This window comes from Mytilus galloprovincialis, chromosome 3, assembly GCF_965363235.1.
Source record: "Mytilus galloprovincialis chromosome 3, xbMytGall1.hap1.1, whole genome shotgun sequence".
Lineage (NCBI taxonomy): Eukaryota > Metazoa > Mollusca > Bivalvia > Mytilida > Mytilidae > Mytilus > Mytilus galloprovincialis.
The window spans coordinates 64,056,977-64,168,103 of record NC_134840.1 but is presented as its reverse complement, the minus strand read 5'-3'; the positions used below and the strand labels follow the sequence as shown (position 1 = coordinate 64,168,103).

General features: G+C 31.7%; 4 protein-coding genes and 1 pseudogene across 4 annotated transcripts; 3 read left to right on the top strand and 2 right to left on the bottom strand.

The window, feature by feature from the left end:
- The first annotated feature begins 2,426 nt into the window (after positions 1–2,426).
- LOC143068624 (uncharacterized) lies at positions 2,427–23,627 on the top strand. The gene is made up of 6 exons (XM_076242830.1): positions 2,427–2,770; positions 4,227–4,363; positions 18,564–18,733; positions 19,844–19,935; positions 20,327–20,371; positions 22,419–23,627. The coding sequence occupies exons 1-6, from the start codon at positions 2,671–2,673 to the stop codon at positions 22,763–22,765; spliced, it is 891 nt and encodes a 296-aa protein (XP_076098945.1). The 5' UTR covers positions 2,427–2,670; the 3' UTR covers positions 22,766–23,627.
- A 4,127-nt stretch (positions 23,628–27,754) lies between these two features.
- On the bottom strand, positions 27,755–43,949 carry LOC143068623 (protein Mo25-like). Its single transcript, XM_076242829.1, has 8 exons — positions 43,889–43,949; positions 39,621–39,766; positions 36,601–36,765; positions 35,965–36,083; positions 34,990–35,158; positions 34,409–34,534; positions 29,613–29,756; positions 27,755–28,560 (listed from the first exon to the last, which is right to left on the bottom strand). Exons 2-8 carry the CDS (start codon positions 39,729–39,731, stop codon positions 28,378–28,380), a joined length of 1,017 nt encoding a protein of 338 aa, XP_076098944.1. The 5' UTR covers positions 39,732–39,766; positions 43,889–43,949; the 3' UTR covers positions 27,755–28,377.
- An 8-nt stretch (positions 43,950–43,957) lies between these two features.
- Positions 43,958–57,365, top strand: LOC143068622 (flavin-containing monooxygenase 5-like). The gene is made up of 10 exons (XM_076242828.1): positions 43,958–44,251; positions 47,162–47,331; positions 49,808–49,966; positions 50,772–50,898; positions 51,945–52,115; positions 52,378–52,486; positions 54,097–54,246; positions 54,778–54,963; positions 55,984–56,117; positions 56,999–57,365. Exons 1-10 carry the CDS (start codon positions 44,064–44,066, stop codon positions 57,186–57,188), a joined length of 1,584 nt encoding a protein of 527 aa, XP_076098943.1. The 5' UTR covers positions 43,958–44,063; the 3' UTR covers positions 57,189–57,365.
- A 5,752-nt stretch (positions 57,366–63,117) lies between these two features.
- LOC143068621 (uncharacterized) lies at positions 63,118–68,160 on the top strand. Its single transcript, XM_076242827.1, has 2 exons — positions 63,118–63,276; positions 67,393–68,160. Exons 1-2 carry the CDS (start codon positions 63,272–63,274, stop codon positions 67,769–67,771), a joined length of 384 nt encoding a protein of 127 aa, XP_076098942.1. The 5' UTR covers positions 63,118–63,271; the 3' UTR covers positions 67,772–68,160.
- A 17,892-nt stretch (positions 68,161–86,052) lies between these two features.
- On the bottom strand, positions 86,053–90,024 carry LOC143066519 (serum amyloid A protein-like; annotated as a pseudogene).
- Between the last annotated feature and the right edge of the window lie 21,103 nt (positions 90,025–111,127).

Genomic DNA, 111,127 nt, shown 5'->3' with positions numbered 1-111,127 from the left:
TCATAAGCCAATTTCAGCAGTTGAAATTGATTTCAAACGTGAAATACTGCTATCTTCAACTAGTTAAACAATATATATTGATGTTTTGTGTTTAAATTGTGAATGACATATATTTATTTATTTCGATTACTTGTAAACTAACCACAAGATTTGAATGTCACAGTGTGTTTTTTATGGAATGAAATGACCATCAAATGTTAAGCAAGGATCGTTTTTGCGTTTTTTCTTCACAATGTGATGGTCACTTGTTTTCATTTCGTATAAAAACAAGAAGGTACACCAAGATCCAAGAAAATTAGGTCAAGGTCAGATAATCAAACAGGGAATAAATGTATACCTTATTCCATACACTATAGTTCATATATTGCACATAGTATCTAAGAAACAAACTTCACCGGGACTATCAGAACTGATCCATGAATTGAGGTTTAGGTCAAGTAAAAACTGCCTGACGCGGATATGCACATACCAAATATAGGTATCCTATTACTCATGATAAGAATACTAAATTTTTAACTTTTTTCTAAGCAGTCACTTAACCATGAATATGAGACAACAACAACATTCAATTCTGTAATAATGCAGAATTGTAAAATCTACCATGTTTCCGATTGTTAAAATTTACATAGACATGTAGGTTGAGGGGGTTATATTTTAGATGTTTCACATTCAATCATTTTCAAATGCTATTACTATTCTAAAAGTCTTACTGACAGTTACATCTGATATATATATATATATATATATATTTTGATAAATAAAAAGTCCTTGGTACAGAAAATATAATTTAAAAGTAAAAAACACAAAAAATCACATCATAATGATGTGATTTTTTGTGTTTTTTACTTTTAAATTATATATATATATATATGTTTCTTAGATACTATGTTCGGTTTCTTTTGAAATATCGTTATAATTGCTAGTTGCGGCTCCAGGTCGGGAGGGGGTTCCTGGGGTGACAGCCCCCTTTTTTAACGATTTGGATGGGGAAATATATTTGGAACCTCCCGTTTTTCTCGCGGATTGGAACACCCTATTCCAATCCAACTTTAATAGCCTAACAATTCGTGTGTTACTCGGAGATAAAATTGCCAAAGGTGAGCGATACATATTCCATTAACCCACTTACTTATTATTAATAACATGGTTAATCAACCAACACATTTCCTTATTATCATGACATTTTGAATTTATGAATTATGATAACACAAAAGTAATTTGATATAATATTCTGGTATACTCTAATGATGACAGAACTAAGTCTTTTCCATCTGGTTCTTGATTTAAGAATTTATATAGATTACGATACACTGCTTACACGAAACACGAAATGACAAAAAAAAACTTTTGGGTGCATTGGTGGTCTTACACCTACAAATAATCCGTTGATAGATGCAGAGTTACTGTGGTACTGAATATAAGACTAAAAAGAGATGTGACTTGTTTTATCAATGGATGGGATAAAAACCATTTCAAAATTGAGTTTAATTTACTATATTTGGACGGATTTTCTGCCTTTTTGAATATTTTTTTATTTAACATCTGTTGTCTTATTCTGTTTTTTGGTTTCTTAATATATCGCCTTATTGTTCGCTGGTTTATTGTTCGCTAGCTATTGTTCGCTAGCTTCAGCCTGATACGAAAACGAATACTATAATTATGCAAACTCGAAAAAAAAAATGCGAACCTAAGACCGTGTTTGCTTTTCACACTGTAACGTTTTCTCTTTCTGTTTTATCGCGAGTGTGTGTGTGTGTGTGTGTAAGTTATAATTTATTCTACTGAATGAAATGCCAATGTGAAAAGCATAATACATTGACTACTTATAGTTTTTGTCATGATACATCGAAATTGCTAGAAGTCATTAATATTAAGCTTCTGTTTGTAGTTTTCTTAGAAATATTAAAATATTAAAAAAAACACTTCTTTTTAATGTCCATTGGTTTAAAACAAAGATCATCTTTGAAGAGAGAAAACAATTTCAACGTGTGTTGCTAAGTCTTTAGTTTTCTATGTTGTCTTGTGTATACTATTATTTGTCTGTTTCTCTTTTTTCTTTTTTAGCCATGGCGTTGTTAGTTTATGTTTGAATGTCCCTCATGTATCTGTCGCCCTTCTCTTGAATATGGTTATGCATAATAATATCCAAAATGGCGAAAAGAAAATATCAAATAGCTGTCCTGTAGATAAAGACCGCCCCCAAAGCCTTTAAAAGAACATGCTGTTCAAATGTTTTTGAAAAGTTTATTAAATATGCTTTTTTTTAAATCCTGTTCAGTATGTGTTATCAGAACGTTATCAGTAACAAATCAACAAAACTCCATGTATCTATAGATACAAAAATCGAACGTCGAATCCATAAACGTTTTGTTTTATCAAACAGGATGAGATTAAACGAAAAGGACATTAAATAACGCTCGTATATATACATCTCAAATTCTAAAAAGAAAAATGGTTTGATGTTTAATAATTCATAATTTGAACGACGGCCCTTTAGTAGATTTTTCAACGCATGGGTTCGTTATTGATGAAAACCATCTACATTATACATTAATTTGTGATCCACGATGCAGGTGAAATACACCGAAGATAGTCTTGTTAAATAGAGGATTAAAAAATTTACTGTGACGGGTCCGAATAAGCATGGTTTAACGGATATTTTTGAGAGCCATGTACCTACTTATATGGCTTTTTCTCGTGGGTAAAGTAAAATCATCTACAACATCTTCAAACGATACAGCAGAGGAGAGTTATGAATTGATTTCTGAAGGCAAGTGTTAATTATATTTCATATCCCTGTAGGGTCAGATAACTTGTTTTCGAAATATTTTCAAAATGAGAGAGAAAAAGAAAATTCAGCCTTTAGGTATACAAAACAATCGTAAAGATGTGTCTTGCATGAAGTCGCCGTTGTCATTAATAAAGCGTAATGTTGCCTGCAACAAATTGGCAACAGTGTTCATTTGTCGAGAAAATTAAGCGGGGGGAAAATGGATTTTTTTAAAAACTTTGCTCAAAGTGCTGTATCTTGATTATGAAATATTATCGATTCATATTTTGTAAAATTCAATGAAACTTTGATTTATTCAAGTTCAAATTTTTTTCACAAACTGAATTGATACTAGTAATTGTCATCTATTATTGATAGTTTCATCTTTTGTACTACGAATTGATAGTGTCATGATCTGAAATACAAATTGATAGTGTCATAATCTGTAATATTTATTGGTAGTGTCATCTTCTGTTATACGAATTGGTAGTATATCTTCTGTTGTATATATACAAATTGATCTTTTCATTGTTTGTTATACCTATTGATACTGGAATATTGTAATTTTCTGTAATAATAATTAATAGTGTCATCATCTGTAATATGAATTGCTAGTTTCATCTTCTGTAATAATAATTAATAGTGTCATCATCTGCAATATGAATTGCTAGTTTCATCTTCTGTAATACGAATTGATAGTGTCATCTTCTGTAATACGAGTTGATATTGTCATGACTGTCATCGTCTATTATATAAATTGATAGGGTCATCATCTGTTATGAATTGATATATATATAGTGTCATCTTCTGTTATATGAATAGCTAGTTTCATCTTCTGTAATACGAATTGATAGTGTCATCTTCTGGTAAACAAATTGATAGTGTCATCTTCTGTTATATGAATTGATAGTGTCCTCTTTTGTTAAACGAAATAGTGTCATATTTAGAAATACCAATTATTATGTCATCTGAAAAATACGCATTGGTAGTGTTTATGTTCTGTTATACGAATTGACAATGTCATCATTAAACGAATTGAACGATTCACCATTTGTTATACGAATTTATAGGGTCGTCCTCTGTTAAAAGAATTGATAGTGTCATCTTCTATTATATGAATTGCTAGTTTCATCTTCTGTAATACGAATTGATAGTGTCATCATCTGCTATATGAATTGATAGTGTCAGCTTTTGTTATATAAACTAGTAGAGTCATATTCTGTAATACAAATCAAGTGTCATCTGAATAATAAGCATTGGTAGTGTTTATGTTCTGTTATACGAATTGACAGAATCATCATTATACGAATTGAAAGATTATCTAGTGTCATGGGCATTTTCCATTTATACCACGCCACAATATTTCTTTCCGAAATCGTCCTAGCCCTCTGTGAATCCATAACTAATACTCTTTCTCTTTAACAGTATGTATTTTTTTTTTCTTCATTTTTTGCAGATTTATTACGAATGCATTCTAGTTCTGATGTATCGTATCACAGTTTATGGAACAGATTTGGTTTTAACGGACACGACACAGACAATAATAGAAGGAGGGAAATAATTGATGACTGGAACGAATTGAAACCTCTAACTGTAGGTATAATTACCCGATTCACCACTAGTACTGTTACATAGTTAGAAATGCATTCCCTATCTAATCTAGGTGTATTCATACTGGCACTGACCATTTGGATTTTATCTAAATCATCTGAGAAATCATACGTTGTTGATTTGCCGCCAAATCTATTAGAAAAACACAAAAGTCCCTTATATACGGTCATATAAAGGGGAAGTTTAGTGAGACGAAGCTGGTTTAACACACCATTTTTTTAATGGAAATTCCCAGTATAGATACAGAAATAATGATACTAGTAATTCTTTTTGTATAAAATTCCATATCTGTATTACAGTTATCCTTTTCATCTGTTCGTCCACACATATATTCGTCACACTTTTCTCTATTACTACATATTTGGTCAGCAACTTGACAGTGATGGGTTTCACTTGTGCGCTTTTAAAACTTGTTAGGTATCTTCTTCATGCTTTGAATCGAGCTTTGAATATAAATTTGCGTCACATGTTTCTGTAGTTTTACTGAACAGAATGACTTCCTATTTGGCCAGCAGCTCAACAGTAATGCGTTGTACATAACGTGTGTGCTCTTTTCATATATGTTATACTAGTATTCCGATGTAAAAAACGCATTAATTCTTGTTTGTAATGTAATCATTACTTGGTGTTCCCTCCTTGCCTGTGATTATGTATAGGTTAGGTAATACTTGGTTTTGTTTTATAAATATATAAAGCCCGAGACGTAGCTAAGGGTTTTAAATGTTCATAAAACATGACCATGTATTGTCTGAATAATCTATATCATATTCACAAAGAACACCAATAACCTCTCCAATTGTTATAATCAAAACTTACTATGAACTCAATTTGAGTGAACATGGTTAGTAAAAGGGATAAAAATCATATTTAATGGTTAGATAAAATGAAATAGCAATTACATAGTTTTGTGATAACAAAGCAGATATATTCTGCTTCAGGTACAGTGTGATATTTATAATTATATCGAAAACTCCTTCATTATAAATAGCGAACATGACTTAAAAATCTGTTTTACTAAAATTGTATATATTTTTTTTATAATGACAAAATTACAATAGTTTCAACATAAGGTGCGTACTTGTTTTATTGATGAATGTATTGGTTTTTGTCGAGGCTGTGACATGCAATATTACATGTCTTACATGTCTTGAAAGCGGATGCATATCGATCCCAAATTCCAGCGTCGGCGGCTACGACAACGATTTTTTTTTCAGTCTGTGGATAAATGTTTTTATACGTAAAAACGTTTGTCAAACCTTCATGAAGTTTTAGGAAATTTGGAATAAACATTATTTATGACCAAAATACAGTATCGAGAGCAAAACTTTTAAAATATTTATTTTCATTTTTTGTCAAGCCTGCCACTTTGTCGCAGAAAGCTCGACATAGGGATAGTGATGCGGCGGCGGCTACGGCAGCGGCGTTAGCTAACTTCTTAAAATCTTTATATTTTAGAAGGTGGAACACCTGGATGTTTCATACTTTGTATATGGATGCCTCATGTTACGAGGTTTCCGTCAGTCACATGTCCAATATCCTTGACCTCATTTTCATGGTTCAGTGACTACTTGAAAAAAAAGTTAAGATTTTTTGTAATGTTAAATTCTCTCTTACTATAAGTAATAGGATAACTATATTTGGTATGTGCGTACCTTGCAAGGTCCTCATGACCTTCAGACAGTTTTCACTTGACATCGACCTCATTTCATGGATCAGTGAACCAGGTTAAGTTTTGGTGGTCAAGTACATATCTCAGATACTATAAGCAATAGATCTTGTATATTCGGTGTATGGAAGGACCGTAAGGTGTACATGTCCAACTGGCAGGTGTCATCTGACCTTGACCTCATTTTCATGGTTCAGTGGTTATAGTTAAGTTTTTGAGTTTTGGTCTTTTTTTCTAATACTATATGCAATAGGTCAACTATATTTGGTGTATAAAATGATTGTAAGGTGTACATGTCTAGCTGACAGTGTCATCTGACCTTGACCTCATTTTCATGGTTCAGTGGTCAAAGTTAAGTTTTTGAGTTTTGGTCTTTTTTTCTAATACTATATGCAAAAGGTCAACTATATTTGGTGTATGGAAATATTTTATGATCTATATGTCAGTCGCTCAGGTGTTATTTGACAGTGACCTAATTTTCACGGTTCATTGGTCAGTGTTAAGTTTTTGTGTTTTGGTCTGTTTCCTTAAACTATAAGCAATAGGTCAACTATCATTGTTGTATGAAAGAATTAAGATTTATATATTGTACTGGCTGGTGACATCTAACCTTGACCTTATTTTCATAGTTCATTGGTCAATGTTAATTATTTAAAGTTTATCCAGTTTATCAGTTACAAGAAGGGATAAAATACACACGAAACGAAACTACATATTTCCATACCCGTGTCCTTTAATTTGTATATTTTAGCCTTTTAATAGTTTGAATAAATGTTTGACACTGTTTTAAATCAGATATGAGAATTAGATAAGAATCGGTGAACATGAATTTGACAGCTAGTGCACCTTTCAATACACATGACCATGCAAAGTTAATTACATATTACCTTTTTCATAATTAATGTCTGATAAACAAAGGTAAGTATCATATGCATGACATAGTGAGCAACTCTTTGTTGCGATTTGCACACGTCTCATTTAGGGACGACATCAAATGTTCAATGAAGGATAAAAAACTTAATTCATATAGTTTTTGTTCACCGACACCCCTACCCCCCTCTTAACTTAATTTGAGAAAAATGGATTGACCAGTATGGATATATATATAATCGATGTCAATTAAACAAAACTTGCAGCAAATTATATGAATTAAGTTTTTTATCCTTCATTAATTTTTTGATGTCATCCCTTACACATTGTGCTTTACAGATATGAATATATACAATGAATGCAGTAAATCTTACAAGACTAGAAAAGGTCTTCAAAACCATGCATGTAATATATGCCAACTATGTAGGAAAATCTTCCCATCAGCACAAAAATTGAAAAGACATAATTGCAAACAACAGATATTAAACAAGGAGATGCTGAAATGCCAACTTTGTAAAAAGGAGACAGAGAACAGACTAAGATCTCATAAATGCTCATATTGCCAAATGTGTTCAATTCTTTTCTCAACATACCAAAAATGTTCCAATCATATCTGTCAACATGCAAGACAAACCTTGAATACAGAAAATGAAACAAAAGATGAAGTAAAGCATAACACTCCGAAGTCAGATGAAGTACAGAATAATACTCAGAAGACAGATGAAGTAAAGAATAATACTCAGAGGACAAATGAAGTAAAGAATAATACTCAGAAGACAAATGAAGTAAAGAATAATACTCAGAGGACAAATGAAGTAAAGAATAATACTCAGAGGACAAATGAAGTAAAGAATAATACTCAGAAGACAAATGAAGTAAAGAATAATACTCAGAGGACAAATGAAGTAAAGAATAATACTCAGAGGACAAATGAAGTAAAGAATAATACTCAGAGGACAAATGAAGTAAAGAATAATACTCAGAAGACAAATAAAGTAAAGAATAATACTCAGAGGACAAATGAAGTAAAGAATAATACTCAGAGGACAAATGAAGTAAAGAATAATACTCAGAAGACAAATGAAGTAAATAATAATACTCAGAGGACAAATGAAGTAAAGAATAATACTCAGAGGACAAATGAAGTAAAGAATAATACTCAGAGGACAAATGAAGTAAAGAATAATACTCAGAAGACAAATGAAGTAAAGAATAATACTCAGAGGACAAATGAAGTAAAGAATAATACTCAGAGGACAAATGAAGTAAAGAATAATACTCAGAGGACAAATGAAGTAAAGAATAATACTCAGAAGACAAATGAAGTAAAGAATAATACTCAGAAGACAAATAAAGTAAAGAATAATACGCATAGGACAGATGAAGTAACATTAGAAAGAAAGATAAAAGAGAATACTACAACTGCATCAAACAGCATACAAACAAACAAAAAAAAGTGTGTTTCTCAAATTATAAACAACACCAAGCAGTTAGAACCAAAACCTTTTCACAGGAAAAACAAACATGATAATTTGGAAATAAACTATTAAGGAAAAGAAAAGAAAACCAAAAATGTATATCATAATTCAGCTTTAACACATACAAACAACATAAGAAGCATGGGTTCAAATCAAGATCTTGTTGCAGTGATGTTATTCATGAAATCTTCCAATTTAAACCTATAAACTTGACATTGCAAATGAAACTTTGCACAAATTTAGGGTTAAGGTTTGAGAAATCATCATATCCATTGTATGATTTAACTACGCCAAACATAATTGGAAATCCTAAAGACTTACAGAAAATTATAGGTGATGGAAACTGCTTTTACAGAGCCATTTCTTATGCTATTACAGGAACTGAGACAAATCACATCAAAATAAGATCTGCAATAGTTAATCATATCCATCAGTTAGGGACAAATCTTCATTCCCTTCTACAACATGGTCAAACATGTTTTTCTTATGTACTGCAAAATCAAATAAATATTCAAGGAAGTTGGGCAACAAAAGTTGAGATTTTTGTGGCATCTAATTTATTAAGAACGAATATTTCACCTATGTCAACACTGGCAATAACTCATATAAGTGGAACAAATTTGATGCAAACTACCTAAACCCAAATATTATAACAGATGAAACTGGTATTTATCTAAACCATACAAATGGAAATCATTATGATATTGTTTTGTCAACTTCAACTGTACATAAAACATTGGCTTGTGGACTTTTTGATGAAAAAAAGGGAACAAAGACAACCAAAAAAAAAAAAGAATCTGAAAAATTTAGAGAAAAGAAAATAAGGAAAAATGAGTATATGAGAAAATGCATGCAAATTAGACGATCCAATACAGATTATGCAGAAAAAGAAAGAATAAGTCATCAAAATCGAAGACTAGATAGTAAATTTAAACATTTTGAAGTAGACTACAATAAAAAAGAAGGACAGATCCAGAGTTTGTTGCATTTGAGAAGGAGCACAACAAAAAGAGATGGACAAATCCAGAATTTGTTGCAAAGCAGAAAGAGCACAACAAAAAGAGAAGGTCAAATTCAGAGTTTGTTGCATTTGAGAAGAAGCACAACAAAAAGAGAAGGTCAAATCCAGAGTTTGTTGCATTTGAGAATTAAAGAGCACAACAAAAAGAGAAGGTCAAATCCAGAGTTTGTAGCATTTGAGAATTAAAGAGCACAACAAAAAGAGAACGTCAAATCCAGAATTTGTTGCATTTGAGAAGGGGCACAACAAAAAGAGAAGGTCAAATCCAGAATTTGTTGCATTTGAGAAGGAGCACAACAAAAAGAGAAGGACTGATGCAGAGTTTGTTGCATTTGAAAAAAAAACATAATAAAAGTAGAAGAACTGATCCAAGTTTTTTGAAATTTGAAAAAAGATTACAATAATAAAAGAAGAAGTGACTCAACCTTTAAAGCCTTTGAGCATGACATTGACAGGAACCGCAATAGTAGTATTAACAAAGCTTTAGATTCACATCAATTGATTGATGCATTTCAAAATGAGGTTTCAACAGCTTGCATTTACAGATGTACATCTTGTGACCAGCTGTGGTTTAAGGAATCTGTTGAACCAGTTGGAAAACTACAAACTGTAAAAGAATCCTTATTTTCACAGTGTGTTCGAAAGAAAAATAGTATTTCAATGGATTCGAGTATGTCTGTCGCAATTGTTTAAAATCTTTGAAGAAGGGTAAACTGCCAAATTTAACAATTTATAATAAACTAAATTTTCCATTAAAACCACAAGTTTTGATGCTAAATTCTCTGGAAGAAAAGCTTGTTGCACCAGTATCAACAATTTTTCAAATGCGTGGACTTCCCAGTGGAGGCCAGTTTGGTATTCAAGGAAATGTAGTCAATGTTCCAGCTGATAATATGTCAACTGTCAAAATGCTCCCAAGAAGACTGCCAGAGTCACAGACAATACCAGTAAAATTGAAAAGAAGATTGAGATACAAATCACATGTAATATTTCAGAATATAAGACCACAAAAATGTATAGATGCAACAAAATATCTTCTGACTAAGCCTTTATTTAAGCAGTACGTCACAGATGGACTTGATGAGAAATGGCTTACTGAACATATGAAAAGTTTAGAAATCACAGATTGGGATACATTTATTGAAAAAAAATCCAGAAACAAATAATCCTCATCCCGTTAAATCACCTGAAATAAAAAAACAAACAGAATGAAACAAATGCTGAAATCAAACAACAGACAGACATGACAGAAGAAGATGACCTATGGAGTGAATATGATGATGATGATTTTTTTAATAAAGATGATATGGAAGAACAGCAGGAATGTGATGGGGTCTATGACACAATGTTATACCCAGAAAACTTAGATAGTCAGAGAAATGTACTATCATTTGCACCAAGTGAAGGTAACTTACCAGTTAGCCCTTTTGGAGATGTTATTGAAGAATTCTCATTTCCCGGTTTATTTTGTGGTGAAAAACCCATCAAACAAAGAACGTTCAGTGTTGGTGAAATATAGCGAAATATGCAAGTCTGAACTACGCCAAAATGATCGAAGAGCAGCACGAAATATTACTAATATCTTTTTCAAAGCCAAAAAAATTCAAATGAAACAAATTCAAGATAAGGTTTGGTTGTCATTACGACGAGTAAAAACCAAAGGAAAGAAAATTACAGCAAAAGATTTAAAAGACGAAAGCAATGTTGATACTTTGGTAAAGTTAGATGATGGTTACAGAATATTTAGAACACTACGAGGACCACCACCATACTGGGAATCTGCCAAAAAAGATTTATTTGCAATGGTTAGACAATTAGGTTTACCAACTTGGTTTATATCCCTGTCATCAGCACAAACAAGATGGAAACCCTATTAAAGTCACTTGGAAAAATAATTGATGGAGTGCAGTATTCAGATGAAGATATAAATACCATGACCTGGCAAACTAATGGCAGATTGGTGCGATCTGATCCAGTCACCACTGCTCGCTACTTTGATTTTTCCATTCATTTTTGAACTCATCTTTAATGCCTCTTGGAAAAGTAAAAGATTTTTTTTTATCGAATAGAATTCTAACAAAGAGGTTCACCACATGTTCATTCAGTTTTATGGATTGAGAATGCACCCTTCTTGGAAATAAATGAAAACAAAGATATTAAAGACTTTACATCTAAATATATCACCACAAATAGAAATTTGCCTGTTCAGGATGGACAACAAGACTTAGTTAAACTGCAAATGCATAGGCATAGACATACATACTACCACCTATGAAAAAGACTATCATTCTAGATAAACTGCCATCAAATATGACTCCTAAGGAAGTGAAGATGCATACAAAGCACTATGAACTTATTCAAAAACATTTAGCACAACAAATGTCCTTAGATTGTACTTATGAAGAATTTTTGCAAGACTTCAAAATGACCGAAGATGACTATATTCTTGCCATTTGATCATCTTTAAAAGAAACAAGATTTGTTTTTATCATGTGCTTAATATATCAAAATCTGATAACAAACAATTCATGCTGTTCTAAAGTGGTGGAGCAGGAGTAGGAAAAACAAGACTAACAAAATGCATATACCAAGCACTTATAAAAAATAGCAATACAACACAGGGAGAAAATCCAAATCAGAAGTCCATTATTCTGGCAACACCAACAGGTAAAGCAGCGTATTTGATAGGAGGTGTTACGTTGCATGAAGCATTTGGAGTTCCAGCAAACCAGTGGTTTCTGTATCGTCCATTAAAACATGAACTTTTAAATATATTTAGACATCAACTTGAACACCTTCAATTTATTATCATAGATGAGATTTCAATGTGTGGATTAAAATTAATTTTTTTTATCAACCAGAGAATGCAAGAAATTATGGGTGTTTCAAAACCATTTGGCGGTATTAATATCATCACTATATATGAGATCTTTTCAAACTTAGGCCAGTAATTGATTCCTGGGTTTTTAAACAACCTTCTGGCACTTCTACTGAAATTTTATCACAAAATGTGTGGAAAGAAAAATTCATGTTTTATGAACTGACAGATATTATGAGACAGAAAAATGATAAATTATTTGCAGAGACACTTAACAGAATAAGAGAAGGAAACTAAACTGTTGAAGATGTGAATTTTTTAAAGAAAAGAGTAATAAAATCTGATATTCCAGAGTATCCTACATTTGCCACTCATCTGCTTTACCACAACAAAAGTGTAGATATGTACATCATCAAACTGTACAATGAGTGCAAAAACCATAAAGTGATAGTTAAATGAAAGACATTGTAATAGGAGATATATCTGCAGAGACAAAAGAGGAAATTAAAGAATTTTACATTGAGGAATAATTGTTTAGATTATGAGTTTCCATTAGAACTGTGATGTTTATCATCTGCAAGGACTAAAGAAGTTGATATCATAGATGAACGTATTTAAAAGGCAATTAAACGCCATAGTCATATAATTTTGTATATATGGTCAGGAACATGTGACATTAGTTCAAAAATTGGAAAATACCTAGAAATTCGATCAACAAATTTTACAGTAGTAGATATCATTGAACAATATCATAGAGCAATAGCTCAGCAATAGGGATTGTAAATAAATATCCAAATGAAGCAGAAATCAAATTTGTGGAATGCCCTACAATTTTATTTAAAAAAATTAAATAAAAATCATGGAAAATTTGATTCAAATTTGTATATATGGGATGATAAAATTGCTACAAAACAAATCAATTATTTAAATCAAGAAATAAAAATTTTGAATCAAAGATTGTTAAAAAACAATTTAGCATTTAATCAATATTTTCTCAGACGCAGGAAAAAAGGGAAAAAAAACAAGGTATTCAGTAAATGCAAATTTGAATATAGATGGAATACGCCCTGAAAAATATTCAAGTTTATCTTGGACTAAATATCTACTGAAAGATACATACAAAGAATGTTTTGTAAATCTTCACTCCTCTGATGAAGAATCATTCTCAGTTGACGATCCTGATATCACATGTTAATTAGACAGGTAATATTTTAAGCAATAATGTAACTAATTATGTTCATTTTTTAAATCTAGTTATTTCTCAAAATAAAACATGAACTACCATTCGAAATAAAGCTTTAATTAACACATCACGTGGAGTGCCCGCGGTATATAAATAGGCCTCCAATTCCTGATATATGCAAAAAAAAATATGTACATCATGTTCCATTTATATGTGTCATATCCAATTCATTATGCATTTAAAGGGTTGTGTATTACCGAATCATATTTTGTCCTCTGGTCTACAAGTTTGGAGATTATTCAAATTTTTTTTTGATTGTCTGTCTGTCAGTGTCTCTTTAAAAATATATAAGTCTTGCAAGATTGCTATAAAATATGTTTCAAACGTATATAGTATCAAATATTGTTTGGGACTATATAAAATCTTAGATCACTGTACATCCTTCAACCATGAGGAAAATCTATTTATAAAATGCCCTTTTATGATATGAATAAAACAATTCAAATGCTAAAACTAATGGTCTAGTTTATAGCAATGCAATTTGTGAAATACAGATATAACACACAATCCAATGATATTTGCTTATTTCAACAGATATAAATCAAGCTTTGTACGTTTAGCTATTGATTTGACATTTTTGTTACCTTGTATCATATCATGATTTTATAGTTCAATTTGGAATTGGATAAAATGTGATAGTACTAGCAATGCAATCCACCTGCACTACATGATGACTTGTATATACGTTCTATTCTATATATATTATATATCTCTGAAATATATTGTTTATTTTTTTATGTTAATCATATTTTACAGCTATCAATGTTTATTTATTATTATGATTAATTTTTACTGTCTCTTTTTAATTTACATGCATCACTTCCCTTTAAGGAAAACTTTACATTTATAGTACACTTTCAATTCCCAATTAATCTTTCCAAATTGTTGTAAAAAGATAAACCATATGCAATATCATCATCTTCATCCATATCATTGATGTTTTTTTTTCAAAAATTATATTTTGAACTAAATTAATTCATCAAAAAATCAAGGAAAGTAGAACTTAACCTTAAAACCTGACTTTTATCATGTAAATTAAAAAGAGATGATTATTAATCCTTTGTAAACATCATCTTTTTTTTCAGTTAACAATGGGGAAAATAAACAAAGCCTTAGAAAAAGTCACATCAAATGCAATAAATCTCAGCAAGAATATTAATGAACTGAAAGTCAGTCGCAAACAAAACCCAAACAAAACAGCAGATTGTGTAAAAAAATATTACAAAATCTGCAAGGATAATGCAGGCTTCCATTAGGTCTTTTTCCTCCTAATTTGCCAACTTCATTATTGGAGATATTGATAGTTCCTTGCAACTGGTTCAAAAAAATCAGCAAAAGACTTGCAGGAAGCTCATAGAAATATGAACTTACCCTTAATGGAAGAATCTCTGAATGAAATTGAAAGCAAATCAGAACTCTTGCCAAAGGAAATTGACCAACTTCAAGATTTCATAACAGCATTTGAAAATTTTTCACAATTTAAGGAAAGTCTTCACAAATTAAAAATAATAACTTAATAATTTTACTAGATGAAACAATTATTCAATATGTAACTACATTTATCAATAACAATATGTTATATAAACCAATATGAATGCATAAAATATTACAAAGCCAAAAAACTTAATATTTAAATAAAAATAACATTTTCAATCCGTGAAGTAATGTTTCAATTATTAGCAATTTATTATCTTGTTCTTTTGAAAATACACTCACAAGATTTAAGATTTTATTTTGTAGTCCAAATAGATAAGACATTCAAAATCTATCAAATGTGTTAACCCTTACACATATCTCTTCAAGATTTATGATACAAGAAAGTTAATATCAATTTTTCATTGCTTAAATGGATATTTTTTTCACAACAGGATTCACAGGATGCTACAACATTAGAAGCTGGTAATTTGATTACCCCTCAGAAGGCATGTTCACATTTTACAATTTTAAAAGCTATAATAAATTAAAAATAGTTATTCTTCTGATGCTTATTACAATAATGTTATAATAAACCCAAACTAACTTTTACATAAAAGATGTGCAAATTACTAACGTTTGGATTTAAACTGTTTTTTACAATAATCTCAGATTTATAAATTTTAAACAGAAAGAAATATTGCCTGAAGATAACCCATCTACTAGTTACAGCACTGGCACAAGCAAATTGGAACAAAGTGATAATGATGAAAAGGCATGATATTCTCTATCTTAATTTCTCAAATCAATGTTCAATTAAAATCAATCATTCATATCAAAACAAAATATTTAAAAAAGTAAAATAACTACAGTATCTCAATTATATTGAAATACTTTAATTTTGGATGTAATGCATCTTCTTATTGGCTGGCGTAGTTTTGTTTATCATATCATAGACACAATTTTGTCAACATGTGACCATGATGTCATAACATTTTTTCATGATTTAAGCCTACTTAAAATGGAACTTAGAATTAAATTATAAGACATAAAAAATATTACAGTCATTCCTTAATCAAATCTATATACAAAAAAATATTTCCAAGAGATTTATTGCATTACAGATTTTACATATGACCAGTTTGTTTCCAATTATATTATTCCTATTAGGTCAATAATGAAGTTGATGGTGATGATGATACCACTGATAGTGATGAAGAAGATACTCTACTGAGTCAGCTGCCAGAAATTCCACTATGAACTGATTATATTTATATTACTATGTATAATGTACTTTTAATGTTGTGATGTATCTTCTGTATAATAATATGTATTGTAAACTATAATGTTTGTAATATCCATGTAGAAAAATACATGTTTGTCTATAAACATTTTTAATAAATGATTTTTTTTTTCATTAGATATCCTTCGCAGACCAGAAAAAGGTAGCAGCATTTCTGGTGGATCTGGTATCAAGACAATTCCTTTTATCCAGTAAAAGTTGATAATAATAACTTTCAATTTCAGTATTCATAACATTTTCATAACTTATAAATTTATCACATGTCAAACTATGTTACTTTTCAGCACTTTACTTCCAATGCTTGTGTTTAGATATTTGTCTTATATTCAAGTCTAACAATTACACTATCATGTCACCTCCATCTTTAGTTACCATTATCAATATAATTGTATATCACTAAGTCATTTCACTCTTAACCACAGTTATCTAGTATATCTCTATACAGCTAATATACAATGGAAATTGAAAATAAATATAAATAAAACGAAAATTATGATATTTTCAAAAGGTAGAATACCTAGAAAACTTGTTATTTAATATAGATGGAAATGAAATTAAGATAGTCAGTAGCTATAAATATCTTGGTATTATTTTTTCTAGAAGTGGCTCATTTCTTTCCACCAGAAAATATCTACGTGACCAGGCGATTAAAGCAATGTATGCTGTAATAAAAAAATCCAGATTAAGTAACTTGTCGATCGAGTGCCAATCTCTATACAGCTAATATACAATGGAAATTGAAAATAAATATAAATAAAACGAAAATTATGATATTTTCAAAAGGTAGAATACCTAGAAAACTTGTTATTTAATATAGATGGAAATGAAATTAAGATAGTCAGTAGCTATAAATATCTTGGTATTATTTTTTCTAGAAGTGGCTCATTTCTTTCCACCAGAAAATATCTACGTGACCAGGCGATTAAAGCAATGTATGCTGTAATAAAAAAATCCAGATTAAGTAACTTGTCGATCGAGTGCCAACTCGATATGTTTGATAAGGCTATTGTTCCTATACTAACTTATGGGTGTGAGATATGGGGATTTGAAAATTTAGATATTCTTGAGAGAGTTCATTTGCGTTTTTGCAAACATATATTGAGGTTAAAAAATTCAACCCCCAATTTTATGGTTTATGGGGAATTGGGAAGATACCCGATTTCAGTTACCGTCAAGTCACGTATGATTAATGTCTGGTGTCGTTTACAAGAAGGGAAAGAGAGCAAACTATCATGTTTATTATATAAGCTGTTATATGTAAATCTCAATAACTATGGTTATGATAGTAAATGGATATTATATATAAAGAAAATATTTGATGACTGTGGACTGTCAAATATATGGCAAAGTCACAACTTATTTGAGAAACGTTGGGTTGTATTGAGTGTTCAGCACAGATTAAGAGATCAGTTCATTCAAGAATGGTCAACAGAAATGAACAATTCGCCCAAGGGGCTGTGTTATAGATTGTACAAAAATGTTTTTAAATTTGAACACTATTTATCAGTACTACCATTTAATTTATTAATAACCTTATGTAAATTTAGATGTGGGAACAACCGTTTGCCCATTGAGACGGGAAGGTGGCGCAACATCCCAAGATCTGAAAGATTGTTGTCACCTTTGCGCCTCAGCTGACATTGGTGATGAATACCATTATGTCATATAATTATTTCAAAGATGAAAGATGCAAATACTTACCACAATATTGTAATAAAAATATAAATGTTATCAAATTCAAACAAGTATGTTCAACCCAAAATATTGTTGAGCTTGAGAAACTTTGTAGATTTATTAAATCTATTTCTGTGAAAGTCTATCCTCCTGTTTAATACAACTATATGTTTATTTTTCATTTGTGTAAATATTTATCATATTTATTTGTATTTCACACATGCTATATCTTATATATGTAATATATATTATTGTAATATCTTCTCTGTAACAATGTATTTGGTTTATGAGAATAAAGATCATTCATTCATTCATTCATTCATTCATACAATTGGTAGTCTGAAGACACTATAATAGTTGTCTTCAGCAGGACTATCAGCAGCGTTAGCGTTCATAAAGGCATCAGCAGCAGCAACATTATCTCATTATTTACAGTATATATAATGTTTCTCTGATAGCATTTACTTTCAATAAAAACACAAGACAGGCGAGACATTTGTGTGTCCACTCTTGTTCTTATTCAGACTAGTCTGCAGAGTTGGCATCTTATGGATTACATATCAGGCTTTAAAAGGACAAATTGAAAAACCAAATGATTGCAGAAATAAAATAAAACAAAAAAACTTTTAAGATATGTATACTAGTAATTGTCTTGAAATTTAAAATTACATTCTAACAGTTTGATTCAAATTTCAGATTAATATGTATTTCTGCGCATCATACTATCCGAACTGTGACGAAAATGACAATATACTAGCTATTTCTATAGATGTAACACAAACTTCACTTGATGGAAATATTTCTAAATGGGATACTGTAGCATGTAAAGTTAAATACACATCTACAAAAACAACATACCGTTGCAGGTACGGTAATTCAGTTACATGTGAATTTATAAAATTATGCAATCCAGGAGCCCGAATCATTGTCCATCATTTGTCTTTTATTAGAAATAAAAAAGGCGATGTGGTATGATTTCCAATGGGACAACTTTCTATGACTCTCGGTACGACCTCGAGTTATGAGCAAAACTATTACCATATCTTAAAAGTTCATAACATGCCCTGGCAGTAGAACATGTGTAATAAAAAATACAACTAACGGTCTGATCTATGCTTAAACTATATACACGAAAAGTAATGAAAGAAGACGACAAGGAACCACAACCTCTAGGTTACAGGCCAACTAAACCCTTCCCAATCTTACATTGATGGTAGCGTAACAACAAGACGAAAGAACAAACTGAAAAAAGTCAGGATTATATGAGTAATGTTATTGTCCATATAGCACGTTTTATACAAGAAAATACTATAGTATTCTACGAATGTATTAGATATTGAAACGAAAGTTTCAACTGCTGATCGATAAGACCACAATTGGATTCCACTTAGTTTCTGTCCTACCAGCGAATTTTTAGATGGTATCGATAACAAGACACAACAAATTGAATAACGCACCTTAACAAAAACAATATAATTTGATGGAAATAGATGATATCATATTATACAATCACAGGCGTTTGTCTCAGAATTTGTTTCCCCTATATATATACCTTCATACAACACTGTGTTATATTAGGTATATAGGGGGAATTCTGAGACAAGTGCCTGTGTATACGTTATTGGTTTAACATGTACTTTATTCCGTTTTTTATGCCCCATCTATAGGCATTATGTTTTTCGGTCTGTGCGTCCGTCCGTCTGTCCCGCTTCAGATAAAATATTTTGGTCAAAGTAGTTTGTGATAAAGTTGAAGTCTAATCAACTTGAAACTTAGTACACATGTTCCCTCATAAGATTTTTATAATTTAATTGCCAAATCAGAGTTAACACCAATTTCACGGTCCAGTGACCATAGAAAATGATAGTGCGAGTGGGCATCCGTGTAATATGGACCCATTCTTGTTACTTTATGAATTGGTCAATGGATTTTGAATAAACCATATATATTAAATGGCATACATATAATATTTCCAGATTATTAGAACACACTATCGAAATAAATGATAAACATGGTATAAGTATTGAGATTAGAAAACAAAAGGAACAGTTCAACATACAGCAAAATGGTTAGTATATTACTTGAAAACTGTTGAAAGAAAGATTGATCCGTTTACTAAAAGTATTAGACTGCATGCTGTCAAGTGTGTCCATTAGACTCGAGTTAAGAAGTTCAATTGATTCATGAGAATGTCGTTTTTTCTCCTTTGTTATTCTTTTTTCTTTTTAATATAGTTAGCTTTACATGCTTGTTTTTGATATTGCAATACCATAAATTGATAAAAAAAAAAAAAAAATCCCGAACAGACAAATATTGTGTAATTTTCATTCTAATTGTGGGATTTCACTAGTGAAATATATGTAATTTGGTAGACCAAACGACTCAGTTACGGAGGTTTTTATACAAAAAATGTCAAGTTTGATATAGCATATTAACATGATGTTCCTTTTGACTTCCAGGCGAAACGAATTCAGCACAATATCTTTTCGTAGTGGGCGTTTACAGTAAGTATATATGCAAGTAGTACAGCAATATTGAAAAACAATGGAGCATGCGTATGATCTGTATGATGGCGTGCGTGGTTTGATAAAGGTTTTTCCTAGTATGAGTTGAAATACGACAAGAGTTTGTAATGCCTATTCGTTTGAACGATAGTCCGGATATGATATAATTCACTAGTTGTTTGTAAAAGACTTTCCTGTTTTCAAGTAAAAGAGGGACAAAAGATACCAGAGGAAGAGTCAACCTCAAAGATTGACAGCGCCATGGCTAAAACTGAAAAAGACAAACAGATAAATAATAGCAGAGAAGACACAACATAGAAGCAACGTGAACCCCACTAAAACTGGGCACTGACAGGTGATCCGGGAGGGTAAGCAGACCCTGCTCCACATGTGTCACCCGTCGTTATGCTTATGTTATTATAAATCCGGTAAAACACAGCAGTTGTGTAACAGTCTCATTGATAAAGGTTTTGGGTTTATGGACATCTGGTTCAACAAATGACGCTCTATGTTGTTTGTTTACAACAGTATAAAAATCAAAACAAACACTTTATAAATTTCATGCGTTTGAATTTTTTTTCTGCATTTACCCACATCAGGTACACATAAAGCCGCCGAATATTTTAATACAACCGAAACAGTTGAAGAGTAATATAGCTTAACAAGACTTTAAAAAAACCCAAATCCATCTAAGGCAAACTTAACCTGAGTGAATAGACACATAGGCGGATCCAGGGGGGGCCTGGGGGGCCCGGGCCCCCCCTTTCGTGGGAAAAATTTGGTTGATTATATAGGGAATCACTGAAGCATGACTGGAAAGGGCCCCCTTAGGTCAGTCAGCGGGCCCCCCTTAGGAAAAGTTCTGGATCCGCCACTGAATTATAGACATCTAAACATCTTTATGTGTTCTTAATTTATAACCGGACAAATCGTTAGTTATTTATCCTGTCAGTACCGAAGTATTGACTACTGAGATAATGAAACCCTGTCTAGGGGACTAATAGTCCACCAGCAGCGAACTGGTTTGTAGACAATAATTGGTAAACATAAGACACAGTTGTCGGTATGAAGTTAAACAACACTTGAGAATTGAATGCTTCTTTTTGTAAATTTATTGGGGTGTAAAAGCGTTGACCGAAGTACATTTTGTATGAAGCGCGGAAGCGCTTCATTCTAAAAATGTGCGCACGGTCAACGCTTTTACTACCCTATAAAGTTACAAAAAGAAGCATTCAATACTTATAATTACATTTTTTAGCTATGATCATGAAAACACGAATTTTATTTTTTTCACCTGTGCACTTTATTGTTTTACCACGCGTATTATGAATGAAAAGTTGTATTGAGCAATGCAACTGCTTACGGAATAATACGTGATGTGCAGTTAGCCAATTAGAATAAAGTATTATAATGAAACATACATCTAATGTAATTATTTCAATATGGTAAGGTTGTCAAATTAATATAAAACAACAACTATCTGTGATCTGGAAGACCTGGTCATAAACTACATCATTTGGCGTGTGCGGTATTTAGGACCATTGTTGATCATTGGTAAATCAGAGCTTGAATTAACATAGACAGCATGTATTGGTGGTAGGAGAGACATATAATATGTCTCTGGTGTTACGGGAGTCATTAGTTCACAAATATATTAAGCTCGTTTTCTTCACTCTAGCCATGTTATCGTTTAAAAATTTTGGTTCGACATGTTCCTGACGTCTTGTGCTTTCATATGAAAACAACGGATTTGAATCGAGGGAAAAGTATATCTATTAATAAAAAATACTGAAAAATAAAGTACAGCCACAACAGAAAAAGAAAACCAGACAATAAGACAAACTGTTCCAAAAAACATCACAAAGAAAACTAGATTAAAGCAACACGAAACTCCTTTAAAAACTTCTGAATCAGCTGCTTCAGAAGGGTAACACACAAGTGATGTCTCACAACTCCACACTACGCTTGAGCAGACACATGTATTATATGTCACTGGCTTGAAATGTTGTTACGGGAATACATATTTCAAATTTCAAATATATTTCAGATGAAACTGTTTGCCTTTGTGATTGTGTTTACTTTGATAAATTGGAAGCATTTAAGAACCAAACTCGGGAGAAAAAATCTATGGAGGAATTGAAAGAAGAAATGGCACCGGAGTTAGCAGAAATGAAAAAGAACTTGACTGTTGATCCTAAAAAAATGTCATCATTTTTAAATACAAAAGTCAGCAAAGGCGACGAACGGAAGTCGTCGAAACAGATTGGTGTGTTAGGAATTGTTTTTCTGACAATCGAAGTGTGTGCACTTGTATTAGCAGACTTGATATCATATAGACAACATTGGGCAATGATCCGTGATAACTGGAATGGCTTTCGAGCGAGGTTTTTTTAACTTTTGAAGAAATATGATCATCGAATAAGTCATGTTTTATTGACAAAACAATTGTAAATAGCGTGTATAAATATGTTTGTTTATGTTTATGTTATGTTTATATTATTTTGATTGTTTATAAGACAAAGGTAAGTCTGGTGATGAAACTTAATGTTCACTAATTTTGATGTGCTGTAAAACACTGAAGATTGTGAGAATAGTGTATTTCTGCAACTCTTAAAATAGAAGCTGACATTTTATACAATTATAGCCTTTGTATAGTTATATCGACATATGAGAAGCATATTGACTGAGGACGAAGTAAAATGTTTTGTTTGAAGTCTAGATATATAGTTCGTTTCTGATACCAAAAAATGTGTTTAAAATGATAAACAACTGATCAAATGAGGGGTATTTAAAATTTAAAACAGAATTCTGTTTAGAACAAAACCTTCTGAAATAAAGCAGGTCACATTAGAGTGGGTAACATAAAGTTCTCTTTGAAACCAGGTGAGAAATATAGAGTATTGAGAGATAATTTGTTCAATTTTTGGAACAAGTCTTGGTAATTTTTTATATTACTATATTATTTGTATGTAAATTATTGTAGTATAAGATTTTGAGAAACTCATACCAAATATCCCCAAAATGAGCTTGGTATTGTAAAATTTTATAATGACAAATTTTTGTATAGGTAACAACTTTTAACCAAAAGGTAAAGAGGAGCTACTCGAGTGATATTTTTTTGCAGATAAAATGTTTTTATTTTTGATAATGTTGTATTTTCAACTTTCTACCTATATTATAAAGTAAGTGGTGTAAAATATTCTCCTGTTACCAAGTCTGCTGTGGCTGATTTTTTCTTAATAAATTTTGAAAACTTTGTCAACTATTAATGTTACCATCCCTTTTGATAGCAAATCAATGAGGCAGAAAAAATCTATTGAATAATGCTGACTTTTAAAATATGTGTAACTTTGCTTTGTCTGCAGATAAGATCTATGAAATATGCTTATCCAGGGGCAGTGTGGACTCTGTATAAAGCTTCTTTTTTAAAGGTAGATGAACTACAAATTCAGTATCTGGTATACAGATGCCTTTTGGTTAAATGTCTGCTGCTCTGGCTATTCATTATATTAAGACCGAAAAATAAATTGTAAGAAATGTTTAAAATAAGTAATAGTAATAAACATTTTTTGTCTTGGAAATCATTAAGAGGGTTTACATTCTTCTATTACAGGGTTCAAAGGACCTGAACTTTTTCATGGTACATTGACTCTCTTCTAAAGATATAGATTAATTGTATTTGATTTAGAGATCCATTGTTATTGGTAAATTTTCTCTGGTAGAATTCACCTAATTTTGACCTAATTTTAATGGTTCATTTATAACTACTTTCTCGATGTGATAACTTTCATATCACTGTGAATAATAGGTGTTCTTCAAAAAAAAAAAAAAAATATTAAGCACATGGCATGTACATCTGATAGATATCTGAATACCTAGTCCTAAATTGTTCACTGATCAAAAGAATAATTGTCTTTGTAAAAGTCTGAAAATTCTGTGCAAGAAGAAGTCAACAATCTTTTGCCAATGCAGTCCTTTTTTTGGGACAGATACTAACATAGAACCTAGAGTCAAGTGCTACGTTTAAACTTTTAATCCATGTATTGTCATCATCATCATCATCTAAAAACATCACTTTTACAACATCTATCACACTTAGGACACTTCGGATGCCTTCAACTTAGGAAAAAGGAGTACTTTGAATATGGAAGACCTCAGAAAATGGCCTGATCAAAGGAGTTGGAAATTCTAACATCTCTAATGATAACATCTGTAGACATATTTTAAAACATGATCTTTAGAAAATACAAAAATCCCAGTAAATCTCTTTAAGACATGGCATAATAAGAAATATTTTCAGTTTGACAATCATAAAATTATAACCTCAATAAATATCACAAAAACAAGTTTTTTTAAATATTTTTAATGGATGGAATATATATGTTTCACTTATGCTCATTACTTGATCACAGTGTTAACATCCCACAATTCATTGCTCTCAATGACAGTTATATGAAAACAAAATTGAGTCACCACCTGAATATCAAAAGCATTCAGAACTGAAACAATATATACATATATACTTATTCTATGTAGTTAAATTAAGAAAAAAATATTACAGATTATTTCAAGTTGTTTGCAGTTGTTTTTAATAAAATAGTTGCAACTTTTTTCCAGAAAACTTCAAGTGTGACTGTCAATCTAACGTTGTCGAGCATCAGGTTCAGGTGACATTTTTTCTTTAGCAAAAAGGTGAATTCCTCTAAAGGTTTCATTTATACAAATTAATTTTTTCCCTACAAGCTTATGGTTTATTTGTAACTTTACTTATGTAGAACTATAAATAATTCAGAGTTCACTTTTTTATTTTGATGCGCACAGATGTGTTATGCATTTAGGTTTTCAAAATTTCGAACATGAGCAAATTTATGAAGATTTTTCTGGAAAATGTTGTGCAAACTGAAATTAATATCCTAGAAATATTCAAGAAAAAATATTCTGTACCATCTTATAGATCTATCCTGTTCAAGATGTTAGGACAAATATAACTAGTAAGAGATCAGGTTTTGTTGAATAGTAGATGTTAAAAAAAAAGCAAAGTATTATCAACTAAGTTCTTGACAAGATCTTTTGCTTACAAAAAAATATGAATCTAATGGAATAGGAGAATAAATGCATTCTGCTATACACATCACTAATTTAAGTTCAATTAAAATTGAACATATCCTGTTTCATTGAAAATATTTGATACAAATATACTGTACAATAATTTACAATTTGACATTCCTTCAAAATTAATGGATTTTACCACTACATATTAAGATAAATTTTTGATACAAGAAAAACAAGAAAACTAATCACACATATATCATATCTGATTAAAAATAGTGAATACACAATTTGTGACCATATAAACACAAAGAAATTCGCACTAGATGGTAACAGAGAGGTAATATTATTTTCCCCTTAAAGAGTCATTGTTTACCAGAAGTCGCAAGATGCAATTCCAAAAGGTTTACATAAGTTAAAAATTAAAAACAAAATTATAAGAATTCACTCACATTTTTTTTGGAATTGGATTGTTTTTTTTTTGGAAAATCAAATAATGAAATATGACTTTTCTAAACTTGTACAAAATTGGAAAAGATATGACTTTTAGTCAATTTACTGCTTTTGAACATAGTACTGATACAATTATTAATAGGTTACCATTTATTTGGTTCTTAGATAAGGAAAACATATCTTGTTTACTAGGAATTTCTTTGGTTTGCTATGTATTTAGTAAGAAGTCATCATTTCATAAAAAATATTTTAATACCAACATATGCCTATCTAAAACATTATTTAAATATAAATTACATTTTCAATTGATAATTCTGACAATTTCACAACTTATTAACATTTACCCAAAGACTGTTGCAAGATCAAAATTAAATCTTTATATAAATCAAATCAATGTACCTTAATAAAGTATAGTTTTAATTTGAAATTTCTTTGGAATGACATTACAACATGATATAAGTGTACTCTTTTTAGCATACAAACATAAAAATATTGCATTATAAAAACAAACTATGACCTGCATTTTATATTAATGACCAAAATATACAGCAAATAGAAACACAAACATATCTGATTAAAATATCGCCTGTATTGATGAAATCATAGAGATAATAGCTTATCTTTCATATCAAATGTTGTATATGTTAAAACTAACTTGGGGAATTAAAATATGAAATTGATTATGATGGAGTATTGATTATATAAATATGTTATAAATTATAAATGTGAAACTTTAATTCAAAATTGATTCTAGAAGTGTGTACTGTATTATGAGTTATGACCCATGTAAAATTACAGAAATATTATCTAGTCACAGTCAATTGAATTTTGATGTCCAAATTTTAATTAGTTTACATACAATCATGAAAGGACACAATACTGAAAAGAACTAGAATGAACCTATGCTTTATTATATTTTGATATAATCACATAAATATTTTCTCTTTAATATAAAATATCACACAAAAAGGTAGGAAATCTCAAAGGAATTTTTCATGCATAAGTGGTTATTTTCATAAAAAATTCAGAAAGGAAATTGTTTGAAGATAATTTTAAAATGCTTGTGAACAGTATTAAACTAATAAGAAATCAAAGCACTGACAACGCTGTAAGCCAGCCAATCTGACCTAATCACCAAAAGCATCATATCCATTCATGTGAATACTAATGTTTTATTCAAAGCAGTTGCTGGAGGCTCCCTTTACAGTTTTAAGAGGAATACAGATGCAACTTGGATAGAAGTCTCTTTCTTTCATAGGTATTATCCTAGCAGGTAGTTGTTAAATGAACCATAATCAACATTAAATTTAACCGTGCAAGTATCACATCTTCATATTTTAAAGTGCCAAACAGACAAAGACAGATGAAAGAGTCTTATCAAGAAGTTTTTAGAAGACGAAGTTAACCCATATTAAAATATGAAACAATCATATTGAAAGTTATATTTTCTATAGTTTAGAAAGGGACAATTAACCGAAACAATGGCATGTAAACTGCATGATAGGCCCCAAGCAACACTATAATAGTCTACTTGTGGGAAAATGAAAATGGACAGGGCTAAATGTACATCAAATAAATCAAGTTACAATAACCATGCAGACAGAAAAGTCTTGATTGTCGGTTTCCTTATCTGGGGTAATTTAAAATTTGAATATTAGTTCAAATTTCTTGTACACACTAATTGTTGAAACTTCATACAATTTTCTTTGCCTTGCAGAATTCATCAGATTCATTATTACCAACAACTGTGATTAGAATTTATTAAAATAACCGAATACAAATTTTAAACAGAGATAATGCTGTAAGAAAGATTCAAGCCAAGATTGTTTAAATATGACAGGAAATTTTAGAGAAAATAACAACAATGGCTAGACAAATAAATGTTTTGAGTTATGTCAATATTAGTGGTAAATATGCAGAAAAAATAGTGACAATGGAATTGTTTCCAAAAGAGTTTATAAATTCATAAGTTAACAATATGAAAAAAACATAAAAAAATAATAAAGATTACAATATCTATGGACTTGTATACTTAAAATCACAGAAACCCAGGATTGTCTTTTTTTTCTGTTTTGTCTGCTTTTGGCAATTTTTTAATTTTTTTAATTTCTATTCTGTATAACAGAAATAATGTGTAGCATTGGATAAAATATGGGATAAAAAATAGTGATGTCTGCATATGGATAATTCTCTTTTAATCAGAACTTCATTTTCTTTTCACTACAACAGGAGTGTAATTCCAAATTTATCTATTGCAATTAGCAATTTTTTTATCATATATGAAAAATGTGAAGTTTCATACTGAAACAAATTTTCATACTGTATACATATATACATGAAAATAGATTTACTGTTAAATACATATAGCACTATGTGTCCAATAAAACATGAAATATATATTACAACTGTAGAGTAAATCTTCCTTCCATACTGAAGAAGTCATCAGAAGGGAGACAACTCATATAACATTATAGCACACTTGTCCTGTTACACAACACTGAATACTATGACTCGTCGACTGATTTAAGCTCTTTAATTTGTTTAATAAGATATGCTTTTTCGTCGTTAAATTGTTCGTCATCGGATCGTTCTGTGTGAAATTTCGTTAAAAAGTCAACAAGCTTTTCTTTGTTCCTAAGTAATATATCCAATATTGGCTTTGGTTTATTTGGATTTGCTACAAACACCTGCAAAAAAAATGATCATATTAAAGAACATATACCCCCTTGTTTAGACCTCATAAAAGGCTACAATTTTTACATTTTTCAATAACCCTGAGGAAGAGCAGAAATTCATTTGATTGGTTGTTATGATTGTGTCACAATCAAGCGAGTTTTTTACGATTTCAATTATTAGATATTATAAAAATAAGTGTGCAATACATGTCACTTTTCACCTGACCTATAAACAAAAATGTTTACTAATTGAGTGGAATGGATGCCACACTTAACTCAGAAACATATAAATTAACCGAAATTAAAAAAAACCCAACAACACCAGACTAACAAAGGCAATATTTTTGTACTTATGCATAAGAATGGCAAAGCTAAACTGCTATGTGCATTTTTCTTCCTTGCTCTTAATTTTATCATGTTCAAATAGTGCTTTTGTGTTCTGTATGAATAGTATACATCATATTTGTTCTTTTCTGTTATAACATATATCTTCAACTATAACCAAGCAATGTATCCAAATTCTGTTTTATATCTTATTCTAAAAGTTACATTCAAGATTTCTGTGTACATAGAGGAAGATATTTTTTAAAAGAAGAAAAATGCTCTTTCGAATGGACTGAATGTCATGTAAGCACTGGTAAAGCAGTCTTTTTAACGTGCTAAAACTGACTGGAAACTTAATTTTGTTAATAGCTTACTATTTATGAATTCATATTGATTTAACTTTCTTTTGAAGAGTGTAAATTGTCAGTTTCATAATGCTTTTTTATTGTGACAATGAAATGTATTAGAGAAATTTATTAATTAGGGCTATTCCAGAAAAAAATGTATGGGAGGGGTAGGTTGGAAGGCACATTATATTAATAATACATGGGTGATGCAACTTTTCACACTATAATGCACTATAATTCTCAATTACAATTGTCTGGGTGGCGGGTGCTGACAAAAACTGCATTCCAACCTCCCATACATTTTTTTCTGGAATAGCCCTTATTATAAATGATTTTTTATGGCCATTAAGTGCTATCATAGTTGTCAAGGAATAAAGCTAATTGAATTCATACCTTGAATACATGGAAAGCTTCAAACTGAATGTTTCTGCTTTTCTCCCTCAACATGTTCATCATAAGTTTTAGATTATCGGGATTGGAAATGTACTTCGTCATCGTGGTGAAATTATGTCTGTCTAACAATAACTCTCCTAACAACTACAAAATAAAAACACAAGAAATATGAAGCATGTTTTCAACAAACATGAATATATGGCTTTCTATAGCTAAAATCTGAAATAAAATGATAAAAAAAAATAGATGTATTCAGTAAACACAAAGTCCCTTTCTCAGTCTGTGCCTACCTGTTTCAGTGTGTGTCTGATCGAAAAGTAATAAAAAAAATTCTAAATTTCTGTCTGACAATTTGTCTGTCTATCTACAGCTGCTTTTTTAAGTACATTTATGGGAATTATTGTGCATGTGTTTATATTTTGAGCAGATTCAAATCTGCACAATCAGTCAGTACTTATAATCTAACAACACCGTACTCACATACCGGTAAACAAATAACCAAGAACAATATGTTTAAGTATAATTACCACACAACTAATGTTTGAATTAATGTGTCAATTCAATGTGTCAATTGATGTGTCAATTCAAACCTACTTAAAACCAAAACCAAAGGGTGTTTTAGCTAGGAAACTCAGTACCATTATAATGAACTGTCATAATTCAGTACATTGCATTATTCATAGGTTAGGAAGAATATACATGAATCCATAAACAGTCCAGTCTAAAGCTCCAGATTACAGTAAATTCAGAAATGTTTCCCTTAATTTATTATTGCAAATGATGAACAATATACACATATGCATGATAAGTTATTCTATTGCACCATAGGTAAATTATGTTGTTGTGATTGGTCAAGTGCTGTCATTTGGTGACCCCCTATGGATCCGTAGGGGGGCTAGTAAATTTCATAAGGAGTTCATGACGTAATGTCTATTGTTAATGGTGATGTCATCTATTGGTGCTTTTTTTCAGTGTTTATTTTTCTACAAACATGGCAGGAAAAGTTCTACGTGCGAAAAACTTGTTAAACTGTTCACTACTGACCATAGAGAGTAAGTAAAATGTATAGGAGATTCCTCCTTCAGCTTACCCCTATTGATTAGGTGGTCACTACCTGGTCAGTAGCAAAACATATAACTTGTAGTGATTTCAGGAAATGCTGCACAGAAATTATCACATCAAATTTACAATGCAATGTTTTATTTAGAGAAACCTATCATGTGGCAGGCACTTTGCACAAAATAAAAACTGGCTGTCAAATATTTCTGAATTTTATAGAAATTATTTTTTTTTCCTTTTTAAAGTCTCTTCCTACATTCCATGGTACATGAATTCCATTAAGGCTACCCCTCTGAAACTCACTTCCGTTGCTATAGTAATTGTCATTTGTACTTTGAAGAAATGTTTTTATGTGTTAGGTTAATTTGCACTAAAGATTAAAGTTAATTATAAATTAAAATTGAATGTCATGATGTAGCACAAAAATCTTTTAAAAAATTTCAAAATTATAATTTTTTTCACATTAAAGCTGTATGATATATCATTTTTGTTAATATTAAATCCATTTATCAAAATAATTTAATCTCATATTTAAGATTTTTTAATGATAACAGTAGTATCTTTTTGATTAAAGGCTCTTGAGACTATAAGACAAAGCTGCTGAAAATGTAAAGCAACCCAAGGCTTCATAATTATTCACACTTAAAATTACTGACCTAAAAAATTTCTATCCGTCATATGATTTTGCTACATGACTGCTTAAAGGGGAGTGCTTTAAGCAGTCATGTAGCAAAATCATATGACGGAAAGAACATTTTTAGGTCAGTAATTTTTCAAAAATAAATTCTTTGTTGTAAAAACAAAAAAGAGTAAACTACAAAAATGAACAATGACATAGCATCAATTAGATACATATATTTTTAAAATTCAATTTGTCTTTAAACATGTTAAAACCAGGTGCTCCGCAGGGCGCAGCTTTATACGACCGCAGAGGTCGAACCCTAAACAGTTGGGGCAAGTATGGACAAAACATTCAAGCGTGATACCGCTCTGAATTTGGATTGTGATCAAATTTTTGACATTACATGGTTTTTTTTTACACAAAACAAATGTCAAGATTTTACAAATCAATTAAAGATTTCTTCTTCAAACTTTTTAAATCTAAAATTAAATAGTTGACACAGCATAGGTTTCTGACACAGTTTTTTTTTGCCTTTGAGCAATTCACTATGCTGTTGAATATTAATCCTCTCAAAAAAATGTTTGAAGAAATTTTCTTTTTATTTATGAAATCTGAAATGAGAAAAATTTAACCCCCCCCCTTTTTTTCTTCACATCCCCGTTTCCCTTTTTCCAAAACTGATATCAATTCAAATTTCTAATGGAGTTTGCAACAATAACTACTCTTTTAAATACATCATAAAATATTAAAATGTAAAATAAAGTGCTTGTTATCACTGAATGGTAAAGATTGGTTGGTAGTAAAAGTGAATATACATTGTTTATTGTATAAAACAATAAAAAAAACTTCATCAGCAACATTTTATATTGGCAAATTTCCAATGAAGTTATTTACATAAAGTTATTGGCAAATAAAAATAGAAAATGACATCATAGTCATGTCTGGCAAATGTCCAACATACATTATCTAAAAACATTTTAGATAAGATAAGGAAAAAAAAAGCTTCATCAGCAAAATTGTATATTGGCAAATTTCCAATGAAGTTATTTACATAAAGTTATTGGCAAATAAAAATAGAAAATGACATCATAGTCATGTCTGGTAAATTTCCAACATATATTATCAACTACTATTCTATACAAAGAAAGATAACTCCAATTGAAAATTAATTGCTATTGCACAATATTGTGCAATTAGATATTTCTTGCTATTGTGCAATACTGTGCAATTGAAAATTTCTTGCTATTGCACAATACTTGATATGGAATCCTGATTTGGACCAACTTGAAAACTGGGCCCATAATCAAAAATCAAAGTACATATTTAGATAAAGCATATCAAATAAGCCCAAGAATTTAATTTTTGTTAAAATCAAACTAAGTTTAATTTTGGACCCTTTGGACCTTAATGTAGACCAATTTGAAAATGGGACCAAAAATTAAGAATCTACATACATAGTTAGGTTCAGCATATCAAAGAACCCCAATTATTCAATTTTTGATGAAATCACACAAAGTTCAATTTTGGACCCTTTGGCCCCCTTATTCCTAAACTGTTAGGACCAAAACTCCCAAAATCAAACCCAACCTTCCTTTAATGGTCATAAACCTTGTGTTAAAATTTCATTGATTTCTATTTACTTATACTAAAGTTATTGTGCGAAAACCAAGAACAATGCTTATTTGGCCCCTTAATTCCTAAACTGTTGGAATCAAAACTCCCAAAATCAATCCCAACCTCTCTTTTGTGGTCATAAACCTTGTGTCAAAATTTCATAGATTTCTATTCACTTAAACTAAAGTTATAGTGCGAAAACCAAGAAAATGCTTATTAGGGCCCTTTTTGGCCCCTAATTCCTAAAATGTTGGGACCAAAACTCCCAAAATCAAACCCAACCTTCCTTTAATGGTCATAAACCTTGTGTTAAAATTTCATTGATTTCTATTCACTTTTACTAAAGTTATTGTGCGAAAACCAAGAATAATGCTTATTTGGCCCCTTAATTCTTCAACTGTTGGAACCAAAACTCCCAAAATCAATCCCAACCTCTCTTTTGTGGTCATAAACCTTGTGTCAAAATTTCATAGATTTCTATTCACTTAAACTAAAGTTATAGTGCGAAAACCAAGAAAATGCTTATTAGGGCCCTTTTTGGCCCCTAATTCCTAAAATGTTGGGACCAAAACTCCCAAAATCAATCCCAACCTTCCTTTTGTGGTCATAAACCTTGTGTTAAAATTTCATTGATTTCTATTCACTTTTACTAAAGTTAGAGTGCGAAAACTAAAAGTATTCGGACGACGACGACGACGACGCAGACGACGACGCCAACGTGATAGCAATATACGACCAAAAAATTAAAATGTTTTGATTAATATATTTCATTGTCAAATGAGTTGAATTGACAACATATTATTTACAATCGATGAAATATCTGTAAAATGACTTAATGAGACATTTGCCTTATTTTTTAAACATTTAACAAGAGGGTCTCGAAAGTGAATATTCTCACCTGTTTTAAACAAAAGATTAAAGGTCAAAAGTAGGTTCAAGAGATAAACACTGTCTATTGTTGAAAAAGAGAAGCAAAAGATACTAGAGGAACAGTCAAAACTGTATGTTGAATGGCTTTTATTAATTTTGATGTTGATTGCAGTCTCACAAAAATGTATTCAGTCATACAAGAGAATTAATGCAGACATACATGGGTTTTCAATTTTTTTAGCAAAAAATACCATTTGTCAACAGCTTTTATTTATATCAGATTTATAAGTAAAAGGGACATAACTCTGATAAACAAAAATCAAAATTATGATATGACCCCAGAATAAAATTCTATTCTACTACAGGAAAAGATTAACGTGTTACATTGTATTTCAACAAAAAATATATATGCTATACATAAACACATGATCTTCAGAATTTAAACAAGGCTTTACACAAAATTTGTAACTTTCTAAACTGAAAAAAAAAATTATGAATAAAAAAACATGTAATTTCTAATAACAAATATTGAGAAAAGATATTATAAAATATTGGATGTCAGATGTGAGTTATCTTGTGGTTGTATCTGGATATTTGAAGGAGTATTGGAGAATAACAGGTGAAAACTTACCTTGAGTGCTTGCCGTCTTGTCACATAATTCTCAGAATTTAACAAAGACTGGTAATTATCAAATATCCTGTCATAATTAGCCTCTAAAAATTCAGATGACAACATTTTGTGTTTTGTCAATAACTCCTGGAAAAGGTAAATAAATGTATTAGTCAATATATAAAACAATTTAAGTCAGTCTGCTTCTAAAATTGTTCAAAATTTAATTTTCACATTTAGTTACTGTCGGTAATCTTTCTCATGCTTCTAGGCTTCCAACAACATGAACAATATATCTGATGCAACAGGCAATTTGTTTTGCTTGTTTTTCTTCATGATTGTTCTGGACTGTTACTTAATTAAGCATACTTCAAGCATACTTCAAGCATCTGATATGAATTCTGTGAACTGTCAGTCATTCCCAAAACTAATAGAGCATTGATTGAAGTGTGAAAAACCAGAAGACTTAATATGTCTTTCAAAAAAAAATTAAATTGAAGTAACATAAATTACCTTTCATTAAGAAGAATTACTAAATAACGAGGTTTCGATTGTGATGTAAAACATAATTCTGAATAAATATTTACTTATTTTAATAATACCTTAAATGTAGAAAATGCATCTGAAGCAATATCAAACGTTGAAACTTCTACATAGTCAAAAAATTTATAAAACTGTGAAGAAGATAATAAAATCTTAGCTAGTTCTTCTGAGCGACAACATTCACGTAACATCTGTCCACAATTCAGTGCAACTTCTTGATTCTCATAACTGAAAGTAGAAATTCAATTCATGCCAAAAATTGCATACAGTATTTTCTGTTTGGTCAATTAGATATGACTTTGGTACAAAAATGAAGTTTCTAAAAAAATATTTCATTAATATATATCTTTATTACCAAAGTCTATATAAACTATAGGTTTACAATTATATCAACATCAATAATACATATAATACATACATAAACACAGACTATGTGACAGCAGAAGCTTGTGTTGTAATGATAAACAACATTATTTTAATGTTTCAGATCTAAGCTTAAAAGATCTAAATATAAATTTACCTAAATTACACAATTCTTTTACATTATTAGTACTCATCAGTTTAATAAATTTGGACCATAATGGGTAAAGTAAACTGATTATGAATTTGAAGACTTCAAGAAGGTAAATTGCAATATAATTACACAATGGACAAATCTTAGTGTCAACACATCTAAGGATGAAACACCAGAATTATCATTATTTTGTCACTTGACCGTCAAGAAAGAGGAATGCACCGTTCGCCACTTGTCCTTTTCCCCAGACTAGTAAAATGGAATTAATATAACATATATAAAGAGACACAACTCAAGCAGGATAAAGATGCTGCTACCCAATTTTGTACTTCACCTGAGTTTTGTGGTACATGTAATAATCAATGTGCATAAGTTTCATAACAATTTGTTGCGGCAAACTTAAGTTTGAGAATTTAAGAGAAAAATTCATAAATTTTTCCATTTGTAAAATGGCATAACTTTTGAACAGTAACTTGTTCAAAAGGTTTATTACAGGTTTAAATGTTAACATTTTACTCACCCTTTCATTAATTCTGATAGTATATCCTGTTTACAACATATATGTTCTACAGTTGGAGCACGGGAACCAATCTGTCTTCTCAACATGTTGTTGAAGATCTGAACCACATCTTTTCTGCCCTGTTAAAAGAAAAACACATCATCAACATGCTAGAATATATATACAGTTAATTGTTTGTATTTGTAATGGAACTCATCCATCTGGTTTATGTAATTTGTAAATCTTGACATGCTCATTTTTTAATAGTTTCTGTCTACATGTATGTATTGAACTTACCAAGATAATAGGTAAAAATGTTCAAAATCTTCATTCAAGGGCATTTGATGATTTCAGTCAAATTGCCATTTCCTAAATCTTGTATTACTTTATAAGATTTTTTTTTTACTATTTCTGTCATGTCAATAATAGCTTTCAATTCAAGAAAATCAACAAAAAATATTAAAAACTTCCTCACTAACATAGATGGAGATGTAATGAACACAAGTTTTGAAATTCTGACCTTTCTTCTCTTTACCCCTTGGCAAACTTTCAAACATTTGTTTGAGATTGGTTCAGTGTTTTTCTAAGAAAAAAAATGCCAATTGGTGCAAAAAGATAACATGGCTAGGCCAAGGTGATCTAAGAAAGAATAATTACCTCAAAATCCACCTTAGCTAGATTCATTATAAGCAATAACAACATATTGTGATTATACATTTCTTGTGACAGCTGGGCCACTAGCTCAGTCTGAGGCTCCTGGTCCCCCACTCCATACAGGATACCTTTTATATGGGCAAGATTCTTGGAAATATCTTCTGTTGCCTGCAAAAAAAAATAATAATAATTTACAAAAATATTATAGATATGCACACATACATTTATTATTTTAAAAGAAGGATTACAATGTAAGACTTAATTAGTACATGTAATATTAATATTGTCATGTTTACATGTGCATGGATGTAGACAGTGGAAACAGGTACATGTACAATGTAACTGTCACTAGACATGAACTATTAAACCAGTTGTATTATATTTATAATTTTTTACTTATATTATTTATTTTTAAAACTTCAACATGTACATGTACAATGATGTATGCTATGGAAAACTATACAATGTATATATGCAGTTTATTCTAAGAATTTAAGAAACAATCATGTTCATGCAGACTATGCGAATGAATTTTATTTTTACAGGACATTCGGTCTGGTAAGCATCCTAGCTTTACCAGACCGAATGAAATTTTACCAGACCAATTTTTTTTTACATCTAATTGTATATTATCCGACAAAAAACAACAAACATATGACTTTGTTGTGCCCTACTCCTCCCCGAAATGCAAAAATTAAAACAAAATGATGTAACAAGAGGGGATATTGTTATGAAAGTTGTGCACAATTGCTTGAATGCATTTCAGTGAAGAGTAATGTCCCATTTTATTGGATTTTGACAATGTTTGTGAACTAAACATAATTTACTAGAGTTTCTGTATAAAATATTATTTCCTGTTTCTTCTTTCTTTTTCATATATCTTTTGGTTTTCAATTCTTGTGGTTATATTTCATAGCTAAATTTTGTGATCTGCTTGGATGTTTATTCATTTATTGTATTTAAATCGGCAAACCCGGAATTATCCTTATCCGTTCCCAGAATCTGATCCGGTTTTCTTTACCTTTCCGGTTGTGCCAATGATGGCATCCATTGTTGTTTTTGACAGTCAGATATGTTTTTAGCCGGATTTACACATTACTGGTTGTCGATGTTCGGTATAAAGCTAGCGGTTGAACAAAATAAACATCGCTGTGGTGAATAATAAAGATGAAAATGAATTTGAGATCGTTTTGCAATTTTGCTAGAATGTTCCATGAAAAAAAACACCGGACATTCGGACCGGAATTCAACAAAATTTTACCAGACCGATCCATTATTCACCGGATTTGTCCGACGGTCCGACGTATTTCGCATAGTCTGTTCATGTAATCCAGTAAACAATATATTTATACAGGTTATACACATGTATAATGTATACATGTGTATATGTTACAGTGAATTTGTATAATCAGGGATTATGTAGAATCCCATATATTTTCAGGGATTATGTATAATCACTGGTTAGTTTAGGGATTACATGTATATATAATCACTAAAATTTTCAGGGATTGTGTATAATCACTAGAAAAAACATCAGGGATTATACAAAATATCAGAAATGATATCAAAATATATAACATATTAAAATGTATCAAAAGTTAACCGTAATATAACAAAATAAAAACCTTAATATGTTAAAACGTTAGGCATAATAAAATGATAATATATAAATATAATAGATACAAAATTATTGAAATGTTAAACACGATATAATTAAATGATAAGCACAATATAATTAAATGATATCAAAATATATAAAAAATAATAAATTTTTTGTTTTTAATACTGACCATATCAGTAAAAATATCAAGCGAGCCCTTTTTGATACTGAGTTTATCAGTATTAATAATATCAAGCAAGCCCACAAGGGAGGGTTGATGAAGTCAGTATGAAAATATTAAATGGCACAATTGTTATACTTTTTACCGGATTGTTTCAGCATTTGTTTTTAGGTTAAAAATATGAAATAAAATGAAATTGTCATTAAAACTATTTTTTTGCATACAATTGTTTGATAAATGTTCGTCGATTGTATGAATGAAGTTAAATGTTATGCACAATAATTTTAAAAAACTTACTTTATTTACAAACTAAATTTGGATGGCATCAACTATTACATACCTGCCCTGCTTTTCTACAGGCATACATGTATCTATCAAATTCACATCTGTTTTTATCACAAAATCAACATTAAAAAAAGACATGTCCTCCTTTTCGAATCAGATTTTACGGCACGTTCACAGCGAAATAGAGTTTTCAGCACTGGTCATCTTCAGAGATTATGTATAATAACTAATGAATTTAGTGATTCTACATAATCCCTGATTATACAAATTCACTGTAATATATATATATACATTTTGTATGTTCAACAAAAACACATGTCTTTATTCAATGTTGGACAGTGACATCACTTCAAACATTATTTGAAATAACTTTATGATCCTTCTTCCTTGACCACTGCCATAATGTTAACATTTATAGCACACCATGAAACAGTGTATTATATAAACATTGTTGTGGCACTCCTACAGTTGAATCAGCTTTATAACTATTAGGATAAGTCTTTATAATAGAAAACCTGATTTATAAACATACATGTATGAAATTTTCACTAATACAGCACGTACAGTATTTGATTCAATGTATTTGTACCAAGATCTACACAAGTAAACATGTATGTTGATGTTGATAACACAAAATGTTAGGGTGAAATATACCCAGTATAGTAAGGAAATTTTCATACTTTTAACATGTTGAAAAAAAAATATGTAAAGAATGCAAAATGACAGCTTCTGCAGAACACCTATCATTGCCTATTCAGTTGAAAAAAAGTAAAAAAAAAAAATACTCAATAATTTGATCTCACCAAATACTTTTAAATTATTTAACATGTTTAAAAGTAACAAAAAAACAAAAAACTTGAAATGCAATACTTCCTTGTCCGTTACAAGTGATAAGCTAAAGGTTTGACATTCAATTCATCTTAAAAGACTTCACTACATGCTCAAATTACTTCATACCTTATCAGCTTTCTTTTCCCCTGTACTTCCCTTGGAAACAGCAAGGAGAGCCTCCTTTAGGGACTTAACCACATCCTGGGGACTCTTCTGTGACTTCCCAAACAGGGGCATTATAAGGATTTACGATCCTATTTTTCCACTTAAGCCTGCAATAAATAATAGTATTATGTTTCATGTATGTACAATCATGACAACAGTACAAAGTTACAAATGCGTAGATAATGATACACTTTACTAGAGTCTTCTATGATTGATGATATGATGCACTTATATAAATGTACAAATTTAAGAGCTTGCGTTTTTTGTGTAACTATACTTACTTGGTTAATAAATAGAATCAAATTTTTTCTAGATTTCTATAAGGCAGATCTAGAACATTTGCATATTTCTTGAAGAAAATGAAGTGCTTCTTAATTAGCTATGATATGCCATTATTATAAAAAATAAGGTTAAATAACTCTAAAACAATTAAAAAATCAAGAGATACAGTTGTAACTAAATTTTACACGTAGATCACCAACAGTAGGTGAAAACAAATGGTCTACAGTACACAAGTGACAACTAGTCAAAATGTTTATAAAAAAGATGAATAGTCTGGAATAACAATTAAAAAAAGTCTTTAAAACTACCTAATAGAGAGCTTTTGATTATTACAAGAACTAAACATTGCTCAAATTTTATGGGGATACAATGAGGCCAATATTAAGTATGTTTATTATCATTTTGTATTTGTTTGCCCCTCTCTCACCATTTATTTATAAGTACAATAAAGTTAGAGAACAGAAACCAACTTTGAGACTTACGTTCATACTTAAAGTCAAGGGTAAAACTTAATGCCTCCTCCGCAACGGAAGGGGGCATAAAAATGAAGTTTAAAAAAGCATGTTGTTGGCAACCTCTGATAAATCATGGTCATGATACAGGAAGCAAACATGCAGCATTTAAACCACTGCACATTTGCACCAAGAGCCATACATTTTGTACATACAGTGTATCTGTTAATGGTACTCTGGGTGAAGGATTTATGAAAGAGATTCAAGGGTTTTACGAGAGGAATTATGTATGTTAGCTATATAGATAAATGACATTTGTTGAGTAAAACTAAAAATATGTATACATGGTATAAGTATCTAAACAAATGTCCCTGAAAGATATCTTATAGAAGTTGTTTTCGTTCTATCAATGTCTATGGTAATGAAAATTTGTTGGCTGCTTGACATCAAGTTGGAACTATTCATCAATATTCAGGATCGAAATACATGTAATGTGTGAGGTGAATATATTTTGCTTTGTACTAAAACAACATGCTGAGCAAGATAAGTGTTTTGCTACATGACAGTAGGATGTATGTATACAAAAGTAACATGTACGACCCAAGATATTAAAATGTTCCCTTAAAATACCTGTCATCCCATTCAGATACATTTATACATGAGCAAAATCATCTTTCCTTATACTCCAAAAAGTTGCAACTCATTCAAAACTCTTAGACCTGAATAAAAGTTGTTGAACCAATTACACACCCCTAATTATGATGAGCATGCATATCACAGTACCATCACCTTGGTTAAGTTGGTTTTGTTGGTACTCTTTTCAATTCCCTCCAACAAAACAAGAGTTCTGCTTACATGCCAAAAGACTACCATGCTAACAGCAGGATTTAAGGTTTCATCAAAATAAAATACTTCTATGATTTAAGAAAAAAAATCATGGGAATTTACAATCAACCATGAGAGATAGCTATGCTATAGATGAATGCCTGTGAAAACAAGGATTAGGGATGACTTTTTATTGAAATGTTAATTTCTCCATAACAGGAGGGAAACATTTGCAATGAACTATAGCTAAGGTGTGGCCTATTGAATGTAAAAACATGTAGCATGTTTTATGACTCTGAAATCAACCAATTAAATCTTACATTTTAAGTAAAATCAGACTACATGGACAACTATTATCCAAGGACAAAAAAGTCATTATTATAACATAAGTTGTATTTTTCATCTAAAATAAGGGGTTTCGCTGGCCTAGTAATTCTAAGTAATCATAATGTACTGTCTATGTATACTGTGTCACTAGCCTGTTAATATAGAGGTTGGAAGTTTGATTCCCCCAAGTGGCAGCTTAACTACAATCTTAATTGACTAGGAATATTAGTTTTTCTCATTAGGAGCTCCTGCTTCCTTCACCACTTAAAATCAACCAACACTAAAAAACACAATACTGAACAGTGCTAATTATATAAGTGGCATTAAACACCAAATAATCAATCAATCACCTCAACTTATTATAAAGGTATCTTAAGAAATGTATCAAATATCTCTGTATTAAAGTTTGTGGATCTTTTACAAAAATCTTGGTTTTATTTGCCACAAAATTCTTTTTTTCTATTAAATGCACTAAAACAATGAATGATAATGTTTTGAATGAATTTTCCCCTTAATAGTATGTGTCTGAAACGGTCCATCTCTATTATTTTTATTACCTTTGATAGTATTGCAGTTTGAAAATTTTGTAATTCACCTCTAATATAACATTAAATAAAGGCAACAGTAGTATACCGTTGTTCAAAAATCGTAAATCTATGGACAAAAAACAAAATCAGGAAAACAAACTAAAACTGAGGGAAACGCATTAAATATAAGAGGAGAATGACACAACATTCAAATGTAACACACATAGCAACAGACTAAGCATTAGACAAAATCCGAGGAGAATAATCAATATAACATCAAAACCAAATACATGAATTTGGGATAGAAAAGTACCGTGACACGTCTTATAGTAATGTGAATTCACACTCAAATATAGAAGAAAACAAACGACACAACGGAGACACAACGTAAAAATGTAAACAGGACCTACCTATTGTATTTTTTGTTAAATTTTTCTCGCCCTGAACATGCATGAAATATTTGCTACTGGACTTTAAGCAACCAACAATCAATCAATCAATTACAAATGTATATCTGTGTTTTGTTGAAATAAACAGTTTGTAAAGTTATTGCAACAATTGTTTGAGGCAAACTAAACTTGAGAGAATAAAAACAAAAAAATCAGCATTTTCAATTTGTAAAGGGACATAATTCTGAAAAGTAAAAGTGATGTCACAAAAACTCAAACTTGATCAGATTTAGGAAGAAGTATTATGTATAAGTTTAATTTCATAGCATTTGTTTGAAGGCAAACTAATGTTAGTGAACGGAAACAAATTTTTGGACAATGTCACATTCAGACATAAGGACGGACAAGCTAAAACTGAATGCCCCCTTCGTGGAAAAAAAATAATTTGCCTATACATGTACATGTACATTTTGTAACTGCTCACTTCCACATGTACACTTCCTTATACTTAAGCATAAAAAAAAAAAATTTGAAAGTAAAAGTAAAAACATTTTATTTCATGTGAAATAATCATAATGAGGAAGCTACCATTTCATTCATTTAAAAATTTTCGTCTTCTGCTTACAATATTTGTCTTCATCAGGCCTAAAATGGGGATCAGAATATTTTTTTTTAGGATAAAAAAAAAATACCCCCCCCCCCTCTTTTTGACAATGTTTGAAGTGAAATGGTGTTTTAATTACCTGCCATATTTTCACAACATGAACAACAATAACATTGTTATTCTGAAAGTTTAAAACCAGAAGACTGTTTATGTTCATTCTCCAGTTATAAATTATTTCTTCTTCTTCTTTTTTTTTAATATGTGTAAAAATAATCTTCATCATCATGATCATGTTCTTCATCCTCATTCAAAAGAATATAACTAATGTGCTCAAGGTGTTAGGTGGCATTTTAAAGACTTTGGTGGTGTTTGACCCTGTGCAGAGGTGAAATGACCTACAAGTGAGTATGGCGCAATTTTCTGTGGGCAGCCAAGTCTGAAATTGCTTGGGATTCAGAAAAGGGATTAACCTTAGTCATGTTAGTTCATTGAATAAATGGCTAAAGTCTGCAAACCATTCGACGTATCATGCATGTATATAGCATCATTATTAAAAGAATAAAAGATTACTCAAAGAGTTGCAAAGTGCATTCAGCAAACTAATGGGTTGGCAAATAAGAAAACATGGTAAAAATGAAATTATGTCAAATTTATGGCATTCTAAGAATGTTCATCCATTGTGACATTTCAGTTCACTGATATATTTTGAAAGTTTTTGTTCAATTATTGAAGGAATACGATATATTACGACTATACTAGAACAAATACTTTAAGTCTGATGCTTATTAAGCTTCCTTTTGAACAGGAAAATTGAAATGCTTACCAGTGATGAACAAGATAGCTATCGAACTCAAGAAGGAAGTGACGTCACGGGTCAGGTGCGCAGAGCCGGAAGATAAAAATGTAAACAAACCCACATGGTTAAAAGAGCTAAAATGAACTTTGAACCATTTTTTACGTTATCTTACCCTGAAATAACTTGACATGTCATTTAAAACATGTCCTCCCAAGATCAAGTCCATCGTCCCGATGTTATAGTTATTGGTGCAGGAATTTCTGGACTTGTCACTGCAAAATGTCTGAGAGAAGCTGGTTTGAGTGTGGTTGTGTTAGAAAGATCTGGTGACATAGGAGGGTTATGGACATTCAGAGAAAATGACTATGGTGTTATGAGATTCACACACATGTAAGTTTTAAAGCTACTGACAACATTATTTTATAAAAGATTAATACCAAATCAAATTTGTATCTTGCTTCACCTCACAAATCCTTGTAAATTTTTAAAGCAAACTTGTGTATATTTTTGAGGATAGTAATGCCCTTTATCGTCAAACGATCATTTTCCGCTACCGTTAGCATCGTTTTGTTAATATTTTACCATGATTTGTCAGAGATCTTAAATAATTATCTTTACCGTTATTTTTGGAAATAAATTAACATGATTTGTCAAAACAAGGATTTGGATTTGTACATCTTGTACAAATCCTTGGTCAAAATCATTTTTTTATCGTCATGCACCAAAAATTATCGTCAACGTCATTGGGCAATTTTTTCCTCCTGTTATTGGTCATGACAGTACCCCATTTCTACCCTTATTTATGACCCCCCTCATTTATGTGATCTGTCTCCTTACAAAGGAAGTCCAAATGATTATGAGGTGCTTTAAAGCCTTTCATTGTCCAAGGAAATAACTCAAAAATTAATTTGAATTCAAACAAAATAAAAAAGTAAAAGTTTAAACCACAAAAATATAGAACCCCAAAGAAATTCAAAAAGTATGAAGTTGATCCTGATCCATAGAAAAATAAAGATGAATGACTTGCAAAGTTGAAGACATTTTGATTCAGCGTAAGTGGAAATTTGCAAATGAAAAATTGTGTTGTATTATTTAAGGTATATATATATAGAAAAAAAATCTGAGACAAATACCTGCATTTGTGGTGATTTATGAGCATAGCAAATTCAAAACACAGTTCTATTTCAAATTTAAATTTGAAGGATTTGTTTATATCAACAAGGATTTAATTTGTGTAGATTTAGAGTAATTAGTAATCATAATCTTCAAATTAAAAGTCTTGTCAGAGAGACTTTTATAAAGAAACAGCTAATACTTTAATATATAGTGAAGAGCAATTTTTTTAAAATTATAAATGTACCTCTTCAAGATAAGAATATGTAGCTGCCTTAAAAATGTTAAGGTCAAAGTTTTTTTTAAAGATATTAAGTATTGACTGAGACTTCTATAACATAGTAGTCTCAGGTATTGACAAGCTTTCTTTAATATAAAAATTAGAGATGCATATATCTTAATAACATATATTTTTATGCCCCACCTACGATAGTAGAGGGGCATTATGTTTTCTGGTCTGTGCCTCCGTTCGTCCGTCCGGTTAAAGTTTTTGGTCGAGGTAGTTTTTGATGAAGCTGAAGTCCAATCAACTTGAAACTTAGTACACATGTTCCCTATAATATGATCTTTCTAATTTTAATTCCAAATTAAAGTTTTGACCCCAATTTCACGGTCCACTGAACATAGAAAGTGGGAGTGGGGCATCCGTGTACTATGGACACATTCTTGTTTATAATTATCTTAACTTAAAAGAATCAACATTAAAAGATGATATATTAAATTGAATTTATATCTGAATTAAGAATTATATAACTTTCTGAAGTCTTTGTCTGGAAAAAGAATGCGGAATATATAAACATCCGAAAATCAATGTTTTTTCTTGACAACATATAATTAATTGAATTTGATAAATATATGTATGGTATCTGTGTGGACCTAGAGTTATCCCTCTTTGTATATCTCATGGAGTGACTCAACCCTCCCCTAATCATCAAACAATACAATATTTTGATATGGTTCATTCTATTTTACTACTTGTAACTTGATTGATATTTTTGTAATAAGCCCTTTAATAATGAGCAGAAAATAAAAATATTTGTATATAAGTGTGTACATGTAACGAAAGACATCAATTGTAGGACATATAGGTGTAATATAAACACCATTGATTTTCCCCTTTTTGTCTTTGTTAAATTTGCACTTTTAAAAAAAATTATGCAGAATTCATCTTTGTTTCAAATACTTGGCATGAGTAAAGCTATATCCCATCTAGTACCGTACTACAGACAAAATTTTACATTAAATTTCATTGCATATAGGAAATAAACCAATCAAATTTTCACCTCTTTTTTTTTTTTACCTGTGTGCAAGATTTAGTAACCATGTAACCTCAAGTTTTCAGAAATATTCTATTAAAAAAAAACCAAATATATACATGATATATATGCATACCCTTTTCTAAGCTGAAATTTTCAGACATATACGAATTTAATTGAATTTATATCTGAATTAAGAATTATATAACTTTCTGAAGTCTTTGTCTGGAAAAAGAAGGCGGAATATATAAAGATCCGAAAATCAATGTTTTTTCTTGACAACATATAATTAATCGAATTTGATAAATATATGTATGGTATATGTGTGGACCTAGAGTTTTTTTTAATAGAATATTTCTGAAAACTTGAGGTTACATGGTTACATATTCTGTAAACATTAAATTTTCACCCCTTTTTTCTCTAATCTTCATTTTTTAAGGGCATTATTCTTTAATCATTTAACCCCATCCAAACCCTCATATACTATCACTAATCAGAAAAATAATTTTTCTAAGCCTCAGGCTAACTGCTCAGATACATGTAGCGAGATTTTTAAATTTAGAAGAAAATTTTGAATTGAAAACATCATTTGAGTTTTTGTTATTTATTACTTGATCTGTATTGCTGAATTATTATATCATTTGTATATATTGTTAATCTATATTAGTAATTGTTTCGTTTATGATATGAAATATTGTAGAAATATGCATTTAATACTGGAGACTTCTGAGAATACATATTAAGTTTTGTGGTCAGTCATAATTAATTTTTAAAACACTTAATGAATACTAATTTGGTATATATACGTTGTATTACAATTTGGGTCAGCTTAACCAACATTTTATGCATGATCTAGTTGAGGTAGACTTTCTGTAATCTTTGACACATATATGTATGAATATTATATATAAATGTATAAAATAAATTTTAGAAATGTATCAAAGTACAACTACTGTTTCTCAGACTTTCCGTTTCCTGACGATGTTCCAGATTACCCACACAATGTTGATATGGCCAAATATATTAAAAGTTATACCAACCACTTTAAGCTGAATGAAATCATCAAATTGTACAGAAAAGTGGTCAGCATTGAAAGACAAGGTCTGTAACCATGGTAACATTGTTATATATTGTTTATTTGAAAGAACTTTAGTTCATGGACATGGATATGTTTTCTAAACAAGAAATTCAACATTATTCAAATAATTCCTTGTTTCTAGTAATAATAAAACATTTAACATTCATAACTCTGGTTAACAACAAAACAAAAAGTTAAATCACAAAAATACAGATCTCTGAGGAAAATTTGAAACTGAAGTTCCTTATCAAATGGCAAATCAAAAGCTCAAACACATCAAACGAATATATACATCCAACAAATTGATAACAACTTTCATATTCCTGACTTGTTTTTACATAAATAAGGCCGTTAGTTTTCTCGTTTGAATTGTTTTACATTGTCTTATCGGGGCCTTTTATAGCTGACTATGCGGTATGGGCTTTGCTCATTGTTGAAGGCCGTACAGTGACCTATAGTTGTTAATGTCTGTGTCATTTTGGTCTTTTGTGGATAGTTGTCTCATTGACAATCATACCACATCTTCTTTTTTTATGTTGTTATAGACATTTTCTTATGTAGTATGTGTATTAAGTCTGGTTTCAAAGCTAGCCTTACCTCTCACTTGTACAACAGTCGCATACAATTCCAATTTCAAAAATTTAATAAACAAAATTTTACAATTCAAGCAAATGAAATTTAAGTACGCTTTTTGTGTGAAAATAGTGTCCAGTTGATTTTGGTGGCTTAGCAGTGATGGATTTAGAGGGGAAACCCAGGGTGCCCAAACCTCATTTTTTGTTGGGAAAATTTGGTTGATTATACAAGGAATCACTGAAGCATGACTGGAGCAGGCCCCTTCTTAGGCAGTCAGTGTGCCCCCTTTTGAAAATTTCTAGATCTTCCACTGCTTAGCCTGTGTACATAGTTGTATTTTCAATGACCATTATCTACCTTGTACTTTTTAAAGCTTACTGTAATACAATAAGAATAAGAATACTTTAATAATCCAATCATGGACCCTTGCTGGTTTTAAATTTCATACAATGATTACAATGAATTGTGTTATAACAATGAAATAATAAAATGAAATACATAGACATTGCTCATTGTTTGAAGCCATATCTCCTTTGATTAAACTGATAGCTTTCTCATTTAAAATCATACCACATTGCCTCTTTAGATAATATTTGCAACATGTGGCAATATAATTTTTTTGGTCAAGGTACCGTTTAATTAAATACGCTTTTACATGTAGAAATACCAGTTTTAACATACTTAACTGTTATTCTGATGTAATCTAGTGCAAGATGATAATTTATATACAAACTAAAGAGATGTATACTTATACAGACCTAAAATTTTATGTGTCTGTGTGGTTTACATGTTACATTTTCAAATTAAAATGTATGTATTGTAAATGACCCTAGTAGCCTCACAATTGTAAAATTAACTTGTATTCTTTTATTCATTATTGCATACATGTCACATCTACATTATGACATGTACTTGAAAGAGATAAAAATAGCCATATAAACAATAAACATTGATGCATAAGTAAATAACATGAAAATACATGTAATGGGTTATAACAATATAAGACAATTTATCTTAAGTAAAATTGAGAATGAAAATGGGGAATATGTCAAAGAGACAACAACCCAACCAAAGAGCGGATAACAGCTGAAGTAATGTGCAAAGCAGAATTATTTGCAGTCAGTGTCTTTAATAACCCTCTTGCTGCCGGAGGGACACATATGTCCACACCGGCAGTGCCGGAGGGACACATATGTCCATGGTTAAATCTATGCAAGCTTCTCGTCAATGCTGTATCTCTTTCAATTAAAAGACCGAAGATTAAACAGTGTTATGTTTTCTCCAATTGGTCCGATATGTAATGGTCATTATTTCGTGACGTCATATATTGAATGACGTCGTTGTTTTGCATGTTACGTCACAGACGTCGAGCTATCGTATTTTCCGGCATATGAAATGCAAGATTGAAAAGCGGTCGGCAGCAAGAGGGTTTTAATTAAGCATCTAGATTTTTTATATCGTAGTCCCTTTTAAAGACATTGGCAAAGTTTTATTTAAGTTACAACGAAGTAGCCATATGAAGAAATCTAGATATAGATCTAAAATCTGAGAACAAAATACTGTAATTGAAAACAGTTATTAAAAAAAAATATCTTTGGAAAGTTGTTGGTTCTCTGAAGTCTGGTTTCCTCTACCAATAAAAACTAACCACTACAAGAACTGGTAGCCAAAAGTTCTAAAAGTGACAGTTAACACCAACAAGCAATCAATCAACTTTAATTAAAACTAAAATATAACTTCAAGAACAAGAACAAAAGCAGTTTGTAAAATAGTAGATAATGAAACTATCAGTGATGATGTTAACTTACGCTATAATCAGATAATATATGTACATGTACTACAATTTATAAGTCATTTATAGGTAATTATCATTAAAAAATGTATTATATTTTTTATTGATACATATGTATGTTTTAAACCTAGGAGAAGATTGGAAGGTTATAGTACAGGAGGTAGAAGAGGATGGTATTACAGTAAAACCAGACACACAGGAAGTGTATTTAGCCAAGAATGTTGCCATAGCATCAGGACATCATTCAAAACCAACAATGGCTAAATTTATGGGACAGGATTCTTTTACAGGTTGATTTTTAATTTAATGATAGAACACTGCATAAAGAAATTAAAAATATATCAAATATTAAATTAAAAGTTACAAATCCTAGCAGAACAGACGAAAAATGATTGAAAGAAATGAATTTTAACACACAAAAAACCCAATACTGCATGCATAACATGACACAGAAAAATAAAGGGATCAACATTAACCAAAATAGAATTTGATTTGAATTTAGATGCTACAAAATATTACATTGTCTGGTCCATTGAAAGGCAAACATTAAGAAACACCAATATTTTTTATCTGCCTTCCACTGTATTGACAGGGAACATGAACGAAAGCATTATTAGATTTTTGTACTTGAGCTTCACTGATGAATTGTAGACTGAACACGCTTCTGGATTTTTTTTTATCCTGGTATCTATGATGAGTGTAGGTAAATAAAGGCAACAGTAGTATACCGCTGTTCAAACTCATAAATCCATGGACAAAAAACAAAATCGGGGTAACAAACTAAAACTGAGGGAAACACATTAAATATAAGAGGAGAACAACGACACAACACTACAATGTAACACACACAGAAACGGACCAAGCATCAGACAAAATCCCATGAGAATAACAAATATAACATCAAAACCAAATACATGAATTTGGGATTGACAAGTACCGTGACACGTAATACATGAATACATTATTTACAATTAGATTAAAAACAAATAGGAATAAAACCCTTATCTTTTTTTACAAAAAAAAGCGATCAGGTTTTATTTTAATGAACATGATGAAATAGCTACAGTTAGAATAAAGATGATCTTTGTTTTGTAGGGGAGATAATTCACAGTGTAAAGTATAAAGATGTTATAACCAATCATCTTGAAGATAAGAGAGTTTTGGTGGTGGGAATTGGTAACAGTGCTGTTGATGTAGCAGTCAATATTGCTGCTATTGGAAGGTTTGATATCAGATCAAATATTGTATTATATTAAAGATTTCCACTTAGGAGGAATATAGAATTAGATTCCACTTGTGGTCATGGACCAAAGAAGATTGAAATCACAAATTGGCTCAGGTTTTACAATTACAAATCTGTTTTGACATGCTCAACTCATTAAAGTAAAAAATAATAACTGTTTTTCTGTTTTATAGTTTTAAATGTGAATGAAAAAACAGATGCACATTTGTAAAGTTCCAAAAGCAAAAAAATATTAAAATATGGTATTATTTTTTCCAATTTTATAAGCATGTTTCTTCTTTTTTAGGAGAATTCAGAAAAGTAGTAGAATTAATTTTGGTTATTATGATAATTACTATATAATATTTATAAAAATGAATAGATAGGACATTGTTTTTTAACGAATTTACCTTATTATCATTTATTTACATTAAATATATTACTCAAATTCACTGTAAACAAGCTTTATAAAGTACACTTATTTTTTAGAACCTGAAAATTAATTTTCTGCATATATTTAGTATACAAAATAACCTTTCTGGTTTGAATATTTGATATTCCAAATTTTGCCCATGTGTTTCTAATGCTGAAATGTGGTTGAAATCTAGATGATTTTATCACCATTCAACAAACTCTTTATTGTTGGTCTACATTTGTATTTGGATTGTAAACCTCTTCAAAAAGCATTGTATTTCACTTTCTAACATGTTTATGTATTTTATTGTATACATGCATGTAATATGATATTCATCTCTTACTTTTTCAGAGAGAAGCCAGTTTACTTGTGTACAAGATATCTTACAGTATAATATGATATTCATTGCTTCCTTTTTCAGAGAGAAGCCAGTTTACTTGTGTACAAGATATCTTACAGTATAATATGATATTCATTGCTTACTTTTTCAGAGAGAAGCCAGTTTACTTGTGTACAAGATATCTTACAGTGTAATATGATATTCATTGCTTACTTTTTCAGAGAGAAGCCAGTTTACTTGAGTACCAGATATCTTACAGTGTAATATGATATTCATTGCTTACTTTTTCAGAGAGAAGCCAGTTTACTTGAGTACCAGATCAGGTGCATGGGTTGTACCTAACTACATATTTGGACAGCCAACAGATTTATATGCCAATAGACTATTTCTAGCATTGCCATGGAAACTAGCCACATGGATATTTGAGACTGTAATAAAAGTTGTTTCAGGAGATCCTAAAAGGTTTGTTCATAAAACATTTTATTATCTTGTTAAATGAATGAAGTTCCTGTCTATTGTTCTTGAAACAAGCAATACTAATATAATATGTTGAATGATATGATGATTCTATTCTTGCATATAGGGTACATAACATGTATGTTGTCTCTCTCTCTCTCTCTCTCCATTACTATTTTTTTTATTACTGTTGTTTCCCTTACCAGTATGATTTATTTTTACTTTCTGTGTTCTATTTTCAATGTTTTATTAATTTTGCTAATTGTAGATGGGGTTTGAATCCCAAAATGAGAGCTTTACAGACCCAACCTACAGTTAGTCCCACTCTTCTCCATCATATACAAAGGAAGAATATTGTTGTTGTTCCAAATATTCAGGTATATAAAAAGAAATAATTCTTGTAGAAACATCAGTGAACATCATTTTTGTGTTACAGCTTTTACATTAATGCTAGCAAGACAAATCTTTGTTTGGCTTGCTTGCTTTGTTTGTATCAATGTTTGCTCAAGCATGGTAATTAAGATAGGCGGGGCTTCAGCTTGTATACATCATACTTAAATTTTATTGGACGTTATGTTGGAGGTTAAGGACACTAAATTTTAAAACATCACATGACACATATTCTCACATGTTTCCTTACCTGTAAATATACGATACAGACAGGCTTCTACTTCGTCGAAATTATCTGTTCATTTTCACAATCGTAGAAACGGAAGACAATTTTTTTTTCAGAGATCCAAATTAAAGACTGTCGTCAAGCACTTTTAGTAAAATAGCTATTCGAACACACCTACTCTGATTTTGTGATCCATTGGATAGGTATTTCACTTGACCCCTATATTTCACCTTTTAGTACTGTTATTTGTTTATGTTATAAAGTCAACCTGTAGCTTTGCTATATAAAATGATAGAGTCTGAAGCGAGATGATGTATCAAATACTCTTGTTTTGTACATTTTCAAGACAAAATATTCATCTCAAACACACCCTAACATAAGAAAAGGTGCACTCGATTTTCTCTTTTCAATACAATTGTTTCCCATTTTTTAGAATATTTTCTGGAGTTGCATAATCGAAGGACAGACATGGAAATAACTGACTGAACTAATAGATTGATATGTTATAAAAACAATATTAAGTCAATTAATGTTGAAGGCCAGTTTCTCAGCCTCATACAAGAAAAAAGTGTATTTGTCATGTGATGTTTTAAAATTAAGTATCCTTAACCTCAGACATAACGTCCAATAAAATCTAAGTATGATGTATACAAGCTGAAGCCCCGCCTATCTTAATTACCATGCTTGAGCAATCACTGATACAAACAAAGCAAGCAAGCCAAACAAAGATTTGTCTTGCTAGCATTAATGTAAAAGCTGTAAGGGGCACTGTCACTTCCTTCCCATGTTGAGCTTAGTGGTTGAAAAAATATAATGCTATATTGCACGAATCATAATTTAAAAATTCTTCCAATTGAATTACTGCTGTCAATAGGGATTGTGAATAAATATTATTTCTAGTTTGTCCTTCTTAATGACAATTTCAAAGATGCTTTATAAACTGTAATCTAGTAAATGAAATAAAAAAGGCTCACAAAATTGACTTACCTTTCTGGTGAAGGACATAACTCAAGGGCTCTATTAATCCTTTTCGTAATGAATCTTCCAAAACATAAAAGATATGTCTCCCAACCTTTGGCAATAGTATATCTTTGGCAAGGGAGGACTTCCTTTTGCAAACCACTTGAAGGTCAATGTTTTGACCAAAAATAACATTTGCAGTTTCAGCTAGGCATAAAGATCTCTGTTAATGAGAGAACATAGAATTGACCTACAAACCCACCCCTTTGTAGAATTCTTGAATGAGCACATAAATATTCAAACCTTTGATAGAATGAGTAAGTTTTTGTGATATTCTAAAAACGCTGTTCTTGTTTCAAAATTTTGATAAAACCTTGAAAATTTTAACCACTTCTTACTATGTATTTTCAGAGAATAGAAAATAAGAAAGTATACTTCATCAATGGAGAATCAGCAGAATTTGATAGCATCATCCTTTGTACTGGTTACAAGATTGATCTCCCCTTCCTGAGTGATGAAATCAAACAGACTGTCTTGGATGATAATAATAACAATCTGAAAGTGAGTTATGCGTTTGAAATAGTAGATGGAAGTGTATACTGTGAATTATTTATGCATTGCTATTACTGTTTAATTTTAATCAAAGATCCATTGGTGTTTAATAATCAAATAAGTGATTTTTACCCTAATCTTATCTCCTTTTTGTTGCTTTTAAATTATATAGTAGATCTGAAATATGATTGATCTAACCAGATAAAAAAATTGTACATATTATGGAAGAAATGTTTGTATTATAAGAAATGAATTAATAAAATATTATAAACCTTCAAAAACAGTCAATTGAATATACATTTAGTTTGAATCATTGAGCAGGTCTAATGGCCTTAGTCATGGCATAATATGTATGTGCCATTTAAGAAAATATTTGTTTTTAAATATATATATATAAGTGTGTTTCATAAAGATTCACATTTCAAACCTATATAAAATGAGGAGTACATATTGATTATGTTGATTGCCAAAAAGACAACTATGTAAAAATATCTGATAATATGAGTTAATTTTATTTTCGTTGACCATATTTACTTTCAGTTATTCAAGAATGTATTTAATCCAGATATTGGCCAATCATTAGCCTTTATTGGTTTTGTACAGCCTGCATCAGGAGGAATCCTCACCATGTCAGAAACACAAGCCAGATGGTACGCTGAACTCATCAAAGGGCGTGTTCACTTACCTAATAAATCAGCTATGGAAGATAATATGAGAGCAGAAGAGGTATATTGCCTGCAAATTTTATGTTTATTAATTGATTTCTTGTTGGAAATTCAAATGATTATTTTTTTGGTTAGAGTAAATAACTTTTTATCCTCCTTAATCAATATCAGATGTTTTCAATGAAAATATATGTCAAATTGAATTATGAACATTTAAGAATTAAGGTATAGTTGACTACAATATGTTACACTTTAATTGTATTTTTTATAAAGATGTAAAAAAAGATAGTAAAGAAAATAAAACATTAATTAAGGCTTGTTACTTTATATCATTAGTACATGTAAATGTAAGGAAGACTCATTACTGTTAATTCAAAACAAAATGCACACATTTATTATTGCAATTTTGAAGAATGGATATAATTGCAAGTCGACTTATTGCGATTTAAAAAAAATCTTCATAAAGATCTATGTTTCAGTTATCAGAATGGGATTTCTTATTATTGTATAGCAATATAATATTTCCCACAGTAAATAGCCAAAAATTAGCGTGAAATAAATTCCAATATTGCACTAGTGCAATAAATCCTCAAAATTCATGACGTTGTCAACATCAAAATCTTAGTTTTAACTAATTTTTACTTTCAAATATTATATTGCTATACAATAAAAGGGTTATTGCATGAATATTGGAGAATATTGTTCCTCGTAGAACATATATTGCACTCGCAAGCTCGTGCAATATATCATCCTACTTGGGACAATATTCCCCAATATTCATGCAATAACCCTTTAGTATTGCGATACTCACCAAGTTGCATTGTTTGCATTACTGTAAACCAACCTATTTTTGTGAGTGATATGTTTTCGCAACTTTTGAGAGTAGAAAAATAACGCAAATATCAATCGTTGTGAATATGTACTACCTGGATCTTTCCTTATTAAATTTCATCATGTAAGTCAGGAAATCGTTAAATTAAATAGCCGGGTAAAATGCGAAATAATGTATCCGCGAAAATAAGTTGGTTTACAGTGTTAAAAACCTTGCAATCATTTCTGAATTTTTCTGAATATTTTGTAGATTGCAACAAAGAACAGATACTACCACTCAGCCAGACATACAATACAGAAAGATCCTATAACTTATAATGATGAAATCTCATCTTACTTTGGTGCAAAACCAGAACTGCTAACAAATCCTACACTAGCTTGGAGGTAAGGTCGAATTGCAAACCTTGGCAATATTGTAAAATGTAAATAAATTCACATGAATTCACCATAATAACATGAATAATGCTTTATCAGAATTTCAAATAAGTTAGATTAATGTAATTTTACTGATCAAGTACTAGCATCAACAGTATATGCTTATATATTTTATTGGATTATCTTGGTCAGAAACAACTGAATTATACAAAATATATTTCTATTAGTATTCCTTTATGATTAAACTGGGTAAGGTTTACTCCTGATCCACAAGTATGATGAGTGATACATGTATATTCCACCTGTAAATTTCTGAATTTTTTATACTCTTTTTTTGAAAAATATAATACGTTGTATGCTATTTTAATATCTTTTTATTATTTTTCTTTTTATCTATCTGTTTACCAACTTATCCATTCATTTGATCATTACAAATTTGCCAGTTTTATGATCATGTTAGTTTATTTTTAATTTGCCTGAAATTTTTTATATGACCTTATGATTAAATGGAGGAAGAGAATGTGGTCTTTTACTTTTAACAAAATTTTCCTTTGACCAAATTTTACCATTCTGTGCCTCATATTTTCATGATTACCAATTTCAGTTGTTATTTCATATTTTAGATTTGGACAGATTCTGCATCAATATCTATAGTAAATGTTTCATTCTTTAAGCACTTGAACTCATGTTCAACCTTTACCAAAGAAAGCAAACAAAATGTTTTCCAAGAATAGTAATGAATCCACAGTACCATGTTTCTTTATGTTGACTTTCATAAAATATTCAGCAAAGGTTAAAAGTTATTGATAATCTTCTGAAATTTTTGATACACCTCTACCATGTTATAGTTGTTTTTAATTGATGTTCATTAATGACTTTTTTGCTTTCAGGTTAATATTTGGTTCTTGTGGAGCCTTTCAGTATAGATTACAAGGACCAAATACTTGGTCTGGGGCTAAGGAAGCAGTGAAGAAAGTCCCTGTTACAGAAATGATGAATTATTCTGGCATAGGTCTGCTTGTTTTAGCTGGACTAGTTTTATACTATTTTTATTCATTTATTTGTTGTGTTTTTTGTTGAAAATAATAACATTTTAATATATATGTAGTGTCAGCCATGGCTCTGTGTTGATGTTGTACATTGACCTATAATTGTTAACTTTTTATATATTGTGACTTGCGTGGAGAGTTGTCTTATTGGCACTCATACCACATCTTCTTATTTATAAAGAACTTTGTCTTAACTTTATACACATGTACTTAAATTAAAAGTACAAAATCTTTCTTTTAGAAATATGTGCATTAAAACACAGATTATTTTAAGAATATGGTCTGTATAAAGTTGATAGAAAACTTTTAATTAAATGTGTTAAATCCAGTAATCTAATATATATGTAGTGCTTTCAGAATCAATAAACTGTGTCATTAAATATTAATTTGTTCTTCCTTAAAGGTAAATTTAGCATACTTGTATTTCGTTTGTTATTTGAAGTTATCTTCAATAAAAGTGATAATTAAGTTCCAGAATTAAATACAAATGAACCATTTGTGAGTACTAGAATGATTGTAATAAGTTTTAATTCTTAAAACAAGGACTATTTGATGATAAATAGATCTATAGTAGATGTTAGCTGGGATTCTGGAACTGCTTTTCATATTTTATTAAATCAGGTCAATTTTAATGAAAATTATGTTACAATACTCCCTTTTTAAGTGCAACCCCACTCAGAATTTTCATTTTTAGCTCACCTGACGCAAAGGGCCAAGTAAGCATTTGTCATCACTTGGTGTACATCGTCTGTCCTCTGTTAACTTTTACAAAAATCTTCTCCTCTGAAACTACTATTTTTCTTTTATATACACAGTAAAATACAACTCCAATAAATCAATCTAAGTGTTTGAGTAGTTCTTAATACAGTGATTTTTTTTTTAGAAATGTATAATTGTTTACTTTTTTAAATGTTATTTGGCGAGAGAGTTGTCTCATTGGTAGTCACACCACATCTTCCTATATCTAGCATAAAGATGCGAAATAACACCAGTCCTGACTACTTGGCCTGTAAGAGTTCTATTTTTGCAGAGCCTGCGACTATTGTCACAGAGAGCTCGACATAGTGATAGAAATCCCGCGGCAGCAGTGATGGCTAACTTCTTGTAAGCTTATTTTAGAAGGTGGAAGAGCTTGATGCTTCATACTTTGTATATAGATGCCTCACGGCACAAAGTTTCCGTCAGTCACATATGTTCAATGTCCTTGACCTCATTTTCATGGTTCAGTGACTAATTGAAAAAAGTTAAGAATTTTTGTAATGTAAATTCTCTCTTATTAGAAGAAAAAGGATAACTTTATTTGGTATGTGTGTACCTTGCAAGGTTCTCATGCCCGTCAGTCAGTTTTCACTTTATAGATCAGTGAACAAGGTTAAGTTTTGATGGTCAAGTCCATATTTCGGATACTATTAGCACTAGGTCTAGTATATTCGGTGCATGGAAGAACTGTAAGGTGTTCATGTCCAACTGGAACTGTCACCTGACCTTGACCTCATTTTCATGGTTCAGTGGTAATAGTGAAGTTTTTTGTGATTTAGTCTGTTTTTCTTATTCTGTATGCAATAGGTAAATTGTTAATCAGGTCAAGATCTATCTGCCCTGAAATTTTCAGATGAATTGGACAACTGGTTGTTGGGTTGCTGCCCCTGAATTGGTAATTTTAAGGAAATTTTGCTGTTTTTGGTTATAATCTTGAATATTATTAAAGATAGAGATAAATTGTAAATTGCAAAAATGTTCAGCAAAGTAAGATTTACCAATAAGTCAACAGGACCAAAATGGTCAGTTGACCCCTTTAGGAGTTATTGCCCTTTATAGTCCATTTTTAACCATTTTTCGTAAATCTGAATCTTTTACAAAAATCTTCTCCTCTGAAACTACTGGGCCAAATAAAATCAAACTTGGCCACAATCATCATTGGGGTAACTAGTTTAAAAATTGTGTCCAGTGACCCGGCCAACCAACCAAGATGGCCGCCATGGCTAAAATAGAACAAAAGGATAAAATGCAGTTTTTCGCTTATAACTCAAAAACAAAAGCATTTAGAGCATAAAATTTGTACTAACATTTTCTACTGAAACTACTGGGCTTATCATTATAGGTAGAGATAATTGTACGTAGCAAGAATTTTCAGTAAAGTAAGATGTACAAACACAATTTTGTCATGAATTCATCTGTGTCCTTTGTTGAATATTCACTTAGACCAAGGTGAGCGACACAGGCTCTTTAGAGCCTCTAGTTTTAGTTCATTAGTCAATGTTTAGTTTTCTTTGTTAATGTAAAGGGTATGTGACAGTTGTAATAAAGCTATCAATTTAGGACTTTCGGCATAATATCAAGGACTAATAAAAAAGGCGAGACATTTGAGCGTGTGCAATCTGATTTCTAAATCGTTGTAAAAATCTGCAAACTCAAGTACATGTATTTCAAACATTTTATGTAAGTATCAAAACAATGAATAAAAGAAACTGGTTAACACTTTATTGAGTTGGGGAAAAAAATAATAATGAATGTTCTTCAGTTTAGTCATTTAAACATCGTGTTGTTTATTCTTTATTCTTTAGATTTTTATGTTTTGTCATGTGTACTATAACTACTATTGTTTGTCTGTTTGTACTTTTCATTTTTAGCCATTGCGTTTTCAGTTCATTTTCGATTTATGAGTTTGACTATCCCTCCGGTATCTTTCGTATATCTTTTATAATTCTTAGAAAACGTACACCAATTGAAGTCATGTACTGATTTCCCTTTTGCAGAGTTTTCAAAGAGGGTATCACCAGCCCAGCAGTCAGCACTTCGGTGTTGACATGCATATCAATTATGTGGACATTTTATAAATTTCCTGTTTAAGAGTTTTTCGAAAAACTAAGGTTTTTCTTATTCCATAGATTACTTGAGCTGTATTTGGCAAAACTTTTTGGAATTTTTGGGTCCTCAATGCTCTTCAGCTTTGTATTCGTTTGACTTACGAACTTTTTTTATCTGAATGTCTAATGAGTCTAATGTAGACGAAAAACTCGTCTAGCGTATTAAATTATTATCATGGTATCTTTGCTAACTATTTACCATTTGCTCTATATTCAAACAATAATCTGAATAAATCATGAAAACTACATTACATTGTACAAGGTACACTCATCCTCATCACACAAAAGTAACATTTGTTTGTCTTTGTTGTAGTGCAATGAAATTGGATTTATCAAACCATCAGTTTTGGATAGAAGTGTTCTACTTGACTTCCCGTCATGTTGTATAACTATCAGAGATTTTGACCCTTGATCAATGACAAATACATTTTAATTATCATCCACAGTGCCACTCGTGCTGACTAAAGCTGCCTCCTTACGAACCCATATTTCTTCACCTGTCATTGAAATACAACGTACAGTATGGTCTCTTGCGTTGGTATAATAAATTCTATCATTGGTGGTTCCTACGTGTGCTCCACAGCCAAAGTTTAGTTTTTTGAGTACTTTTCCCGCAATATTTGTTATAACAATACAATCTTGTATTCTACTTATAAAATCTTTGTTGTCCTGGTATGATATGCCAAAGCAGCGGCCATTTAATTTAACTTTCGTAACGTTAGTATTGTTCTTTATATTCAAAATATCTATGTTACCATCGCTACTATCTCCATAAGTAACAGCAATACGTTCAGCGTCCATGACTGTTACATCAAATGTTGGTTTCGAGCATGGTATGTCACGGATATGTTCACCTTCCTCACTATATTCCATCAATACGCTTGGTCCGTAAAAATTAGCAATCAGCACATTACCATTTGTTAACATTGTACATCCAGTCATCGCCAGCCCCCAGAAGTCATTTTTCACTTTAAATCTCTTTTTCAATCGCAAATTGATGTGATCAATGCTTTTCATGTCGAACACTCGCAGCTGTATCAGGGCTTGATCTACATTTGATCCCTTGAACGGTAGACAGGTTGTAGTCTTTTTAAAGAATATGTCCCCGAGCTGACCAACTTCATTCATTAACGTGGTGATAGTAGTGTGTAACTGTAAATATATTTCATAATTCGGTACTGACTTGATTCTTTCTTTTACGGCTTCTACCTCTTTGTTGACTGCTTCGTTAATCTGACGCGTTCCAAAGAAAAGGTGAATGTCGGATGCGAATGATTTCAATTGCAAGGTTTGCTCTCTCAGACAACCTAAATTTTGTTCTGATTTTTTCAGACGGTTTAGAAGTTTGTTTAGTTCGGATTTGCAGTTATTATGCTTTGTGTCTAATTCAAGAAGAAGACTGTGTTCAAATTCCTCCAACTTTTTCACTAAGCTGACTCGAATGTTATTGATTTTATTTTTGATGGTTTGCTTATGATTTTCAAAGTTTGCCAACGCTGAATCACGATCGGTAATGATTTCTTGAAGATTTTGTAATGTTCTGGTTAAACTTTCCTCTAAATCAGCCAGGGCAGTTGAACTTTTTGCATTTTCTGCAGCTTTATCTAAAGGAATGACATCAGAGCATGCCATATGACGAGATACACAACCTAAACAAACTGCAACATCATGTGTTTTACAGTACAGTTCAAGTCGTTTGTCATGGTCTTTACAATTTTATTTCGTTGTAACACTTCCGGGACCAAATGAGATTGTGCTGCGCATGTGTGAACTTCAGTGTGCTGATAGCTCTTGGGCAGTTCGGACGTAGTTTGAATTGTCCTAACTTCAGATTAAATATTAAACCAACGTAGTTGGTATTCATTTTATAATTAATAAAATTTGATATAAGATAAATAAAAGTTAGTAATCACCGGATGTAATTCGGTAAAAATTTACGACTTTCACCTGGTTTCGGCACTTTGCCGTAAACCGGTTATAAAGAAAACACATGGCGGAGAAAATGATCGAAAAGGGGTCCGCCTCGAAAAGAAAGTCTTCACTTGAAGACATCAGTAATACGGACGAAGATGAGCTTCTGTCCGAGAAGATAAATTCCGTTTCCAGCGCGGCTGGTAAAAGGAAACATGAGTCGACAAAGTCGAAAGCTTCCGCGAGTGGCGGAGCAAACACTTCAAGTGTAAAGGGTAAGAAACCAGCGAAGGTTAATAGTAATGAAACTCAAAACCCTGGCCCTTCTACCTCTGCAAAAGTAGACAATCATGATGCAATCATGTCAATGTTAGTCTCAATCCAAGAAGGTCAGAAAAGACAATCTGACGATATAAGGTCTTTAAAAGACCGGGTACAAGACATTGAAGAATATGACGAGGGTAATAATTATGATGATAATTATGATGAAGGTGAAAAAAACCCCCATGATGATGGGGAAAATGTAGACAATGAAAGTGAACCACCTGCTAAGAAGCAGAACAAAGATGATAATAGGTTTTCATCTATGTCTAAGAGATGTAAGGTTCAAGAACTTTGTGATGTCAAAATTGATGAGGTCTTGGCAAATAATGTCAATGAGTTGTTCAGGAATGGTATGAATGAGGAACAATACTCTGAGTTAACTAAAGATGAAAATAATGCAAGACCTGAAAATTGTGAAGGTTTATCTATTGTAAGAATAAACCAACTCATGTGGAATGTAATTTCACCAGGAGCACAATCTGCTGATAAAAAATTACAATTTCTTGAAAGAACTATTGTAAAAGCAGCAACAATTCTAACAAAAACTGTCAACAAAATGGCTATTGACGAAAACAACAATGCCAATGGTAACTCTGGTAGTGGAGAATACATTGACAAATGTAATGATGTATTGGCTTTGTTGGGCCATGCAAACCGCCAATTGAATATGACTAGAAGGGATTTTTTAAAGCCCGAAATGATGGCAGAATATGTGCCTCTCTGCTCACACTCTGTTCCTTACACAAACAACCTTTTTGGAGATGATGTCTCTAAAGTTGCAAAGGACATTGAAGATTGTTCCAAAGTTGGAAACAAGTTGAAGTTTGGTAGTGGCAGAGGTAGAGGCGGGGCCTTCTTCAGAGGTGGTAGAGGAGGCCACAGAGGTACTTTTAGCAGAGGTGGCTACCGTGGAGGAAGAGGTGGCTTCCGAGGAGGAAGAGGTCGAGGTTCCGGCCCTATTCCAAAAAACTCCCAGAGAGGAGGAAATCCACAGAAGTATTAGATACATCAAATGAAGTAAGTCATTGTTTTAAAGCTGGTGTATTGAAAAGTTTTCCGATGAATGGGAAAAAATTACCTCTGACAAATTTATTTTAGATATAGTAAGCCATTGTCATATAGAGTTCATAGATAATGTTGAACCTAAGCAAGACATTTTTAATGTAAAATCTGTCTTTAACTCAAAAGAAAGTGATATTGTTTCAAATGAAATTCAAAAGTTACTGGCAATTGATGTTATCAAAGAAGTTCAGTCAATGAAAGACCAGTTTTTATCGCCTATATTTTTAAGGCCAAAAAAGAATGGGGAATATAGAATGATTTTGAATCTTAAGAAGTTGAATGAATACATTGAGTATCATCATTTTAAAATGGACACTTTTGAAAGTGCCATTAAACTTGTAACTAGCAAATCATTTATGGCTTCTATTGATTTGAGACATGCTTATTATAGTGTTCCAATTGCAGAGGAACATCAAAAGTTTTTACGGTTTTATTGGAACGGAAAACTTTTTCAATACACATGCTTACCTAATGGGATTTCCTCCGCACCTAGAATATTTACTAAATTATTAAAACCTGTTTACTCTAGTCTTAGAGTTTTAGGTCATGTGAATGTTGATTTTATTACTACCACTGGGTCGATGCCTCTGCTGGTGGACTATTAGTCCCCGAGGGTATCACCAGCCCAGTAGCCAGTACTTCGGTACTGGCATGAAAATACGGATTTTTTGTGTTATTAAAATTTGCTGTTACAAAATATTAGAAATTATTATAAATTAAGGAATGTATCTCCCTCATGCAAAGCTCTGATTCCTTTCACGAATTTGGCTATACTTTTTGGACCTTTTGGATTATAGCTCTTCATGTTTTATATAAGCTTTGGATTTCAAATATTTTGGCCACGAGCATCACTGAAGAGACATGTATTGTCGAAATGCGCATCTGGTGCAACAAAATTGGTACCGTTGATTTTATTACTACCACTGGGTCGATGCCTCTGCTGGTGGACTATTAGTCCCCGAGGGTATCACCAGCCCAGTAGCCAGTACTTCGGTACTGGCATGAAAATACGGATTTTTTGTGTTATTAAAATTTGCTGTTACAAAATATTAGAAATTATTATAAATTAAGGAATGTATCTCCCTCATGCAAAGCTCTGATTCCTTTCACGAATTTGGCTATACTTTTTGGACCTTTTGGATTATAGCTCTTCATGTTTTATATAAGCTTTGGATTTCAAATATTTTGGCCACGAGCATCACTGAAGAGACATGTATTGTCGAAATGCGCATCTGGTGCAACAAAATTGGTACCGTTGATTTTATTACTACCACTGGGTCGATGCCTCTGCTGGTGGACTATTAGTCCCCGAGGGTATCACCAGCCCAGTAGCCAGTACTTCGGTACTGGCATGAAAATACGGATTTTTTGTGTTATTAAAATTTGCTGTTACAAAATATTAGAAATTATTATAAATTAAGGAATGTATCTCCCTCATGCAAAGCTCTGATTCCTTTCACGAATTTGGCTATACTTTTTGGACCTTTTGGATTATAGCTCTTCATGTTTTATATAAGCTTTGGATTTCAAATATTTTGGCCACGAGCATCACTGAAGAGACATGTATTGTCGAAATGCGCATCTGGTGCAACAAAATTGGTACCGTTGATTTTATTACTACCACTGGGTCGATGCCTCTGCTGGTGGACTATTAGTCCCCGAGGGTATCACCAGCCCAGTAGCCAGTACTTCGGTACTGGCATGAAAATACGGATTTTTTGTGTTATTAAAATTTGCTGTTACAAAATATTAGAAATTATTATAAATTAAGGAATGTATCTCCCTCATGCAAAGCTCTGATTCCTTTCACGAATTTGGCTATACTTTTTGGACCTTTTGGATTATAGCTCTTCATGTTTTATATAAGCTTTGGATTTCAAATATTTTGGCCACGAGCATCACTGAAGAGACATGTATTGTCGAAATGCGCATCTGGTGCAACAAAATTGGTACCGTTGATTTTATTACTACCACTGGGTCGATGCCTCTGCTGGTGGACTATTAGTCCCTGAGGGTATCACCAGCCCAGTAGCCAGTACTTCGGTACTGGCATGAAAATACGGATTTTTTGTGTTATTAAAATTTGCTGTTACAAAATATTAGAAATTATTATAAATTAAGGAATGTATCTCCCTCATGCAAAGCTCTGATTCCTTTCACGAATTTGGCTATACTTTTTGGACCTTTTGGATTATAGCTCTTCATGTTTTATATAAGCTTTGGATTTCAAATATTTTGGCCACGAGCATCACTGAAGAGACATGTATTGTCGAAATGCGCATCTGGTGCAACAAAATTGGTACCGTTGATTTTATTACTACCACTGGGTCGATGCCTCTGCTGGTGGACTATTAGTCCCCGAGGGTATCACCAGCCCAGTAGCCAGTACTTCGGTACTGGCATGAAAATACGGATTTTTTGTGTTATTAAAATTTGCTGTTACAAAATATTAGAAATTATTATAAATTAAGGAATGTATCTCCCTCATGCAAAGCTCTGATTCCTTTCACGAATTTGGCTATACTTTTTGGACCTTTTGGATTATAGCTCTTCATGTTTTATATAAGCTTTGGATTTCAAATATTTTGGCCACGAGCATCACTGAAGAGACATGTATTGTCGAAATGCGCATCTGGTGCAACAAAATTGGTACCGTTGATTTTATTACTACCACTGGGTCGATGCCTCTGCTGGTGGACTATTAGTCCCCGAGGGTATCACCAGCCCAGTAGCCAGTACTTCGGTACTGGCATGAAAATACGGATTTTTTGTGTTATTAAAATTTGCTGTTACAAAATATTAGAAATTATTATAAATTAAGGAATGTATCTCCCTCATGCAAAGCTCTGATTCCTTTCACGAATTTGGCTATACTTTTTGGACCTTTTGGATTATAGCTCTTCATGTTTTATATAAGCTTTGGATTTCAAATATTTTGGCCACGAGCATCACTGAAGAGACATGTATTGTCGAAATGCGCATCTGGTGCAACAAAATTGGTACCGTTGATTTTATTGGTTACATAGACGATAGTCTTTTATTAGGAGAGACTATAGAAGAATGTAATAAAAATGTAAATGACACAATTGAATTAATGTCAAAATTAGGATTTGTCATACATGAAGACAAATCTGTTTTTCAACCATCAAAACAAATTATATTCTTGGGTAATATTATTGATTCAGAAAATATGATTATAACCCTTACGGCAGACAAAAAACAAAACCTAGTAAAAGAATGTAAATGGTTACTGCAGAGAAACTTAGCTAAGATTAGAGATGTAGCAAAAGTCATTGGACTTATAGTCTCCTCTTTTTCTGCCGTTGAATTCGGTAAATTGTTTTATCGTAACCTTGAAAAGGAAAAAATTATAGCTTTAAAAAACTCAAAAGGAGATTTTGAACAAAGCATGCTTATTTCTAATCAGATGAAAGGAGATTTAGAATGGTGGGTTGCTAATGTGTCTACTGAATTAAGACATATAAGCCATGGTAGTCCACAAATTGTGATTCAAACAGATGCCTCATTATTAGGATGGGGTGGCATATTAAGTGATAATGAAATTGGAGGTAGATGGACAGATGAAGAATAAAAAAATCACATAAATTATTTATAAATATTAGCTATATATTATACATTAAAATCCTTTCTGCATCTGATCATAAATAAGCATGTGAAGGTTCTTACAGACAATACTACGGCAGTGGCCTACATATCAAATATGGGCGGCACAAAGTCCATAGATTGCAATACAATTTCAAGACAGATTTGGTTGTTTTGTAAAGATAATGACATCTGGTTGACATGCACTCATATAGCAGGCAAAGAAAATCTAGCAGACAAAAAATCTAGAGAATTTGATGACAAATTAGAATGGAAATTGAAAAGGTCTGTTTTTGACCAATTATGTACTTTGTGGCAAAGGCCAGACATTGATTTGTTTGCATCTAGATTAAACTTCCAATTAGAAAATTACTGCTCTTGGAAGCCAGATCCATTATCTGCATTTATTGATGCATTTAGTATAAATTGGTCATATTTTCAGTTTGTCTATTTGTTTTCTCCTTTCAGTTTATTGAGCCGGTGCATTTTCAAAATCAGAGAGGACGGTGCAAGAGGAGTAGTAATAGCTCCATTTTGGCAGACACAAACTTGGTTTCCGAGACTAATGCAGTTGTTAACAGACAATCCAATCGTTCTTCCAAAGAACAAGAAGATTTTGAATCTTCCTCACGATCCACAATCTGTTCATCCTTTACACAAGAAAATGAAACTAATTGCATGTCTAGTGTCAGGAGTAGCTTCAGAGAACGAGGATTTTCTAAAGAAACAACCCACATACTCATGTCGTCTTGGAAATCAAGTACAAAGAAACAGTACCAAGTGTATATCAGGAAATGGTTCAAATATTGTAACAAAAAACAAATTAATTGCTTTCAAATTTCTGTAGGAACAGTGCTTGAATTTTTTACAACTTTATTTAAGGAAGGTAATTTAGGCTATAGTAGTTTAAATCTAGCTCGAGGAGCTCTTTCGTCTTTAGGACTTACTATTGACAGTATTCCAGTTGGACGTCATGCAATGGTGATAAGATACATGAAAGGAATTTTTAATCTTCGTCCACCCAGACCTAGATATGAATCTACATGGGACGTTAGTAAAGTACTACAATTTTTGCGTAGCCTATCACCAGTGAAATATTTAAAATTGAAAGATTTAACATTAAAACTTACGATGTTAATAGCTTTGACAAATGCAGCTCGAGCTCAATCAATTCATTTCATGAATGTTAATCATGTACATAAAGTGAAGGGAGAATTTATTTTTGTTTTGAATGAACTTGTTAAATAAAGCCGACCTGGTTATAAGGAGCCAACTGTAAATATAAAGGCTTACCCTCCAGATTGTGTATATACTGTGTATAAAGAATATGTATTTCGTACCAAATTGTTTAGAGGGAAACATGAACCGTTACTTTTAAGTTATGTGAAACCACATCAGCCGGTTTCAAGAGATACAATTTCTAGATGGATAAAAGTAGTAATGGCAAAAGCTAATATTGACACAACAATTTTCAAAGCTCACAGTGTTAGATCTGCATCAGTTTCTAAAGCAAAGATGAATGCAGTGCCTATTTCTCGTATCTTACAAAAAGCAGGATGGTCAGATGCAAAAACATTTGCAAAATTTTATAATAAAAAGATTGAAAAAGATGAAAATTCTTTCAGCTTTAATGTGTTGAAGAATTAATCATAAGGTAAGACATTATATATTTCTTATCTTGGTATTCAGTTTTATCATTATGGCTTTAAAGTCTCATTTGGTCCCGGAAGTGTTACAACGAAATAAAATTTAACAATTAAACGAGTCTTGCCTTGGTAAAAGGCGAAGTTTAATTGTAATTTTATGAGTTGTGTAAACACTGAAGGGATTAAATGCAACACCCTCCCTCCCTAGTTAAGGGAGACCTATATGTAGTTATTGTGGGTCATATGTATATATGTATTTCGTTGTTTGTCATATTGATAAAACTTTACTTTGAAGACTGAAGTTCACACATGCGCAGCACAATCTCATTTAATCCCTTCAGTGTTTACACAACTCATAAAATTACAATTAAACTTCGCCTTTTACCAAGGCAAGACTCGTTTAATTTTTAAATTAAAGCTAACAATAATATTTTGTATCTGCCGGAAGTCTTCAATGGATTTAAACCTGTGGTCACGTGAAGTTTTGATAGATTTATAAACCTTTTCACAATCTACACGTAATCCCTCTTCACAAACTGTACACCAGTTTTCTGCGTTTTTCTCATTTTCTGTATAACCGCAGGGACCACAAAGAATCAAATCGGACATAGTTCAATACCTGTTGAAACAAATGTGTTACTTAATATATTATTTGCTTTAAATTTTTTAAATAGTATACAAAAAAGTAGAATAACAAGAATACAGAACTCTTTAAACAAAATCGAAACATCAAAAGATCAAATACATTAACATGTGAGAAATTACAGACATGGTACAGACATTTCCTTAGCAAAACAACACGATGACTAATTTATGATTAACAAGCCACGGCAAAAAGTATTACAAAAAAGAATGAACATTGAAGGTTAAAAACTATACGAAGACTAATAAGATGAACTCAATAACAAATAATAAAGATGATTAACAACACCAGTACATAGAATGTATACTTTAAGACTATTATGTATTATTTGTGAAGTTGATATTAACCAAGAAGGTCTTAGTATCTTTTGATTACATAAATGAAGTTTTATAAAGTCTGAGCAGCAGTTGTAACTCTTGAATACCACATGAGTTGGGGAAAAAGTAAAATCACAAAAACACTGAACTCCGAGGAAAATCTGAACGGAGAGCCCCCAACCAAACGACAAAATCAAAGGATAAACCGCATCAAACGAATGGACAAAAACTGTCATATTCCTGACTTGGCACAGGCATTTTCAAATGTAGAATATGGTGGATTGAACCTGGTTTTATTGCGCTTAACCTCTCACTTGTACGACAGTCGCATCTAATTTGATAATATTGACAATGATGCGTGAACAAAACTTACAAACATAATAGGCAAAAATGTCACAAATAAAGGTAAAAAGTCTATTTCGGTATGTTTTTTTTAAACCGACCCTCATAGTCAATTTCAAGATATAAATCCTAAACGAAGTGATAACAACTAATACAGATGAGATTGGTATGCTACTGCTAAGGTAGGGGAAAATAATAATTACAAAATAAAAAAGGTCGCGTTTGTTGTAGACTTTTAAACTGACATGACCAATTATGTCCAATTCAAGGTTTAAGTCTAAAAACTAGGTTGAATAAGGCGTGTCTTCCCTTAAATTTCTTGTTTTGAATATTATATCAATGGAACGCAATCAGCAACGTTTTGATTGTTGATATTAAGAAAATCATCAATATACCTGTTTTTGGAATTAAGTGATCTAACGCATTTGATCTCCTTGTTTTAACAAATGTCTGAGGTTACTCCGACTTATAAGAAAATAAGAAGAGGTCGTCAATGAGAGGCACACAGTTCTTCCCATAGGACTGACGCAATTTTTTGGAAACATTGTATTTCTATATTTAACAAAGATATTACGAAACTCCAGCATTCCGATAAGTTGTTCCTCGGTGTAGTATGATGTAGATTTTTAAATGGTACCATTTTTATATTGTAAAGCATAGTGGATTATTGATACTTTAGACGTGTTATCAATTTCGCATTGGGAATGGTGATATTGCATGATGAAAAATTAACGGTTTTGATAAAAAGAAAAAGATCGAGATTAAAATTTTTCAAGAAGTTTTTTCCAAGGGTTTTAAGAGTCGCATATGCTATAAACGACGATGCGAGTAAACATTTTCAGAGTATTTTTGAATACAAAATTTTACTGTACCCATGATGATAACGAAATTTGGTATCCAACGAATAATAATGAAGCCACAGTATATTGATTCTGTACCGCCTGGATTATTGATGCCAAACCCTAAACACATGACCATATAACAAAAGAGATACGATATATGCGTCTTAGAGACGACAAATCATAGACTTTCAGAAACCAGTTACATTTTTTAATGATACCTTTAATCATTTCCGGTCGAAGGTATATATATTTGTTAACATTGACAACTGTATAAATGTGAAACAAGGAAATCAATCATCATGATCAAATAATGAAAAATGGAATACAAGTATACATATATTACACAAAATTGTCGCAAATGTCTTTTTCTCCGTCTAGTAATTGAAACTTGTGAATGCAGATAAAAAAAATAACGTAAATACCTTTACTTTTTTCGTTGAAAGACTGTGTCATTTGGTTGTCAAGGGCAAGGTTAAGTCTCTTGGTATAACAATGACACCTGGGTTTTTAAATAGTTTAAAAGGAAGTTTGCATAAATTGAGTTATGTTACATCTGCGTATCTAGAGCAAAATAAATTCCTCTACTAGTATTATACAGCAGCAAGTATTATTCAGATAAAAAGTCTAAATACTAAGTCAGCCCAATTACACATATAGGAAATATTTACGAAATGTTTTATAGTTTCAGAGAGAAAATTGTGTAAATGGTAGAAGCAGTTTAGTCTTTTTACAGTGTTAATATTCAAACGTGTAGCAACGAGTTATGTGTTTCGTACATCGCATGATGATTATGAACTGCACGATACTTCCAATAGTTCTCACTTTTAATTTGTACATGTCATCATACTTTCTCCGTCAGTGTTTGAGCAAACTTGCGGTTGTTTAATAAAACAAAAACCGCTTCAGACGCACGGCATTCATAAGGTTTTCATCTCCACACAGAAAATAAGAATTTAGGGGTAATTTATATAACATTTTACCAAAATAACACAAATCAGAACGTACCTACATTTATATAATCTTTACAAAGTTCGAGGTTTTGTTGTGAATTGTCTGAATAGTATCGAAATTGTAAAATGCATTTTTGCGCCTGTCCCCAGTCAGGAGCCTATAGCCTTTGTTAGTCTTGTATTTATTTTTAATTTTAGTTTCTTGTGTACAATTTGGAGTTTAGTATGACGTTCATTCTCACTGAACTAGTATATATATTTGTTTAGGAGCTAGCTGAAGGACGCCTCCTGCTGTGGGAATTTCTCGCTGCATTGAAGACCTGTTTGTGACCTGCTGATGTCTGTTCTATGGTCGAGATGTTGTCTTTTTTACACATTCCCGATTTCCATTCTCGATTTTAATGTCTAGTAGTTTTAGATAATAAAAAAAAACCATCAGAGATAACAGGCTTAGTAATTAGCTTAGATATGAAATAAAAGAGTTATACTTAGTTCGTTTTGAATAAATTAAGCCATCACTTGGTATGTATTTCTTTTTAGGTTACTTTGTAAACACGACAAGACAAAAATTAAGCCAACGTTAATACCGCTATAGACAATGATAGACACTACCTGCAAAGTTTATTTTCCATTTAAAGAAGCTCTTACTTAAACAACCAAAGACGTAGAAGTTGTTAAAAATGCAAATGGTACTTTATTATTCAGAACGATTTGAATAGGCAACACATCTATTTTGATTGATTGTTGCTAACCTTTACTGTTTAATCACTTTTTGGTAATATCGGCTGACAATTGTTATCTTAAGATTTTTTTTATAGCTTCAGTCTTGTTGGCGATTGTTCTTCCCTCTATCTATTTCATTTTTCAAAATTACCTTTTATTGTCCATCGTTTGAAATATTAAGAGTAAAAAAAAATTGGGTAGAAATTGTATTTCAAGTTTGAGGGAGCCGTCTCCGTCTATAATAATTCTGGAGATACTAGCTTAAAACATGAGTTGACTCCTATGTTTTATTTTAAGTTTGTTGGCTTTAAAAACTAAATTTGTATACTGGTTACCCTCAACGAATTTGCATATTTTGAACCCAATCATTTATAATCAGTAATTTCCAAAAGTCACGCATTGGCTTGTTTGATTCTTTTATTCATACGAATGGATGAAAGATATAACTACTCAAAATTGTATAGGGCAGCAAACTCATGGTTGTTGCACAAGAGTAATACGTTTTTTCCTTTACTGTAGTGCAATGTTTGCGGTTGATCTAGACCATCAGCTTTGGTAAGTATCGTTTTACTAGAACTCCCGTCATGTTGAATTACTACTAGAATTTTAGATTTGATATCTACAACATAAACATTTTGATGATCATCAACAGTGATTCCCTTAGGACCCACTAAAGATTCCTCCCTATGCACCCATATTTCCTCACCGGTCATGGAGATACAATTTACGGTATTATTTCTTTCGACTGTGAAATAAATTCTATCTACAGCTGTTTCTAAGTATAATCCACATTCAACATCTAATTTGCCCAACACTTTCCCCAGCATATTAGTTATTACAATGCCATCTTCGATAATAATAAACAATCTGTTGTCCTGGTATGATATTCCATAGCATTTGTTTTTTAATTTAGCTCTCTTCTCAATCGTATTGTTCTTTATATTGCAAATTTCTATGTACTGACTTAATGATCCATATGTAACAGCAATACGGTTAGAATCAATGACTGATATATCAAACGGAGATCCAGATAATTTGATGGTACGAATATGTTTACCTTCTTCATTATACTCCATCAGATTATTGTCTCCTTTATAATCAGCTATCAACAAACTACCATTTCGTAAGATAGTACATCCCGACAGCCATGTTAAAAAACTTGTTTTTTTCACTTTGAATCTTTTCTTCAACTGGAGACCTATTTGGCTAATACTTAAGATATTTGGCTCAAGAAGCTGTATTTGGGCCTGATCTGCCTTTGCTTCCTTAAACGATAAACAAGTGGTAGTCTTCTTAACGGAAATTTTCCCGAGCTTATCTACATCATTTTTTATCAACATGATTGTAGGATTTAATTTTAAAAACATTTCATAATTCTGCATATACTTAATCCATTCCTTAACGGACTCTATTTCTTTAAACACAGCTTCATTAATCTGGCGCGTTCCCAGGAAAAGCTGAACTTCGGATGCGAATAATTTCAATTGTTTTGTTCGTTTTCTCCAACAACTTAAATCACGTTCGCAATTTTTAAGACGAGTAAGAAATTTGTCATTGTCGGATTTACAATTACCATATGTCTTGTCTAATTCAAGGAGTAGTTTGGTCTGTAAGTCATCCAACTTTTTCATTATTCTTGCTCTTGTATCATTTATTGTATTTTTGATATCTTGCCTCTGGTCATTCAACAGTTCCATAGCCGAAACACAATTGGTAATGATTTGCTGAAGATTTTCTAACGTGCTTGAAAAAGTGTCCTCTAAATCAGCCAATGCAACTGAACGTTTAACATTTTTAGCAGCTTGATCTAAAGGAATGACATCAGGGCATGTCATGTGATGAAATGGAATGCAACCTAAACAAACTGCAATATCATGTGTTTTACAGTACAGTTCAAGTTGCTTATCGTGATCCTGACAGTCAAGATTGACAGAAATATCTTTTATTTGTCGGTAGTCTTCGATTGATATAAGCCTGTGATTTCGTGATGATTTTATAGATTTGTGAACCTTTTCACAATCTGCGCATAATCCCTCTTCACAAACTGTACACCATTTCTCTGCGCTTTTATTCTCTTTGGTATAACCACAGGGACCACAAAGAGTAAATTCCGACATGTTGTTATATCTGAAAAATGCATTTTTATTATTTTACAGATTGTTGCTATGATAAGAGATTAAATGGAATAAGATCATTTAAACATAGAACTAAAATTTGGCCCCAAAAAATTTGTTTTTACGTTTGTCTGTCATGGATGATCGCAATCGTATTAGTATCTGAAATGCATTGATTGTAGCACGATATGACGTGCATGACCAGTCTTCAATCCGGACTATTTCTTTTCGCAGCGAGGTTATTTTTCTATGTCATTTACGCAAATGATAATTAGCTAAAAAAAATATTGTTTTATTTTCTAATAGCTTGTATAAATATATTTAATAATAGTAACAATCGATATATTTATTAATATAAGACATATTAACAAGTGACAAAATATTTGAAAGACTAGAAAATCTTAAACCATATGTCATCTAAATACCAATCTTTGAAATATATAATTATAATTTTTGCTGATTTCATGTATAATAAAATGTAATTTTACCTTTCGAAAATTTACCTCATTTATCAAAGAATTTTGATAATGTTCTAAACAATCATTTATTTTCGAAATAAAACTAATTCAACATGTCCACTGAGAGTTGTTTGCTTGAATATTCGAAAACATAGCACATAAACTAAAAAGTATAAAACAGCAAGTTAGAACGAAATTCAAACCAGTGTGGCTGTGGCCATTGATTGACACATTAAATTCATCCATTGACTAGGACAATTTAGGTGAACGTTTGTATGTAACGACCACTGCTCACTATGCACTTTTAAAAGACTCTTAAACTATGGGTTCACCAAAGGTTCTCAACACCTAAGTAAAGTAATTCGAAAAATTAATCAGAAAAAAACACGATGTTTTGATTTATATCAATTATATAAATCAAAACATAAAGATTATTCCTGATTAATTTTTCGAATTATTTTATAATTAAAGGCGTTTAGAAACCTTTGGTGACTCCACAGTTAAAATGTCTATTGTAGGTACGTCGTGAACAGTGGTCGTTACAGACAAACGTTCACGTAAATTGTTCCAGTCAATGGATGAATTTAACCTGTCAATCAATAGCCACAGCCACACTGTTTTGAATTTCAACTTATTAATTTCATGTCTCCAAAGCGTTGTTTTGTGGATTTACTTTCATCACGAACGCCCAAAGCCAAATATTTGATTGCTGAGGATGACTAATGAATAAAAAGTAGGCAAATCCAAATAAAGTAAAGTTTGTCTAAATAATTAAAATTTGATTTATAAGATTTATTGGGCATGTGGGTTGATCATGATGAAGAACGGAAAATATAGGACTGGTAGTAAAACATATGTATTTAAGAGTAAAAAAATGAACTGGACAACTCCATCTAAAAGAGGGACACAAGATACCTGTAGATTATTGCGTTGCGTTGTGTATTTGATCGTAAGTTAACTAAGTCTAAGGCGATAAAGATATAACTACGTCTGCCATTATACGTTTCTATTCAATACAACATAAAGTATAACAATTACGCGACGTCACAAAGATAGCGGCCGTACCGCAAAAAGGTACGTTAATATTAGCGCAATTCTTAACATTCTGGGGCCGCAGAAAATGATATTTAACTTAAATTTGAAATACAATATGAAAAATTCGTAAATTGTGACATAAAAAGAAATAAAATCATATTTAAAGTCTCTCAATAGTATTTTAACTGTTCACGTCTGAATAATTTAACACTTTTACAAGTCTATATAATAACTGGAGTTTAATTGAACAGTCTATACATCCACTAATTTCTCCAGGGCAGAAAAGTTCTCCAGGGCAGAAAAGTTCATTCACTGTCATCATGTGTACTGCGAATTTCCAACGGATAGAGCTTCACAATCGGACGGTTGGTGATTCCTGTGTCGGTCTTGATAACAGCTGATCGAATGAGTCCATCCTTTCCACGAACTAAATCTTGTACAACTGCTAATTTCCACATTATACGATTTGTGTCATTGTGTACTTGTACAATGTCACCTATTTGTATTGTTTGTTCGTTTCTTCCAGATGTACGGTGAAATTCACGGAGTGACGTCAGATATTCGTGTTTCCATCTTGAGCGAAAATGGTTGATTAGTTCATTATTTCTCTGTAAATTTTTATTGAGTTTCACGTGCAAATCTTCGGAAGTAGCACTGTCAATATTCTGTTCCGATTGGTTGTCAAGTCGACGACCATATAAAAGGTGCGCTGGCGTCAGCGGTTCGGGATCTTTAATATCAGTAGAAATGTGAGTTATCGGACGATTGTTTAGAGTTCCCTCGATTTCGATTACAATTGTATTCAACATTTCCGTAGTGACACATGACTTTCCTAGTATTGCTTTAATTGACTTTTTCGTGAGTCCAATTAGGCGTTCCCAAAAGCCTCCAAACCACGGTGCTCGGTTGGGTATGAATTTCCACTCAGTTCCTTGATCGGCAAGTTTTTCTTGTATTCGGTTGTCTTGGCTTGATCTTGTAATCTTTTCGGCGGCTGCCTTGAAGGTTGTTGCATTATCGGACAACATAATCCTTGGTGTAGATCTCCTAGCGACAAATCTTTTAAAAGCAAGCATGAAAGACTCCTCGGTTAAATCTGTGACTATCTCCAAGTGTATAGCTCGTGTAGCGGCGCAAGTGAATAAACAAATATATGTTTTGCTTAATTCGTTGTGTTTTCCTTTTGTATACAAAGCTCCTGTGAAATCAACGCCGGTTACTGAAAAAGGATAATCGTAGTTGACTCGATCTTTAGGTAGCGGTGGCGGATCGGGTGCGCTGTAAGGCATTCCTGATATTTTAATGCATTGGACGCATTTACGAATTTGTGATTTTACGCACTGCCTTATTCTCGGTATCCAATATTTCTGTTGAATATATGCGATTGTACTGTTAAGTCCGGCATGTAAAGTCTTTGTGTGTGCATCCATTACGATTAAGGACGTAAGACTGTGGTGTGTTGGCAATAACAACGGATATTTAGTACTCTCCTTCACAGGTGCGTTTTGTATTCTCCCGGTACAACGTAGTAATCCGCTTTTGTCTGTATAAAGTTTAAGTTGTCGAACAAGTTGCACTTTTATCTGTGAAGATGAATTCAAGCTTTCAATTTCATCCTTAAATGTTTGCTGTTGTGCTGCTACTATTAGAACTTCTAATGCTTTACATCGCTCCTCAACACTGATAAATCCGATTGTCCGTTTATCTCTTGAGTTCCGTAAATTCTGTATAAAGCGCAAGACGTATGCTGTTACTCTAATTGCTTTTTCTAAAGATCTGTATCGTTGTATATCTATACATGAAATTGTCTGTGTTGAAGCATTTGTACTTTCATCGTCTGTTTTTTCATCGCTAACAGTTATCATCGTGCTGCATTCGTCAATTTTCCTCGTCCATGTCGGCCAATTTTCACGATTTAAAATCCATTGCGGACCGTTCATCCATAAACTGTTGTTATAAAGTTGTTTAGCGTAAATTCCGCGAGTTAAGTAATCAGCTGGATTGTCATCTGTTGGACAATAATTCCATTCAGCATTCTCTGTTAATTTTCGTATTTCTTTAAGTCGATTTTCTACGAACGGTTTCAAGATTTTTGACGATTTAATCCAACTCAAAACAATTTGACTATCGCTCCACATATACACATGTTCTGTTGTTATGACTTTAAGAAGATGCTTTGCTAATCTGGCGCCGATAAGCGCGCCCATAAGTTCTAAACGTGGTAATGAAATCGGTTTTACGGGTACTACTCTGTTTTTAGCCATGACGATGACCGATGAATTTGCTGTAACTAAGTAAGCACAAGCTCCGTATGCTAACTGACTGGCGTCTGTGAAAATATGTAGCGACGTTTTCTCGTTAATAACTCCTTCCGTTAACATTCGTGGAAATACTATTTTGGTAGCCTCCTCGATATCTAAAGCTATTACCTGCCATTTACTTCTCAGTTCGTCGGACAAACATTCATCCCAATCCAACTTTGCCTTCCATAAAGTTTGCATAAACAGCTTAGCTTTCACCGTAATTGGCGTGATTAATCCAAGGGGGTCGAAAATTCTAGAAGATGTTCGCAAAACCTCGCGTTTTGTTATCATTCTGTCCTTTTCCATAAATTCAATCTGTTGAAATTTCAAATCATCGGATTCCCTATCCCATCTCATGCCTAAAATTTTGACTATGTCGTCATTGTCGCCGATCTTGTCTAGTCCTGCGACGTTCTGTAATTCCGTACTATTAGAATTCCAAGACCGTAAGTTGAATCCTGCTTCTGACAATAATTTTCTTGACTCCGTGTAGAATTTTAAAAGTGATTGTTCATCTGTAAAACTGGTCAGAACGTTATCCACGTATAAGTTTCTCTGTAATTCAGTTGATGTAGTTGACGGATTGTCTCTAAAATGTTTCATTAGCGTGGCGCTTAACATGAATGGCGAACAGGTGGCGCCGAAAAGTACAACTTTAAACCGGGAAGTAATCAAACGGCTTTCTGTGTCCATGGGATTCTCTAACCAATAAAATCTTGTGACATCTCTGTCATCAACATCTAATTCAATATGCAAAAATGCTTTTTCAATGTCTGCTGTAACTGCATATTTGTACATTCTAAAGCGTACTAATATCTCCGTCAAATCAGTCATAATTGGTGGATATGTTGCTAGGCAATCGTTAAGACAAGAACTACTGGCATTCGCTCTACAGCTACAGTTATATACTATGCGTATCGGGGTGGTGACTGAATCCTTTTTTACGGGATGATGCGGAATGTAATGAACCTTGTTTGTGCATGTACTTTCATCACATACCTTTTCAATGAATCCTCTTTGTTCTTGGTCTGTAATTATCTCACCATACTTTCGGAACATCTCGGGATCCTTCTTAAGGCGACGAATAACGCTTTCCGTTCTGCTTTTTGCGATGTCTTCATTTGTCGGTAGTTCTGGCGCATTCTCTCTCCATGGTAATTTCGTAATATACTTATCATTTTTCTTCGTAATAGAGGTTTGTAAGTAATTTTCAATTGATTCAGCTAGGTCTGGATCATTTTGTTCTTTAGCGTCAATTCCCAACGATTCAAGCTGCCAAAATTTTTCAAGATCGCACTCTTCTTGTTTGTGACATACTAGTATATTCATCATTGAGAAAGATGCATTACTGGTTCTTGTAGGGACAGGACCGGAAAGTAAATATCCAATTTTCGAGCTAACTGCAGTTGGACCGTTTCCACGCACTATTTTGTCTTGAACTATGTCCCAGTAGAAATCACCTCCAATTAATAAGGATATTTCAAATTGCTCTCCATCCATGACTGGGTGTGCTAATTGTAGACCACGTAAATATGAAAACTTCTGCGTTATTCCTATGTTGTGAGTTTGAAGTGGTGAAGCAATGGTTGGTACAATTAAAACTTTAATAGGAATTAATTCTCCTTCGGTAGACTTAAGATTAATTGTTGTTTTGTCAAGATTTCTCACCTTTTTCGTAGTACTTCCAAATGTAGCTATACTTAATGTTTCAGACCCTTCTTTTTTAATGTCCAATTTAGCTGCTAGTTCTTCGGTTATAAACGAGCGCTGAGCTCCCTCGTCAAAGAGTATTCTTGCATCTATACATGTATTTTTGTGAACGACTGGACTGAATGCGGTTTTCAGTAAAACAGTGGACCTTTCTTCGCTAGCGGTATACAACATAGAAGTTTCTGTGTCTACTTTATTTTGCGATTGTTCAGTTTCAATATGATGTTTATTTGAGTACGAGTTCTGTTTACATAACGAAGAGTGATGCTTCCGGTGGCAACACTTACACGTATTCTTGGATTTGCAATCGGCTATTTTATGCTTACCTAAACAATTAAAGCATAACCTCTTTTCTTTTATAATAGCTACTCTTTTATCGTGATCTATGACATCTTTACATTCGTTAGGCCAGTGGTTTCCGTCACAATATGTGCATTGTTTCTTCCGATTCGAGTTGAATGATTTGTCTGTTGTGTTTATCGGACGGGTTTTATCTGTAGTTAATCGTTTAACGCCTGTTATGAAATTTGCGCTAGGTGTTGCGGTTGAATACGTCTGTGTATAATCTCCGTATCCGGACTCTTGAATAGAAATCTCTTTACCTATCGCGTTTCGAAGCGATTGAATATTCCAACTGTCGCTCCCGTTTTCTCGTGTTATATTTTTTCGTACTTCATGCGGTATCTTCCCGAGAATTACTGGTATCAATAACGATCCGTACATTTCCTGACATTGTCCGAGAGACTCTAGACCCCGTATGTAGGCTTCCGATTTGTCATGAAATGTTCTCAAACTTTCTAATGTATCATGTGGTGCGGGTATATCAAGTAGTGCTCTCATATATGCATTAATGATTTTATGTGGTTGCCCATAGCGGTTTCTCAATAATTCAATTGCTTTGTGGTAGTTTGGATTTGTCATGGTCAATCCTGAAATTACGTTTGCAGCTTCAAATTGAAGCAATGAGTTCAAGTATGAAAATTTCTGAATGTCAGTTAATGTGTGATTGTGATGAATCGTGGTCTCGTATGAATCCCAGAAATATTGCCATTGTAGAATGTCTCCATTAAAATTGGGAAGAGATAGCTTTGGTAGGCGATGGTTATTACTTGAGGTAGAACTTGACTGAGATAATGGCTGACTTGTGTGAGTAAAGGGGTTTGTGTACGGAACAAACTCTGGTGCGTTTGAATCTAGTATCGAAGATGTTGCGTTTGTTACGGGCTTTAAGAACTTCTTAAATTTTCGAATTTTACCCTCTAAATCTAAATAATACTCATCTGTTTCAAGAATTTCATTTGTAATATCTTCTGATTCGACTGCATTTAATATCTGTTCGTCTATTGAGGCTAACGTCTTCTTTTTCTTCTCAATTGCTTCGAGCAATGTTGATACTTCCTCCGTGTCTATTTGTGAATCTCCGATGGCTTCCTCCAGTTTTTTAAAAACTTTTGTTACTGCTGCTTTGTTCCCCGCTCTCAAGGATTTTAATCGGCTGATGTCCATTCTCTCCGTTTGAAGTCACGGCACCAATGTAGATTATTGCGTTGCGTTGTGTATTTGATCGTAAGTTAACTAAGTCTAAGGCGATAAAGATATAACTACGTCTGCCATTATACGTTTCTATTCAATACAACATAAAGTATAACAATTACGCGACGTCACAAAGATAGCGGCCGTACCGCAAAAAGGTACGTTAATATTAGCGCAATTCTTAACAATACCAGAGGTTCATTAAACCTCATAAATTAGAAATAAATAAATAAACTGACAATAATTATTTAGAAAGAGGTTTATTGGAGCTTTTGGAAGTCACATCAATAGTTTGTATGGACACATATGCAGTTTAAGTATCCAATACAGTAATGAAAGACCCAGTTTATCGTCTTTGATTGAAAGAGCTGTTAAAATGTTATTTTCGACTCGTCTCTAATACATAAGGAGTACATAACTCGCGATTGCCTCTAAAACTGGGCAGCAAATTTTTACTAGACATTATCTGGACATATGAAAAAACAAAAGTTTATCATCCAATACAATTTCAAATGACTTCAATCCTCTGTGAAATCTTTCAGCCTTGTCTTTGACGAAAAAGTACTCACCAGAGATATATTTCTTAAATCTCTATTTCTCAAGTTGGATTCATATTGAATAAATTCAATTGAAAATTACCAAATAGTTTTGATATAAAACCTTCAATAAGACGTGAATGTATGAAAATGAAATAAGACCATAAAAACAAATTCTTCATCAAAATGTAAAAAAGTGTCAAATATATATATGTTTATGAAAATATCATAAAAATGGGCCGTTTTTGTGTAATGTCTTCTTCACACTACCAGATACATAGTTTTACAATGCATAATGTCGATGTGTGCTAAATTACCTTCAATTTCAGCTAAAATGGCAGCATCCACATCATCATAAATCCAACATTATCCAACAGATGTCACCAAGAGATACACTATTTAAAAGTGCGCAGACATTTATAGTTAAAACTTGACGACATAGGTAATTTATTGTTTTTATCAATCAATGTAATGTTGTAGTTGTTTTTGAAATTCAATACTTCGATTTTGATGCATAAAAAAAGTTTCAGATTTCATTCATATATTTTGAATCATTGAGTTGCTGTTAACTTAAAGTATAATCCAATCCTTTAATAATCCCAATATATACCCTGCTGTCGTTTTACCTAATTCTTCGTTTGGCATTTTTGCAAGCATACATGTACATGCAACGCAATTGATTTTAATGATAAAAAAGCCAGGTGTATACATAATATATTCTCAAGCAGCCAAATAAGAGCAACTAAACTTCACTAACCATTCATTAAAATTCTATTGTTTATTTATCTTTTTGTTTTCCCATTTGAACATGAACTTTCTGTATTGAAATTTCCTTGTAGTTCGGTATTTTTTAAATTTTCCTTTTTTATATGTTAACATTGGCGGACTAGACATGTATACCATATAACGATTCTATAGACTTGGAAGCGTTAAGATGTCATTAAACAAATTTCAATACTTCACAACGACCATGGTCATTGATTTTGTTTGTTACTTTGATTAAATGTGTTTTATTGATTTTCTTGAAAAAATTCCGAGTTTTAAAAATCGGTGAAATAAGAATAAAAACAAATTATCACTTTCATGCGTCTGAAGTACCGTTCTGGATATAGCTTCATCGGGCCTTTGTGAGCACAAATTTACCAATATGAATGTTTAACACCACTGGACAATTCATGTTCAATATCAACAAAATCATGCAGACCCAAAGGTCGACATAGTCAACTAAGTTACACAAAATTAATAGTTTTTTGTCTTTGTCGTTGTGTAATGCATTTGGTCTTTTCATTCCATCACTTTTATTCGGTAATTGTCTGTTGGATTTCCCGACTTTTGTACTACTGTTAGTACGTTTCATTTGGCATCAACATTAAACACATTTTGATGATCATAAAATGTGTTGACTAAAGAAGAATCCATCTTATGTACCAATGTTTTCTTACGGAAATGCAATTTACAGTTTTGTCTGGTTCTATGATAACGTATATTCTATTTATTGTAGTTTCTTAGTATAATCCACTGGGAGTTAATATATAATGTGTTCAACACTCATCCTTTATCATCTGTTACGTTAATACCTGGCACAAGAGTAAACATGTTATTGTCTAGGTATGATATTCCGTAGCATTCGTTTCGACATATTTTTTTTTCCATTAGTTTTGTATTTTATATTCTAAATCTTCATATATTTACTAGATGATCAATATGTAACATCTATACGTTCAGTGTATACGACAGTGAAATGAAGCAAGCGTCCAAAGCCTAGTCATGGATTAGGTATACCGTTCTCTATACAGAATCATTGTATCCTCTCCGTAATAATCGGCTTTTAACAAGTTACCATTTGGAACATTGAATATGCAGATAGACACATGTGGTTATCATATCTTTTCTCATCAAATCTATATAACTAGTATTAACTGGAGACGGACTTTATTAACCGGTGTCTTAGCTAGATATACGTCTGCCTCGTTAATATGTAAACTTCTGGTAGTTTTTTTTAAATGGATATTTGTTCTATTTGATTAACATCGCTATATTGCACAATTCTCTCTATATGAAAATACCTGTACCAAGTAAAGAATATGAGAGTTGTTATCCATTCGTTTGATGTGTTTGAGCTTTTGATTTTGCCCTTTAGTTAAGCGTTTTTCGTTTTAAATATTCCTCGGGTTTCAGTATTTTTTTGTGATTTTACTTTTTATTCATTTACGACATGCTAGTGGCATGTAACTGTAGATACACGTCATATTTCTTCAGATACTTGGTTCCGTTGTTGTAATATTTTACCTGGTTGTAAGTTGCTGCATTGATCTGACGTGTAACTAGAAAACATCGGATGCGAATGATTTCAGTTGTTGTATTTCAACTTTATAACACCCGAGATCTTGTTCCTTGATGTTTATGAACCTTCTCACAATCTGTACATTACCCCGCTTAACAAACTATACAACTTTTCATTGCCTATATAGATTGTATTAGAATGAGAAGATATGATTGCCAATGAGACAAATTTTCGCACGAGACCAAATGACAGAAATTAACAAATGTAGGTTACCGTACGGACGTCAACAATGAGCAAAGCCCATGCCGCATAGTCAACTATTAAAGGCCCCAAAATGACAAATGTAAAATAATTTAAAAGAGAAAACTAACGGCCTAAATCATTTACAAAAATGTACGAAAAACAAGTATGTAACACATCAACAACCGGCATCCACTGAATAACAGACTCCTGACCTTAGACAACCACATACATACAGGACGGGGTTAAATATGTTTGCGAAATCTCAACCTTTCTCTAACAACAGTGGTGTAACAGTACAACATAAGAACGAACTATAAAAATCAGTTGAAAAGGCTTAACTCATCAGAGGGATACAATTAGAAATACATCTACCAAAAACACAGTTGACGTAGCCGGGTAATTATGCATTATGTTTTACACGACGAGTGTCAGATGTGGAGCAGGATGTGCTTACCCTTCCGGAGCATCTGGGAGCACCCCCAGTTTTTGATGGGATTTGTGTCATGATTTATGTACTCAGTTATGTAATTTGTTGTACAAGAATAAAAGAAAATTAAGGACACAAAAAGTTATGCTTGTTTGACAATAGTGAATAAACTGACAACGCCATGGCAGCAAAAAGGAAAAAAAAAAAATAACTCTAAAAGATTACCTATTCAACACTAAAATCCTAACTTTGAGGATGGCCCCAGCTGGCCTTTTAAAAAAATATGTGCTTGTTCATGGACGTCATACTAAACACAAAAACATGATCTTTCATGGATTTTCAATCTGTCTATACCGGTAATTTGGCATTGCACAAGTCCATGTTTTTCTCTGACTGTTTTTGACGTCTTTACACTAAATCCATTGATGTTGGATGTGTTATGATTGATAATTCAGTCTTAAAGGCATGATTTATTTTGATTAGTTGTTATTTGCTTTGAACTCAATGCTAATAACTGTGAGTACTCTCAGATTTATACTTAGTGTCTTTTGGTTGTTGATGTTACATGTACCTGGTCACGTTCGATCTGTGATTTTGTTAGATGTATTTCTATTTATATCCATCTAATAAGATTAGCCTTTTGCAACTAAGTTTTATGTTTAACCCCTACACATGTTGTATGTATGTGTCTGTCTCAAGCGAGAAGCCTGTTATTCAGTGGTTGTCGTTTCTTGCTGTGTTAAATATATGTCTTTGTTCATTTTTATATATACATAAATGAGGTCGTTAGTTTTACGGTGACCTATATTTATTAATTTTTGCGTTATTTAGTTTCGTGTGAAGGGTTGTCTCATTGGCAATCATACCAGGGTTTTTTTTAAAATATAAACAACAGTATATACATAACACAAAATAGAAAACTCAAGACTGAGCAACATGAATCCCACAGTAAGTATTATTCTGATAGATATAAACAGTATAACACCTGATTGATTTCAAAAACTTTATTTTAGTAAATGGATTTACTTCTTTAAGTTGTCTGGGATTCCATTAACACGATACTTCAGATCTTCCCCACTGATTTGCTTTCCTATCTTTGTCTGAATCTGCAAGTTTCTCTTTGTACTCCTTATCACTCATTAATCCAAGTGTATTTTCTACCTTATATCTCATCTTATCTGTTTTCTCTCTTATATCACTTCAAAAATACAAATATTAAGACGTTTAAATGAAGTTATTTTGTTGAAAGCCTGGTATATTGAAAGAAAAAAAACTTAGTGAAATAAATTATTAAGAAATATTATGATCATTAAGAGATATATCAACTCATTTACTAAAAAAATCTAAGGCATGCCTAATTGTACTTTTAATGACAGGTATTGTATTGAACCGTCTACACTTATTTGATGTTAGTTTATGTAGTGAGACGATTGACATATTTACTTGTTTGGGATTTTATTAATCCTCACAAATTTCTTACAAGAACCCATTCGTCAAGACATTCATAAAAAAACTGAATGTCTGTTTTCTATATACTTATACTTGTACTTAGACATATACCGTCTACTAGTTCAATTTGAGTGGAACCTTTGAGAGGAAATACGAGACCATTATTATAGAGGGCTCATAAGATTTAAAACTGACAAGGCAGATGAGCCGATATCGTAACACAATATGTATCCTATCAAAAGAACTATCATGATACAAGGACAACAGTACCATATGAACGTCTGAAAGCGAGTAATAATCAGTGCTTTCGAGTTTATAATTAATACGTCACCTGATATCTTCTGCTGCTTTTACACCACCTGGACCTTGCTTTGCTGCATTATAATTGCCTTTTGCGTGAAAGTACTTGTCTGAACCAATCACGTTGGATTTTCGCATTTCTCTGAAATTTTATATTTCTAAATAAAGATATCATGCAACTCTCTCATTCTCTCTCTTTTAAAGAACCTTTGCACTAGATCAAGTAAAATAGTGGTCAACTCGTGCAGTGTAAAAATCAGAAGCCTGCTGCTTTGTTAAATTTGCGATATAATTACAATACACGCATGATTTTTTTAATCCGTAACTTTGCATGGTTGACTGCAATTGAGAGGCACTTAAATAACAACACCTATAGTTATATAAGACTGCACGTGTTATAAATGTGAAACCAATGAACAGAAAATAACGATCCAAATTACAATACGTCTGAAATAAACAGTTAAAAGTGTATGAACACGATCCTTCATATTAGATTTGCATTTAAATGGCTGATCACGAATTGCGTAACCGATCTCTAGCTAATGGGTTAAATTGAAGGTCTTTTGAAACATATAAAATAAGGTCGAAATATTCGACAGCGATATTTCTTGGCTTATTTAGACAAAATTGAACCGAAGTGGCTGCTGAAAACTATTATTATTTTATTATTTGACTTTGATTGACGCTTGAACCAAACGAAATAATATTCTTATTTTTATATCTCGTAGGTAGTGCCTCTTTCACAATTGAATGGATCTTTTTGTATAAAGTGATTCCGCGCCTCATTCGAAATGTTTTTTTCGACAAATGCTTTTGAATCCGAATACGCAGAAGCTTTAAAAATTCTTAATTACAAAATTTAATTCATTAATTTGGATCAACTCCAAGAATTTTTAATCATCTCAGGATGTATTTGTCCACAAACGATGTTCGGTTAGTATTTAAAGTTTGCATATCATTCAAGATTTCGAAAAGGATAATGACGCCAATAACACCAGATTGCTCATTCCCATGTCAGAAGAATATTTAAAATCCGCAAAATTTATTGGGTTTTGTTTTGATGGTTTAATATATAGGCTTTGATTTATTTTACCTTTTCGACGTCTACATTTTTATATCTATTGCGTACAGTTTGTCATTACGATCAGACGTCTATGTAAGAATGATCGTTGATTTTGGACCAAATGAATATATCAAGTTTAACATGCGATCAATATAGTCATCAAACCTTGAATTAATCTTAAGGATATCATCTAAATCTTAGTAAGTTAGATAAGTCATGCAAATCTAATCTTGAATTTCATACAAATTTTATCTACATATTCGGAGCACGTTTTAGAAATTCAAATGTGACGTCACTTTGGGCGTTGTAATGGCTTTGGGTTACATGGCTGTGATTTTGTAATGTATTCGTTTTTATTCTATAGCTAGTCACCACTTCAGTCTAATCATGCATATCTATTATATAGTCATTTTATAAAATTTACTATTTGCAAAACTATGTACTATTCTGATAATAATGATGTCCCAGGCGGATAACCTTGGTCAAATTGGTAACAACTTTTTTGAACTTTTGATCATCGGCGATCTTCAACTTTGTACTTGTTTTGGCTTTCAAACTTTTTTTTATCTGAGCATAATTTTGTGTGGACGTAACGCACGTCTGACGTGTAAATTTTCATCCTTGTACCTTTTGATGGCTATTACTCGTTTGTTTCTCTGTCCTATATTTTCTCCCATTTATTTGTTGCACCCCTGTCGTATAATGTTGTCATTTTAATGTTATAATTAACATTGTCATTAAAGCGGGAGGTTTGGCATTTCATAAAACCAGGTTCAACCCACCATTTTGTCATAAAATGCCCTGTACCAAGTCAGGAAAATGGCCATTGTTACATTGTAGTTCGTTTCTGTGTGTGTTACATTTTGGTATTGTGTTTCTGTCGTAGTTCTCTTATATTTGATACGTTTCCCTCAGTTTTAGTTTGTAACCCGGATTGTTTTTTCTCTATATATTTATGAATTTCGAACAGTGTTATACTACTGTTGCCTTTATTTATCTACTAACGGAAATTTAGTTAAGAATACTACTACATAATGCAAACTTCCTTACATATTCGATGGGAACTGTTGTATGAAGTATGTATCTAAGGAATTAAGAAACATTTCGGCAAGAAATTGCGTTCATTGGAATACCGAATCTCTTTCAATCATGACGAATATAATAAAAACAAATGACGTGATAATATCAGTTTTTAATCCTTGACTGTTTGATTTTATTACAGATATTATTAGATACACAGTGTGCAATTGTCCTAATACGAGAATTTATCAGGTCAATAAAATTCATATCGGATGAGGCGAAGCCAAACCCGATATGAATTTTATTGACCCGAAAAATTCCGTATTAGGACAATTGAACACTGTGTAACGAATTTATCCTGATTTTGTTATATTACATATTATTATATTCAAATTCAATTTTAGGACAATGTCAATAAATATATTTCAGATATTAAATCTAAAACTGTGAAAAATAAAAAAAAATATTATGACTACATAGCAACTCAATTTTTTTAATTTTTTTTATTAGGTCAATGGTATAAGGGAGATAATTCCACTTGACGTGATAAAAAATTGTACTGAAATTTATTAGGAAAATATCAGCCAAACAAATTGCGAGAAATTACTCTAAATCAGGATAATATGATTTCTTGCTAAAAGTTTATGTATTCTTTGATATTAAACAAAGTAAACTATTTCTTTCAATCTTCAAATTTCAAATGTTTCGTTTCATGTTTATGGATCTACTGGTGTCGAATCAGCAACTTCATAGACCTGAGGCGACCACACTACCATAACACCACCAAGGCGGCTACTATAGATATAATTCGTATATTTGATAAGAAGAATATAATGTTTTAAAACACTTGTACTTACATATAAGACTTCGCCATTTCCTTTGATCCTTGTACATATTCGTTTGCCCGATTTATCTTCTCTTTTATTTTATTAACAACTGCCTTTGTTTTATCTTTTAATAATCTTATTGATGACTGCCTGCGTTTTTGATTTCACCGATGATCTTCTTAACCAGCTTGTTCTTGATATACTACTGCGATTTGAAGAACCTGAGCTTCTAGAACTACTGGAACTTCCCCACCACGCATGCATGTCATCAACGTAGAGGACAAGTATTAGAGACAACACAAGTAGGAGTGTAAAACATTTCATGTTTAAATCGCACTGCAAAGTGGGTATCAAAATTTCAGTATAGGAATGCTATGTGTATGCTTTAAACAAAACGAAATGAACATTAATCGTTCACCTTTACACCACACGTCTAAATAATAACAATTAAAAGATTCTAACGATAAATGAAAAAAGTTTTTCATTAACCAAAAGTTTGAGATTAATCTGGAAAGTTTCACTTTCATAATGTTTTCTAAGAATACATTTTAAAACGAAATAATCATAATTCGTAAAAATTTTCGTGCAATTTATTCGAAAGAATTTAAACATATACAGATCTGACGTTTTTTTTTCATTTAAACTTTTTTTGTGTTTGTTGTTGTTTATCAGCAAGTTATCCAATATTATTTATCAAGATACTATTAATCAAGAATTTTATTGAAAATTATAAATGAGGATAAAGATTTAAATTTTTTTATGTCATAACATTGTTCTAAAAGGCCAAAGAGTATCTAACACACTGACAACAAAATTTTAATAAAAGTCTTAAATGTTGAATAGATTTGTTTTTAATTTCGATTATTCTTGGAACTAATTTTCATTGTTTTCTCTTAATAAATGTCATTAACGATGACCAACATTTCAGTTCCTTTAGATCATTTTGAATATGGTTCTTGAAGCATGTTGACGGTGTCATTTATCTTTGTGGCTAATAAGCAGTTATGATAAAAGCTAATTTAACAAGCGCTTTATCCAAAACTATAATTTACACGCAATAACATGGTTGTAACATATACAATTTGCAGCCCAATAACTTTCAGCATGACCTTATACTAATGACAAAGTTTAATAGGCGGTTCAATTGGCAGCAGTTGATGTTTTGTAATGATTTTAAAAGTTTGAAGCCCTAATGTCAATATCAAAGATATATTTGAAATTGAAATTTTGATGACCGACAGACAATGTCTTATGAACCTGTAAGGTATGTTGTTTGGTAGATTTTTTTTCAATTAAATGTGTCAAAAAGTGACATTATCAAGCCATCTACTTTTTATTTGGTAAAACGACTCTATTCTGAAACTGGTAGACTTTAAACAATTATTACCCATAAAACAATCATGGTATTTGTGTTAAGCTTCATGATTTTCATATTAAGTATCAACAAAACATGTATAAACCAATTAAAACAAAAGTAGAATAGTTATTGCCTTAAGGTAAAGCACAGTAAATGGGCTATAACACAGATGTTTGTAAATGTTGCATACAACTTTGGCTTGCAGAAATCGAAAAAAATAATGTCTTTTATTTTATTAAAATGGTTTGAAATAGATGTACATAATTCGGCTGAAATATTCTTAATTCTATCTTAAAATTATAAAATCAACAATTTAAAATCCCATGATTAAAAAAGAAATAGTACATGTTGTTACTAAATACATTTCCGCTTTATAACCATAGTATATATGAATAGAAAAAAATTAAACTAGGATTTTTTTGTGATAATAACATAATGTTTTCTAAAATTTCATACACATTGATTCTTTTTACATTTACTCTAATAAATATCAAAACCTTAAGTATATAAAGGAAACGCATTATAGAACTAAACTCTGCGAAACAATCCTTTTCATTTTTAATCTCAAAGTTGTCTTATGTTAGCCAAAAATATGAAAGCTAGTCTAAATAGGTCTTAAAAATGAGATTTACCTGCAGGTCCAATAAAACGTCAGCACTTTGGAACAATAAAATTTTATTTTCTCCTTAAATACTTCAAGCGGGATATCAATTATCTGTAGAGCAACAGATGCAATCAATTTTGATATAATTCTTGAAACTTAAACTGAAATGGTAACGTTGAATTCATGGAATTCATAAAGCATATTGTCATGTTATATTCCTGATGTACCAAATCGATGTAATTGCCACGTTGATATGTATAATAAATCAGTTATTGTGTTTTTCTTTCTTTGATTGTATCTTATTTTGATAAGATACTACGAGCATTTTATGCACCTCATACTTCAAAAGTGAAACCAGAGACAATTTTAACCATATATGTCTTTCGAACAACGGTATGGTAATTTATGGCAAGCCGTTCTCGTCAAAACTATGTTTAAACCATTTTTCGAAAAATTTACACACTGAGAATTACAACAAAGCACACTGAGATTTAAAAACTTCAAAACGCACACAGAGAATTGAAAATTACACACTGAGAATTGAAAATTACACACTGAGAATTAAAAATTACACACTGAGATTTCATAAAGACGCACTGAGATTACAAAAATGAAAAACGCACACTGAGAATTGAACATTACACACTGAGATTTCAAAAAGACACACTGAGAACAAATAAACTGAAAACACACACTGAGAATTTGAAATTACACACTGAGAATTTAAAATTACACACTGAGATTTGTGCGCACTTTTTATGCGCACATATCTAATTAGCATACTTGATCTGAATCTATTACAATCTTAAAACAACAAGGGGACAAAACTCGTTAGTCCTTCGATTTGGTTTCAAATTATTAATAAAAAAACTTTAGAAATACAACAACAAGAAAAATACCCACTTAATACTCTTATTACAAAATATAACCAAATGGTGAAAAACTTTATTGAAATTATAAGAAAACATTGGAACAATCTGCATAAGAATGCAGTGAAATTTTTACCCAAGTGTCTATTATAGCATATCAACGTAACAAAAATATAAAAGATTAACTAGCGAAACCAGGGAAACAGTTGGAAGACTTTTGAAAAGGGACCCACGGTTTTAAGTTAAAAAAAATCATCCCGATACACTGGTAGTAATGATCTGAATTATAGGCAACAAACTTATGAATATGAGCGATGTTAAGTCTTGAAATTTATTACGAATGTTGGTTGAAGGAATCGCATTTCATTATAATGACAAGAGTTCTTGAGATCAAGATATTAATCTGTTGAATCATTCATCTCATGAATATTCATTAGTAATTTGCATATTAATCTCAGTGTGTATTTTTGAAATCTCAGTGTGTAATTAACAATTCTCAGTGTGTGTTTTTCAATTTATTTCATCTCAGTGTGTCTTTTTAAAATCTCAGTGTGTAATTTTGAATTCTCAGTGTGTGTTTTTTATTTTTTTAAATCTCAGTGTGTAATTTCGATTTCTCAGTGTGTTATTTTAGGTTTTTAAATCTCAGTGTGTATTTTTTTCGAAAAAAGGTTTTAACATAGTTTTGACGAGAACGGCTTGCCATAGTAATTCCTTAAATTTATATACATTTAATCTACATGTATTGATTTTACAAAGGAATGTCAATTAAGCCGGTTTACATTTTTTACAAAGCCTCTGATCTCTTTCTTATAAGAATGTTATATTTGTTTCCTTCGATTTGAGTAAAGATTCTTTTAAATATGACAATTCGCACAAACTGTTTAATGATAGATAAATACATAAGAAAAAAACAAGTTCTCACTTTGAAATAAGTATCTTATTTACTGCATGTGTATATTTTCTTTTTGTTATTCAAAATTACCTAATGAAACAATATAGGTCGGAATTTTGAATATTCAGCTCTAAGAAAATGATAATATGTATAAATGAATAACAGAATGCAATTTTTTTGGAAACATGTTTTTGGTACACATATACGTATCATAAAGTAAACCATATTTTTTTCGACTCCAATATATCATATATTGTTCAAAAGTCATTAATCGATTGAGAGAAAACAGATTCCAGTTACAAACTAAAACCGAGGAAACACATCAACTAAAAGAGGAAAACAACGGAACAACAGAAACCATGACGTGCAACAAAAACAAACGTTAATGCAACATTCATAGAAACAAACTACAAGATTATGTAATACAACTGCAAAATATACCCGGAATTATTTTTCAAGAATAGCTAAGTTAGAGGACTTTTTATTGACACCTACAATTTACTTCATGTATCTTGAACTTGATTTAATTTAAAAAAATCTTTAATGTAGAATATTTTTTTTCGATATCTATTTTCTTTCTAGGATGCTGCAGACCTGATTACAAACATGAATACATTCACTATAATACATTAGTATCAGTTTTATTGTATTATGATACATATGTAATTCTTAAATTCCTGATAAACAAAATCGATGTGATTGCCACGTTTTGTTGTATATATTACATATCACTTATCCTATGTTTGTTTGTTTTCGGATGATATTTATTAGTCATTACACATTACGTGCATTTAAATCACATTTTACCTCAAAGTGAACCTATGGTATATTTCTTACATTTATATACATTAAAACTTTATGTATCGATTCACAAAGGCATGTCATTTAAGCCGGAATACATTTTTAACAAAAGTTTTTTCGACTCCAATGTATCATTTTTTTTTATCTGATCTTTTTATAATTCAAAATAACCTGATTAAATAATTTAGCTTTACACCTAAATTTTGAACATTCAACTTTGATTAAAGGTTAAACAAATTTTCAACCTCGATTAGAAAAATAGGGCATGTAATAAAAGGTAGAGTGGAGTGGAGTGGAGTGGAGTGGAGTATTGGAGTGGAGTGGTGGAGTGTTGGAGTGGAGTCATGGAGTGAAATAAACTTAACATATCAAATCTTTTTTTTTATTATTCATCAAAGTTGGACAATGTTTTGGGTAGCATTTTATGACAGCTCAGATGGAGGGGGATAATGCTGTTTATCGTGTAATTTATTTAACTGTCCTGAATTGTAGTGTATTTCTAATAAGAAGGGGAAAAGCAAAGGCCCAGTAACCTATGCAGTTAAAATTAATTTTGGACGAGCTCACAAAACTTTTATAGAAATACACATAGTGCTTATGTTAATTTTCAAATTGTGGTAGGTACTAGTCCCTAGTTTAAAAATGTATGTCTTATTCCAGGTAAAATATGTTAGGATCAAACAGAGGCTAAAAAATCATCTTGTGATAAAAAAAATTATTAATATTTTTGTTATCAATGGACTATTTTATAATAAAATTAAAATGTCAATCAACATTTTCACTTTGATTTTAACGTACATGATAATTTAATGACTGTACTATTTAAAATAGTTTGTTTCTTCCAATTTAAAATAGATGAGGAAAATATGTCAAACCACAATCGCTTGTCCATGGAACCCATAAAACTGTCATTACTTAAACCTCAGAAACCAAATAACTTTGATAGATGAGAAATGTTTTTTTTTTTGTTTTTTTTATTAAATTGACAAAATAAACAGATGTTAAATCAGTACAAAACACACATTATATGTTCTGCATATTATGAACACAAGACAGATATAAGTATATAATGAAAACATTTTCAACAAATTTTATTATAAAATAAAGACTTTATCTATAGTCCTGAACATTTAATGTTGAATTCCGAGCGATTCTAGTAAAACCAAATCCTCATCTGATAAACTTTGTTTTATTTCATTATGGATTAAAACATCTTTGAATTCAAACTGAGGATCCTTTTTTCTTGCACAGTCACCATTTAAAAAAAAATGAAAATATGTGTTTTGTAGAGAAACAGATTGTTTCAAGATTATAGAACTTGGACTAAAATACATTAAATGATAATATCTTTTTAACACAAGATCATTTATCTGAAAATGATTGTCCACAGCTGAATCATTTTCTTATTATTCCAGCTATGAAAGTAAGATGGAATGGTTGCTTAGTTAAATCATGTCTTTGAATTATATTGGTATAATGAACATAAATGTAGTTGGATGCTGTTGAAATATATTCTATGATTTTATAGGAAAATATCTTCTAAAAAGACCACTTTCGAGTTCATCCGTCACCGGAAAAAACTCGTCAATAAGGCGCGCCTTTGTGACGTCATTGACCAGATAGAGGGGATCGTCTGTATCCCTACACTATTAACGTTCATCAAGCGTCTTAGTGAAAATGATTGTCCACAGCTGAATCATTTTCTTATTATTCCAGCTATGAAAGTAAGATGGAATGGTTGCTTAGTTAAATCATGTCTTTGAATTATATTGGTATAATGAACATAAATGTAGTTGGATGCTGTTGAAATATATTCTATGATTTTATAGGAAAATATCTTCTAAAAAGACCACTTTCGAGTTCATCCGTCACCGGAAAAAAATCGTCAATAAGGCGCGCCTTTGTGACGTCATTGACCAGATAGAGGGGATCGTCTGTATCCCTACACTATTAACGTTCATCAAGCGTCTTAGTGATCGTCATTGTGCAGGATAAACTAGAAATAACTTTTTGTTTTGTAAGTACTTAATCACATTTCTCTTATGATAGCAGTGCTATTTATGTAAATTATGAGAATTTAGTTTGCCGACTAAATTGTGCAATATAGTATTATAATTTTCGAATGATGTTCACTAAACCAGAGTTTTGACGGAAATGCATCGAACTCGAAAGTGTTCTATTGTTTAAAATCATCTAAGCTTTCATAAAATGCTACTCAAAACATTGGCATTGTCTTACTTTGGTGAATAATCAAATATGTCAAAATAAAATAATATAGAATCATTGTGTGCTGCAATTTAAAAAAAAAGAATTATAAATGATTTTTAAATTGATATTGATTTTTTAATCTGTTAAGTATATTTCACTCCATGACTCCACTCCAACACTCCACTCCACAACTCCACTCCAACACCTCACTCCACTCCACAACTTCACTCCAACACCTCACTCCACTCCACCTTTTAGTACATGCCAAAAAAATAGTGCGTAATTCTTTTAATTCTTTAACCAATCATAGGCGATTATTTTTATATCAGTTTTATGTATAATGGCTTCTATATTTACCATCAAAATTAGAATGGCATGTCGTAACTAAAGAGTAAGCCGCCATCTTGACTTTGTAAAAGCCATACATTTTCGATGAATGCAACATAATCTAAAACCTTATAGCACCTGCCTCCAAAACTTCATTTTAATGAGATATTAACGTAATTTGAAGCGTACAAGTACCGAAAACATCTTTCGCTTGAAAGTTTTCATTCGTATGAGGTCTTGTTTTACCATGATGTAAACTCGCCAAATCATTCGTGAAATTATCATACGAATTTCAATTTGTATATTTTCAAAGCTTTAATGCATTATTTCTTTTTTGTCATAAATGAATAAGAATAGAAACAACTGTGATGTATTTGTTTCATAATCTCAATTTGCTAAAAATCCAGGGACTATGTCACAGTAAAGGTTACGAAAATAGTTTCGGAAACATGGTTTATCGTAGTGCAAACCAAAAGAAAAATTCTTATTGACAAATCCAATTCATAGCAAACATACCACATGTCCTTATTTTTATGTATATCAATCTTTTTTTTTTCAATAAATTTGATCAACTTGTGAGACAGATATCATTATTTTGCAGGCATTATAAAATAAAGGCTTTGGATTATACTTCTGTGATATCGAGATCAATTATGATTTGGAAGGCATTTGTAATGCAGTGGGATGCCATGGAGTTACGTGTCTCTCAAAAGGCCAAAAGGAGTTAATGGGGAGTGGGGATTAGTAGCTGAACATTACTTTATGGTACCAAATGCCGTAAAAACAGATGGAAAACATATATGGACAACGACTAAAACATCTGACATAAAGATTTTGAAATGTATCAATTCTCTGAACGACAAAAGCAAGAACGAGATAAGTTCCAGATAATGGACAGAACTTTTCACTAATGTGATATTTTGGCCGATATAACAAAAGGCAAAAACTAAAGAGAAAATTTTGGCGTTTTTTCTAGTTAAATTTATCCGAAAATTTCCATTCAATGATATCGTGTTCCTTTTTTGTTATTGACGTTGCTGAATTGTTGTCTGAACAAAACAATGCATCCATGTGATATAACGACGTAACTGAAAACCTCTGGATACTTAGGTTTAGAAATTTTTAATTTTATGAAAGAATTACACAAGCAAACACTAGTGAGAGATAACTTTTGTAAGTTCTATTGTACCATCTAACAAATACAACCTGTATTGTTCTCTGTTTGGTATATTCAATGGGACCTTTAAATTTCTTGAGAAATTTATCACTAACTGATTAATTTACCTGAACAAAAAATTCAACTGTCAATGATGGAAATACATGTACAAATAAGGAATTATAAAACTGCATGTGATGTTGTATTTATTCAATCAATAAAGCATTTTCAATTTGTTTGATATAAACACTGATTTGAAGATTAAAAGTTGATTTTTGATCAAATTTCAACATTTCACCTATTAAAATTTGCTTTTTTAAGTGTGTTCACAAATAAAAACTTGAAATGATAATGTTTAAATAAAGGTCTTCATGAATGTATTCTTTATAAAAATCAGACATAAAGTTTTTATAATTAAATCAGTGCTTATATTCAACAGATTGAAATATATCATTGATATTGAATAAAAACTGTAACACATGCAGTTTATGTGAGTTTAAACATGTATTTCAATCAACAAAGAAGATATGTTTTGGTCAGGCAAATTAATCAATGAGTAATAGATTTCTCCTAGAAGAAATTTAAAGGTTCAAGTAAATAAACTACATAGAGAACAATAGCTATTGTATTGATTCAGGTACAGGTAATGTTGCAAAAGTTTAAATACCTTGATCAAGAGCAGACGACTCTGTGGTAAACTTTCATTTGGTTCGCAATAATAGCTTTGTCATATGGTATACCAAACAAAATCAATTCAGGTGTTATCACCAGTATAATTGACTTCATTTGGTTGAATACAATGAAAAGTTTAGAGTCGAAGAAAGGATATGCAGGATGATAAGACTGAATCTAATTTATTACTTAAATGATCGGTAGTTGTTACATATACGACATTTGATCTCTGGTTGATAGGCGTCTCATTGGCAATCATACCACATCTTCATTTGATTGCAAGAAATAGGATATATTGCACCCTATTTTGATAGTGCAAAATGATCATGATCTTTTATATGCATATTTTCTTATTTCTGAAATAAAAATGAACAAAACAAGCTCAAACTTCTATCCCCAAATGTATGGCAGGTGTATTTTTTTTTTTTTTATGAATAACACTAATTGTCTGTCTCAATTATTTTAAATATTTGTCACTTTTTCTTCAAACATAGAGAGCGCAGAACCAGGTCGTAGATGCACAGAATTAGCATATTTTCTCATCTTCAGCACATCATCAGGACAATTTCGTTCTGCCAATTTGAGCTACTGATGCTTAAACATCGTTATATTATACCTCTCGAGGTACGTTTAACGTGTTAGTGAAAATTAAAAAATCAACAATATTGTTGTTTTATTGTCTTTTTGAACCCGTCAGGACCAAATCACCAGCACAGAACGATCTCTCGCAGGACAACCTTATCCACAGTGGAAGCGCATTTCTGGATTCACCTTTACCGGGAACGCTCAAAGCCGAAATTTTGAAAGCCAACAACCCTTTATATATTTTTTTTGTAAGATATAACAAAAGATTTATAAATACCGAATGAGGTCTAATATGACAAAAAGCGGCCAAAAAAAAAAATGAATGACACAAAATGATAGTATATTATGCTTGAAAGTATCCTGCCTTCTAAGTTATAAACACATCTACATTTTTTTTTAAATTTATGATGTTGATACCAGGTCGGAAGTGTGCCGTGTGTTTTCCATTCGTAGGAAAAGTTTGATTATGTTGCTTTTGTGGTATTAGCCTTTTTGAATTTTTCATTGAGTTAGGTATTTTTCCTCTACTTTTATTTCCTTTAACTGGATCATTTTAACACTAGATAGGTTTATCAACATAAATGTATTTAATATGTCATTGTTTTGTTTGAGTATTTCAAACTTTTTCTTTTGCCAGCTATAAAGAAACTGGACAAAACGAATTCATATCCTTATTTTAAATTGTTCATTATAAAATTGGAAAAACGAATAACAAACGTTCTTCAGTTTAATCATTTATAATAATAAAAAAAAAACCAATCATTACAGTCATGCATTGATTAAACCAGAGACATATATATATTTATATGTCTCTGATTAAGCTGTCGCAAAATGTTCTTATATGTGACTATATTTATTGCAGGAATGCAAAATATCATAGACTGTATAAGGCGCACCCATTGATATCACACAAAAGTAGCACTTGTTTTTCTTTATTGTAGTATAATGAATGTGGGAAGGAAATACCATCAGTTTCCGATAGTAATTTTCTCCTGGACTTCCCGTCATGCTGTATCACAATTAATGAGCACGACCTAGGATCAACAACAAATACATTTTGATGATCATCCACAGTGATGGCCCTCGGGTCGATAAAGGATTCATCTTTATGTACCCATATTTCCTCACCTGTCATTGAGATACAATGAACAGTTTTATTTTTAACAGTTGTAAAATAAATTCTATCTATGGCAGTTCCCAAGTATGAGTCACAATTAATATGAAATGTTTTAAGTTCTTTCCCGGAAATATCTGTTATTATAATGCCATTTGCTAAGATAATAAAAAAATTGTCGTCCTTGTATGATATTCCATAGCAATCGTTTTTCAACTCTAATTTCTTCTCTATTGTATTGTTCTTAATATTAACAATTTCTACGTTCTTATTACCATATGTTAGAGCAATACGGTCATAATCTATGACTGTGATGTCCAACGGGCTGCTAGAGCATGGTATGTCACGAATGTGTTTGAGGTCTTCACTATACTCCCTCAGTTCACTGATATGTCCATAGTATGCTATCAAATAATTGCCATTTGATAACACGGTACAACCAGTAGGTAGACATTCTTTATTCTTACCATTGCATCTCTTTTTCAACTGAAGACGGACGTTGCTAATGCTTCGGATACTGGAAATTCGTTTCTGGGCTTGATCTAACCTCGCTTCTATGAACAACAGACTGGCGGTTGTTTTCTTAATTGATATGTCCCCGAGCTGATCTATTTCATCAATTAACGCCATGATAGAAGGATTTAATTTTACATAAACTTGAAAGTTTTGGGCAGACTTGATTCCTTCTTTGACCGATTTTACTTCTTTGAAGACTGATTCATTGATCTGTCGCATTCCCAAGAACAGCTGAATATCGGATGCGAATGACTTCAGTTGAGAAGTTTGCTCCTTCAGACAACTAAAATCTCGTTTTGCGTTTTTCATACGGTTTAGAAGTTTGTTTGCTTCCGATTTACTAATTTCATGTTTTGTGTCTAACTCTTGAAGAAGTTTTAGTTCTAAGTCTTCTAACTTTTTCAATATTCTCGCTCGTGTATCAATGATTGATTTTTTTATGTTTTGCTTCTGACTTTCAAAATCCTCCAAAGCTGACTCACGATCGGTAATGATTTGTTTAAGATTTTGTAATGTTCCGGTTAAAGTGTCCTCCAAATTTGTCAGTGCAGTTGAATGTTTTGCATTTTCAGCAGCTTTGTCTAAAGGAATGACGTCAGAACATGCCCTATGATGAGATGGAACGCAAGCTAAACAAACTGCAACATCATGTGTTTTACAGTACAGTTCAAGTCGCTTGTCATGGTCTTTACAATTAAAGCTTACAGTTATATTTTGTATCTGCCGGAAGTCTTCAATGGATATCAGCCTGTGGTCACGTGAAGTTTTGATAGATTTATGAACTTTCTCGCAATCTACACACAACCCCTCTTCACAAACTGAACACCATTTTTCTGCGTTTTTATTATTTTCTGCATAACCACAAGGACCACAAAGAATGTTTTCCGTCATGTTGAAATACCTGTTAAAGCATATATATTTTAAATAATGTATTTGCATATCTATTATCAAAAAGTATATATATAAGCATTCATTTTTAAATTTCACTTTTATTTCATGTCTGTTTTGTGATAGGAAAACCGGAGTGAACCATCGACTTTCGATGATTGTAAAATTGACAATCCTAGTCAATTAAAAGGTTGCCCCTACCATTGGTGACAGGAGAATATAAGTATTGTCACTTAAGTCCGCAGCCACGTCTAGTCAGAAGTGAGCACATTGAAGCCCATGCCTCCGTGTAGTAGTGTCAAATTGTTTACGTGTGGAACAACTCTGAGGATTCGGCTGTTGCAGAGCAAAATTTCTATCTCTTTCTTACATATCATAATTAACCTGTGGCAGTCCAAATTACCCAGACCTTCATTGTGGATTGCCTCTATTACAAAACACACCTTTTGGAAACATTAAGAAATGTTGGGTCCTCAATTCTCTTAATTCTTCCTTGTACTGTATTTGGCCTTATTGATTCGAGCGTCACTGAAGAATTTTTTGTACACGAAAACGCATCTGGCGAACACAAATTGTAATCCAGGTTTCTATGATGAAATAGTTGTTTTTAATTTCATCTCATCTTAACCATGCAATAGACATTAGTCACTGGACAATACGCAATTAACTATCAATCAACTAATAATTGAGTTTACACACTTGTTATTTTCAGGCAGGATTCTACTTCGTCAAAAGTATCTCTGCATTACGCAACCTGATTTTTTATTGTAAAAAAAGGAGCCATTGTAATGATGACGCACTGTTAATTTATCTCTTGTTATCCGAAAATGTATGCACATATAGTATCGTAAAGATCCCTAGATGCCACTGTTGTATTATAAAACACAAATGTATCTATTAGCTTATGAAAACCACTTTCTTATATGCATTTGGCCAACTTAACTGTTAACTAATCGGTTGCCATTAGGATTTTTAGTAAGTTAAAAAATATTTAAAAACTAATCTAATAAAATATTTCGTGGAGGGGCATTTACACTTGTTAATACACCCCGAAAATGAAGTTTCTTTTAAGTTATGCATTTTTAAGATCCACCAGAAAAGTTAGTCGTCAAATAATTCTAGTAAAAAGTTTTGTTTTTATTCGAACAAGCATACTCTGTTGCTATTAAACATCCTTGACAATATTTGGCTTCAAGCGTTCCTGATTTACAAATGTACGTGTAGGCCGCAAAAGATTTATAAAGTGTTATTTGTATAGCTGAGGGTCGATATAACTACTAGGGGATTATATTATAACTAATTTTGATTTAACCAGATGAAGATTTTTCCACAAATATAAAAGCTTAAGACGCATAAAATCTATAAATTTTGCTATGCATATTTTTATTAATTATTTGATATATATGATTGAACTCAATAATTTGTTTTCTCAAAAGAGCATGTGTATACCTGTTTCCATTTGCACATGTGTAGCAAGTTGCTTACAAAATTTTTCCCAAACCCTGCATTGAAATTTGATGAAATAAAATAATGTAAAACTAAACATCATCAGTTTTTTATTAAACAAATCCTGAAATAATTAAAAACCAATTGTTCTCTTTCCACCACAAACAATATATTTTAATATGAAAGTTGTAAAATTAAGTTTAAAATGTCATTTCAATCGTCAAATGATAGATTATTGTAAGCTAATTCCAAAAATATATTGTTTCTATACAATATTTTTTTAAATAAGGGAGATAATTTGTTACTTCCGGTTTGAAAATGTTTACTTCCGATAATTTTTGAATATTAGCTTGACACTGATTCCAAAAATTTCCTGTTCTATATACTTTTATATTTATAAAGTACAAAAAAATAGGTACTTCCGGTTTACACAAGGTCACTTCCGTTGTTTTTTTCAAGGTCAAATGGTTTGATACCTTTTGCCAAAAGTCATCTGGCTTTATCATGTATACATATGAGGTCAAAGCAAAGGTCAAAATTTAGAATTTCAAATTAAGCTATGACCTTGAGATCAATTTAAAGGTTATAAATCAAGGACCTCAAAGCAAAAGAACATAGGTCTTAATTATAATTAGGTAATGAGTTATATCATCATACGCGTATTTTAAAATACAAGAGGGGAAAAAACTCCACTTTGCGTTCAACGTTCCCTTGCAATCAAAATGTATATGTTAAGACATGTAGCAACTAACAATTCAGTACAACTAATTTGTTGATATCTTATACGGTTCTGTGGAATAAGTGAAAATAAGCCAAATTCAAAAATTTGAATATGAACTTGACCTTTGACCTTGACCTAATTTTCATTTTTTTGGACCAAGGACCTCAAATCAAAAGATCCTAGGTCTCTATCACTTATGGTTTACTAGATAGAAATGCATATTACTCACATCAAATGCATAAGGGGAAATAACTCTCATATTTGGTCAAAATGGGACAAATCATGCGAAGGATACCGGTATTACTAGCAAGTTTTATAAAATAAATTTATCGTTATCTTTTACGGTTGCGAAGGAGAAGTGGTCACAAGGAAAACAGTGTTTGGGGAGATAACTCCTTCAAAGAAAAGTATTCGTTTACGCAAGGTAAATTTCAAAAACTGTTCGATATCATATACCAAATATCTAAGCAACATATTGCAAAACAAATTAGGCGGAAGAAAAAAAAAATTGATCAGAAGAAAAACAATAGGTCTTTCCACAGAAAATTGGAAAGACCTAATAAACATAAAAAATACAACTTATTCGTGTCAATTCCAATTGCTGAATGCAAATGCATAAAAAAATTTGAAACGAATTTTAGAACCCATTTCTCATTATTTTGTTTTGTTTGAGTATTCCGGGTAAGACCAATTTTATAAAATAGAATTCAATTTAGCAGATATTGTAAAGTGGACAGCCCAGGCCAAGAACTCACAAAAAAGCAACACATTATTAAGAACCAAAGACAATTAATGGTGAAATAGAGACTAAACTGATGATGTTTATGCATCAGTGCGGCAGCAACACAAAGATACAAAAAAACCCAAAGATATCCAATGGTCAGTTATGTTTGTTTGTATATCCAAATTGAACTTGAATTTTGTGTGGGAATGTTGGTTTTCGGAGAAAGGTACTTTTTGACATGTATCTGGTGCTCGTATTTGATTTCGTTTTGTTATTTTGCATATGCTATCAAACCAAATAAAAAAACAATCTGATGTTTATTTAAAGAAAAGAATTCCAAAACATAAGACCAGGAAGTATGTCTTATAATAAGATTGTCCATGATTTTGTGAAATACTGAAATTTACATTGATGTATCTAAAAGAATGGGTTTTCCTTAATCAGTAACATAATCTTTGCAATTCATAATTTTGCTTATATATATATATAACTACCTTTAATATTGTTTTAGAATGACACTTTCTACGTCATGTTGTTGTCAGTGGCAAGTCTCGTGATAACGCCCAAATATCTACTTGGTATTTAAATAGTTTTGAAAAGCGGGAAATTTCAAATGTATGCAGGAAAATAGTTATATAGATCTATATGTAAAATTAAGTTGATTTTGTAACGTCCGTTTCGACAAAAAAAAAGATAAATGTTTTATCAAGTCACCAGCACAAAGCTATGACCTACTAGCAAAGTTTCAGTTTTTATTTGAAATTTATATTATGAACTAAAAGTAACTACGATCTTTCTAAAAAATGCTTATGTCTTGTGTAATTGGGAATCAAAGCGGCCTTCTTGTGAATTGGTTCCGATCCAGATGACCTAAAACCGGAACATTTTTGTAAAGCAGCATTCTCGTTGAATGACATCATTGCTAATGATCAGCATGGTTTTAAGTCGAACATACAAATAGTTATACATGAGTCATGATGACAGGAGACTCAGAGAAACATTACATATCACATCTGATGATTTGGAAGGACAACATGCATTAAACCACGATTAAAGCTAAACCTGGACAGCACATTATAGAACAACATAAAATTCTATTATATAAGTCTTAAATCATTGTACCAGGGGAAATTAATAATACGACTAAAATGATTCATTGATTGACCTACATCAGAAATGTTCATATCCGAATATTTGAAGCTAAAGGCATTAGTACCGAAACAGTTCAAGAGCTATAACCAAATGAATTTCAGACAAACATTGCCTGAGGGAATTATACACTTATCTTCTGAATAATTTTAAGATTTAATACTCACAATTTAAGAAAGGCTAGTTGTAAATCAAGTCAGAACAGAAGAACTGATAACTGAGCTTTTGATACCATTGGGGACTGATCGTGCCCTAGCAGATTTGTCGTCGAAGGGCTAAAACAATGTATAAACTTTTTTTAAAGGGGCCAGCTGAAGCCCAACTCCTAGTGTTTGATTTTCTCGATGTGTTGAAGACCCATTGGTGGCTGTTTTCTGTACATAAGTCGGGCTATTATACCTTTGACACATTGCAAATTTCCATTCTCAACTTTAAAGCTTTTGAAATAAATGAACTAATGACTTACTATCAGAAACTGCGAATACTCTCAGTTCTGTACTTTGTGTTTTATGTTAAGGATGTATAAAAACCCGGTCTGTGTTTTTGTTAAATGTTTTTCTGCTTTAAAACAATCTAATTTAAGCCTTTTTCAACTGAAATGAATAGTGTGTTCATATGTTATACTGTTACACCACTGTCCCAGGAGAGGGTTGGCGCCTACAAAAAGTTATCAAAGGTACCGGGATTATATTTTAGTACGCAAGACGCGCGTTTCGTCTACATCAGACTCATCAGTGACGCTCATATCAAAGATTTATAAAGCCAAACAAGTTAAAAGTTGAAGAGCCTTAAGGTTCCAAAATTTCTAACATGTTATACCCCGCAACATTGTCTATATGCCTGTCCACGTCCACACGTCCTGTAGTTCAGTGGTTGTCGTTTGTTAATTTCTGTCATATTTGTTTTTCGTAAATTGTTATGTTACAAATTCGTCCATTAGATTCCTTAATTGAGTTGTTTGATATTTTCTCACAATTAAGCTTCGTACCAAGACTCGCTAGTTTGTTGATCGCTATGGAATATCTGTTTTACAGATAATAATTGCATTCCCTTTTCCCCGAATGTGAATTATTACCGGGCTTGTATTTACATGAGCAACTCGACGGATGTGACATGTAGAGCAAGATATGCGTACCCCTCTGGATCACATAATATCACCCCAGTTTTTTGCGGGAGTCGTGATACTCAGACTAGATGTTTTTGTTTTCTTTATTGTTGTTTGTTTGCCTGTTTCTTTTTTATCCATTGGAATACTAGATTTTTTTCGACTTATAAATTTAAATGTTTCTCTGATATCTTTTGCCTCTCTTTTTCATGTCGGGGTCTTAAATTGATGGCTATACGATATGGTTCCCCCCCCCCTCATTTTTGAAGGCAGTACTATTGCTTATTATTGCATTTGACATGAATTTAAGTGGATATAATGATTTGATTTTTTTCTCATTGTAGATACGATTGCCTTGTATTTCCCACATATACTTCATATGAACATTGACACTCATACGACATCTCTTTGTATCTATTTCGAAGATAACTCGTATTGGCAATCAGAAAAAACTCTTTATTGAATATTTCTTGTTGTGGTTTTATTTCATGTACTTATGATTTTTTGTGATCAAACCTATTCCAATATGTTGAATGTATAGCTAATATAGAAAATCACTTTATTTATTTAAGAAGTTTTAAATCAACTCAACTTTTTGGAATTTTGAATCCTCAATGCTCTTCAACTTTGTACTAGTTTGGCTTTTTAGATATTTTGGTATGAGCGTCACTGATGAGTCTTATGTAGACGAAACGCGCGTCTGGCGTACTGAATTAAAATCCTGGTACCTTTGATAACCAATTAAATCGATCATTTCGTTTTATCTGTAATAATCTATCACTTCTGCATCACGCAATATGCGATGGACGTACATCTGAAGCAAATTCATGAACCTTCTAATGTTCTGTAATATATATCATATACTTAGTCTTTAGTTTTCTATGTTTTGTCTTCTGTACTATTATTTGCCTGCCTGTCTTATTTATTTTTAGCCGTGGCATTGTCAGTTTATTTTCAATCTATGAGTTTTACTGTCCCTCTGGTATCTTTTGTCCCTCTTTTATTCTATTTTACAATTATTTTGCTTTGATCGTTCACTTTTCTGCCTTGTAATACAATTTACCCCAAACTTTACAAATCCTATTTAGAACAGTTATCATTAACTATTGTTTTACAATAGAAATTTAAAATAAGTTTCAAAATGTAAAAGATATTGTATACAAAATCATTTCATAAGGGTAATTTTTTTAACACTTGAGGTCGATCATTTGCTTTTCAGAGTTGGTGCAATATATTCTTTTAATGAATATTAGAATTGAAATCAAAACGTAGGATGGTCAGACTAGTACGACCATTAACCAAATAAAGGACGAAAATGATTAGTTGTCAAATAAAATGCACAACTATGTATAAAGTCGAAAATAGATTTGTCTGCAGAAGATAAATAATTATTTTCTAAGTTATTTATATCTAACATCAATTTTCTTTTAGAAATGTATAAAAAATAAATGCAAAATCAAAATCTACACGGCTATTGAAAGTTTAGATAGTTTCTAGAAGTGGCCAGATCATTATATAATCACTCCTTTCATGCACCTAGGATTCGAAAAAAAGTTTGTATTTTTCATTTTAAGCCATGTCGTTGTCAGTTTATTTTTCGATTTATGAGTTTGACTGTCCCTTTGGTATATCTCGTTCCTCTTTTAAAACAAACTGTGTCTGCAAATCTGCATTAATTTATTAATTCTTTAAACGTTTACTGAACAATTTGCCGTAATGTTTATTCTTCAATCGATTATTCGTGCTAAATATTTAGAAGGAGAATTTGTCAACTACATCATTGTAAAACTAGATAGGTTTACAAAACAAGTGCATGAGAGCGTGAGATATACTATTAAAATAAAACGATTGCATTATTTACTACCTTAAGAGTAAATTGGCAAAAGAATAACCATAACGTTATTCAATATTGAATAAGAAAATAAACATAATAATATTATTATTAATGAGCGTTCTTCAGTCAGGTCATTTCAATTCAGAAAAAATGTACACAAATTGTAGTTGTGAATTGTTTTAATTATATCAGAATTTTCAAATTAAAAACATTATAAAAAGTACCCAAACGTGTACCAGGCGCACTCATTATCATCACACAAAAGTAACACTTTTTTTCTTTGTTGTAGTGCAATGAACGTGGAATGTCTAAACCATCAGTTGTGGAAAATAATGTTCTACTTGACCTCCCGTCATGTTGTATTACTATCAGCGAATTCGATTCTGGATCAATAACAAATACATTTTGATGTTCATCCACAGCGATGCCCCATGGGTAAGATAAGGATTCATCTTTACGTACCCATATCTCATCACCTACCATGGAGTTACAATGTACAGCATTATCGACGGTTAAATAAAGTCTATCTTTGGCAGTTTCTATGTATGACCCACAATGAACGGTTAACGTTTTGAGTACTTTTCCTCCAACGTCTATTATTTTAATGCCATCTTGTGTAATAATTATAATTGTGTTGTCCTGGTATGATATTCCATAGCAATCTCTTCTAATTCAAATTCCTCCTCAATAGTATTGCTTTTATTTAAAATATTTATGCACCGATCGTGAAATGTAACAGCAATACGATTACTGTCTATGACTGTTAAATCAAATGGACATCCAAAGTATGGTATGTCACGGATATATTTACCGTCTTCGCTGTACTCCATTAGTACATTTTTATCGACAGGAGAAGCTATAAACACATTTCCGTTTGGTAACATGGTACATCCAGCCAGACCTTTTGTTCGATACTTAATCTCTTTTTCAACCGGAGACGAATGCTATTAATGCTTTTTGTATCTGACACTCGAAAATGTCACTGGGCTTGATCTACATTTATTTCCTTGAACGGTAGACTGGCGGTTGTATTTTTCACCGATCAGTTCCCGAACTGGTCTTCTTCGTCAATTAACGCCATGATAGAAGGATTTGACTGTAAGTGAACTTCAAGGTTCTGTTCAGATTTGATTCCATCTTTGATTATTTCTACTTTTTCGAAGACTGTTTTTTTTTTATCTGACACGTTCCAGGAAAAGCTGAATATCAGACGCGAATGATTTCAGTTGTGATGTTTGCTCAATCAGACAATTGAAATCTCGTTTTGCATTTTGAGATTGGTTTAGAAGCATGTGTGCTTCTCATTTACAATTTTCATGTTGCGTTTCTAATTCATGAAGTATTGTGTGCTCAAAGTCATCTAATTTTCTCAGTATTTTGGTTCGTGTTTCGTTGATTGTATTTTTGATGGTTTGCTTATGAACGATAATGATTCGTTCAATATTTTGTATTGTTCCAGTTAAAGTGTCCTCCAAATCAGCCAGTGCAGTTTAATGTTTTGCATTTTCAGCAGCTTTATCTAAAGGAATGACGTCAGATCATGTCCTATGACGAGAAGGAACGCACCCTAAAAAAACTGCAACATCATGTGTTTCACAGTACAGTTCAAGTCGCTTGTCATGGTCCTTACAGGTAATGCTGATGGCAATTATTTGTATCTGCTGGAAGTCTTCGGTGGATATCAGCCAGTGATTTTGTGATATTTTGATAGATTTATGAACCTTCTCGCAATCTGCGCATAATCCCTCTTCACAAATTGTACACCATTTTTCTGCGTTTTTATCATCTCCTGCATAACTACAAGGACCACAAAGAATCTTTTCAGCCATGTTGTGATGCCTATTGAAAAATATTTGTTATATAAATTATTATGAAAATATTGTAAAATAGTTTTTTTTTTAATTTCACTTCACTTTCATGTCTGTCATTTTTTTAAGGATAGGAAACCGGTTTCCCGGAAAGAACCACCAACTATTGGATGTAAAAATGACAATCCAAGATAAATAAGATCCCTCATCCTATAATAGTGATAGTAGAACAAAAATATTGTCATATAGGTACGCAGCTACGTCCGGTCAGGATGAAGGATGTTTATTCCTTGTATGTTAATTTAGCCTTGTTTGACTATATTGACTAGAGCGTCACTGGTGAATCTATGTAGACGGAACACGTATCTGGCGTACACAATTTAATCTATTTATGATGAATTACTTTTTAATTTCATTTAATACTGAACATGCATGAAACATTTGACACTGGACATTAAGCGAAAAAAAATGGAGCGTAACACACCTGCCACATGCGTTCTCTAACTGATAACCTTAGCGATACACTTGATGAACTCATTAGACCACTCGGCTTTCGAGGCTCGCTTGTCTAATCGAAGTAGTATAATGATTACATCTGATCAAATATAAATGATTTATATCATTTGCTTAACAATCAATGCTTATGTATTGTTATTATC

Bases quoted from the DNA above. Each gene is read 5' to 3' on its own strand.
- LOC143068624 (XM_076242830.1), top strand. From the start codon at position 2,671: ATGTACCTACTTATATGGCTTTTTCTCGTGGGTAAAGTAAAATCATCT. The intron at 4,364-18,563 runs GTAGGTATAATT...TTCAAATTTCAG, and splicing joins ACGAATTGAAACCTCTAACT to ATTAATATGTATTTCTGCGC. The intron at 19,936-20,326 runs GTTAGTATATTA...TTTGACTTCCAG, and splicing joins GTTCAACATACAGCAAAATG to GCGAAACGAATTCAGCACAA.
- LOC143068623 (XM_076242829.1), bottom strand. From the start codon at position 39,731: ATGCCCCTGTTTGGGAAGTCACAGAAGAGTCCCCAGGATGTGGTTAAG. The intron at 36,766-39,620 runs GTATGAAGTAAT...TTTTTTTTGCAG, and splicing joins GGGAAAAGAAAGCTGATAAG to GCAACAGAAGATATTTCCAA. The intron at 28,561-29,612 runs GTATGAATTCAA...TTTTTTTTGCAG, and splicing joins AAGCTTTCCATGTATTCAAG to GTGTTTGTAGCAAATCCAAA.
- LOC143068622 (XM_076242828.1), top strand. From the start codon at position 44,064: ATGTCCTCCCAAGATCAAGTCCATCGTCCCGATGTTATAGTTATTGGT. The intron at 44,252-47,161 runs GTAAGTTTTAAA...AATAAATTTTAG, and splicing joins GTTATGAGATTCACACACAT to AAATGTATCAAAGTACAACT. The intron at 54,247-54,777 runs GTGAGTTATGCG...ATTTACTTTCAG, and splicing joins ATAATAATAACAATCTGAAA to TTATTCAAGAATGTATTTAA.